The sequence below is a fragment of the Anomaloglossus baeobatrachus genome, chromosome 3 (assembly GCF_048569485.1).
Source record: "Anomaloglossus baeobatrachus isolate aAnoBae1 chromosome 3, aAnoBae1.hap1, whole genome shotgun sequence".
Taxonomy (NCBI): domain Eukaryota; kingdom Metazoa; phylum Chordata; class Amphibia; order Anura; family Aromobatidae; genus Anomaloglossus; species Anomaloglossus baeobatrachus.
The window spans coordinates 158,276,622-158,416,377 of NC_134355.1; the positions used below are offsets into that span (position 1 = coordinate 158,276,622).

The 139,756-nt window shown below is 48.5% G+C and overlaps 1 protein-coding gene across 1 annotated transcript; it reads left to right on the forward strand.

Moving 5' to 3' along the window:
• The first annotated feature begins 1,702 nt into the window (after positions 1-1,702).
• LOC142296213 (sulfotransferase 6B1-like) lies at positions 1,703-76,730 on the forward strand. The gene is made up of 7 exons (XM_075339542.1): positions 1,703-1,929; positions 24,416-24,525; positions 31,288-31,377; positions 53,440-53,566; positions 66,849-66,940; positions 67,857-68,013; positions 73,109-76,730. Exons 1-7 carry the CDS (start codon positions 1,707-1,709, stop codon positions 73,237-73,239), a joined length of 930 nt encoding a protein of 309 aa, XP_075195657.1. The 5' UTR covers positions 1,703-1,706; the 3' UTR covers positions 73,240-76,730.
• The last annotated feature ends 63,026 nt before the right edge of the window (positions 76,731-139,756 follow it).

Genomic DNA, 139,756 nt, shown 5'->3' on the forward strand with positions numbered 1-139,756 from the left:
TTTCTAATAAAGGATTTTTCGGGTGTGTTTGTTTTTTAACTGTAACCTACAGATTAATCATGGAAGGTATCTCGGGGAGACGCCTGACATGATTAATCTAGGATTTAGTGGCAGCTATGGGCTGCAATTAACTCCTTATTACCCCGATTGCCAACGCACCAGGGCCAATCGGGAAGAGCCGGGTAGAGTCCCAGAACAGTCGCATCTAATGGTTGCGGCCATTCTGGGCGGCTGCTGGCTGATATTGTTAGGCTGGGGGGCTCCCCATAATGTGGAGCTCCCCATCCTGAGAATACCAGCCTTCAGCCGTGTGACTTTACCCTGGCTGGTATCAAAATGGGGGGGGACCGCACGTCGTTTTTTTTTAATTATTTATTTATTTTTTTAACTGGACAGTATAGTCCCGCCCCCCGGCGGCTGTGATTGGTTGCAGTGAGACAGCTGTCAATCAGTGTGGGGGCGTGTCTAACTGCAACCAATCATAGGCGCCGGTGGGCGGGGAAAACAGGGAATACGAGATTGTTTAATGAGCGGACGTCTTTTTCAAAAGAGGAAAAGCCGCCGGAGTTTAGAGAACAGCCGTGCAGCGCCGCGCCGGTGATCTGGGATCGGTAAGTATGAGAGAGGGGGGAGACTGACCGACAGACAGCGAGAGAGGGACAGACAAGACAGAGAGAGACTGACAGACTGAGGGAGATTGACCGACATAGACAGGAAAAGAAAAAATGACCGACATTGCTAGAAAAAAGCACAAAACGTACTCGGAGCATACAGAGATGCATCCGTGTCACGTATTGTGCGCACATAACCATTGACTTTCATGGTGTCCGCGTGTGCGTGTTCCGTGCAGAAAACGGACATGCTTCCGTGCAAAACGGAAAAACATACAGATCACGGACACGGACACACGGACATTATGAAATAACGCACGTGTGCCCTCAAACACAGATTAACATTGGTGCACGTTTGGCCGTGTGTCCGGTACATATGGAAATGGACCAAAAAAGCACGTGTTTCACGGACGTGTGAAGGGGGCCTTAGATGATTTCCCAGAAGATTGGCCTATGTACAATGGAGCAGTGATTGTCCATGTCATAACATTCCCACAACCAGTGGAAGAACCAGAACAGGAAAGGCTTGGTTACACTGCACCCATCCCCGCACCTAGAGTAGCACCTAAACCTTTGCCACAAACACGTAGGCTCTTATAAGCAACACCCGCCACCAATAGTAAGGAACTTGTAGCAGACATTGCCACACCAGCGTGAGTGGGCAGTCATGTGACCACATGTCTGTAATTTGCATACTTGCAGCCGTGTGCCCACTAGACTCATCTAGTTTCTCTTTTAATTTCCATTGAGAGAAGTGGAAGAGAATCTAGTTGGCCCTTGACAGCAAGTATTCAAAATCATGATGGCGCATACACGGACGCTCACGATTCGGCAGTCACATAAAATGTCAGCAAATTTTTGTTCAAACCCCGAAAACCCCTATAATTTTGATTTATATTTAATACATGTAAAACAAGTGAAATCTTACTGCATCAGCTTTTTATGTGTTAGCAGAGGTCACTCTCCGTCTACTATTATGCTATCAGCTCAGTGGGTGTGTGTGTAAATGGTTTGAACACTCCCTGATAGTATCTCACATAAAAAGGAAGTACCAAAGAAATCTGCTACTTTACGTTCCTTTCAGAAGACAGAAAGATGTCAGGAGCTGAGGGGGAAAACAAAGGAAAACGGGAGAAATTCCTAGCAGAAATGCAGAAAGTATTTGAGGAGGCCAAAAACAAGACTCCTGAAGAACTGAAAGTTTCCATCAATGGGATTCTATATCCCAGCCTACTATGCAGTGAGCCTACTTTTCAAGCTATGGAGGCTTTTGAAGCCAGAGAAGATGATATATTGATTGTAACATATCCCAAATGTGGTGAGTGGGGGAAGGGACTATGGGGATTACCATCTAGTATTACTGCATGTATCTTCTCCCATTTAGGAGTTCTGCACACAGAAACACCTCCATGCATGAACACCGCCATAGTCTGAATCCATTTATACTCCATGCACATTGCGTACTGTTGTCTCTGTGATGTGCTACCTTCTACCTAGAAACAATGCAACTGTACTGTGAATGACTTGGCGAGGGATCAAATGTTCTTTAAAATGGGCATGCCACACCTGCCAATTTTGCAGTGGTTTGTCCGTGATGTAAAATTATGCCAGAAATCCAAATGCTTCATAAAATGATCGAGCATTTTTCCTTTTTCCTCCCTTTATGACTTCCTGAGGAATTAAACAATATAAGGCTACAGTATGAGCCCATAAAGTTAATTGGGGGCCATATTATGTAGGTCTAAAACCACGTGCACACTGAGTATTTGAGTTTTTTATCTCTTTATTAGTAAGCCAAAATTAGGACAAAATGCTTCTATTATGCCTTTCCTTTGATTGTTTCATTCCTGGTTTTATCTTATGTCGTGGGCAGAGGGGACGCGCTCGCCATGTTCGGGTCCGGGGCTTCTGCTGCTGCTGCTCGGTGGCTCGAGCGGTGGACCGGACCCGGGGACTCGAGCAGCGCTCCTCACCCGTGAGTGAAAAGGGGGTGGTATGTTTAGGGAGATTGTTCGTGATGCCACCCACGGGACGTGGTGATGATGGCACTACCACTGCTGGTAACAGGGATCCCGGGAGAGATGGTAGGGTGCAGCTGGGATGTTGTCCCCTCCGTGGGTAGGGGGGTTGGTGATCCCGGAGCCCGGTGGTGTAACGGGGAGGCTGGATGGCTGGGGTGCAGGGACTGCGCGCCGCGGTACCGGACTGCACTGGTGTACTCACTCAATCACTGACAGAGTCTCTGGTAAACCAAAACGGCTGGATGGACGGGTCCCGCAGCCGGCTGCAGTGTTGTTGTTGTGCTCTCCCCGGACGGCTGATGGTGGCTGTCTTTCCCTGCACCTTTTAGAATGTTCTGACTCCTGTGGTTGCCCACCGGTAGTCTGCTCCCCGGCGTATAGGTGCCGTAGGAGCCGGTTTTGCCCGCAGGCGCTGGCCCTTGGATCTCTAGCCTTTGGCAGTGGCTGTATATCCTCTCTGGGTGGACTGACTGTTGCCTTCAATCGGGACTTGGTTGTTAGGAAACCCCTGGGGTTCCTGTCACATTTGGATTTAACTATTGACGGCGGCTCCAAGCCTGGTCGGGGTCCGATGGCCCTGCCTGTGTGCTTAGCTTCACTCCGTTTCCCAGGTCCGGTACCGGCGGGCCGACGCCCGACCCTCGTCCTTACGGCTCTGTGGAGTTCCACCAACTCCTGCAGACGGCCACCACCATATGCCAACCTTGCTGTCAGTGCCTGGGCTCCTACCCAGACACCTGAAGTGCTTACTCCTCTCACTTTCACCTCCAAAACTGATCTGACACTTTTCCCGCCTCCAGGCCTGTGAACTCCTCGGTGGGTGTGGCCAACTGCCTGGCTCCGCCCCACCTGGTGTGGACATCAGACCCTGGAGGGAGGCAACAAGGGTTTTTGTTTGACTGTTGTAAGGCTATGTCCGCATGTTGCTTTTTACCTGCTTTTTTGCTGCTTTTTCAACTGCAGCGTTTAATGCCAAAATGGTTGTGTTCTGCTTTTCAAGCAAAGTCTATGGGAATTTGGGTTTCTTGTTCGCACTATGCATTTCAAACTGCAGCCTTTTTGTTGCAGAACTTTGGTCAAAAACTCAGCTTTGGGCCAGAATCACACTTGCTAGTGCCTCGCGTGTTTCTCGCGCGAGTCTCTCATGGTAGAACCCGGCATGGCCGCACACTATGCATACAGGAGCGTCTGAGCTGCATAGAGATACATGCAACCGACCCGCTCCTGTCAGGGGAGTGTGCGGCCAAGCCGGGTTCTACCATGAGAGACTCGTGCGAGAAACACGCGAGGCACTAGCAAGTGTGATTCTGGCCTTGCAGTGCAAAACCCAAATGCCAAAAACAATTGACATGTGAATTGTTTTTGCCATTTGGGTTTTGCACTGCAAAGCTGAGTTTTTGACCAAAGTTCTGCAACAAAAAGGCTGCAGTTTGAAATGCATAGTGCGAACAAGAAACCCAAATTCCCATAGACTTTGCTTGAAAAGCAGAACACAACCATTTTGGCATTAAACGCTGCAGTTGAAAAAGCAGCAAAAAAGCAGGTAAAAAGCAGGTAAAAAGCAACGTGCGGACATAGCCTAACTGTTTAGGGTGGGGGTGTGTATGTTGGTATGTATGTGACTACCTGGCTAGTCCAGGGCGTCACACTTACAAAGGTAAAAAAACTTCATGTTTGTCCATGGCCTTTCATAAATACAGAATGCACATCTATAGAATACAGATTTGGTGCAGTTTTTATATGCATTCATATGGGTGGGACGAGGGGTAGGCCAACCCTTTCAACCCGAGATTTGGAGGAACATTTTTTTTTTTTATTAATTTAGCAAAAATTAATACTAAAAAAATGTTTTATTCACATTGGAGACTTGTGGGTTTTTTTGCTGCAAATTTTGCAAAAACTTATACAAATCTGATATATGGAATGATCCCTGTTAGAAGCCGATTATATCCAGGTTTTGAGCCAGACATGGGTGTTGCATAGGAAGAGCGCATCAGAGCGTGAGCCACTATGTGTAAGACCTCTTTTACACATCCATGCAAAACACACACATTTTGCATGGTCCATGGTGTAGGTGCGTATGTATGTGTCCGTGTGTGTGTTTAACATGTGCTGTTAATGTGCTATCCGTGTGACATCCACATAGCACGCAGACAGCATGAACTTCTATACTTACCTGACCATAGTGTTGCTGTGTCCTGCGCTGCTGCTGCTTCCGGGTCCTCGGTGCAGTGAACATGCAATGAGCATAATGAGCAGGGTTCGGAAGCAAGTGACAGCAGAGCTGGAGGCAGGTGAATATAGAAAAGCATTTCATTCCACAAACACAGAGTTTTCTCCGGTACGTGTCAACCTGATGTCACACGGATCACATCAGTGTGCAGTCCGTGCGCTCTGTGTGATACCCGTGCTGCCGGAGAAAAACGGACATGTCTATGGACACACATATGTTCCACACGGACATACGGTCCATAGGAATACATGCTTGTGTGCGCAAACCCATTGATTTTAATGGGTCTACGTGTGCCTGTGTATCCGGTACGTGTGAAAATTTCACACGTACCAGAAACACGTATGTGTGAAGGGAGCCTAAGGCCTCATTCAGATGTCCATGTGGCATGTACATGTTGCATCCACGTTTATCACAGATACAGCACGTACCCATTATAATCTATGGTGTTATTCACATGTCTGTTTTTTCACAAACTGTGTGTCCATGCAAAACTCACGGAGAAATGTCCATTTTTTTCCCGATATCATGGATGTTATGGGCCAATAAAAGTCTATTGCTCCATGAGAACACGTGCAGCACACCGCTGGCATCTGTATTCTGCACGTATTTATCACTGCAAAGGATAGGAGAGGCTTTGTTATTTATTTATTTCTTCATCCATCTATGAAAAATACTAATGGTAAAAAACAACACAAATGACACCGGTCTAATGTTTTTCACATATTTTTAAACACAGATGTGTGGATGAGGACTTCGTTGCTGAAATCTGGTAGGAGTTATGTATTAGGTGGTTGGTGATCTAATACAAGGTTTTTTTTTTTTGTTTTTTTTTTAGGAAGAAACTTCAGGAAATGTCAGCCTTATTTATGTCAGTGAATTGGCTGCATAGGCCTCTGTTACATGTCCTCACGTCACATGTCCTCACATCACATGTCCTCACGTCACATGTCCTTGTTTCCCGATATGTGTGACGTCCGTTTTCACGGACACATGTAGAACCATTAAATTCAATAGCTTTGCGCACACGTCCGTGTTTTCACATGGACCGTGTGCCCGTGTGGAGCACACGCGTGTCCATGTGCTCCACATGGTGACATGTCCATTTTTCTCTGACAGCATGGATGTCACACGGACTACACACTGATGTGAGCCATGCGACACGTTCCACGGAGAAAACGTGTCACATAAGCGCTCCTGTCTCTGCCTCTGCTGTCACTTCTGGGCCCGCTGAATATGCTCATTGCATATTTACTGCACTCACTGCGGACCCGGAAGTAACAGCAGCGCCGGAGACAGGTAAGTATACTAGCTCATGCTGTCCGTGTGCTATCTGGATGTCACACAGATCGAACACACACATTGACACACACATACGCACCTACACCACAGACCGTGAAAAACGTGTTTTACACGGATGTGTGAAAGAGGCCATATGGAGTGTGTGTGTGTGTGTGTGTGTGTGTGTGTATTGGCAGATAACAGACAGCGGCAGTGTGCACCCTTCTGGGCGGTGCATTGACATCAGTGACCTCGAACTGCTCCCGCACTACTGTACTTGCTTCAACAGCTCCTCCTCATTGATTATGCTTGATAAGGGTCGAGTTGTCAATAGCAACCAATCAGAGCTCAGCTTTCACTTTACCTCAGTAGCTAACTTCTGCAGTAGGAAAGAGGCATGGACTGTGACTGAACAGGGAAGGTCTCTTGTGCACTGCTGAAGCCAATCAGGTTCAGCATACTATATACACAGGGTGGTCCAAAAGTAGGTGGACAGTATGTGTAATGGTACTTTCACACTTGCGTTCAGCGCAGTCCGTCACTATGGAGAATAGCGCAGTCCGTTAACGCACTGCACTATTCTCCATGGACTTATATGGACAACACACTGTAATGTAAATGTCAGCGTTGCATCTGCTGGACGACGCAGCGTCGTTATTTTGACGCTGCTTCGGGCGGAAGGAACGCAGCATGTAACGTTTTTTTGAGCCGCTCAATCCGTAGGATTTCACTGCGCATCCTCTTCTTTTTTTTTCACATAAACTTTATTTTGTCTCTCGGTGGCCGAACGTTCGGCTGAGCGCCCGGCCGCCGGCATGTGAGAGCGCTCAGCTGAGCGCCCGGCCGCCGGCATGTGAGAGCGCTCAGCTGATCGCCCGGCCGCCGGCATGTCAGAGCGCTAAGCTGAGCGCTCGGCAGCCGGCTTTTGAGAGTGATCAGCTGAGCGCCCGGCCGCTGGGTGATCAGCTGATCGTTCACAATAGTCTGCTGCCGGTAAAACTGTAAAGAAGAGAAAAAAAAAAATAAATAAAATAAATAAAAAGCTTTCCGTTGTTTTGTACGATCCATTGTGCAATTATATGCAACGCATCCATTGCATCCGTCACACAACGCAATACAACGGATGCCGTTCAACGCAAGTGTGAAAGTAGCCTAATAGGGTTATGAAGGGGAAGATTTATCAAACATGGTGTAAAGTGAAACCGACTCAGTTGCCCTTAGCAACCAATCAGATTCCACCCTTAATTTTCCAGAGCCTGTGAAGAATGAAAAGTGGAATCTGATTGGGTGCTAAGGGCAACTGAGTCAGTTTCACTTTACAACATGTTTGATAATAAATTTCCCCCTTCATAACCCTATTACACATACTGTCCACCTACTTTTGGACCATCCTCTGTGTATGTATATATATATATATATATATATATATATATATATATACAGGGCCGTATTTGCCACTAGGCACCTGTGGTCCCGTGCCTAGGGCGGCACGTTGCGGGGGGCGGCACTTTCTGGCAGCAAAAAAAAAAAAAAAAAACTTATATAATTTTTTTTTTTTTCCATCCCCGCCCCCCGTCCCTCCCTCCGTTACACTCGGCTGTGTTCGGGGGGGGGTTTGAGAGGGAGGGGAGGCGCACTTCTGTCTATTTAAATACATGGCGGGCGCCAGGCATGGTGAGCTGATTAACCCCGGAAGTTCCATCGCCGTCACTTCCGGGGTCAGAGGCGCGCGGGCGCGACAATCAGCTGACTGCCCCGTGCTGCAGCGTCCAATGCTGCAGATGACATACGCCGCGGAGGAGGACGCGTCTGCAGCTGGAGCAAGCCAGAAGAGGAGCCAGCCAGAGCAGGGCGGCGGGCACCGGAGCAGATAAGGCAGAGGCAGAGCCTAGAATGTATGGGCTCCTTACAGGTTAGTTGATGATCGTTGCGATGCCTTTTTCCACTATAATCATGCAAGGGGAGGCTGGGGGGAAAGAGGCTGAGGCTGGGGGAGGCTGGGAAGAGAGAGAGGCTGGGCATAGAAAGAGGCTGAGGCTGGGGGAGGCTGGGAAGAGAGAGAGGCTGGGCAGAGAAAGAGGCTGAGGCTGGGGGGAAGCTGGGAAGAGAGAGAGAGGCTGAGGCTGGGAAGAGAGAGAGGCTTAGGCTGGGGGGAGGCTGGGAAGAGAGAGAGGCTGAGGCTGGGGGGAGGCTGGGAAGAGAGGCTGAGTCTGGGGGGAGAGAGGCTGAGGCTGGGGGAGAGGGAGGCTGGGGGAAAGATGCTGAGGCTGGCGGGAGAGAGAGGCTGAGGCTGGGGGGAGAGAGGCTGAGGCTGGGGGGAGAGAGGCTGAGGCTGGGGGGAAGGCTGGGGGGAGAGAGAGGCAGAGGCTGGAGAGAGAGGCTGAGGCTGGGGATGAGAGAGGCAGATGCTGGGGGAGGCTGGGAGGAGAGAGACTGATTCTGGGGGAGGCTGATGCTGAGGGAGGCTGATGCTGGGGGAGGCTGGGAGGGGGAGGGTTGGAGGAGGGAAGCTGATGCTGAGGGAGAGTTGGAGGAGGGAGGCTGATGCTGGGGGAGGCTGGGAGGAGGGAGGCTAATGCTGGGGGAGGCTGGGAGGAGGGAGGCTAATGCTGGGGGAGGCTAGGAGGAGGGAGGCTGATGCTGGGGGAGGTTGGGAGGAGGGAGGCTGATGCTGGGGGAGGTTGGGAGGAGGGAGGCTGATGCTGAGGGAGGCTGGGAGGAGGGAGGCTGAGGCTGGGGGAGGCTGGGAGCAGGGAGGCTGATGCTGGGGGAGGCTGATGCTGGGGGAGGCTGATGCTGAGGGAGGCTGATGCTGGGGGAGGCTGGGAGGGGGAGGGGGAGGCTTGGAGGAGGGAAGCTGAGGGAGGAGGGAGGCTGATGCTGGGAGGAGGGAGGCTGATGCTGGGGGAGGCTAGGAGGAGGGAGGCTGATGCTGGGAGGAGGGAGGCTGACGCTGGGGGAGGCTAGGAGGAGGGAGGCTGATGCTGGGAGGAGGGAGGCTGATGCTGGGGGAGGCTAGGAGGAGGGAGGCTGATGCTGGGAGGAGGGAGGCTGATGCTGGGGGAGGCTGATGCTGAGGGAGGCTGATGCTGGGGGAGGCTGGGAGGAGGGAGGCTGATGCTGGGGGAGGCTGGGAGTAGGGAGGCTGATGCTGGGGGAGGCTGGGAGTAGGGAGGCTGAGGCTGGGGGAGGCTGGGAGGAGGGAGGCTGGGAGGAGGGAGGCTGAGGCTGGGGGAGGCTGGGAGGAGGGAGGCTGAGGCTGGGGGAGGCTGAGGCTGGGGGAGGCTGATGCTGGGGAGGCTGGGAGCAGGGAGGCTGATGCTGGGGGAGGCTGGGAGGAGAGAGGCTGATGCTGGAGGAGGCTCATGCTGGGGGAAGATGGGAGGAGAGAGGCTGATGCTGGGGTAAGCTGGGAGCAGGGAGGCTGATGCTGAGGGAGGCTGGGGGGACAGAGGCTGATGCTGAGGGAGGCTGAGGGAGGAGGGAGGCTGAGGAGGAGGGAGGCTGATGCTGGGGGAGGCTGGGTGGAGGGAGGCTGATGCTGAGGGAGGCTGGGAGGAGGGAGGCTGATGCTGGGGGAGGCTGATGCTGAGGGAGGCTGATGCTGGGGGAGGGTGAGGCTTGGAGGAGGGAAGCTGAGGGAGGAGGGAGGCTGATGCTGGGAGGAGGGAGGCTGGTGCTGGGGGAGGCTAGGAGGAGGGAGGCTGATGCTGGGAGGCTGATGCTGGGGGAGGCTAGGAGGAGGGAGGCTGATGCTGGGAGGAGGGAGGCTGATGCTGGGGGAGGCTAGGAGGAGGGAGGCTGATGCTGGGAGGAGGGAGGCTGATGCTGGGGGAGGCTAGGAGGAGGGAGGCTGATGCTGGGAGGAGGGAGGCTGATGCTGGGGGAGGCTAGGAGGAGGGAGGCTGATGCTGGGAGGAGGGAGGCTGATGCTGAGGGAGGCTGATGCTGGGGGAGGCTGGGAGGAGGGAGGCTGATGCTGGGGGAGGCTGGGAGTAGGGAGGCTGAGGCTGGGGGTGGCTGGGAGGAGGGAGGCTGAGGCTGGGGGAGGCTGGGAGGAGGGAGGCTGAGGCTGGGGGAGGCTGGGAGGAGGGAGGCTGAGGCTGGGGGAGGCTGGGAGGAGGGAGGCTGAGGCTGGGGGAGGCTGGGAGGAGGGAGGCTGAGGCTGGGGGAGGCTGATGCTGGGGGAGGCTGATGCTGGGGGAGGCTGGGAGCAGGGAGGCTGATGCTGGGGGAGGCTGGGAGGAGAGAGGCTGATGCTGGAGGAGGCTCATGCTGGGGGAAGATGGGAGGAGAGAGGCTGATGCTGGGGTAAGCTGGGAGCAGGGAGGTTGATGCTGAGGGAGGCTGGGGGAACAGAGGCTGAGGGAGGAGGGAGGCTGAGGGAGGAGGGAGGCTGATGCTGGGGGAGGCTGATGCTGAGGGAGGCTGGGAGGAGGGAGGCTGATGCTGAGGGAGGCTGATGCTGGGGGAGGCTGGGAGGGTGAGGCTTGGAGGAGGGAAGCTGAGGGAGGAGGGAGGCTGATGCTGGGAGGAGGGAGGCTGATGCTGGGGGAGGCTAGGAGGAGGGAGGCTGATGCTGGGAGGAGGGAGGCTGATGCTGGGGGAGGCTAGGAGGAGGGAGGCTGATGCTGGGAGGAGGGAGGCTGATGCTGGGGGAGGCTAGGAGGAGGGAGGCTGATGCTGGGAGGAGGGAGGCTGATGCTGGGGGAGGCTAGGAGGAGGGAGGCTGATGCTGGGAGGAGGGAGGCTGATGCTGGGAGGAGGGAGGCTGATGCTGGGGGAGGCTAGGAGGAGGGAGGCTGATGCTGGGAGGAGGGAGGCTGATGCTGGGAGGAGGGAGGCTGATGCTGGGGGAGGCTGATGCTGGGGGAGGCTGATGCTGAGGGAGGCTGATGCTGAGGGAGGCTGATGCTAGGGGAGGCTGGGAGGAGGGAGGCTGATGCTGGGGGAGCCTGGGAGGAGGGAGGCTGAGGCTGGGGGAGGCTTGGAGGAGGGAGGCTGAGGCTGGGGGAGGCTGGGAGGAGGGAGGCTGAGGCTGGGGGAGGCTGGGAGGAGGGAGGCTGAGGCTGGGGGAGGCTGGGAGGAGGGAGGCTGAGGCTGGGGAGGCTGGGAGGAGGGAGGCTGAGGCTGGGGGAGGCTGATGAGGAGGGAGGCTGATGAGGAGGGAGGCTGGGAGAAGGGAGGAGGGAGGCTGGGAGGAGAGAGGCTGATGCTGGGGGAGGCTGGGAGGAGAGAGGCTGATGCTGGGAGGCTGATGCTGGGGGAGGCTGGGAGGCTGATGCTGGGGGAGGCTGGGAGACTGATGCTGGGGGAGGCTGATGCTGGGGGAGGCTGGGAGGAGGGTAGCTGATGCTGTGGGAGGCTGGGAAGAGGGTGGCTGATGCTGTGGGAGGCTGGGAAGAGGGTGGCTGATGCTGGGGGAGGCTGGGAAGAGGGAGGCTGATGCTGGGGGAGGCTGGGAAGAGGGAGGCTGATGCTGGGGGAGGCTGATGCTGGGGGAGGCTGGGAAGAGGGAGGCTGATGCTGGGGGAGGCTGGGAAGAGGGAGGCTGATGCTGGGGGAGGCTGGGAGGAGGGAGGCTGATACTGGGGCAAGCTGGGAGCAGGGAGGCTGATGCTGGGAGGAGAGAGGCTGATGCTGGGGGAGGCTGGGAGGGGGAGGAGGGAAGCTGATGCTCTGGGAGGCTGATGCTGGGGGAGGCTTGGAGGAGGGGGGCTGGGAGGAGGGAGGCTGATGCTGGGGGAGGCTGGAAGGAGGGAGGCTGATGCTGGGGGAGGCTGGGAGGAGGGAGGCTGATGCTGGGAGCAGGGAGGCTGATGCTGGGGGAGGCTGGGAGGAGAGAGGCTGATGCTGGAGGAGGCTCATGCTGGGGGAGGCTGGGAGGAGACAGGCTGATGCTGGAGAAGGCTCATGCTGGGGGAGGATGGGAGGAGAGAGGCTGATGCTGGGGTAAGCTGGGAGCAGGGAGGCTGATGCTGAGGGAGGCTGGGGGGAGAGAGGCTGATTCTGGGGGCGGCTGGGGGGAGAGAGGCTGATGCTGGGGGAGAGGCTGCTGCTGGAGGCGGGGGGAGAGAGGCTGCTGCTGGGGGAATGGAAGAGAGGGGCCAATGCTAGAGACAGATGACAAGGGTTAAGGGATAGAGCAATGACAATATCGATGGGGGGGAGTGTAAGGACTCAGAATAAGAGGGGGGCAGCATTGGGAGCTCATTATGGAGAAGGGGCAGCATGTGTGGGCTCAGTATGGAGTGGAACAATGTAGGGGAGTCAATATCAAGAGTGGGGTAGTGTGTGTGGGGGGGTCTCAGCATAAGCGTTAGTGTGGTGGTCTTAGTATGATGAGTGGGGCAGCATGGAGATGTCATTATGGAAAAGAGGAAGGCAGCATTAGGAGCTCATGGAGAGGGGCAGCATGCATGGGACACTGTGAGGAGGTGGCAGCATGCACGGGACACTGTGAGGAGGGAGCAGCATGCACGGGACACTGTGAGGAGGGGGCAGCATGCATGGGACATTGTGAGGAGGGGCAGCATGCATCGGACACTGTCAGGAGGGGGCAGCATGCATGGGACACTGTGAGGAGGGGGCAGCATGCATGGGACATTGTGAGGAGGGGGCAGCATGCATGGGACATTGTGAGGAGGGGGCAGCATGCATGGGACATTGTGAGGAGGGGGCAGCATGCATGGGACACTGTCAGGAGGGGGCAGCATGCATGGGACATTGTGAGGAGGGGGCAGCATGCATGGGACATTGTGAGGAGGGGGCAGCATGCATGGGACATTGTGAGGAGTGGGAAGCATGCATGGGACATTGTGAGGAGTGGGAAGCATGCATGGGACATTGTGAGGAGTGGGAAGCATGCATGGGACATTGTGAGGAGGGGGCAGCATGCATGGGACATTGTGAGGAGGGGGCAGCATGCATGGGACATTGTGAGGAGGGGGCAGCATGCATGGGACATTGTGAGGAGGGGGCAGTATGCATGGGACATTGTGAGGAGGGGGCAGCATGCATGGGACATTGTGAGGAGGGGGCAGTATGCATGGGACACTGTGAGGAGGGGGCAGCATGCATGGGACACTGTGAGGAGGGGGCAGCATGCATGGGACACTGTGAGGAGGGGGCAGCATGCATGGGACACTGTGAGGAGGGGGCAGTATGCATGGGACACTGTGAGGAGGGGGCAGCATGCATGGGACATTGTGAGGAGAGGGCAGCATGCATGGGACACTGTGAGGAGGGGGCAGTATGCATGGGACATTGTGAGGAGGGGGCAGCATGCATGGGACATTGTGAGGAGGGGGCAGCATGCATGGGACATTGTGAGGAGGGGGCAGCATGCATGGGACATTGTGAGGAGGGGGCAGCATGCATGGGACATTGTGAGGAGGGGGCAGTATGCATGGGACATTGTGAGGAGGGGGCAGCATGCATGGGACATTGTGAGGAGGGGGCAGCATGATGTGAGGTCAATGTGCAGATCATATTTCATAATTGAGGAAGGTGTGCTGGATATAATTTATAAGGGAGGGCAGTGTGTAGTTTATTAGGGGCAGTGTGACAGTCACAGTATATAAGTGGGGACGGTGGGAATATTTTATACTCATGCTATGTTTTGATGTGCCTGTGGTGATCCCCATTGGGGGTGGGGGGGGGTGGTAGTGCCCTTCATTTCTCATTGATACTTTTTCAAGTGTTTTACAAAGTAGATCTGCCTTAAACAGATGTCGTGTGCGAAAACTCAGTTTTACGTTGTCACTAAGGGGCGCGACCACTTAAAAGTGCCTAGGGCAGCACGAAGGCAAAATACAGCCCTGTATATATATATATTCCACACATATGCACACACACAGTCCCTCTCCAAAATATCCCCCCCACATTGCCCCTATGCAAAATAGACACACAGTGAACCTTTGAAAAACTGCTCCCCACAATACTGACAATACTGTGCCCTCTTTCTCAATTGAAATATTAACCCCCCCCATCCACAAAGATAATGTATTTAATCTTCAGCTCCACGATGGACCATACTATTGCCAGAGAGGAAGTAAATACATTTAAACATAAGAAGAAGGGAGTAGTGTTTGCAGGACGAATGCATGGGCTGCTGCAAAACATCTGGTGGGCTGCATGTTCTGTAGGCCTGGTATAGGGGGTATAGAGTGTCTTTAGAGCAGAAAACGCCTGAGGGATTAACTGTTCACTTCTTTTAAAAGGGAATCTGTCAGCAGGTTTTTACTAAAGCTACTTTCACACTTGCGTTGAACGGCATCCGTTGCATTGCATTGTGTGACAGATGCAACGGATGCGTTGCATATAGTGGCACAACGGATCGTACAAAATAACGCAATCCGTTATAGTTTTTTTTTCTTGCCTTTACACATCTGGGCATGCGCAGTTGTGTAAAGAAGGTTGCGTTAACGGAATCCGTCAAGTGACGGATTCTAAACGGAATCCACCACTATAGGTGTCCATTATAAAAACAACGGACGCCAACGGAATCCTGCAGGTTGCATTTTTTTGACACTCCGCTAAGCGCAGAAAAACACTACATGCAGTGTTCCATCCGCCAGGTGGATGTAACGCAGCGTCGGCTGACGGATGCAACGCAAGGCCATCCGTTGCTATCCGTAGCTAATTCTATGAGGAATAAAACGATTTCCTGAAACAGTTACCGTAATTCTTTAAGGCGGCGTATAGCAACGGATGCCGTTCAACGCAAGTGTGAAAGCAGCCTAAGTGATCTGAGCGCAGCATAATGTGAGGGCAGAGAGCCTGATTCCAGCAATGTGTCAATAGCTGGACTGTGTTTTGCTGTTTCAATAAAATGCAATTTTTATCAGCAGGAGATTATCGCTACAGTACTATAACCCTGACCCCACAACTCATTAGCAGTTTTGTCAATACACAGTGTTCATGGAAAGCTGCCAATAAGTAGTGTGGGTGAGGTTATACAGGGTCAAACTTCTGAGCACTGCTGCATCTGCAGAAGAAAAAACTATCAAAATGTCAGCATGCTGCCTAGCAAGTGACACATCGCTGGACTTAGCATTGTAGCCCCTAAATGAAGCGTTTCTCAGATTTTATAATGAAAAACCTGGTGACAGATTCCCTTTAACAACTTGGTCTTTGGAAACCTGAAGGGGTTAAAAGGCAGTCAAAAGACTGAAGAAATTAACAGCAAGTTGTTTTCCATTTAGTGTTTCTTTGGTACTTTTTCGGCTGTTTTCGTAGTGGAATCCACCTGTACACTGAATCTTGTAGGGTCTGAAGGTCAGAATTTATTCTAGGGTTTGGTCTAGGGTTCTGTATAATATTATTATTATTATTATTATTATTATAATAATGTATGTTCAGTCTGCGGTCTGTATTCATTGTGAGCTCAGATGTCTATGTATTTTGGGGCTTGTAGTCTGAATTTATTTTGTGGTTTGAGTTTTCTTTTTTTTATTTAGACTATGGCTACATGCGCACACTGCGTTTTTTGCAGCGTTGTTGCTGCGTTTTTTTGGTGCAGTTTTGTTGTCAGAACTTTCTGACATTTGACTTCCCAGCAAAGTCTATGAGAAGTCAGATTTGTCATGCGCACGTTGCAGTTTATTTGTCAGCGTTTTTTTTGTCAAAAGTTTGTGACAAAAAAAAATGCAGCATGTTCATTCTTCCTGTGTTTTTGTCAACATTTGTCACAAAAACGCAGCAAAAGCACATGTTATGAAAAATGCACCAAAAACGCACCGAAAACAGCAAAAACGCACCTACAATTACAAGCGTTTTTTGTGACATTTCCAGGCTCTCTCTGGCAAGGTTCAGATTTGGCTGCAGTTTGTGAACCAAAAAGATGCAGCGTCCGCATGTAGCCTATGATGGAGTAATTTACCTTACTTATAATTCATTAGGGTATGTGTGATGTTGTTGGTCATCACATTTATTTAAGGGGTAATATCATGTAAGGGGTAGTCGGACCCCTGGTAGTGAAGGAGTGGTTTTTCCCCCCCTGAAGACGCCACAGTAGTATGGTGGCAAATTGTAAATGTTGATGGTAAAATGTTACCTGTCATAAACTGTTTCCCCACTAGGTGCCAGTGTAGAGCAGTGGTTCCCCTGGTAACAGTGGCAGGGAAGGAAGGGGCAGGGCAGCCTAGGTGGGGAAGGAAGGGTTCTGAATGCAGAGTCCAGTGTGCAGTGAGATGTGAGAGGCGAGCAAGCTCGGTCTGAGGTGACGGGGCAGAGTGTGGGAGTGAGACGAGGCAGTCAGCCTGAGTGAGTACTCTTGGCTAGAAAGCAGAGGAAACCCATGAGAAACGGTGGAAGAGTTGGGACTAGTCCGGAGCCTGTGGTGTGTACTAGAGTGGAGTGCAGCTATCAAGGGGATAACAAGTGGCCCCTGCAGGCGAAGGTTAGTGCCCTGACAAAGAAGTGGAGAGGTGAGAACTTATCCAGAGCCGGTAGTGTGTGCTGGATCTGCCCTACAGTAAATCTGGGTTAGAGCGCAGCTACTAGGGGGTTAACGTATGTCCCCTGCAGGCAAAGGAAAGTGCCCATAGAGAAAAAGGAAACCGTTTTTGTAGAAAAGGACCTGTAACTTGTAACGTACTAAAGTAAACCTGCTGCAAACAAAAAGATGGAAGCTCTATACAATAAATTGGTGTTTAGTTTACCTGCTGTCTGTAACTGCCTCTTTCCTGTGTGTGAAAAGGGAGCTGAAGAGCACAGAAAGAATGCTGACATGTATGTGCCCCTGCCATCCACACTCTGCCCCAACAACACACCTGTCTTACTAGTGACGGCCGGGCCGGGGGTCAGCCTGCGGCCCACAAGGCGAGGGGACCCGACTACACCCCCTGAGGCGCCCCCTGCCCCCGTTACATTTTGGCGTAGTCGGCAGGATGAAGCCTGCATGCAAGAAACCATGACCAGAGACTGTGAGGAAGATCAAGTGGTGCCTGACGTGCTGAACGGGCCACAAGATGGCGGCAAAATGGCGGCTGTCCTCATGGACTCAGCAGAGGCGCGAAAAGTTGGCGCCAAACGAAAAGCGCTGGGCTTGCCTGGGAGGAAGAAGCCCGGAGTGCGCCACCCAAAGAGGGGAGGTACTTGCCCCAAGAAGCTGCAGAGGTCTAGAGACGTGGGCGGCGCCGCAAGAAAGAAAAGGCGTCGCCAACGCTATGCAGACCTGGTGGATGAAGCCGGGGGCGGAGTGTGTGCTAAAGCGGGAAAAGAAGAACCGCCTCCACCTTCCCCGGCGCCATTGCAATCCCAGCAGCAGAAGCAACAGTTCCAGTTACCTGTGCTACACAAAATGGAGGCCAGGACAGACAAGCAAGCCGTAGCGGGAGCGCTGGTGCCCGTAGGACACGGAAGAGGACGTCCGATGGAGAGCTCGGTGGGAGAGTTACCCACCATCACGTTGCCGGCAAGCATGATACCGGTCGTGACTGGAGTCTCGGAGAAACCAGCGAAGGTCACGTTTTTTACCTCATGGGATGCCGTTACCGGGGAAACGACGACGGAAGTCCGGGCCACCTACAAGTCCCGGCTGACTCTGGGGAGCGGGCCACCAGGAGCATCCGTACAGATTCCGGAGGCGCCTGCGTCTGTTAAGGTAGGCCCTCTGCTTCAGGAGTTAAGTCCCTGTACTGGCAAGATATCCCAGAACCAGAGGTAATCGTCCGGAAGAGAGTGATTTGTTTGCCGTTGAAAACCGGTACTGTTGAAAGCCGGTGAATGTTTCCAGTTACAGTAACGTTAAAAGTACTGAACCCGGGAGGAGCTTAATGCATTACTGTGCGTGGACTCCTTCCGTGACTGTTAAGAAGGAATCTCGTTGTCTTGTTGTTTTCTGCCCACCCAAAGACCGGGAGCGCTTGGAAATAGCCTCCGGGCAGAAGGTCAGCTAAGACCGGGAGCGCCTGAGGAGGGCCTCCGGGCAGATGTGCGACTAAGACCGGGAGCTTCCCTGGAGGGACTCCGGGCACCAAACTTGTGTGCCAGTCTGTGTGTTTTAAGTATTGTGTTTTCCTACATGTGTTGTTTTGCAGGTACGAACCTCGCCAGGAGGCTGAGGTTAAAGAGGGGAGGAATGTAAGGGGTAGTCGGACCCCTGGTAGTGAAGGAGTGGTTTTTCCCCCCCTGAAGACGCCACAGTAGTATGGTGGCAAATTGTAAATGTTGATGGTAAAATGTTACCTGTCATAAACTGTTTCCCCACTAGGTGCCAGTGTAGAGCAGTGGTTCCCCTGGTAACAGTGGCAGGGAAGGAAGGGGCAGGGCAGCCTAGGTGGGGAAGGAAGGGTTCTGAATGCAGAGTCCAGTGTGCAGTGAGATGTGAGAGGCGAGCAAGCTCGGTCTGAGGTGACGGGGCAGAGTGTGGGAGTGAGACGAGGCAGTCAGCCTGAGTGAGTACTCTTGGCTAGAAAGCAGAGGAAACCCATGAGAAACGGTGGAAGAGTTGGGACTAGTCCGGAGCCTGTGGTGTGTACTAGAGTGGAGTGCAGCTATCAAGGGGATAACAAGTGGCCCCTGCAGGCGAAGGTTAGTGCCCTGACAAAGAAGTGGAGAGGTGAGAACTTATCCAGAGCTGGTAGTGTGTGCTGGATCTGCCCTACAGTAAATCCGGGTTAGAGCGCAGCTACTTGGGGGTTAACGTATGTCCCCTGCAGGCAAAGGAAAGTGCCCGTAGAGAAAAAGGAAACCGTTTTTGTAGAAAAGGACCTGTAACTTGTAACGTACTAAAGTAAACCTGCTGCAAACAAAAAGATGGAAGCTCTATACAATAAATTGGTGTTTAGTTTACCTGCTGTCTGTAACTGCCTCTTTCCTGTGTGTGACAAGGGAGCTGAAGAGCACAGAAAGAATGCTGACATGTATGTGCCCCTGCCATCCACACTCTGCCCCAACAACACACCTGTCTTACTAGTGACGGCCGGGCCGGGGGTCAGCCTGCGGCCCACAAGGCGAGGGGACCCGACTACACCCCCTGAGGCGCCCCCTGCCTCCGTTACAATCACATAGCTACTCAGAATCTCTCGAGTTGTAGAGGATGTGGAAACTGCTTAGGCTAGTTTCACACTTGCGCTATTTTGACGCAAACAGAATCCGTCACTAATGTAGTACAGTTCATTTATTTACAGTGGAAGCACGTTACTATGGCGCGTGTGTGTCATGCAGTACCCGCTTGTGTCCACACGATGTCGCGCTTCCACTGTAAATAAATGAACTGTACTACATTAGTGACGGATTCCGTTTGCGTCAAAATAGTGCAAGTGTGAGTGAGCCCTTACTGTATTGCATGTTTATTACAACCTGCTCATATGGTTGGTATGTTTTACATTGCATAAGTTTTATTGTAATGTTTTCTTACAGTTGCTTATTAGTGATGAGCGTGCTCGATTGAGCATCGGGGTGCTCAGGTATGCTCATTACTAGATGGGGTATCATGAGTGATCAAGAGTCAATGCTAATCCTCAGCCCTCATGTCTTGTGGCTGTTAGCCAATTAACATGTGGGCAATGCCTACCATACACGTTAATATCATTGTCATGTTGGCTACTGGTATTACTGTGATTGGCAGGCCGCATCGTGTCATGCCCAAAAAATATTACCCCAGTTACAATCGCACTAGTGCAATTGGGAACAGCCTGGCAAAGCACCAGAATTGTGTATCTAATGTGATGCGCAAGTTCAGGGGCTGGTATTTTTAGTCTGGGAAAGGCTAAATAAACATGTCTGCCTTACTTTACCAGGGGAGTGGTGGAACAGGGTCACAGGAGGCAGGGCAGCGCCCCCGTTCAGTGATCCCATCAGGGCTTCCGTCAGAACCCCCCTGCAAATTGGGATTCGGACATATGAGGCCACTGAATAGGGATAGGAACTCAGTGTGAAAGCACCCTTACATAAATGCGAATGGATCTTTACCATTGTATTCATACAAATTATTGATCCTTTTGAACATTAACTCTGTGTTAACCCTTGACATCTATAAGGTTGATCTGGTGCATAATCGGTGCCATATGATCCACAGTAATGGTAGGCATTTTTTTTCCTAAATTATTTTACAGATTAAATGTCTATTAATTTACATTGGTAAATTCACCATCTTTGAAATGATCGTTTGGTGATGTATAAGATGAATAGGCAAATATGAATTTTCAAAAGATTTGCTCATGTCTATTATAGTTACCATATATTTTGTAAGTGGACCGATCATGACATTTAGCGGACAACCCTTTTATTAAACTTCTGGGACAGTAAAACCTAGTAGCCTCCAGAACTTGCACCAGTATTACACAGAAATATTCTGGGGAATTAACCCCTTCACGACCGCGGGCAGTAAAATTACGTCCTATTTTAACGTGACTTAATGACCAGGGACGTAATTTTACGGCCTAAACTTCATTTGAATGCCGTGGCCATAGCAACGGCTTTCAAATGATGTCCCCTGCTGTTTCTTACAGCAGGGGACCTTTACTTGACCCCAGGGGAAGTGGCATCGCCACCCCCTATCGACGATCGATGTGATTGGCTGTTCAAATCTGAACCGCCAACCACATCGTTTGCACTAATTTCGGCAAAAAAAATGCCAGAATTACTGCGATACTGTGAGATCCGGCTATGATCTGCTCTAGCAGCTTCAACAAATCATAGCTCTAAAATGTCGCCCCCAGCCCCTGCAGCACTGATTGGAGCGATCGTGCTATGACGCGCAATCGCTCCAATCAGTGTGCAGTAGGGCGGTCTGATCTGCCGGTGGCCGCCCTCCCCAGGCCTGTGCTGGCCTGCAAGCCCTCCCCCAACATGTCTGCAGCGTGCAGTGGCTGGTACTTGTGGTACCACGCCACCGCTGCTGCTGCCGCCGCCGCCATAGCTGAGGTCACCGCTCCTGCTGCACGTGAGTACTGTGCTCACCTTGCAGCCCGTGCGCGCTCCCGTGGTGCCCCCTGCGCGCTCCCGTGATGGCCCCTGCCCGTGCCCCCCTGCGATCTGCCCCCCCCGACATCCCGATCTGCTCCCCCCGCGATCTGACTGCCTCCCCCATTATCTCTATTCTGCTTCTGCAGCTCCCTCTCCGGTCTCCCCCTCTGCTCCCCCCCCTCCCTCTCTGCTCTCCCCCCCCCTCCCCCTCTTCTGCCCCCCCCCTCCCCCTCTGCTCTCCCCCTCTGCTCTCTCCCCCTCTGCTCTCTTACCTGTCTTCATCGTGTCGTCCGAGGTCTTCACTGGCCCGATCACATCTGCCTCCATCGCTGGGTCCTTCCTGGGCATTCTGCTGATCTGCCCAACGTCCTGCCTGCTGCTCCTGTAAAGCTGTCCATCTCTCTGCCATCTGTTCCTCCTGCAGCTCTTCTGGTCAGTGATCCTCTGGGTACTGTGAGTATAACTTTTTTTTTTTTTCTGTATCCCCTGTCCATTTTTACACCTCATCCGTCCGTGCGTCCCGCCAAGCGCTGATCAGGGATGCACATAACATATCTGCATCCCTGCTCAATTTTTGGCGTGACTTTTTTTTTCCGTATCCCCAACGCTTTTTGTATCGCATCCGTCCGTGTGTCCCGCCGAGCGCTGATCAGGGATGCACATAACGTATCTGCATCCCTGCTCAATTTTTGGCGTGACTTTTTTCCGTATCTGCGACGCTTTTTGTATTGCATCCGTCCGTGCGTGTCCCGCCAAGTGCTGATCAGGGATGCACATAACAGATCTGCATCCATGGTCAATTTTTGGCGTGACTTTTTTTCCTTATCCCTGACGCTTTTTGTATCGCATCCGTCCGTGCGTCCTGCAGCGGCCGATCAGTGAACCGCGTCTGTGCGTTTGAAAAGTCAAATGGCGTTCCTTCTCTTCCGAGCCCTGCCATGCGCCCAAACAATTACTTTCCACCACATATGAGGTATCTACGTACTCAGGAAAAATTGCACAATACGTTTTATGGCGCAGTTTTTCCTGATACCGTTGTAAAAAAAAAACTACCTGATTGATGGAAAAAATTTGTGGTTAAAAAAAAAAATAATAATTTTCACGGTCCAACGTTATCAACTTCTGTGGAGCCCCTGGGGGTACAAGGGGCTCACCAAATATCTAGATAAATTCCTTGAGGGGGTCTAGTTCCAAAATGGGGTAATTTGTGAGGGAGCTCCACTGTTTAGGCCCCATAGGGGGTCTCCAAACGTGACATGGCGTCCACTAATGATTCCAACCAATTTTGCTGTCAAATGGCGTTCCTTCTCTTCTGAGCCCTGCCATGCGCCCAAACAATTACTTTCCACCACATATGAGGTATCTGCTTACTTAGGGGAAATTGCACAATACGTTTTATGGTGCATTTTTTCCTGATACCCTTGTGGAAAAAAACCTGGTTCAAGTGACAGTTTTGTGGTGAAAAAAAAAAAAATTGTATTCCTGGCTCAACATTATCAACTTCTGTGGAGCCCCTTGGGGCTCGCTAAACATCTAGATAAACTCCTTGAGGGGTCTAATTTCCAAAATGGGGTCACTTGTGGGGGAGCTCCACTGTTTAGGCACCATAGGGGGTCTCCAAACGTAATATGGCGTCCGCTAATGATTCCAACCAATTTTGCTGTCAAATGGCGTTCCTTCTCTTCCCGCCATGCACCCAAACAATTACTTTCCACCACATATGAGGTATCGCCGTACTCAGGAAAAAATGCACTATAAATTTCATGGTGCATTTTTTCCTGATACCCTAGTGAAAAAAAAGCTACCTAGTTGAAGCAACCATTTTGTGGTAAAAAAAATGTTTCTTCTTTTCACGGCTCAACGTTATAAACTTCTGTGAAGCCCCCATGGGTTCAAAGTGCACATCAAACATCTAGAAAAATTATTTGAGGGCTCTAGTTTCCAAAATGGGGTCACTTGTGGGGGAGCTCCCTTGTTTAGGCACCTCAGGGGGTCTTCAAACCCGACATGGCGTCCGCTAATGAGTGCAGCTAATTTTGCACTCAAAAATTCAAATGGTGCTCCTTGCCTTCCGAGCCCTGCCGCGTGTCCAAACATTTGATTTCCACCACATATGAGGTATCTGCATACTCAGGAGAAAATGCACAATACATTTTATGGTGCATTTTTTCCTGATACCCTTGTGAAAAAAAAGCTACCTAGTTGAAGCAACCATTTTGTGGTAAAAAAAAATAAATTTTCTTTTCACGGCTCAACGATATAAAGTTCTGTGATGCCCCCAGGTGTTCAAAGTGCTCACCAAACATCTAGAAAAATTATTTGAGGGCTCTAGTTTCCAAAATGGGGTCACTTGTGGGGGAGCTCCATTTTTTTAGGCACCTCAGGGGGTCTTCAAACCCGACATGGCGTCCACTAATGAGTGCAGCTAATTTTGCGTTCAAAAATTCAAATGGCGCTCCTTCCCTTTCGACCTCTGCCATGCGCCCAAACAATTTATTTTTACCACATATGGGGTATCAGCGTACTAAGGAGAAAATGCACAATACATTGTAGGGTGCACTTTCTCTTTTCTCCCTTGTAAAAATGAAAATTTTATGGCTAAAGTAACATTTTTGTGTTGAAAAGTAAAATTTTCATTTTTTCCTTCCACATTGCTTTGGTTCCTGTGAAATACCTAAAGGGTTAATAAAATTCTTGGATGTGGTTTTGAGCAGTGTGAGGGGTGCAGTTTTTAGAATGGGGTCACTTTTGGGTATTTTCTGTCACATCGGCCTCTCAAAGTCACTTCAAATGTGATGTGGTTCCTAAAAAAAATTCTTTTGTAAATTTTGTTGGAAAAATGAGAAATTGCTGATGACCTTTGACCCCTTCTAACTTCCTAACGAAAATAATTTTTGTTTCGAAAATTGCGCTGATGGAAAATAGACAAGTGGGAAAGTTTATTTATTAACTATTTTGTGTGACCTATCTCTCAGATTTATGGGCATAAATTTTCAAAGTTTGAAAATTGCGAAATTTTCATAATCTTCGCAAAATTTCCTAAATTTTCACAAATAAACGCAAAAAATATCTGCCTAAATTTACCACTGACATGAAGTACAATATGTCACGAAAAAACAATCTCAGAATCGCCAGGATCCGTTGAAGCGTTCCAGAGTTATAACCTGTCAAAGTCACACTGGTCAGAATTGAAAAAAATGGCCCGGTCATTAGGGTGTTTTAGTGGCTGGGGGTGAAGGGGTTAAAAAAACACGTGATTAGAGAAATACTTTATCCATTGTTTATTCTATTACATAGTAAATTTTGCATGCGCTTTAACATAAATGTAACAAATGCTGTTGCTATTTTTGTTTTAGGAACAAACTGGTCAGCAGAGATAATTAAGCAAATTCTAATTGAATTACACAACAAAGAACCTACCCTAGATCACGCTATTTTTGAATTTGGAAAACCAGAAAAATATAAGGTTTGTTACATTGCATATATAAGGTTTCCTGTTAACTTATTTTGTCATTTTAATTTTGGGTACTGCATATAATGTATATCTAATTAAAAATTTTGCAAGAGTCATAAATGCAAAAACAGCTAATTGTTCTTTATGTTCAAAAATCAGACAATTCAGCTTTCTTTTATCTAATTTTGTATTGGTGTTATGCTGAATTAGTTTACTTCAGGTTTACTTGGCTTTATTCCATTAATAATAAAAAAATATTATTTTCAGTTTTTATTTTTATTTTATTTTGACCACTTGGTTTGGCAAAAATAAAACCCTGACATGCATGAGATTCATGGACGTCTGAATAAAGCCTAGAAAATAAAGAAGAGCGGACCCATTAGTGTCAGTTTTGCAGGTTCAGCTGGACTTTAGATAAGGGCAGAGTCACACTTTCGTATGACTCACACAACTGCAACGTGAGAAAATCTTTGCATTGCACTCGGTCCCATTTAGGGCAATACTGCAGCTCAGATCTGCGAGTTTTTTCTCAGTCCTTAAAGGGAACCTGTAAGCAGAGATTTTGCACTAAACATTATTCCCCCTCTGCAGCTCCTGGGCTGCATTCTAGCAATGTTCCTGTTGTTCTGCCTCCTGCCGCTTTAGGCCGTCCCCCATCGCTCATTTCCATAGCTGTGGACGCCGCCCAGTGCTCCAGAGGTCCCCGCGCATGCCCAGTGCCTATCTCTCGTGGATAAGCACTGTGCCCAGTGTCACCGCTGGTGACGTGTGCGCAGGCTTTAGATTATGGGCGTCACTTTGATTTCATTACCAAGTAACTGCCCATAATTGCGTGACCGCGCTTTCCCCCCTCTGCCTCCTTCGCTCTGCGCAAGCGCGGGCCTGCTGACTAGATGGGAGGAGCGCGGAGCAGGACACCACCGATCAGGATTAGACGCAGGAGGCAGAGGGGGAAAGCGCGGTCACGCAATTATGGGCAGGAGGCAGAATAACGGACACCAGGCAACCCGCCCCCGTGTTCCATTTACAATATCTGCATACAAAAGGTACCACTTTATAAAGTCTTTATTTTGGTCAGAAAGGGGGCACAAGAACAACAGGAACATTGCTAGAATGCAGCCCAGGAGCTGCAGAGGGGGAATCTTTTATGTTTAGTGCAAAATTTCTGCTGACAGGTTCCCTATAAAGGGAAGGTGTCGTAAAAAAAAAAAAAAATGTCAATAACTGAAAAATGTAAAGTAATAATGTTTTAATGTTTTGTTTAAATATTGTTATGTTTTTAATTGAGCAAAATATAAAAAAAATGAAAAAGCTTGATATTTTCCACTGTTAAACACTAGGGGGAGCAGCTTCTGAAATCCTACAGAAATCCTACTGTAGAAAAAGCTCACATTACAGCTGCAGTAAAGTGGGTGAAGTCTGCTCTCCTGTGTGTGATGTCACAACTCCCCCTCCTAATCTGAGTGTTTACAACAGATAAGAGAGAATGACATGTAGGGACACAGTGCAGAGCCATTGTGTTGGTGACCAGAAATGTCTAAAGTGTCACCAAGGACAGCTGGTGTATCACACAGGATAGGATTAGATGCACAGCTCAGCAGACAGTATCACACAGGACAGGATTAGATACATAGCTCAGCAGACAGTATCACACAGGACAGGATTAGATACACAGCTCAGCAGACAGTATCACACAGGATAGGATTAGATACACGGCTCAGCAGACATAGTGTAGAAAGATATCCAGTATCCAGATCAGTAAATTGGTTTAAAATTAATTTTCCTTTATTTCAAATTCAGTAAAAGCAATAAAATTCTCCATCATGATGAAGAACGCATCAAAGACGTGTAAGGTGGATGCGTTTCGGACAAAAAAAATAGTCCTTAATCTGAGACAACCTCAGATTAAGGACTAGTTTTTTTGTCCACCTTATACGTCTTTGATGTGTTCTTCATCATGATGGAGAATTTTATTGCTTTTACTGAATTTGGAATAAAGGAAAATTAATTTTAAACCAATTTAATGATCTGGATACTGGATATTTTTCTACACTACGTCCTGCTGCAGAGGGATCCTGTTTTCTCATCCGTGCACCGATCAAGCATTAAGTGGTCTCCATTGGGTGAGCTGGACTTTCTCTATATACTGCATGGCTCAGCAGACAGTATCACACAGGATAGGATTAGATACACAGCCCTGCAGACAGTATCACACAGGAGAGGATTAGATACACAGCCCTGCAGACAGTATCACACAGGAGAGGATTAGATACACAGCCCTGCAGATAGTATCACACGATAGTATTAGATACACAGCCGTGCAGACAGTATCACACAGGGTAGGATTAGATACACAGCCGTGCAGACAGTATCACACAGGAGAGGATTAGATACATGGCTCAGCAGACAGTATCACACAGGATAGGATTAGCTACACGGCTCAGCAGACAGTATCACACAGGAGAGGATTAGATACACAGCCCTGCAGATAGTATCACACGATAGTATTGGATACACAGCCGTGCAGACAGTATCACACAGGATAGGATTAGATACACAGCTCAGCAGACAGTATCACACAGGATAGGATTAGATACACAGCCATGCAGACAGTATCAAACAGGAGGATTAGATACACAGCCCTGCAGACAGTATCACCAGTACACACACAGGCCGACAGGTGGCAGGCGGAAGGGGGGAGGTTGAGCGGAAGGGGGGAGGTTGAGCGGGGGGTGTTTTTGGAGACGGTAGCAGCGGCGGTACTCACATGCAGTGGAACACAAACACACACACAGCAGCGGCGGGCAGAGCGGGGGCTGGGTAGAGCGGAGGGAGGGGATGTCATTAGTTACAGTAACGGCGGCGGGGAGGGGCGACGGCGGTAGCAGAAGCGGGGGCTGGGTAGAGTGGAGGGAGGGGGTGTAATTGGAGATGGTAACGGCGAGGGGAGGGGCGGCAGCAGCAGCGGGGGCAGAGTGGGGACTGGGGAGAGTGGAGGGAGGGGGTGTCATCGGAGACGGTAACGGCGGGGGAGGGTACTGGTAGGTGGCCCGTACTCACACATCCCGGCGGCTGACAGGGATATAGTGGAGCAAACAGCATACGCTGTGAGCTCCACAATGATGGCGCCGATCTCTTCCCTCTGCTGTGATCTGGACAGCCAAGGGGGCGAATCCAGGTCACAGCAGACGCCTACTCTAATGCTACTAGATGGGGTCGGATCCAGACCACTGTTCTCTATGCACAGGGGCTGCCATAAAGGAGTCAGTAACTGTCGTTACACACACAGGAAATCCAGCATGGCAGCCCCCCAGTGCCTCCAGTAAAATTAGAATTAAATAAAAACTAAATAAGCAGCGATTTTCACTTTGTATTAAAAATACTTGATTTCATAATCACTATTTATAATACAAAAATAAAAAACCGCGAACCTGTCACGTCCCTTACATGTTCTGACCTACAAGCAGGAGCATGTGTGGCCTAGTAACCCCTTCCTACCCATCCCTGTTTTGTAATAATGTGTATTATGAACGTAAAAAACCCCTTTTAAAAATCCCTAAGAACAGTTAGATGCTCCTAATCAACTCGTTACCTGCATTAAAGACAGTTGTCTTAAATTGTATAAAAGATTCCTGTCCACACACTCAATTAGGCCTAAAACACACTTCCGCAAAAAAAACGTCCGTATGATTTGGTCCGTTTTTCGGGTCCGTGTTCTGTTTTTTTGGGGCGTTTCTCCGGTACGTATGGCATCCGTGTGATGGCGTATGCGAGCCGTGTGTGCGTGTGGAATGTCCGTTTTCACATAAAATATGTACGTGTGCTGTCCGTTTTTAAAGGCCCGCATTCTTACCCAATTAACGATTTTAATCATTCATCATGAGATCCTGGTGTTGTTGTTTGCTTTCAAATGACCTTATAGATTGGAAACAAGTGTTTCAAATTTTGTGATGAAAAACGAACACGGACGATACGTGCTGAACGCGGACATACTCCGTGTGCGGTCCGTGCAGGCACGGACCCATAGACTAAAGCTGGTCCGTGCCTGCATGTTGCCAGCAAAAAACGGACATGTCGTCCGTGTAGAAAAGCGCACACACGTACTTACGACACGGACACACGTTCCGTGTGATTTTACGTGCGTGTGCCATCTACCATTGAATAACATCGGTCTCCGTGTGTATGTGTCTCCGGTACGTGCAAATACGTACCGCATACGTACAAAAAAAAACGGATGTGTGTTGCGGGTCTAAATCAGTCAGACTCTATCCTCTACAACATGGGCAAGACCAAAGAGCTTTCTAAGGATGTCAGGGACAAGATCATAGACCTGCACAAGGCTGAAATGGGCTACAAAACCATAAGTAAGATGCTGGGTGGGAAGGAGACCACTTTAGGTGCAATAGTAAGAAAATGGAAAAAATACAAAATGAGTGTCAATCGATATCGATCGAGGCACCATGCAAAATCTCACCTTGTGAGGTATCCAGGATCATGAAGAAGGTGATAGATCAGCCTAAAACTACACGGTGGGGGGAACTTGTTAATGATCTCAAGGCAGCTGGGACCACTGTAACTAAGGGGTGCTTCACACATAGCGATCTCGCTGTGTGTGACAATGAGCAGCGATCTGGCCCCTGCTGCGAGATCGCTGCTCGTTACACACAGCCCTGGTTCGTTTTCTTCAAAGGCGCTCTCCCACTGTGACACACAGATCGCTGTCTGTGACAGCGAGAGAGCGACAAATGAAGCGAGCAGGGAGCAGGAGCCGGCGTCTGACAGCTGAGGTAAGCTGTATCCAAGATAAACATCGGGTAACCAAGGTGGTTACCCGATATTTACCTTAGTTACCAGCCTCTGCAGCTCTCACGCTGCCTGTGCTGCCGGCTCCGGCTCTCTGCACATGTAGCTGCATTACACATCGGGTTAATTAACCCGATGTGTACAGCAGCTAGGAGAGCAAGGAGCCAGCGCTAAGCAGTGTGCGCGGCTCCCTGCTCTCTGCACATGTAGCTGCATTACACATCGGGTTAATTAACCCGATGTGTACTGTAGCTAGGAGAGCAAGGAGCCAGCGCTCAGTGTGCGCGGCTCCCTGCTCCCTGCACACACAGCTAAGCGGTGTGCGCTGGTAACTAATGTAAACATCAGGTAACCATACCCGATGTTTACCTTAGTTACCAGTCTCCGCAGCTTCCAGACGGCGGCTCCGTGCAAGCGCAGCGTCGCTTGCACGTCGCTGCTGGCTGGGGGCTGTTCACTGGTCGCTGGTGAGATCTGCCTGTTTGACAGCTCACCAGCGACCATGTAGCGATGCAGCAGCGATCCTGACCAGGTCAGATCGCTGGTCGGATCGCTGCTGCATCGCTAAGTGTGAAGGTACCCTAAGAAAACGATTGGTAACACAATACACCATAATGGATTAAAATCCTGCAGTGCTCGCAAAGTCCCACTGCTCAAGAAGGCACATGTGCAGGCCCATTTGAAGTGTGACAATGAACACCTGGATGATTCTGAGAGTGGTTAGGAGAAGGTGATGTGGTCAGATGAGACAAAAATTGAGCTCTTTGGTATTAACACAACTTGCTGTGTTTAGAGGAGAGAAATAATGCCTATGACCCAAAGAACACTGTCCCCACTGTCAAGTATGGAGGGGGAAACATTATGTTTTGGGAGTGGTTCTCTGCTAAGGGCACATGAGTACTTCACTGCATCAATGGGACAATGGATGGAGCCATGTACCGTAAAATCCTGAGTGACAACCTCCTTCCCTCCACCAGGACATTAACACTAGAACTACTGGACTCGTGACACCTATATAGAAATACATGGTGCAAAGTAGTCAAAATGACTACCTCAGTAGTTCTAGTGTTAAAAATGGGTCGTAGCTTGGATTTCCAGCATGACAATGACCCAAAACCTACAGCCAAGGCAACAAAGGAGTGGCTCAAAAAGAAGCACATTAAGGTCATTGAGTGGCCTAGCCAGTCTCCAGACCTTACTCCCATAGAAAACGTATGGAGGGAGCTGAAGCTCCGAGTTGCCAAGTGACAGCCTCAATGATTTAGAGATGATCTGCAAAGAGTAGTGGACCAAAATTCCTCCTGACATGTGCGCAAACCTCATCATCAACTACAAAAAAAGTCTGACTGCTGTGCTTGCCAACAAGGGTTTTGCAACCAAGTATTAAGTCTTATTTGCCAGAGGGATCAAATACTTATTTCTCTCTGCAAAATGCAAATAAATTTAAAGAATTTATACAATGTGATTTTCTGGATTTTATTTTTGATATTCTCTCACTGTTTAAATTAACCTACCCTTAAAAGACTGTGCATGTCTTTGTCAGTGGGCAAACTTACAAAATCAGCAAGGGATCAAATATTTATTTCTGTATGAGGAAGGGAGGGTGTGTTTGTTTTTTTTTGTTTTTTTTTTTATACAGTCCATGTTCGGTACAAACACCGAACATCACTGTTCGGATTAGCTCATCTCTTCTAGAGAATACAAACACTGATCAACTGAATATTGACAGATCACTCACTCGCTGATCAGATTTACACAGGAGCGATCGTTCTCATGAACCAACAATTTTGCAATCAGCACCCAGTGTAAAGGGCTTTATGTTTTCTTTTTTTTTTATTCTGATACCTATTTGAGTAAGAATGCCATTTCCACTTTTCATTACCATTAAGGCAATCTCGCATAGTTTTCCAATAATGTTTTCCTGATAGATATAATCTAATAGATTTTTATTTTTTCCTTTTTGATTTTAAGCACCTGAAGGACCAACCTTCTCCAAGAGTATTTGCTTCACATCTTACTTACGAGAATATGGCAAAATCTTTCTTTGAAAAGAAGACAAAGGTAAAGTTGTTGATTGTTCATAGCTAGGTTTTCAGAAATACGAGACACCCCCTAAATTTGTTTTAAAACAATATATACACAGTAATATATATATATTAATAAACATCTAAAAGTGAGAATAGAATAAGCACTCAAAGAAACCCCTGTATTTAAAGGGGATTTCCAGCTGTAGACTGTGGTAAAATAACCAGATAATACTCCTTCCAGGTCCCATGCCGCCTCTCCGCTGCTGCTCTGGTCTCTGTGTATTGGCTGCAGCGGTGAAGTCACAACTACAGTGCACATCACCGCTGCAGCCAACCACTTGAGCTCAGCAACTCATTCTGTCTACATTGTCCCAGCCGCTAAACTCAGTGATTGTCTGCAGTGTTGATGTTTGCTGTAGTCAAGATATCACTGCTGCAGCCAGTAAATAGAGACTGGAGCTGCAGCAGAGAGGTGGTGTTTGTCTTTAAGGCTGGACTCACATGAGCGTATGGCATCCGATGCGATAGCATCGAATGCGATATGCTAATGACCCCCGCCTCAGGCTCTGCAGTGAGCGTTAGCCGAGTGTCATGCGACTGTGACGCAATCCTGCAATCAGGACACAGCTGCAAAGCTGAAGGCGGGCGCTGCGGAGGAGAGGAAGGGGTTAATCCCCCTCATCTCCTCCATTGTCAGCCTTTGCGTATATTGCACTGCACTGGGATAATATCAGAGTGCAGTCCGAAGTTTCTCTCATACCCATTCACTTGAATATGTGCGAGGGATATGGCTCTTGCAGAAAATCGCAGCATGTTGCGACTTTTCTCGCATCTAGAATCTGGATGCGAGAAAAGTTGACCATCTGCTCTCCCTCATTGACTAACATTGGTCAGAGTGCAATGCGAGATTTTCTCGCATTGCACTCGTCCGATTTCAACGCTCGTGTGAGCGTACACTAAGGGGGGAATTGTGAGTACGATTTGGCTTTTAATGGGATTGTCCAAGGAAAAGACCTTTGTCCAAAGGATGACAGATATCTGTGGGGAAAATAAGCTCAGTCATAAGCGGGTTTTACACGCTGCGACATCGCTAGCATTTGCTGGCGATGTCGAGCGCGATAGCACCCGCCCCCGTCGTACGGCCGATATGTGGTGATCGCTGCCGTAGCGAACATTATCGCTACGGCAGTGTCACACATACATACCTGCTCTGCGATGTCGCTCTGGCCGGCGAACTTCTTTCATTCTAAGGGGGCGGTTCAATCGGTGTCACAGGCAGGCGTCCAATAGAAGCAGAGGGGCGGAGATGAGCGGGACATAACATCCCGCCCACCTCCTTCCTTCCGCATTGCCGGTGGAGGCAGGTAAGGAGATGTTCGTCGCTCCTGCGGTGTCACACACAGCGATGTGTGCTGCTGCAGGAACGAGGAACAACATTGCTAATAAGCAGAAAACGTTTTTTTGTTTCAGGACAACCTCTCCGCGCCAAACGATTTTGACCGCTTTTGCGATTGTTTAAGGTCGCTCATAAGTGTCATACACTGCGATCTCGTTAATGAAGCCAAATGTGCGTCACAAACATCGTGAACCCGGCGATAATTCATTAACCATATCATAGCGTGTAAAGCCCGCTTTACTCACAAGCCCAACGCCCCCATCCGGATCTCCTTAGCAGATGTCAAGTCCAGCTACTGGACCACCGCGGTCTGTGATTGGCTGCAGTGGTCAGGTGAGTTGAATAGCATACCATTGGACATTTTATGATAACGTGCCACTTAAAGTCAGCTGACTGGTACAGCTGTAAGAGGTGGTAAAATCCCTACGGTAGGGAATGTTGATATAATGAGTAATGTTATATAAAGTGTAATATGTTCCTGCATAGTAATATGGTATAATGCATAAGGTATTGTATGGGTATTAGGGTATAAGATAGGGTGCCCGGCAACCGACTGTAGGGCAAGTGACAATTGGCAGTTGGGATTAGCCCTTGCGGGAGGAGCTAGTGCTTAGAAATAGGACAGTCTCCATCTTGTAATTCAGATAGAGTTTCTGACTGAGGAGAAAGCGGAGTGCTGGCTAATGTGCGAGGCGTTACCAGATATCTCATTGTTAACTCTGGAACATCTGGAGCCGACGGCTTTTATTTGGTGCCAGGGTCAATATGCATTTTTCCTCCAGCGGGGAATACAGACGTGGAGTTTGGCTGTAGGAAGAAGTACTAAGCCTGTTAAATGAATGAATTACCCAAATTAGGACAGAAAATGGCACCATATCAAATATATGTAAATGGACTATACCCTAAAATAAAGTATTTGTAGTAGAAGAACTACGGGGAAACGTAGTCCTAGTCATATAATGACCAAATACGTCAAAAACAAGTCAAATACAAACTCCTTGCAAAATATAAAACATTTATTAAATAGTATTGTGGCAAGAAGTGACATACAAATTCATCAAGTCATCAAATCATAATTATCAGATTTTTACAGGAAGTCTCTGAAGACAAATCACAGAGGGCCGGCAAACCACACATGGCAAAATGTGAACAGTTGTTTTAATGTTCATCAGCAAACACATACTCACCAGTGGGCGTCACAATCCACTTGGCCCCGCCCACTGGTGTGTCCCTATTGTCATGGTGGGTGACTAGGCTTTGCTGGCTGATGTTATGTACCTGGATGTGGGGGGTTGTAAGGAGGGCCAAGGAGGAGGGAATCCTGCACCTGGAAGAGGGGTGCAGTCATCTGTGACACCCTGATTTTGTCAGGGCGTCACACTCCCCCTTGGTATAACACAGCCTGTCCTCGGGCTGTCCGGCCACTGACGTTTATTGAAACTGCTTCTGCAGAAGGTAAAAGCATAACAAAATATAAAACATTAAACATTTCATCCCTTGACAGGGAGGCACATTACTTGAACGTTGCAAACATTTCTGTTTCACCAGTCCACCCCAAAGAGTCATAGTGTCGCAGAACCCTCTGGCCTGGAGGTTAGCCACCGGTTTTATTAGTGACTGGGCCTCGGCCGACTCTACCGCAGGCCCTTCCTCCAACCAGTCCTCTCCAGTGGGTGTCACAGTCCTAGTGGGCAGAGGAACAAGAAGGCAAATGGGGGGTATTTACATGAACCCAAGAAAGTTTTTGGGTGGCCTCTGCCAGTCCAGAGGCCATGGTCCATTAAAGCAAGACAAGGTAAAGCAGGAGTTAAACAGGGAAGGAGATAGCCGGGTTCCGCTACCTATTTACTCCTTTCCATCTTGGTGAAGGTGACGGTGAAAGGCTAGGCATGGCTTCTCGTCAACCATTGCCCATTTCTTCACATCGAGGGCAAACCACCTCCGCTGTCCACAATGCCGGGTGTAGCACACCAAGTCCCCGGGTTCCAGATCTCAATCTGGATGGCCAGTTGGCAAATGAGGGCCTACATCCCTCCGGGACACAAAGATTTCTGCTTCCAGTCCCGGCTCATAGATGAACCCCCACCCTTTTCGGGGGGTCAAAGTGGCGGATCGGCCCTCTGTATGTCGGGCCCCTGACCCGGAAAGTGGCTTGCCACAAGCAGTCTTTTTCCCCGGTAGGTCCGGGCAAGCACGTCAGCTTTCTTCTTTTCCTGAGCAGCTATCTCTCTGCGGAGCTGCTGCCGCTCCCAGTATGGGGCACGGTTCCCGTGCTCCTGCTCAGGAGCCAGGCCCGCTCGGATGTCCTCGGCGCCGGCTACAACTGGCCTCTCATGTTGCCGTGGACCCCATCTATCAGCGGGCTGCTCCTCACCTTTGCAGGAGCACACCAGCTGCTTCTCAGCTGGGGTGGGAAGCCTGGGAGCTATTGGTGCTGCAGCTGGGTTACAGACAGGGGCAGGTGCCGCCTGCATAGCTGCCGGACTCGGGGCCGGGACGGATGTCTTTAGCGGTGCGGCCAGGCTCGGGGCTGGGACGGACGTCATCCGCGGTGCGGCCAGACTCGGACGTCATCAGTGCTGCGAAAAGGTGCCGCTTTTCCTTCCGGTAATCACTGCATCCTCCTGGTAACCAGCACTGATGATAGGACACCAGCAGCAAGATGTCACAGCAACCTGGCAGACAGTGTCCGGAGAGTCCCTTCCCCGGAACCACTGACTTAATCGAGGAGCTGACGGAGAGGATGGCCCAAGCCCATTTCATGCTGGTGAAGTGGACATCGGAGATGAAGGGCCTGGCTGCAGCTGTCCAGGCACGCAAAGTGCAGATGGCCTCGGAGGAGTGGGTAAGCAGTGACCCACGCCCCTATGTTCCCCAGGAGCTGGCCTGCCCAGCTGAGGGGTCCGGTCTGCTTCCGTCCGCCACGCCACCTCCCTCGTCACTCATGTCCGCAGCCAACACCCCGACTGACCCGTTGCCTCAGTCCGTGGCAGCGGAGCCCGTATCATCTGTGGGGGAGGACCCAGCTGCTAGGCCCTCCGGCCTTACCATCACCATCGCTCCGACACCGCTGATGACATCTCATCCGGCCCCGAGCCAGGCCACACCACCGACGACGACCGTCCTGGCCCGGAGCCTGGCCGCACCACTGATGACGTCGGCCCTGGCCATCCGCCTGGCCGCTACGGAGGCGGCACCCGTTCTTATCTATACCCCAGCTGCAGCACAAACAGCTCCCAAGCACCCCGACCCGGCTGAGGAGCAGCCGGAGTGTTCCTGCAGGGAAGCGGAGCAGGCCACCGATTGGTTGGCCCATGGCAGTATGAGAGGTCGGTCGTAGCCGGTGCCGAGGACATCCGAGTGGGCCAGGCTCCTGAGCAGGAGGAGCACAGGAACCGTGCCCCATACTGGTAATGGCAGCAGCAGCAGCTCTGCAGAAAGAAAAGCTGCAACAGGAGGCTGCCCCAGCAGCGGTAGTAAAATGTTGCTGTTATGGACCTGCCTTCTTGTTTTCTCTACCACAAGGACTGTAACACCCATTGGAGAGGACTGGTTGGAGGATGGGCCTGCGGTAGAGTCGGCCGAGGCCCAGTCACTAACAAAACCGGTAGCTAACCTCCAGGCCAGAGGGTTCTGGACTTTGGGACTCTTTGGGGTGGTGTTGTGAATGTTAGTTATGTCTTGGCTGCTGGGAGGCTCCCTCTGGTGGCCAGGAAGGGTTTGGACAGAGACCAGGTAGGTTGTGCAGTGGGTGTTTCCTTTCCTAACTCTCTGCTTATTTAAGTCCTGGTCTGATTGCAGGCTGTTGCCGGATGTCAGTTGTTCTTTGTATCTCTAGCCTGCTTAATCCTGCTCTACATCACATCCACTCCAGATTAGTTCTTGTTCTTTATTTATTGCCTGGTTCTTTTGCTTATCTGGGTTTGTCATTTGTTGTGGTTGGTTTCAGTTTATTTCCTTCCAGGGATTTTTCCCCTCAGTGGATTGTTGAGGAACTCCCTGCAGTTCTGTGTGGAGTATAGCTCCTTTGGGTCCATGTGTTTATGGCTTGTTGAATTTGTTATAATTCTTGTTTTCTGTTCATTGGTATGACAAGGGCACCTGGTATAGGACGGAGTTCAGATCGAGCGATCTGAGGGCCTTTTTGTACTATCAGGAAGTTGGTATTTTGCAGGGTTTTTCTCTGGCTACCATCAGTCCCTTTCCTGTCCTTTCCTATTTTAGTCAGCGGGGGCCTCACCTTTTGCTAATCCTGTCATCTACCTGTGTATTGTGTTTTTCCTATATCACCGCAGTCTTTGAATGTGGGGGGCTTGCTATTCTTGTCTATTTTCTGAGGCAGAGAGTTATTCATCTTTCCTACCTTTAGGATAGTTAGTTCTCCAGCTGGGTTCGCGGTGCACAGGATGTTAGTTCACCCCTCGGCTACTTCTAGTTGTGTTGGTTAGTAAGGGGATGGCAGCCAGATTAGTTGTAAAGGCTCTTGTCACCTTTTTGCCAATGATTTGTGGTGATCTTCCATGGTTCCGGATCATAACAGGGTGTGCTGATGGAAAAGGGACTGTGTTATGCAACGTTCAAGAAATGTGCCTCCCTGTAAAGGGATGAAATATTTTAAAGTTCAAAATGTTATGCTTTTACCTTTTGCATTTTTCAGAAGCAGAAAAATAAAAATCGGTGCCGGACAGCCCGAGGACGGGCTGTGTTCTACCAAGGGGGAGTTTGACGCCCTGACAAAATCAGGTTGTCACATAAGACTGCACCCCTCTCCTGGTGCAGGATTCCCTCCTCCTTGGCCCACCAATACAACCCCACACACAGGTACATACACCAGCCACAAAAGCCTAGTCACCCCTCCAGGACAATAGGGACACACCAGTGGGCGGGGCCAGGCAGATGGTGACGCCCACCTAGGGGTCAGGGATCCTGAGGTGTCAGGGAAGGAACACATCAGTAGAGTGGAGTTGCAGAACTGAGTAAACAGTGGAAGTGAGAGGAGTGAAGTAGTAGTCGATGGTTGTAGCTCCCGGACTACCGGACTACCTGAGCTGACTAGGTGGCAGATGGGAGAGCAGGACCACAGGCGACAGAGATCTGGTCATAGGAGACCTTAAGTGGACTGGGGCAGGGTTGCAGCCCGCCGGTGCTGACAGCGGGAATCCGGTCCAGAGGCCGTGCACAGTCGGGGTACCTGGACCCCAGGGCGAGGACAGCTGCAAGCACCTTGTCGATTAGCCAGCAGGGGACAAGATTCCAAGTCTTGTCCGAACAGCAGCCCAGATAGAGCGAGACGGAAGCCCAACGTGGGGGATAGGGCGTCTGCAAGTGCCTGTAAAAATCCCAAGGTCAGATCTCGGAGGCCACAGCTCCCACAGCAAAGACACCGGGAGTGGACCTTTCCCGTTTCATGTGGACTAGTCAACACACGAGACACCAAACTAGAGTGCAGGAGGAAGCGCCCCTGTTCTGTTCACCGGTGTGCGGGACCCAAGCACACTCCTCCGGAGGCTACCGGTATCTGGCACTTGGTTTACTATCTGGACTCTGTGATTTATTCAAAAACAGTGAGCACACCGGTATCATCCGGTCCAGGCTGCAGACTGTGTCCATTCCACTCCACCTACACCTGGGCCCTGGGACAACACCTCCTCTACCCATGGAGGGGATACCATCCTGCTGCCCCGCTCCATCAGCCCCGGGTGCCCCATACCAAGGCAGCGGCGGTGTCACCAACTATCACTGCAACCCACGGGTGGCGTCACTGACAAACTTTCCCCTGTAAATAACCCCTTTATTACATTGTGGGCGACGGGCTGCTGCACGAGCCCTTTATCCGGCTGCCACTCGAGCCACAGCCACGATCCCAGATCCGAGCGTCTCGAGTAGCCCCCCTGCCATGGTCTGCATCCCCCGCCAGCGACAAATCGAACAAGACATGATGTCCCAGATGTGCATGATTAGATTCAGGTCTAGGGAATGGGCAGGCCACTTTATAGCATCAATGCCTTCATCATGCAGGAACTGCTGACACACTTGAGCCACATGAAGCCTAGTTTTGTCATGCTTCAGAAGTAACCCAGGGCCCACTGCACCTACATATGGTCTCACAAAAGGTCTGAGGATCTTACCCTGGTACCGAATGGCAGTTAAGGTATCTCTGACTAGCACATGGAGGGCTGTGTAGCCCTCCAAAGAAATGCCTTCCCACACCATTACTATACAGCTTCCAAACCAGTGATGCTGGAAGGTGTGGCAGGCAGCACAACGTTCTCCATGGCATTTCCAGACTCTGTCACGTGTTCAGTGTGAAGCTGCTGTCATTCATGAAGAGCACAGGGTGCTGACACGGGTTACTCGTTACCGGGCCGTGATTCTGTTTCTGGGACTCTGCAGTGTCGGCAAGGCCTGGTTCCGTGACCATGGCGGTGTCAGTTAAAGGGAAAGAGAGGTATAATAGTTTGTGACGCCACCTGTGGTATGCGGAAGATAGGTGCCGCCGCTGTGGGATGGGGCCTCTGGGGCAGATGGTGACACAACTCTCCACAGGTAGAGCTGGGCCCCAGGGCGGATGGGAGTAGTAGTAGATGACGTCGGGGGTGCGGGGCCGGAGGCGCAGGCGAATAACGGAGTGACACAGGGTTACAGTCTCAAGGTTTTTTACTTACTGTAGCAGGTTCCAAGGTAACACAACTAGTCAGTGACCACCTTTGGAGTGCTGGGTTTCACAGTGATGGGCTCCAGTCGATCCCAGGTAGTTCAGAGGTGAAGACCGTTGCACCTTTCTCATGTACCTTCCCTGGTCGTCTTCCTGCACTGACTTCTCACTCTCCTGTCCCGCGCCTACGCACACCGTGCCCTGAGCAAGTGTCCGTGGACCCTGTCGGGTGGCTTGAAGCTCTATCCCTTGGCCCTATGTGGTCACTTTCCAGCGGATTCATGTGCGTAGTTGGCTTTGATACTAGATGTATCTGTCACGCTCCCCGGCTCCTCTGCCATGCTCCCCGGCTCTGTAAACCGTAGAAAAACCCTTATTAAAACATCATTTTTATTTAATTTAGATTAAAATAGATATCCCAAATTGAAAGACATACACACATATATATACAAACACATAGAAAAAGTGCCACAGTGCAGAATGGGAGTGGTCAACACCCTACCACTTCTCCCTACCTAGCCTGCGGAGGTCGGCACCCTAAATCACGTAATGGCGCCCCCGCTCGGACGTCGGCTCACCCTCCTCTCCCTCCACTAGATTATGAGTGCAGCTAGTCTGGGAGTATAGGAGTGCTCAAAACAGGGTTTTTCTGCACTGTCACAAATTGATAACACAAAATGCAAAAATTTAAATGTCAGGGATAAGACCTGTTTTCAATTGGCACATATGCGAGTATGACTCAACAGGAATGGGGTGTGGAATCAGACAGCGGGCTCTGTCATATGAGGACAACATGTCATGATTTCAAAAATAGTTCAAAGGGGTTTTATGCACATATGTTAACTCTAAGATGTAAACATTCCACTCAATAGCAGCATACAGGTGAACATATATTAAAGTGCTGTGCATATAGCAGCCTGAAATCAGGAGGAGGGTTTCCTCAGGTCCTATAACACCCTGCTTCCACCAGTGTCAGGTTATAACACACTGGTAACATTCAATGGCTCCCCAAACAGTACATATACAATAAACCTCAGAGGCAACCCCGTAATGGTAACAGCATAAATAGTAAATTCCACATGGATCAAATACTCCACTAGCACCCAATCACTGTAGGTAAAAGTAACAATAGTATAGTCAAGTACTTAGCTTATTACACAGCCTTGGACCATCGCCAGATAACCGTATACTTAAGTGTAATCACTGGACGCCTAAATATGTACAGGCTTGATACAGGAACCGCTTTTTCTGCTCGACGCGTTTCCCCCTGGCATCTAGTCCCACCAGGGTTCCTCAGGAGCTCCCACAATGGGGTATGTGCAGCTGGCCACAGTCTGCCGCACTGCCTCGGTCCTAGTCCCCGCCTCTGCACGTGGGGAAAGAAGCGTTCTTTAAAAATGGCGCTTTACCTACGTCACCGGAAGTGGCGTCTGTCGGAGCGGAAGTGACGCGCAGGTGGGAAGCAACGTGCGTCCCACCGCTGCCAGGCGCCGCGCCAGCCTTTGCCCACGTCACCGGAAGTGACGTCCGCCGGAGCGGAAGTGACACACCGGTGGAACGCAGCGTGCGCTCCACCGCGGCCAACCACCGCACCATCCAGGACGTCCCCCAGTATGACGTGAGCCGATGGTCAGATGACAGTGGAACGCTATATGCGCTCCACTGCTCCACTCCATAGCCCTTACCCTGGGAATGAACTAACGTCCGGGTGATCCACCGCAAGTCATCCCCATTGGCAGCACAGACGTTCATTAATGTGACGTCAGCTGTGGGTCATATATTAATTGAACACTTTAAGCGTTCCATAGCACCACTCTGCACCCTTTCTATTAGGTCTGGGTGACCCGGACTCCCAATGATAAACTATAGAAGCTTCTCATAGAACGCCCTATAAGTACAACCTATAATTACACTTCAATAGGGATATCAAAAACAGTGCATATATGGATCAATACATCCACATACATATATACTACACAAAGAGACCTTCCAGTCAAAGATCATAGAAAACCCCGTAGTCAAACTGACATATACAGGTTGGCTGATTAACACTGACTCATAGTTACATAGTTACATAGTTACTTAGGTTGAAAAAAGACCTAGGTCCATCTAGTTCAACCTTCCTCCACCAGTTCTACATTTAGTCACTAAGTCATTTATAACCAACAATGTTTTGTGTACTGAGGAAATCATCCAGCCCTTTTTTAAAAGCTGTTATAGTATCTGCCATTACTACCTCTTGTGGTAGGGCATTCCACAGTCTGACTGCTCTAACTGTAAAGAACCCTTTCCTATTTAGGTTTCGGAATCGCTTTTCTTCCACTCGCAGTGAGTGCCCCCTAGTCCTTAGTACTGTCTTTGGAAGGAATAAGTCATGTGCCAGTCCTTTATATTGACCACACATGTATTTATACATATAAATGAGATCTCCTCTGAGACGTCTTTTTTCTAAGCTAAACATATCTAACTTTTTCAACCTGTCATCATATGGGAGGCCTTCCATTCCTTGTAATAGTCTAGTTGCCCGCCTTTGAACTGACTCTAACTTCTGAATGTCCTTTTTAAAATGTGGAGCCCAAAACTGGATCCCGTATTCCAGATGTGGCCTTACAAGTGATTTATAGAGGGGTAACAATACGTTGGGATCACGGGATCTAATCTCTCTTTTTATACACCCTAAAATCTTGTTTGCTTTAGCAGCTGCTCCCATGTATCCAGGAGAGAATATATATCCCAATTATACAGAATGCTTTTTTAAGAAATCAGATGAAACTAGAGAAGGTTATTTGTTCATTCAGACCTCCCGGATTGGTGGATTCCAACCAGAAGATCCAGCGTGTCTCCCTCTGAAGCAACTTTTTGTCCCAGTCTCCCAGGCGAATCGATGGGGGAATTACGTCAATGGTCTTGAAGGAGAACGACCCCAAGTCGCCGTTGTGATACGCATTCACATGTCGGGCTAAGGGTGTATCCCGCTTATTTCTCACATCACCCAGATGTTCTCCTATCCACACTTTCAGTTGTCTTCTGGTCTTTCCTACATAGTCCTTCGGGCATGTACATGTACAGAGGTAGATTACTCCCTCAGTTTTGCAATTTGCAAAATTGCGATTTTTATAGATACGTCCAGTTACTGCACTACAGAACTCCTTAGAGGGTGTGATATGTTTACAGTACATACATGACCCGCATTTGAAGGTGCCAACGTCTCTTCTATCTAACCAGGTGCCACTTCTTCTTGGGGGGACATAAAAGCTATGAACAACCTCATCTTTTATTGTCTTCCCTCTCTTGAAAGTTACCGAGGGGTATGCAGAAATGCTCCCACAAATGTCAGGGTCACTTTTTAAAATGCCCCAATGTCTCCTCAGTATGGCCATTACCTTCGAATGCTGGTCATCATACATCCCAATCAGCCGTGTAACCTGATCATCATCTTTTTTGGGGGTGGTGGCTAGCAGGTCCCTACGATTGCTATGAAAAGCATTTGACCTATTTTTGAAATCATGACATGTTGTCCTCATATGACAGAGCCCGCTGTCTGATTCCACACCCCATTCCTGTTGAGTCATACTCGCATATGTGCCAATTGAAAACAGGTCTTATCCCTGACATTTAAATTTTTGCATTTTGTGTTATCAATTTGTGACAGTGCAGAAAAACCCTGTATTGAGCACTCCTATACTCCCAGACTAGCTGCACTCATAATCTAGTGGAGGGAGAGGAGGGTGAGCCGACGTCCGAGCGGGGGCGCCATTACGTGATTTAGGGTGCCGACCTCCGCAGGCTAGGTAGGGAGAAGTGGTAGGGTGTTGACCACTCCCATTCTGCACTGTGGCACTTTTTCTATGTGTTTGTATATATATGTGTGTATGTCTTTCAATTTGGGATATCTATTTTAATCTAAATTAAATAAAAATGATGTTTTAATAAGGGTTTTTCTACGGTTTACAGATTATGATCCCTTAAATAATTATCTATGACGGTTTTTTCTTGATACTAATGATATTATGGCTGGTTTCCTTGCTGGGTCTATGAATGCTAATGTTTGGTTGGATGATGCTAGAGAAGCTTTCTCTGAACTGTCTATAAATAACAGTTCTGTGACGAGTCCCTCCCTTAGAAATATCTTTGCTGATCTAACTACAGCATATAAAGAGAACATCAAATCTTGGTGGGAGGTCCAATCATTGGACAATTACATCAAACAGAGGATTGTCCCTAGAGGTTTGCGGATTACTATTGTACCGGCAAACAGGTCCAGATCTACAGCGCTATTGGCCAAGTGGGAGGAAGAGTCAGTTTCGTCATCACTGCGTTTTATGGGCATTTTATTAGAGGAAGAGAAGATTACCCTTGAAAAATCTTCTAGTGCTCTGCAGAAACTTATTGAGGAGGCCTTGAAGCATAAAACAGACCCTGAATTTACTAACAGAGAAACTACTCTCCAAACAACGATAGAGAAATATAGACTGAGTATTAAAGACAGAAAACATAAGAGGTTCATTAGAGATTTGTTTGAATTCAGGGACAAACAGGCATATGCTTTTCTGACAAAAGAACCACAACCGAGTGAGGTTTCCTCAACTGATCCAGAATCATCTGATACCGAGTCTAGACGGGTTAGAAATAAAGGTTTTTCAAAAAAGAGATGGAGGGGAAATGCAAACAGAGGAGGAAGACATTTTGTACCCAGAGATGTCCCCTCTGGACCATCGGCATCTTCCTCACTCTCTGTTTTTCCCTCAACTATGACACCCTCTTTTTTAGAAATGAGAGACCTGGGGCCATACGACCTCAGATAGAGAGCTCCCCCGCAGAACAGAAAAGTAAACTAGATCCTAAAGATCTAAGGATCATTAATCTTTCAGCATATACACCAACTGATACTGAACTTTCGGTTTTGCATACAGGCTTATCTTTTGTGCCCACAGTTAAATTTGATGCCTTCACGTGGGTGAAGGACATCAATCTATTTATAAGGAAACTCAAATGGAAGAAGTTTTTCGCCAACCATGATCGAATTAAATGCACACAGTTAGGAATGCCCATAGATTTGATGTCTGATTTCAATTTGTTAATGAGTTTGGAGGAGGAGAGTAATAGACCTGAGGGAGAGGGACCCTTTTCAGGTTTGAAACTCAAAAGTAAAAGAATGCCTCCTATGAGTGAGTTTAACAGTACCGATATTTTTTGTAAATTGGTCTGTGATGAGATTAAAAAGATTAATCCGAGGTCGACACCAACTAGACCGAACTTGACGATCGAACAGAGAATGGCCATCCAAAGCTTGGGAAGTAATTCAGAAATAGTAATAAAGCCCTCCGATAAGGGGGGCAATGTTGTTATAATGAATCAGAAGGAATATCTAATGATGTGCCAGGTTATTTTATCAGACCGATCAACATATGAAATTTTGAAGTCAGACCCAACTCTATGCTATCTGAAAGATCTTAAGGGCATTTTGTGTGAGGCAAAAATAACGAGATTGATATCCTCAGAGGAATTTGATTTTTTGTTACCCAAAACACCAATGGTGGCGACCTTTTGCGCCCTCCCGAAAATTCATAAGGGAATATCTCCAGTGAAGGGTCGCCCCATTGTGTCTGGGATAGAGGCTCTCTCCCAGAACTGTAGTGTCTACGTGGATGAAATCCTTCGGCCATTTGTAACATCCTTGCCATCGTTTTTAAGGGACACAATGGACTTGCTGAACAAAATTGAGGGCCTGGTGGTGGATTCAGAAGCCTTACTTATGTCCATTGACGTTGAATCCTTATACAGCTGTATCCCCCACAATATTGGTCTAGAAGCAGTAAGGCATTTTCTCAACTCCAGAGGGACCTATATGTCCCAACATAATGATTTCATCTTACAGTTGATAAAATTCATCCTGACGCACAACTACTTTATTTTTAACGCCAAGTATTACCACCAACTCAGGGGCACTGCAATAGGGAGCCCTTGTGCTCCCACATATGCAAACTTGCTCCTGGGTTGGTGGGAGGATACTGTTGTGTTTCTGGATGATGATATGTGGGGTCCCCAGATTCAGTTCTGGGGACGCTACATAGACGATATTCTGGTGGTGTGGCGAGGATCAGCAGAGTCCTTCATTGACTTCGTGAACCAATTGAATATTAATGACCTAGGCTTGAGGTTCACGTATGAGATAGGGGGGGACAAACTCCCTTTCTTAGACGTCCTAATAACGAAAGAAACAGATGGGACCCTAAGTACCTCTATCTTTAGAAAACCAAACGCCACAAACAGTTTGTTGAACTGGGAAAGTCATCACCCAGTGAGTCTCAAAACTGGGATCCCGAAGGGACAATTTCTGAGATTGAGGAGGAATTGCTCTTCAGTCCCGGAGTATGAGAAGCAGTCTTTCCATCTTAAAAAGAGATTTAGGGAAAGGGGGTACCCTGTGAATATTATAGAGAAAGCGTATAGCAATGCTTTTCATAGCAATCATAGGGACCTGCTAGCCACCACCCCCAAAAAAGATGATGATCAGGTTACACGGCTGATTGGGATGTATGATGACCAGCATTCGAAGGTAATGGCCATACTGAGGAGACATTGGGGCATTTTAAAAAGTGACCCTGACATTTGTGGGAGCATATCTGCATACCCCTCGGTAACTTTCAAGAGAGGGAAGACAATAAAAGATGAGGTTGTTCATAGCTTTTATGTCCCCCCAAGAAGAAGTGGCACCTGGTTAGATAGAAGAGACGTTGGCACCTTCAAATGCGGGTCATGTATGTACTGTAAACATATCACACCCTCTAAGGAGTTCTGTAGTGCAGTAACTGGACGTATCTATAAAAATCGCAATTTTGCAAATTGCAAAACTGAGGGAGTAATCTACCTCTGTACATGTACATGCCCGAAGGACTATGTAGGAAAGACCAGAAGACAACTGAAAGTGCGGATAGGAGAACATCTGGGTGATGTGAGAAATAAGTGGGATACACCCTTAGCCCGACATGTGAATGCGTATCACAACGGCGACTTGGGGTCGTTCTCCTTCAAGACCATTGAAGTAATTCCCCCATCGATTCGCCTGGGAGACTGGGACAAAAAGTTGCTTCAGAGGGAGACACGCTGGATCTTCTGGTTGGAATCCACCAATCCGGGAGGTCTGAATGAACAAATAACCTTCTCTAGTTTCATCTGATTTCTTAAAAAAGCATTCTGTATAATTGGGATATATATTCTCTCCTGGATACATGGGAGTCAGTGTTAATCAGCCAACCTGTATATGTCAGTTTGACTACGGGGTTTTCTATGATCTTTGACTGGAAGGTCTCTTTGTGTAGTATATATGTATGTGGATGTATTGATCCATATATGCACTGTTTTTGATATCCCTATTGAAGTGTAATTATAGGTTGTACTTATAGGGCGTTCTATGAGAAGCTTCTATAGTTTATCATTGGGAGTCCGGGTCACCCAGACCTAATAGAAAGGGTGCAGAGTGGTGCTATGGAACGCTTAAAGTGTTCAATTAATATATGACCCACAGCTGACGTCACATTAATGAACGTCTGTGCTGCCAATGGGGATGACTTGCGGTGGATCACCCGGACGTTAGTTCATTCCCAGGGTAAGGGCTATGGAGTGGAGCAGTGGAGCGCATATAGCGTTCCACTGTCATCTGACCATCGGCTCACGTCATACTGGGGGACGTCCTGGATGGTGCGGTGGTTGGCCGCGGTGGAGCGCACGCTGCGTTCCACCGGTGTGTCACTTCCGCTCCGGCGGACGTCACTTCCGGTGACGTGGGCAAAGGCTGGCGCGGCGCCTGGCAGCGGTGGGACGCACGTTGCTTCCCACTTGCGCGTCACTTCCGCTCCGACAGACGCCACTTCCGGTGACGTAGGTAAAGCGCCATTTTTAAAGAACGCTTCTTTCCCCACGTGCAGAGGCGGGGACTAGGACCGAGGCAGTGCGGCAGACTGTGGCCAGCTGCACATACCCCATTGTGGGAGCTCCTGAGGAACCCTGGTGGGACTAGATGCCAGGGGGAAACGCGTCGAGCAGAAAAAGCGGTTCCTGTATCAAGCCTGTACATATTTAGGCGTCCAGTGATTACACTTAAGTATACGGTTATCTGGCGATGGTCCAAGGCTGCGTAATAAGCTAAGTACTTGACTATACTATTGTTACTTTTACCTACAGTGATTGGGTGCTAGTGGAGTATTTGATCCATGTGGAATTTACTATTTATGCTGTTACCATTACGGGGTTGCCTCTGAGGTTTATTGTATATGTACTGTTTGGGGAGCCATTGAATGTTACCAGTGTGTTATAACCTGACACTGGTGGAAGCAGGGTGTTATAGGACCTGAGGAAACCCTCCTCCTGATTTCAGGCTGCTATATGCACAGCACTTTAATATATGTTCACCTGTATGCTGCTATTGAGTGGAATGTTTACATCTTAGAGTTAACATATGTGCATAAAACCCCTTTGAACTATTTTTGAAATCATGACATGTTGTCCTCATATGACAGAGCCCGCTGTCTGATTCCACACCCCATTCCTGTTGAGTCATACTCGCATATGTGCCAATTGAAAACAGGTCTTATCCCTGACATTTAAATTTTTGCATTTTGTGTTATCAATTTGTGACAGTGCAGAAAAACCCTGTTTTGAGCACTCCTATACTCCCAGACTAGCTGCACTCATAATCTAGTGGAGGGAGAGGAGGGTGAGCCGACGTCCGAGCGGGGGCGCCATTACGTGATTTAGGGTGCCGACCTCCGCAGGCTAGGTAGGGAGAAGTGGTAGGGTGTTGACCACTCCCATTCTGCACTGTGGCACTTTTTCTATGTGTTTGTATATATATGTGTGTATGTCTTTCAATTTGGGATATCTATTTTAATCTAAATGAAATAAAAATGATGTTTTAATAAGGGTTTTTCTACGGTTTACAGGTTATGATCCCTTAAATAATTATCTATGACGGTTTTTTCATGCTCCCCGGCTCCCCTGCCTTGCTCCCCGGCTCCTCTGCCATGCTCCCTGGCTCCCCTGCCTTGCTCACCGGCTCCCTTGCCACGCTTCCCCGCTCTCAGGTCACGCTCCGCCGCTCCCGTGCCAGGCTTCCCGGTCCCCCGTTCCACAGCCTTCATGCCCCATCACCTGCGGTCTCCAGGCAGCCCGGTCCCTGCTCCTGGCGCCCATCGGCAACGCTGAGCCAGTCCGGCACTCCTGCCTCCTGTGCACCGCTCCCTGCTCTGGCTTCTGGCACCCGGGCCTCGCGCATGCGCATTAGGGCGCGCGCGCGGTCATTGACCCTCTCTTAAAGGGCCAGTGTCCTCCAACAGGATATTGAAGAATCAGGGTATATAGGGGGATCCTTTCCAAGTGGGCGGGGCCTGTTCTTCGTGTTTGCTAAGCTAGGAGTCAGGTCTCCCTGTGTCTTGTGCTATACTTACCTATCTCTCTTGTAGAGTCGCTCCTGTCACGCCAACCGGTCCTGACGATTCCCGAACCCCGAACGGTGACTGTCTGCCATCCCGTCAGTCCCTACCATCTCCGATCCCCGGATCCGTGTGGTGACCCACCTCCTCGCTCTGCTGGTTCCGGACTCTGCCTAACATCATCTCGGCCTCCGTTAATACCCATCACGACGACTGGTCCACGCTTCTTCCTTGAGCTGAATTCTCCCATAACCACCACGTCAGTGAGTCCTCCTCCAGCTCTCCCTTCCATGTCGTTTACGGACTTCAGCCTTCCGTCCCATTACCTGTATCTTCTTCCTCGGATGTCCCTGCTGCTGATGCTGTAGTCCGTGACTTTACTACAATTTGGGACTCTGTCAAGACGTCCCTTGGACGTGCTTCCCTGCGGATGAAGAGACACGCAGACAAGAGGCGTCTGGATCCTCCGTGTTTCTCTCCAGGAGATCTGGTCTGGCTTGCTTCCAAGTACGTCCGATTGAAGCTGCCATCATACAAGCTGGGTCCTCGCTACATCGGGCCATTTAAAGTCATCGGCAAAATAAATGAGGTCTCCTACAAGCTGCAGCTCCCGGCCACGATGAGGATACCCAACTCCTTCCACGTCTCCCTGCTCAAGCCGGTTGTCCTTGGTCCCTTCTCCGCTGCTGCCAGTTCTGCTCCTCCTCCTATGGCTGATGATGACATCTATGCGGTAAGGGATATCGTGGCCATGAAGACCGTACGGGGCCGACAGTTCTTCCTGGTGGACTGGGCGGGGTATGGTCCTGAGGATAGGTCCTGGGAACCCCGGGAGAATGTGGGTACTCCTCTGATACGTGCCTTCCTGTCCCGGTTGCGGGGAGGGGTGCGTGGGGGAGGGGGTACTGTCACGCTCCCTGGCTCCTCTGCCATGCTCTCCGGCTTCCCTGCCTTGCTCCCCAGCTCCTCTGCCATGCTCCCCGGCTCCCCTGCCTTGCTCAACGGCTCCCCTGCCACGCTTCCCCGCTCTCAGGTCATGCTCCGCCGCTCCCGTGCCAGGCTTCCCGGTCCCCCGCTCCACAGCCTTCATGCCCCATCACCTGCGGTCTCCAGGCAGCCCGGTCCCCGCTCCCGGCGCCCATCGGCAACGCTGAGCCAGTCCGGCACTCCTGCCTCCTGTGCGCCGCTCCCTGCTCTGGCTTCTGGCACCCGGGCCTCGCGCATGCGCATTAGGGCGCGCGCGGTCATTGACCCTCTCTTAAAGGGCCAGTGTCCTCCAACAGGATATTGAAGAATCAGGGTATATAGGGGGATCCTTTCCAAGTGGGCGGGGCCTGTTCTTCGTGTTTGCTAAGCTAGGAGTCAGGTCTCCCTGTGTCTTGTGCTATACTTACCTATCTCTCTTGTAGAGTCGCTCCTGTCACGCCAACCGGTCCTGACGATTCCTGAACCCCGAACGGTGACTGTCTGCCATCCCGTCAGTCCCTACCATCTCCGATCCCCGGATCCGTGTGGTGACCCACCTCCTCGCTCCGCTGGTTCCGGACTCTGCCTAATATCATCTCGGCCTCCGAACCTGAGCTCCGTCACCCGGACTACCTTCAGAGACTCCGTCGTCCCAGGGACTTCTTCACTCCACTCCTCTGAACGGACTGTCCTTCTACCCGTAGTGCTCCGGCTACCGGGCACCTTGCCCTCGGTGAGGTGTTCAGCCCAGTGGATCCACCTCCTGGGCCTACCCGTCCACCTGATCCTAACAGTATCCTTAGCCTCTGGTTTTACTAGCGGAGCACGTTGGTTCTTCTCCTTTAGTCTAGGGACCAGTCACCGTTCGGCGACCAAGTCACTCCACTCCAATATGTCGTATGTGAAACAAGGCTATTGGAGTATGGCGCACTTCCTGTGGGCTCTAGGACCCTTTCTGTCTTGTGCCTGGGTCAAGCTGCACCAGCTCCATACCACAGGTCTTCACTCCACTGATCCTTTTCGACTCCTCTCTATCACTACAGTGTCGCCTCACTAACTGGACTCCACCCCTAGGCTCGGTCGGATTAGGGGGAGGGAGGTGCCATTACCAGTGGTGGCTATACATAGCATTAATGGCACCAAGCCCTAAGAGCTGCTAATTTAGAGTGTTGTGTGTTTTGTGTGCATGCCGGTGAATGACCTTTTCCTTACTCAGGTTGGAGCGCCACACCTCTGGCTGAGGTGCAGTACCTCTGTGGCGACTGAAATCTCAGGGGTGCCACAGCGCCAATGTTGAATCTGTCAATTGTAGTGTTCTCTGGCAAATGCCAATCGTCCTGCACCGTGTTGGGCTGTAAGCAGGGCGATTCATCTATTTAGTGGATGTTAAGCCCATATACCACTCCTATGGAGTCTGTATCTGGCAGTTTAAGTAGACTTATGGATATTAGTGTCCTGCTGGAGGTAGGTCATTTTTCAGGCTCTGGTACTGCTCCTCCTTGCAGAAAGGAGGAAGAAGCGGTCCTGTTGCTGGGTTATTGCCCTTCTACGGGCCCCTTCACATCTCCCGGTGTAACTCGACAGGTTGAGTTCACAGAAGTGTGACTGACTTGAAATTACATTGTGTTTAAAGCGCACCAATCACCAGGATTTTCGTATATAACCTAAAGCCAGTGCTATACTGGCACTATCAGGCTGATTCTATACATACCTTTAGGGGTCAGCTTGGATGTTTAGGTTTTGAAACACAAGCAAGTTAGTTAAGCTTGTAAAATGAACAGTTTTTTGATTGGCAGCAGGTGCCGAGCAGCTAATTGTTGGGGTGGGTATTCATAGTGAGTCCCGCACCTCTGCCTGTCCATCCTCCCACTATCTATTATTTATGCTAATTTAAAGGTTGTGGCTATAAATCATGGTGACTAGAAGGACCTGTGTGACGTCATAGCCATGTGACTAAAAGAGGCGGGACCCTTCAGGTTACATGGGTATGATGTCAGCAAGGACCTTCTAGCCACTATGATTTATAGCCACAACTATTAGTAAAACACTTCTATAATCGAATTAGTATAAATAATAGATGGAGGAACAACAGGCAGGGGACGGGAATCACTATCAAACCCTACCTATTAGTAGCTGCTGTCAATCAAAAAACTGTTCATTTTACAAACTTTGCTTGCTTGTGTTTTAAAACCTATACTTCCTAGCTGACACCTAATGGTATGTATAGAGTCAGCATGATAGCGCCAGTATAGCACTGGCTTTAGGTTATATAGGAAAATCCTGGTGATTGGTATGCTTTAAATATTCCCTTTATTTTTTGAGCAGTGCATGTATGTATGTATATATGTATGTATCTGTGTATATACATTTTATTTTTTTTTGCATGAATTGACAGATTGGTAAATATTTACTGATCAGCAGACGACGCTTCAAATGTGCACTGAATAATCAATGATGATTGTTCACATAGGCTGTCATTGTTCTCAGAAGCACAAGTCCTGTATACATAGAAAGATGAGCTGCTCAGAGCGAGTTATCTTTAGGGTAAACCAAAAGATCATGTCACCCAACACATGAGTTTCTTGCTCGACTGTTGGGTAATTTTCAGCCTGCTGAAATGAGCATTCATAGGTTTTCTTGTTTTTGATAATCGTGCAGTATAACTCTATCTTAAAGGGGGTGGTACACGCAGCAATATCGCTAGCGATATCGCTGGTGAAAGCACCCACCCCCGTCAAATCACTGCCTGTTGCGCACAATATCATTAGGAGCCATAACACGGACTTACCTACCTAGTGACGTCGCTGTTGCCGGCGAACCGCCGCCTTTGTAAGGGGGCGGTTCGTGCGGCATCACAGTGGCGTCACTAAGCGGCCGCCCAATAGAAACGGAGGGGCGGAGATGAGTGGGACGTAACATCCCGCCCACCTACTTCCTTCCGAATTGCCGGCAGCCGCAGGTAAGCTGCAGTTCGTCGTTCCCGAGGTGTCACATGTAGCGAAGTGTGCTGCCTCGGTAACGACGAACAACCTGCGAGATCAACAATCAACGATTTTTTGAAAAGGAATGACGTGCCAACGATGGATGATAAGGTGAGTATTTTCCATCGTTAACGGTCGTTCCTTGCTGTCACACGCAACGACGTCGCTAACGATGCCGGATGTGCATCACGGAATACGTGACCCCGGTGATATATCGTTAGATACGTCGTTGCGTGTAACGGGGCCTTAACAGTTTTGGATTCCTTGAGAAAATGCTGCAGACTAACAAACAATGATTACAGCTAGATTTCCTCTTAAATTTTAATATTACTTTTTATGTGCAGTAATACTTGAAAGGGGTTGTCCAAGATTACAAAAAAAAAGTGCTTCCTTCTAGAAACAGAACCCTCCCTGGGGATATGTCTATTGTAACTCAGCCCTACTGAAGTGCATGTAGCTGAGCTGCAGTAACACACACACAATCCATGGTTGAGGGTGGCACGGTTACTGAAAGAAAGCAAGCATGTTTTTCACGGACAACCCCTTTTATATTTTTCTATGAACATGTAGTGACAGACATGGCATTCATAAAATGATATGGCTTATTCACCACAAGTGCTAACACACAATATTATATTTATTATTTTTTTTTTTATTATTATTGCAGATCTTGTTAATTCTCCGGAATCCAAAAGATGCAGCTGTCTCGTATTACCACTTCTCAAACAACAATCCCGCGCTTCCCTCATACAGCTCTTGGGACTCGTTTTTTGAAGATTTTATACGTGGAGATGGTAATTTCAACAAGTAATGTATCATATTTAAATTAAAAGAGAAGAGTATGCGAGGGCACCGCAGCTGAGGTAAACGGGATCAAGCCAAAGGCACACACCTGTATGATATGATCCAGAAAACAGAGAAAGGTGGTGTGCGACAAATGGGATCACCAAGCGTTATGCATAAATTACAAAATATCTTTATTTACATGAAACACCAAAATTCTACTAAAAACATTTGAAACACTCCAAAAGTGGAAAAAAACACACACAATGGGGCTTGCATATAATAAAGCATGATAAACTCCCCCCAAAAAAAACCTATTTTAGATAAATAGAACCCCACAGGGAAATGGCTTAATGAGTATGTATATAGAAAAAATTGCCTACAATGCAACAATAATAAGGAAAAGCATGAAAGTAAAGCTGCAGTGTGACCACAGCCACGCTGAGATTGAACACATGCACAGAGAAATAAGCATAAAGGATCATATACTGATGCAATCAAAGAACCATAAATGCCATACCCGTTAGAAATCAAACATGGAGGTATCCACAAGAAACAAGTCCCAGGTACAAGGTGAAATGACCATGATAAGGTTGCTTTCACACCTCCGGTTTTAGCAGAGCTGGCCAATCCGGCTCTAAAATCTATGCAACAGATGCGGCGACAAAACCGCATCTGTTGCATAAGTTTTTTACATGCGACCCGTCCGTTTTTTGCCGCTTGCGGCACGCTACTGAGCATGCGCAGTGGAAAAAAACACATGCGGCGGCCGGATGCGGTGTGTGCCGCAGGACGCTGCATGCGGCGTCCATAGGCATGCATTGCAAATAGCGCCGCATCGGCCGGATGCGGCGCGATGCGGTATTTTTTGCCGGACGAAAAAACGTGCCAGGCAACGTTCCATCCGGCCGCCGCATCGGCTAAATCTGCCGCATGCGGCAAAAACCGGACGGAACGCAAGCCCATGCGGCACAATACGGCACTAATGTAAGTCTATGCAAAAAAAATCGCAACCGGCGGCAAAAAAAACGGTTGCGGTTTTTCTGCAAAACGCCGGATTATGCCGCACAGAAAAAACGGATGTGTGAAAGTAGCCTAAGCAAGAAACCTGAACCCCCCCAACGTGTGTCGCCACCCTAATGGCAGCTTCCTCAGGGAAAATGGCAGGTAAACCTGTGTGTAGAAGCGGCATTTTTAGGTCTAACAAATGAATCATTAATTACCTTATCATTATGATACAGGTAAAATATATCTTTGTACCGTGTTAGCCAGGTGAGATAAAAAAAAGTTTGTTTAAAAGAACTGAGAGTCCTCAGTGGTTGATGCCTTTTAATGGCTAACTGAAAAGATGGTAATAATAGCAAGCTTTCGAGACTACGCAGGTCTCTTCTTCAGGCTCAGGTCTCTTTATCATTATGAACACCTGTTGTGGCGGCAGCAATGCGGGAGATAAATTAATCACATGGGGATAGCGACATATTTAAATAAAAAAATAGTCCTTAGAAACCCAATGCTCAATGCATCAAATAAATTCAGTCATAAGGAGGTTTTGGACATAAACGATCAACCAATAACACTAGTAGAGATGAACAAAAAAAATAGTACTACCCATGACCAGCGTCCACTTCAGTACTCCATGGTCACACATTAGAAGTAAGGGTCATTTGCTTTTTACATTCTCTCCTACTTATTATAAGGTGCCTGTCAATCTTGGTTTGCAAATATTAGGCATTACATTTTAACCCCTTAAGAACTTCCACCATACACATACTTATGTGACGCCCTGGCAAAACCAGGTAGTCATAGTTAGGCCCCCGCATAACACCTTCCCTCACTAGGAAACACACAGCCAACCAGAAACCCTAGTCACCCTCCCTAGTCACGAACATAATACGGCCTTGCCCGTACATCTACGTCCCCCCATTTATTCAACGTGCCTGCGAGACCCCCGGGTCCGGAGACCGTTGAGCCACTACCTCAGCAGGCCCGGACCCGAGCAGCGCCGGCTGGTGGCACGGGGGTGGCACACCCCGAAACTTGGCATCACAAACAGGATACTTACCCATCTACTTACCTTGTGGAAGTGCGCCATGTATTGGACAGTCAGCGGTGATCCGTTGTAAAATTTTCAGATGTCACCATTTTGCCGCCATTTTGGGCGCGAAAACTACAGCCCAGCGTCTTCTTCCCCGAGAAAAGGGCGCAAAAGCCGAAGCCCCGCCCCCTTGGAACGTGGCCGGAAAGTGAGCCGGAAGTCGAAAAACGAAACTAACAGGCCGCAGACAGGAGTGCCGGCAAAAGACCTAGGGGGGGGCGGGTGAAGATTCTGCGACATGTGACCGAGCAGATAAAGGGCAGGAACTCCAGGACCCTGCCACCCTTCTTGTTCCTGGATACCACCAATCGTGCAGCATGGCTGACCCGTCTGGCAAGCCCGTAGTGAAGGAGCCCGCTCGTCTGCTGCCACCAACACCGGCAGCGGTACCCGTTCCGTCGGCCCACGAGGACCAGCCAGCGGAAGCCACCAGCAGCAAGCCCGTCACCGCCCTGGCACCCATACCGGCTCTACGCCAGACCAGCGCCCGGAAGGTGCCCCGTCCGGTCCTGAACTCGACATCAATCCCGGTCTCGGAGGACGCAGTGCCTGAGATGACAACGGCCCCAGCAGTCCGCCCGGCCACAGCGGATGCGGTCCCCAACCGGAAGCCAGCACCGCAAGCAACGCTGGCCACTCCCAGACTCCCGGCCTCGGCTGAGGCACAGCGGGGATGTAGCTGCAGGGCAGCAGAGCGGGCCACGTCACAGCCGGGTCCCCCATTGCGAAGGGGTCGGTCATAGCCGGCACGGAGGGATTCCGGCTGGGCTCGGCCCCCGCACAGGTTGCACCGGAGCAGGCAGTTGATGCTCTGTACTGGGAGCGGCAGCGACGCCTGCTGGGTAAAGAGATTGCCGCCCGGGAGAAACGGAAGGCGGAGGTCCTGTCCTGGGCCTACACAGAGAAAGACAACCTGAGAAACGCCACTTTCCGGGTGAGGGGCCCGACATATGAAGGCCAGGTCCGGCACTTTAACCCCCAGAAGGGGTGGGGTTTCATATACGAGCTGGGCATGGAGGCCGAGATATTCGTGGCCCCTCAACTGCCTGTTGGCCACTCTGACCGGGACCTGGAACCCGGAGAGCTTGTGACATACACCCGGCACTGCGGAGAGAGGGGGTGGTTTGCCCTCAATGTCAGGAGGCGGGTGAGAATGGGCGCCCAGCTGCACACCCACCCCTCTCTGCCACTTTCCAGTACTGATTAGGATGAAGAGAATGTTTAGGTAGCAGTTCCCGGCTACCTCCCCTGCAAAGTCCCCGTTGGGACCGTCTGTTGTTCCCGTTTTATAGTTAAAGGACCATGGCCGTAAATTGGCAGGCCAAACCCATAAACTTTTGGGTCTTGTAAATAGCCCCCGACCAACCTTCTCACCATGCCGCAGTCTCTGGAGAGGCTGGTTGGAGGATGGGCCTGCGGTAGAGTCGGCCGAGGCCCTGTCACCAGCAAAACCGGTGACTACCCTCCGGGTCAGGGGTCCCCTGGACATGGGGTCTCTGTAAAAGACTGCCGGGTAAGGAACTTTTTACCCGGCCCATTTGGGGAACACCCGGACCTACCCTGGACTTGGGCAAGGGGTGCCAACCTGTGTTTTAGAGGTGGCATTAGGGCTAGGTTGTTTTGGGTGGGTGAGGTGAGAAGGACCCGGTCCGCCCCGTCCCAGTTTTAAATGTGCAACGTTTAAGTAACATGCCTCCCATAAGGGAAGAAAACAAAATATGCTTGATTGTAGATATGTTATTATAATGTAAACTGTTCATCCTTTTATCTTTTCCAGTTCAATAAATGGTGGTGGTCGGACAGCCCGCGGACGGTCTGTATTAAACCAAGGGGGAATGTGACGCCCTGGCAAAACCAGGTAGTCACAGTTAGGCCCCCGCATAACACCCTCCGTCACTAGGAAATACACAGCCGGCCAGAAACCCTAGTCACCACCCCTTAGGGACAGACGGACACAACAGTGGGCGTGACCAGGCAGTTGGGACACGCCCACCCAGGGGTCTAGACAGCCCGGGGTGGGAAAGCAAGTAGAGATTTGTTTAGAGTTCAGTTTGGAGAGGAGTGTGGGCTGGAGCTAAGTGTAGCTCCAGCAGAAAAGTTCAAGTTGAACGGTACCTGGGTAGGAGCCCTGGTGCCACTGGCTAGGAGGGCAGACGGTGGTCTCCATCAGCAGGAGACGGGAAGACAGCTCGGCAGAACTGAGGTGGACCGGGACAGGGTTGTAGCCCACCGGTACCGACACAGGAAACTGACCCGGAAACCGTAGCACAAAGGGGGGTACTCGGACCCTGAAGCCAGAACCGGAACCAAGCAGACTGGTTAATTCACCAATTGAGGCCAAGACTAGAGGTCCTGTCCCACCCAAAGTCTCTCATACTGTAGAAGACAACAGCCCACAGATAGGGATAAGAGGTCACCGCCAGGGCCCATAGATCCCACGGGCCAGCGTCTGCGGGCACGCCTCCTTAGGCCACATCCAGCCGGGAGCGGACTCCTGAGTTTCACACTAGGAGAGTCCACCTTACACAAACAGTGCAGAGGAAAAGGATAGAGACCACCAGCCGGGTGGGGTACCCGAATACAACCGGCCATGGCACCGGCCACCATCACCTTGGTTTACCAGAGACGTGTTTGGTTTATTAACAGTGCGTACACCAACACTCCCTGCGGTCGCTATCCCCTGCACAGAGTCACCGGGTCCCGGAGCCACCATCCCTGCCCACAGAGGGGTTAACAACTGGCTGCACAACATCTCCCCTGCAGCAGCAGTGGTGGTGTTCCACTTCACCACACACCATTGTGGCGTCACGAACCTAATACGGCCTAGCCCGTACATCTACGCCCCCCCCTTTATTCGGCGTGTCCACGAGACCCCCGGGCCCGGAGAACCTCGAGCCACTACCCCAGCAGGCCCGGACCCGAGAAGCGCCGGCTGCTGGCACGGGGGCGGCACACTTATATGGTGCAAAATGGGAAAGTGAGGCCGCAGAATAGATAGCAGGTAAAAACATCCAGCATCTACCTCTAATAGCAGTGAACAAATCAGACCACTACTTACGACTCCTAACTTGTTTATTTGCCGCTTTTAATCTAACTTTGCGCCAGCATGGGGACGCGTTATTCTATGTGCCCATAAGCATACCCCTAAAATATGATTATGGGGCGCCACTGGATTGCCGTCTATTGAAGGCCTCTGTGCTTGTGTGGAGCACTGCATTACCTTCTGGTGCAGGTCGCCGCAGGGTCTCCACGGGCTTGGAAATCTTCTGGTCACAGGTAGGTTAACTTCAATGGGGGATTCGTGACGCCACTCTCTGTATTTGCGGCCAGGGGGTGACCGCCACTGCAGTTTAGGGGAACGCCTGGGGCTGATGTTAGATGTAGTCAGATGTTGTAGCCTCCAGAGAGTGAGGCTGGCCCCAGGGCCCAGTGTAAGTGTGTAGTACAACAGGTCGCAGAATAACTCACACACAAAACAGCAATGTCTTTCAGGGTTTTTACTCACTTCAGGTGGCAGGGGTAAGTTAACCCGGGCGATGCTTTGGAAGACCAGGTGGAACCAGATATCCCTTCGGCTGATGTAGGGGTGACTGCTGACTCACCTTCCTAGCCCTTCTTGTTTTTGAGGTGACCCTGACCTGAAGTCTTGCTGGGATCACCCAGGGAAGTCGCATACACCGCTCTCCCCTTTCTGGCCCATTTGCGGGCAGCGTGGACCAAGTAATTCTGGCTGCTTGCCGCCAGTCACTTATGGGCCCCTCGTTGCTGCTGTAGCTGCGGACTCTGTGTAAGTTTGGTGAGGCGCTTAAAGTGCCCTCACCGGCAGGTTGGGCAGGCCGACTGAATGGGCCCCTGCTCTGGGGTGTCTGTACCCCGTGCGGGCAGGGTCTACTGGCAGTCCCCATACTCAGCCACCTCTCTGCACTCCAGCCTGAGGTGGTTTTCGGGCGGCACTACCAAGTAGCCCTTTCTCCCCCGCCAGCAGCCACCAACGGTACAGTGTCTGGAAGGGCCCTGCTCCACTGCTCTGCCCTCCAGATGCGACTCTTCACCTCCTGTTCCTTCAGCTGCCTCTGCACAACTCTCTTGTTCCCAGTGACACCACCCACCACTAGCTGGGAGGCGAGGGCCACGCTCCCTCCCTGAGTCTGCTCAGGGGTCCCCTCTAGCTGTGTGTGTGTGTTCATGGTTACTAGTGTTCTGTATGTCCACACCCTAGTCAGCCTCTGGGATTATCTGTGTTGTACTGACCCAGCATGGGTGCAGTACTCAGTGGTGCCTGACCAGGTCAGGGGAGCCACATTTGTCATCAGAAGTCCATTTCAATTTCCGCCTGTAGTTGAAATTCAGCCTGTAGTCGTGACTTTTACCATATACCACAATACAATGTCACAGTACAAACGATTATAGGTTCTCCTAAGGGGACCAACCAAGACAGTTTGAAAAAAAAAAAAAAGAACAGGAAAAGTTCGGTATCGCTGTCCCGGTACAGAGTGTGGTTAACTGAATGGTGTGATTCAAAAGTACAACTTGTCCTGCAATAAACAAGCCCTCACACGTGGCCAGAAAAATAAAAAAGTTATGGCTTTTATAAGAAGGGTGGGGGTAAAAAACAAAAATGCAAATTGGCCATATTGAGAAAAAAAAGGTGTTTTTGTGGGGTTTTTTTCCCCCTGTATATTATCTTTAACAGCCATAGTTTCTTTAAGTGTAAAAGAAATTCTTATATTTTTCAGAAACCACACTACTCCTAGGTAGAGATGAGCGAACCTGAGGCTTGGGTTTCGAGGCTCAAGGTTTGGAAACCGAGCTCCAAAAAAGCAAGATTCAGATTTGAGGTTTGAGCGAACGACGAGTATGAACCACTCAAGCGAGCAGTGCTGTGCTTGGGTATGAATGATGCTCAGCTCTGTGCAAGCCACGTGCATTGTTTGATCAGCTCACATTTGGGGTAAAGTCAGAGTGATCAGATGTAGTTTCCAAACCTCGTGCCTCGAATCTCGAGCCTCTGGTTTGCTCATCTCTAAACTGGCAGCAGGTGTGGGAGTTGAGCTTCACTCCATCCTCAACCTGAAAAGGTCCCACAAGTTCATCTTTGATGATACCAGCCCATACCAGTACCCCACCTCCACCTTGCTGGCGTTTGAGTCGGAGTGGAGCTATCTGCCCTTTACTGATCCAGCCTCTGGCCCATCCATCTGGCCCATCAAGAGTCACTCTCATTTCATCAATCCATAAAACCTTTGAAAAATCAGTTTTAAGATATTTCTTGGCCCAATCTTGACATTTTATCTTTTGTTTCTTGTTCAAAGGTGGTCGTTTTTCAGCCTTCCTAACCTTGACCATGTCCCTGAGAATGGCACACCTTGTGTTTTTTGATACTCCAGTAACGTTGCAGCTCTGAAATATGGCCAAACTGGTGGCAAATGGCAACTTTGCAGCTTCACGCTTGATTTTCCTCAATTCATGGGCAGTTATGTTGCGCCTTTTTTGCCCAACACGCTTCTTGCGACCCTGTTGGCTATTTGCCATGAAACGCTTGATTGTTCGGTGATCACACTTCAAAAGTTTGGCAATTTCAAGACTGCTGCCTCGCTCTGAAAGACATCTCATAATTTTTGACTTTTCAGAGCCCATCAAATCTCTCTTCTGACCCCATTTTGCCAAAGGAAAGGAATTTGCCTAATAATTAAGCAAACCTTATATAGGGTTTTGATGTCATTACACCACACCCCTCCTCATTACAGAGATGCACATCTCCTGATTTACTTAATTGGTAGTTGACTCTCAAGCCTATACAGCTTCGAGTTGGACATCGTGTATAAAAAGTATCATGTGATCAAAATACTCATTTGCCTAATAATTCTGCACACAGTGTATATACTGGTCCACAAGAAAAAGCCCTGGACAAGATCAACCATATTCACATGCGGCTGAGGTACAATATCAGATACAGGCAATGAGGAGTGGTTCCATACCCTGAAAAAAAGACAAACTTGTTTTTAACATTTATAAAACCCCTGTTGATTATTAAAAAATAATACAAGTATGTGCTTGCTATTGGAGAGAAAAGTAGATTGTTGTTATTCCCAGTAGCTCAATGTTGTGTGCACATAGTGTATACTTACTATAAAGTTTGTTGCATCTTCATATTTTTAGGTAAAAATTGTGACATTAGGTTTCCCATACTTGGTACTTGAAATACAATGTAATAGCTCAATAAAGAGAGCTCTCAGGACTTCAAACAAGTGTAAGCTATGTGTCCACGGGAGAATGTAGCTGCGGATTTTTCTGCATCAAAATCCGCAGCTTTCCCGCAAAATCCGCACCTTTTCAAAGGTGCGGATTTGCCGCGGATTTACCGCGGAATTGCCGCGGATTTGATGCGGAATTCGGTGCGGATTTTTTTTTTTTCCCCCAATTTTAAACCCAAAATCCGGATGAAAATCCGCAACAATAATTGACATGTTGCAGATTTTTCCGGATCAAAATCCGCACGAAATCCGCTGCAGAAAAATCCGCAGCGTGGGCACAGCATTTCCAAAATGCCATAGAAATGGCTGGGAAGTGCCTGAGCTGCAGATTTTCGGGACATCCGCGGCTTTTCCGTGAGAAATCCGCGGCAAAATCCGCGCATTTTCCGCAGCGTGGGCACATAGCAGAGAGCAAAGGGTGGTAATCATGGGTGAGGGATCTACTCTACACACGCTGGCACTCTACATAGAAAACTTGGTCCTAGCTGGGTGTGTGGACTTGGGTAGTGTGGGCTGTTTGAAGTTGCAGGCTACATGCTGCCGCTGTTACCGACTGGCCAGGACCAACAACCAATCTGAGAGTCAAACAGTTCTTTTTTCATAATTGTTCTTTACTAGACAAGTTCAACACTTTTTCAGCTGTAACATTACATAAGAATTGGCAGGCATAACACTTTCAGTTTCGATATACAATATCAAACTTGGTTGCCTCCATTATTTTGGTCCTTGGGCAACCCAGCCCAACACACCAGTACAGTAAGTGACGTTCCCCTTCCCTACAACATCTCCATGTCCAGTCTCTATGGTTCAGCTATAAAAGTAAGGCTTTAAGCTTCTGGTTGTCTACAGAGACTCTGTTTGTGTCAGGGGTTACACACACACACACACACACACACACACACATACACCAGTAAACTTTACCCAATTACTTTACAGTTGAAAGGGCATGGCTCTTACTCCATTTACGCTGGGCCACTCCGTTCAAGGGTTATCTCTCTCAATGTTCCCAGCCCACTATCAGGGTTCACGCTATCTCGCATCCAGTATCTCTCCCCTTCAGCCACAAGTCGCCCATTACACGTGACTTGGACAGCCAGCAGACTATTCATCAGGTGTTCTTCACAGGTCACTCCCAATTACACTGCCTAGCAGGAATAGTGAACTCTTTTTTTTTTTTTTTTCTTTTTTTCTTACTTGACCCCCACTCAGTGTAGACTAGTCGCAACATTAACTCTGTCTACCCTACAGTCTGTTGCTGGGCAAACTTAACTTTTTACCCACATTGCAACACACGCACATAAACTATATTATCATCAGTGCTACATCCTAAAAATTACTATACCTTATTTCCTACATTATACCATACTATACCTTTTTATATTACTAAGAAAGAAACAGTTGCACTGCTAAGATATGCTAACAATGAATACAGGCATATGAGCATGCATTACTGCTAAGAAAATACATATAAATGTGATACTTGGCATATAAAATAGGTCTGTTTTATGTGAGCCCAATAGCCAACTCATTTTTACTAAATATCACAACACAATTACATATGAAAAACAAAAGAGGCAAGACATTATTCACATTACACATCATTAAAGAGATTGGTCTTCAGGGGCAGGAACACAACCACCACAGTCCACCTTCTTACAGATGATCAAATTTTGATGAACAGATTGGGGGTGCAATCATTGGCAAATGGGTAAAATCTAATATATAAAGCTGAGTGTGTGTGTGTGTGTGCATGTGTGTGCCTGAGTGTGTGTATGTGTGTGTGTATGTGTGTGTGTTTTGTGTGTGTGTGTCCGCTAAAGGAATCCGCACAGTCACATTTACAATCACGAAATTTTGCACAGACACCACATTTGACTCAGAGAACATTATAGACTATGTTTTGAGGAGGAAATTTAACCCCGCACTTTACAGTTATTCACCAAAAAGCCTACTTATATTAAAGTCAATGGAGCTGGGAGCTACAGGTTATTAATAGGAGGTGTAATTGGTTGCTATAGGCAACGAGAGACATTCTTAGTATAAGACAGCTTATGTGTCAATTAATATGATTTCAGTGGAGAGACAGAGACCGACAGACAGTGAAAGAGACCACAGAAAGAGAAACAGATGGTCAGACAGAGAGAGACAGACAGAGAGAGACACAGACTGACAGAGATAGACAGACAGAGGCAGCCAGACCAACAGACAAAGAGACCGACAGAGACAGACAGAGAAAGACAGACAGAGAAACAGACAGAGATAGTCAGACAGAGAAACAGACAGAGAAACAGACAGAGAAACAGACAGAGAAAGTCAGACAGAGAAAGTCAGACAGAGATAGTCAGACAGAGATAGTCAGACAGAGTGACAGACAGAGTGACAGACAGAGTGACAGACAGAGTGACATACAGAGATAGTCAGACAGAGTGACAGACAGAGAGACAGACAGAGATAGTCAGACAGAGTGACAGACAGAGTGACAGACAGAGTGACAGACAGAGTGACATACAGAGATAGTCAGACAGAGTGACAGACAGAGAGACAGACAGAGATAGTCAAACAGAGAGACAGACAGAGATAGACAGAGATAGTCAGACAGAGAGACAGACAGAGAGACAGAGAGACAGACAGAGAAAAACAGACAGAGAGACAGACAGAGAAAAACAGACAGAGACAGAGGGACAGAGACAGACAAAGAAACAGACAGTCAGACAGAGAGAGACAGACAGAGAGAGACAGAAACAGACAGAGGCAGCCAGAGACAGACAGAGAAACAGACAGAGATAGTCAGACAGAGATAGTCAGACAGAGATAGTCAGACAGAGATAGTCAGACAGAGTGACAGACAGAGTGACAGACAGAGAGACAGACAAAGACAGCCAGAGAGCGCATATATACTCGGACAGAGAGACAGACAGAGAGACAGACAGAGAGACAGACAGAGAGACAGACAGACAGAGATAGTCAGACAGAGACAGAGTGACAGAGACAGAGTGACAGAGACAGACAGAGTGACAGAGTGACAGAGACAGACAGACAGAGTGACAGACAGAGAGACAGACAGACAGAGACAGACAGTGAAAAACAGACAGAGACAGAGTGTTACGGTTGCTGTGGCTCTGGAGACTATGTCCGGATTTCTTGCTGCTGCACATATGCAAGCGCTGGAGACTAAGTCCTATCTTGGAGCCATTGCACATGTGCGGGTGACATCATCGCTGACACGAGGTCACATGTCTCTGACACCTTCTAAGCTGATTGGCCACTGGTCATGTGCTTGTGACACGTGGTCACATGTCTCTGACACCTTCTATGCCGATTGGTCGCTGGTCATGTGCTTGTGACGCTTTGCTCGGTGATAGGCCAGCGTGACATCATTGCTGTCATTCTGGCAGCGGATTGGCTCTGGTGTCCTCCATCTTGGATGAGGCACAGAGTCTATATAAGACCCTGACGCACGCCGCCCGGCGCTCAGTCCTCTTGGTTCATGCATGCGAGTAGACGCTCTGTGCACGTTCCTCTAGGCATCTCTCTGTCTATGTTAGGTGAGCGCTACCGGCAGGGTAGCGTTCTTATACCTTACAGCTTCGGCTGCAGTCCGTATCCTTACCTCTTAGGGGAGCGGACATAGGCAGGTGCCTGAGGCACATGGTCCGGCTGGGCCTTGTGATTCTACTCGTAGGTGGACGTTGCCGCTAGGGTAACGTTCCTTATACTGCGTCTGGCAGTTGTTCGTATCCTCTCACACTAGGGGAGCGAACAGAGGTAGGAGCTTTGTGCGGCTTATGCTGCTGTCCGTCTCTTTTGCACCACTAGAAGAGCGGACCTAGGCAGGTGCCAGATCTAGTGGTTCGTGTCCTCGCACACTAGTGGAGCGAACGCAGGTAGGAGCTTTGTGCGGCTTACGCTGCTGTCCGTCTCTTTTGCACCACTAGAAGAGTGGACCTAGGCAGGTGCCATATCTAGTGGTTCGTGTCCTCGCACACTAGTGGAGCGAACGCAGGTAGGAGCTTTGTGCGGCTTACGCTGCTGTCCGTCTCTTTTGCACCACTAGAAGAGTGGACCTAGGCAGGTGCCATATCTAGTGGTTCGTGTCCTCGCACACTAGTGGAGCGAACGCAGGTAGGAGCTTTGTGCGGCTTACACTGCTGTCCGTCTCCTGGCACCACTAGAAGAACGGACCTAGGTAGGTGCCATTTCACACTCACTGCTTTTGTGTCTGTGATCTTAAACAGAGACCATTCCACACACCCTCCAAGTAAGGGAGGAATTGCTTTATTTTCTATTTATATTCCTCTGTGAGTATAACAGAGGTATTGCACTCTGCACTTGTGCTATCATTATTTACAGTGGCACACTTATATACCCCTTATCCTCTGCCATAGTCTGCAGCAGAGTCAGAGTCTTTACATGGTGGACCCTGACTGTCTGACATTCCTTTAGGTTTTACTATCAGACAGCCCCCCGTAACACAGAGGGGCAGAGACAGACAGAAAGAGAAACAGACAGTCAGACAGAGAGAGACAGACAGACATAGATACAGACAGAGAGACTGAGAGAGAGAGACACACAGAGAGACAGAGAGACAAAGACAGCCAGAGAGCGCATATATACACGGACAGAGGGATAGAGAGACAGACAGGGAGACATAATGACAGACAGAGAGATAGAGAGACAGACAGACAGAGAGAATGACAGAGAGAGGAGGACAGAGAGAGACAGATAGGAGGAGAGAGAAAAATGGATAGAGAGACTGATAGAGACACGGATAGAGAGGGATGGATAGAGAGGGAAAGAGAGGTGCAGACAGAGAGACATTTAGTTACTATCCTAGGCAATGCCGGGTACTACAGCTAGTCAGTAAAAAAGTGTAACTTCTACTCATAATGCAGCCTGGTCATATCTCTTACTACATGAAAACCAATTGTTTTCTCCTTGTTTTAGTTATTTATGGATCGTACTTTGATTTTACTCGCGGCTGGGAAAAACATGATGATGGGAATATGCTGGTACTTACATTTGAAGAAATGAAAGAGGTAAGTGTAGTTTTTAATACAAGTTTTAATATTATAAATAAAGAGCCCGATTCATCTAGACTGGCGGTGTTGATGAGGGGGAGTGCTGGAGTTGGGTGCACCTGATCCATGAAGAGGTGCATTCCTCTTCTTGAATCTGGAGCATCTGGTGTGTGTCATGCACCTCTATGTGCCACGTGAAATCTTACTCCAGTCAGGTACTAGAGTGAGATTTCTGATGTAAGCAATGTCACAGCTTGTCAGGAACTAGATAACCTGTGGCTTTTGTTAGGTTGACCTAACGGTCACAGCTGTTGCCAGCGATGTCCGAATGCGGAGAGAGTACCGGTGACCCCCCCCCCCCTCGGCTATTCCAGCTCAATGAAAACAGGCAGACGCTGTTATACACATAAAACTGGAGATGTGTGGCTCCCAATTAGAACTGTATTGATTTTGTTTACATTACAAAGTTATACAGAGTTGATTAGGGCGTAACTATGCAACATACATATTCATTAATCTACAATCATTAAAGGCGTAAATTACATATTCCCAGCAAGAGAAATTAACATAATGACTTATACTCCCATAACAGTCTATAACGTTTCTTCTTCCCATAACAAGATGTTTTTCAGTCGTCTCTAAGTCAAAACATTCTGCGTCCTTGAGTCTGGTCTTCAGAGTTTATTGCGTAAATAAGTCTGGTTTGGTCTTGCAAGGGAGAATGAATTTCTATTATTTTTCTAAGCCAGTGAAAAAGGTTAACTCTTTCCTCACACTTTCTTACGACATCTTTCATTTCCATCCATCTTTTCTGAGCTGGGAGAAACTGGCATGAAAAAGCGCCAAAAGTTGAAAAAATATAGGCACAACCTTTTTTGTTTTAAATTCTTTATTTTTGCACTTAATTTCTCCATCTTCTGTGCACCTGTCATAGGATCTCCTTGGAGAGCTGAAAAAAATTTGTGACTTCTTTGAGATAACGTTGACTGATGAGCAATTACAGAAAATTCAAGAAAAATCTACTTTTAAGTCCATGAAAGAAAAATCCGATGAAACACATGGGAAGATAGGAAAAGTTTTTTTCCGAAAAGGTAAATATTTAAAACTGTTCCTCCTATATTTCCTCTTTCTCATTCTAAATGCACAATTGTGAGATGCACTGTTGAGATGACTTATTACATTGGCTTATTACAATAATGTTCCAATAAACTTTATTGTACAGTTTTCCATTTGGCCCTGTAACCCTAAGTGTATGGAACAGCAGAGTTGAATGCAGCTTTTAATAAAACTGTAAAATGTATGTTTGAATGTTGCATTAGTTTTGTGTGTGTTTATAGCAAACATATGTAACTCTGTGTACAAAGGTGCAAATGTCTGTCTAAATGTTTATTAGAAACGTTTCAAATAGTCCTGTCAATTGAAAACCCCAAATTATGAAGTGAATTTATCCTTTAAAAACAGTTATCCAGGACTAAATTATTATTATTTTTTTTTTTTTTTACCATAAGTCAAAAGACTAACTGGGAGTTTGCGAACTAATTAGAAACTACCTGCCTGTTCTATTCTTTGCTAGGTCAGAGCACTGATCGTTCCTGCTAGTGATTTAGTTTCTCCATGTCAACAGAGTAGCTCTTCTTCCAGGCTGTCACGTCCTGTCGACGAAAAAGCCAACATCCTGCTAATTGATAGCTAGATTCCTATAGTTATGCAATGTGGAAAAGGCTGTTAATCAGTATAATATTGCCAGTCACTCCCCATCAATACAGAAGAGCGGCAGAGAAGCTACTGCCCTGTAGATGTGACATCCTCAGATTCACTGACAGTAGTGGTCTGTGCCGGCAGAAATCTGCGCTGGGAAGAACAGGCAGATGGTTAGCAACTACCTGCCTGATAATTCTTAAGGCCCTGTCACACGCAGTGATATCGCTAGCGATATCGCTTGCGTGCGTACCCCCTCTCCCCCTGTCGTTTGTGCGTCACGGGCAAATCGCTGCCCGTGGCGCACAATATCATTCGAAGCCGTCACACGGACTTACCTGCCTAGAGACGTTGCTGTGACCGGCGAACCGCCTCCTTTCTAAGGGGGCGGTTCGTGCGACATCACAGCGGCGTCACTAAGCGGCCGCCCAATAGAAGCAATGGGGCGGAGATAAGCGGGATGTAACATCCCGCCCACCTCCTTCCTTCCTCATTGCCAGCGGCCGCAGGTAAGCTGTAGTTCGTCGTTCCCGAGGTGTCACACGTAGCGATGTGTGCTGCCTTGGTAACGACGAACAACTTGTGTGCTCAACAATCAACGATTTTTTGAAAAGGAACGACGTGTCAACGATGGACGATTTGGTGAGTATTTTCCATCGTTAACGGTCGCTTCTTGCTGTCTCACGCAACAACGTCACTAACGATGCTGGATGTGCGTCACGGAATCCGTGACCCCGGCGATATATCGTTAGAAACGTCGTTGTGTGTAACGGGGCCTTTACACCCACAGTAAAAATTTTACAGTCCTGGATAACTACTTTTTAAGTTTCTTGAATTGACTACATTTTTTTGCCATGTCACCCTTAGATTTTTGAGTGAGTTACTAATTTAAAAATAAAAAAAATATATATTAAAGTCATTTTTTTTAAATAAATATATGTAACTAGAAGGTGGCCCGATTCTACGCATCGGGTATTCTAGAATTTACGTATTGTGTAGTTAATGTATGATTTTTGTTATATATATATATATATATATATATATAGATGTTGTTGTCTGTAGTTACCAAGTGTTTGTGTAGGGCGCTGTACATGGTCTGGGTGTTGTCTGGGTGTGGCGGGGGGTGAGAGCGGTGTTGTATGTGTGTTGCGTGTGTTGCGTTGTTTGTGGAGCGCTGTGTATCTGTAGCGTTGTGTGTGTGTGTGTTGCGCGGTTTGTGTGGGTGTGGTGTGTTTTGGGGGAGGTATGTTTTGTGCAATGTGTGTGTGTTGCGTGGTATGTGCGTATATTTATGTATGCCGCAGTGTTTGTGTGTTGGGTGTTGTGTGTGTGCAGCGTTGTCTGTGTGTGAGGGTGTCTGTGTAGGGCGATGTTTGTGGTTCCCGGTGTGTGTGTGGTGTGTTGTGTGTGTGTGTGTTGGGGGGAGGTGTGCACTTCCCATCATGCTCCATCCCCCATGCTGCGCACCCTCCATCGTGCTCCATCCGCCATGCTGCGCACTCCCAAACGTGCTCCATCCGCCATGCTGTGCACTCCCAAACGTGCTCCATCCGCCATGCTGCGCACTTCCAAACGTGGTCCATCCGCCATGCTGGGCACTCCCAAACGTGCTCCATCCGCCATGCTGCGCACTCCCAAACGTGCTCCATCCGCCATGCTGCGCACTCCCAAACGTGCTCCATCTGTCATGCTGCGCACTCCCAAACGTGGTCCATCCGCCATGCTGCGCACTCCCAAACGTGCTCCATCCGCCATGCTGCGCACTCCCAAACGTGCTCCATCCCCCATGCTGCGCACTCCCCATCATGCTCCATCCCCCATGCTGCGCACCCCCTATCGTGCTCCATCCCCCATGCTGCACCAGCATCAGCCTCTCTGCCCCCAGCATCAGCCTCTCTCCTCCCAGCATCAGCCTCTCTCCTCCCAGCATCAGCCTCTCTGTCCCCAGCATCAGCCTCTCTGTCCCCAGCATCAGCCTCTCTCCTCCCAGCCTCAGCCTCCCCCAGCATCAGCCTCTCTTCTCTCAGCCTCCCCCCTCCCAGCCTCCCTCCTCCCAGCCTCCCCCAGCATCAGCCTCCCCCTCCCAGCCTCCCCCAGCATCAGCCTCCCCCTCCCAGCGTCCCCCAGCATCAGCTTCCCCCTCCCAGCCTCCCCCAGCATCAGCCTCTCGCCTCCCAGCCTCAGCCTCTCTCCTCCCAGCCTCCCCCAGCATCAGACTCTCTCCTCCCAGCCTCCTCCAGCATCAGCTTCTCTCCTCCCAGCCTCCCCCAGCATCAGCCTCCCCCTCCCAGCCTTCCCCAGGATCAGCCTCTCTACTCCCAGCCTCCCTCCTCCCAGCCTCCCCCAGCATCAGCCTCCCCCTCCCAGCCTCCCCCAGCATCAGCCTCTCTCCTCCCAGCCTCCCCTAGCATCAGCCTCTCTTCTCTCAGCCTCCCCCAGCATCAGCCTACACCCTCCCAGCCTCCCCCAGCATCAGCCTACCCCAGCATCAGCCTACCCCAGCATCAGCCTACACCCTCCCAGCCTCCCCCAGCATCAGCCTCCCCCAGCATCAGCCTCTCTCCTCCCAGCCTCCACCAGCATCAGCCTCCCCCTCCCAGCCTTCCCCAGGATCAGCCTCTCTCCTCTCAGCCTCCCCCAGCACGCCGTGCTCCTCTGCCGACACTCACAGATCCGATTGCATACACTCACACACACACTCACACATCAGAACACACTCACACACATCCGATCACATACACTCACACACACACTGACGATATCGCACATACGCGCTCACACTCACAACATCCGGAGATACCACATGCTTCTGGCCATGTGATCCTCCGGCAGACCCTGGAAGGTCACTCCACAGTATCGCCGCCGAGAAGCAAGCGATATCCCAGGATGTTGTGAGTGTGTGGATGCGATGTGATGTGTGTGTGAGAGTGAGTGTGATCTGATGTGTGTGTGTGTTGTTATGTGTGTGCGTGTGTATGTTCCGCCGCTGCAGGACCTTGATGCGCTGGTAACTATGCTACCATGGTTACCAGCGTATCCCGTCCCCCGCTCGCACGGGAGCCCACACCAGCATACGGCGGCAACCCCAGCAATGCGAGGGTATGTGTCGGCTGGGTTGGCGGCGTACGCTGATGTGGGCTCCCGGGGGTATAGTACTCACCTGGGAGTCGTGGCTTCGTGTCGGTTTGGGGAATGCGTGCGGGGGCGGGGCCAGAGCGAGTGTGCATTGCGTGAGGGGGGCGGGGCGTGGCCGAGTTGCCAATGCGTGCAGGGTGCCGGGGCGAGAGGCCAATCCGTGTGGGGGGCGGAGCCTGGGCGAGCGGCCGGCCAATCCGTGTGCGGGCGGAGCCTGGGCGAGAGGCCAATCCGTGCGGGGGGGCGGGGCCATGGCGAGCCCAGCGGCCAATCAGCTTTGTGTCACCGTAAGGACACAATTTTGGAGCAAGACAGACAGACAGACAGAATAAGGCATAAGGCAATTATATATATAGATACAACTAATAACCCACACATAAGTAGTGGAGAGGGCTATATCTACAAAATTATTGGCTGGAAAAAAACAGATGCCTTTTGACCCTGACTTCTGCATTTTTACCACTTCTCACTTTAACTTGAGATACAATGTTCTAGAATTATTAGCGCTCGCTCACACAAGCGTTTGACACGGACGAGGGCTACCTGATGTTCTACCGGCTAGCCACCAGGCCAATGTTATACTATGGGGCAGTGCTCACCAGCACTTTTTTGTTTCCTTTTGGTCATGTCGATTCGGTATGAGAAAAAAAATTGCACCATGTTATGATTGGCATTGTATATTGGCCAGCATGCACCCATTCAAGTATATAAGTGCATGTAAAACATCAGCATCCGATTGCACTCAAATTATTCAAACACCTACAATGGAGAAGATGGAAAAATGAATATCTCCATCTTCTGTGCACCTGTCATAGGATTCTCTCATGTGAGAGAATTGGATCACAGTAAACTTACGCTCGGATCAAACTCCGAGCAGTGTTTGAGCTGAGTGACGTTAGCATAAACAGCCATACATTATCTCACATGAGAGAATCTTCCACTGTGTGGTCTCTTGAATGTCCTGAGGAAGGAGATGGCTATATCTCTGAAACGCATAGACTTGTACTTCTAATAAAGGAATTCTTTTACAAGATTGAATCCTGTGGTATAGCGCGGCTGAAACACGATTTCTTCTCCATTGGATATATACACTGTGTGAGTGAGCCCTTACTATTGTTTTATCTGGTCTACCGTTTTTGTGGAACACTATTTGAACAGAGGCAAATGCCAATAATCTGATTTATTTTATAATTTGGGATATGTAGAAAGTAATGCTGTATTTATTCATTTACATAAAATGTAAGTCAATATAATGGCAATGTCACTTAATCACAATAACTTTGGGAGATTCTACCTTATGATATCTATCTAGTACTAGTAGAAGTAATAAATTATAATTATTTTTTTTTATAGGGGAAATTGGAGACTGGAAGAGTCTTTTCACTGAGAAACAGAGCAAAGAGGTGGATGCCAAGTTTGAGGAATATCTTGCAGGAACAAAACTTGGAGAGAAGATAAACTATACTACATATTGTACATTTTAATCAGTCATTTGATTTAGATTTTGTACTCCTACAATGTGTTCGGTTTAATAAAATGTATTATGTGTTTTACAGCTACATTAATGTGCTTTCTACAGGATCTTACTAGCTCTGACCATTCCCTGTCCCTGGATGTCTTTACAGGAACTCCTATCACAGTTACTGATGATGACTAGAGAATGACCTGTAGCAGAATTATAATAAAGGTGATGCCTGATTAGCCTCCTAACTGTAGATTTATACCTTTAGCTTATTTGGGAGAATATAGAGGGGGAAAAAAATCACTGTCCCTATAGCAGAGAGAGTTGGTTTGTATAGCAGATCATGTCATGCTGTAGCTACTCATCATGGGATTGATAGAGCAAAGAGAAATAAAATGCATGGGTAAATCTGGGCATCAAGATGGAGGCAGAAGAGAAAGAAAGAGGAAACTAAACTACAAGGAAGTATGTACAACATGTATAAAACAGATGTAGAGTGCGATAGATAATCAGATAGATGCTGAAAGGATAGAGAAAAAAATGTTGTACTGGATCTTTACTAAATGGCTTTTATTTCTCTTTCTTTACACATCCTCAGTGTATCCATATGATTTCAATGAGACTTCAGTTATGGATAAGTTAGTTTGACAAGTTTTCAGCAGGATTTATTTTTTCCAACAGGACAAACAGCAGTTTCAATAAGATGGATGCTGTAAACACATGCCCTGTTTCATTACTTGTAGGGTTTTTTTGTTCCTTTTTTGAATAAAATGTCACACAATATGTTGTCTTCAACTGCTCTAAGAATTACTTTTACACTGTTACTTCATAGAGCTGAGATTCTGGTTTCCAATTTCACCAAAAATAACAAGAAGTTTGTATGTTGTTACTGTGATTGTGTGCGTTTCTACTGAGTTTTCTGGTTTCCTCCCACACTCCTAAGGCTGCTTTCACACATCCGTTTTTTGCTGTCCTGCACAATCCGGCAAAAAAACTGATGCAACGGATCCGGCGAAAAAACGGATCCGTTGCATCAGTTTTTTCCATGCGTTCCTTCCGTTTTTTGACGGATCCGTTCTGCTACTGAGCATGCGCAGTTCAAAAAAATGGATCCGTCCGTCATGGGATTCCGTCATATTCTGGATGATGACGGATCCGACGCCCATAGGCTTTCATTGTAACTCACGCCGCACGGTGCCAGCCCGGCGCCCTATGGTTTTTCAGGGGAGACAAAAAACGCTGCAAGCAGAGTTCCATCCGGCCGCCGGATCAGCTATTTACGCCGAATCCGGCAAAGGCCATGCGGCACAATCCGGTGCTAATACAAGTCTATGGGGGAAAGAACGGATCCAACAGCAACACACGCCGGATCCGATCTTTCCGTTTTTTACCGGATTGTGCCGCACGGCAAAAAACGGATATGTGAAAGCAGCCTAAGACATACTGATTGGAAATTTAGATTATGAGCCTCAATGAAGACTGTGATGATCATGTCTGTACAATTAATGGCTTTATATAAGAGTAAAATAAATAAAATTATGCAAAAATATCTCGATAATGAAAACAATGTCCAGATTGTGTAGCAAATCTAAAAACTTTAAGAACTAGCATGAAAGCTACAAGATATTTAACGGAAAGAAATAAAAAAACTCAAACTTTTAGAGTGGCTTGTGAAAGTATTCACTCTCTTGGCATTTTTGATGCTTTGCTATTTTCCAACCTGTACTGGTTTTTGTTTTATTTGGGTTTTTTTTTTAGGGTTTGCATCAGTTCATGTAAAGAACATGCCTATAATTGTGAACATTTGGTTGTCTTTTGATTGTGAAGAAAAAATAGGACAAAATAACTTAAAATTTGAGTGTGCATAACTAATCACCCCCCTAAAGTCAGTACCTTGTAGAGCATATTTTTGCAGCATTTACATCTTGTCTTGTTAGAAGGTGAACCTCTATCACAGTCTCAAATCACTGACAGACTAAAACAGACTTTGCTCAAGAATATCCTTGTATTTTGTATCATCCATCTTCCGTTCAACTCAATCCATTTTCTCGGTTCCTGCTACCGAAAAACATCCCCACAAATCGTGATGCTGCCACCACCATGTTTCACACAGTGGGGATGGTGTTCTTTGGGTCATGAGCTGTGTTAATTTGGCACCAAATACAGCTTCGTGGCCAAAAAGTTAAATTTTGGTGTCTTCTGACCACAGCACTTTCCTCCATACATTCAGGAGTCTCCCACATGTATTTTAGCAAATACAAAATGAGCCTTAAGGGGGATTTACACACTACGACATCGCTAATGCGATCTCGTTGGGGTCACGGAATTCGTGACGCACATCCGGCCGCATTAGCGATGCCGTTGCGTGTGACACCTATGAGCGATTTTGCATCGTTGCAAAAACGTGCAAAATCGCTCATTGGTGACATGGGGCTCCATTCTCGATTATCGTTACTGCAGCAGTAACGAAGTTGTTCTTCGTTCTTGCGGCAGCACACATCGGTACGTGTGACGCCGCAGGAACGAGGAAGCTCTCCTACCTGCCTCCCGGCCACAATGCGGAAGGAAGGAGGTGGGCGGGATGTTACGTCCCGCTCATCTCCGCCCCTCCGCTGCTATTGGGCGGCGGTTCAGTGACGCTGATGTGACGTCGCTGTGACGCCGCACGGACCGCCCCCTTAGAAAGGAGGCGGTTCGCCGGTCACAGCGACGTCGCTAGGCAGGTAAGTATGTGTGACTGCTCTGGGCGATGTTGTGCGTCACGGGCAGATGTGGGCGGGTACCCACACTAGCGATATCGGTACCGATATCGCAGTGTGTAAAGTGGCCTTTACAATTTTTGTCTAAGTAAAGTCTTTTTTTTCTGGCTACACTCTTCCATAAAGTTCAGCTCTATGGAGTGTATAGCTTATTGTGGTCAAATGGACACGAACTACAGTTTCTGCTTGGGACCTCTGCAGCTCCTTCACGGTTTTTTTTGGTTTCTGTGCTGCCTCTATGATTAATACGCTCTTTATCCAGGCGCCCTCTATTGGTAGGTTTGTTGTGGTACTTTGTTTTTTCCATTTGATGACAATAGATGTGAACAGGTTCCGGGTGATAATCAGAGATTGGGATATTTTTTAGAAACCAACCCCGACTTGTACTTCTTAACAGCTTTGGCTCTGACTTCTTTGGAAATATCCTTTGCTTTCATGGTGTTTCATTAACTCTTGCTTAACAGCGTTAACATAATTGCAGACTCTATGGGCTTTCAGAAAAGATGTGTATATACTGAAAGACTATATGACACTTTGATTGCACACAGGTGGATTTCCTTTCACTAAACATATGACTTAGGAAGGTAATTTCTTGCACCAGAAATCTTCCGGTGATTCATGGCAAAAGGGGTGAATGAATATATATATATATATATATATATATATATATATATATATATATAAAAGGCGGCTGCGTCCGCCGAAACGCGTAGTCCATACTGCATATACCTTGCACTTAACAACTTGTCAAGAGCTCTGGAATTTTTTATTCTTCGTTAATAAAGTTAGAGAAAAAAAAAAACTTTTGTGCCCTTTGGAGTCATTCTGCCTTGCTGGATCCTTCTTCAGCTTGTTCTACATATATATATATATATTTGGACACACCTTCTCATCTCTAGAACAACTATTAAGAGGAGACTTTGTGCAGCAGGCCTTCATGGTAAAATAGCTGCTAGGAAACCACTTCTAAGGACAGGCAACAAGCAGAAGAGACTTGTTTGGGCTAAAGAACACAAGGAATGGACATTAGACCAGTGGAAATCTGTGCTTTGGTCTGATGACAACAAATTTGAGATCTTTGGATCCAACCACCGTGTCTTTGTAGAAAAAGTGAACGGATGGACTCTACATGCCTGGTTCCCACCGTGAAGCATGGAGGAGGAGGTGTGATGGTGCGGGGGTGCTTTGTTGGTGACACTGTTGGAGATTTATTCAAAATTGAAGGCATACTGAACCAGCATTAATAATAAGGATAACGTTTGGAACACCATTCTAAGTCTGAACTGGGTGCAAAAACCTAAAAAAACATTACTATGGGGAGATAAGGTATGCACACCAGTGACTATGTAAGGGGAATACATGGAATAGCAGAAACTGCTGTGTGAATACTGACTTGAAAAATCCAATAGCTATATGTAAAGTGAAAATGTGAAAAATGGAATCTGCATTACTGCCATGAACATATGAATCAAGAGAAATTTAGCTACTGAATTGATCAATGCAATAGAGCCCCAACACTACGCCAAAGTATTTCTCTACGTTGGGGTCCCTAGCTTGTGTGTGTCCTCTCATGCAGTTAAAAAACTTACCGTGTATGGGAAGCTGAGACCCAGGCTATATATGCGTATGATATGGATTGGCAATAGGTGTGGTTGGGGAGGGTTCCCAAACGAAAAAATACTAACAATAAGGATAACGTTTGGAACACCATTCTAAGTCTGAACTGGGTGCAAAAACCTAAAAAAACATTACTATGGGGAGATAAGGTATGCACACCAGTGACTATGTAAGGGGAATACATGGAATAGCAGAAACTGCTGTGTGAATACTGACTTGAAACGGTAAGTTTTTTAACTGCATGAGAGGACACACACAAGCTAGGGACCCCAACGTAGAGAAATACTTTGGCGTAGTGTTGGGGCTCTATTGCATTGATCAATTCAGTAGCTAAATTTCTCTTGATTCATATGTTCATGGCAGTAATGCAGATTCCATTTTTCACATTTTCACTTTACATATAGCTATTGGATTTTTCAAGTCAGTATTCACACAGCAGTTTCTGCTATTCCATGTATTCCCCTTACATAGTCACTGGTGTGCATACCTTATCTCCCCATAGTAATGTTTTTTTAGGTTTTTGCACCCAGTTCAGACTTAGAATGGTGTTCCAAACGTTATCCTTATTGTTAGTATTTTTTCGTTTGGGAACCCTCCCCAACCACACCTATTGCCAATCCATATCATACGCATATATAGCCTGGGTCTCAGCTTCCCATACACGGTAAGTTTTTTAACTGCATGAGAGGACACACACAAGCTAGGGACCCCAACGTAGAGAAATACTTTGGCGTAGTGTTGGGGCTCTATTGCATTGATCAATTCAGTAGCTAAATTTCTCTTGATTCATATGTTCATGGCAGTAATGCAGATTCCATTTTTCACATTTTCACTTTACATATAGCTATTGGATTTTTCAAGTCAGTATTCACACAGCAGTTTCTGCTATTCCATGTATTCCCCTTACATAGTCACTGGTGTGCATACCTTATCTCCCCATAGTAATGTTTTTTTAGGTTTTTGCACCCAGTTCAGACTTAGAATGGTGTTCCAAACGTTATCCTTATTGTTAGTATTTTTTCGTTTGGGAACCCTCCCCAACCACACCTATTGCCAATCCATATCATACGCATATATAGCCTGGGTCTCAGCTTCCCATACACGGTAAGTTTTTTAACTGCATGAGAGGACACACACAAGCTAGGGACCCCAACGTAGAGAAATACTTTGGCGTAGTGTTGGGGCTCTATTGCATTGATCAATTCAGTAGCTAAATTTCTCTTGATTCATATGTTCATGGCAGTAATGCAGATTCCATTTTTCACATTTTCACTTTACATATAGCTATTGGATTTTTCAAGTCAGTATTCACACAGCAGTTTCTGCTATTCCATGTATTCCCCTTACATAGTCACTGGTGTGCATACCTTATCTCCCCATAGTAATGTTTTTTTAGGTTTTTGCACCCAGTTCAGACTTAGAATGGTGTTCCAAACGTTATCCTTATTGTTAGTATTTTTTCGTTTGGGAACCCTCCCCAACCACACCTATTGCCAATCCATATCATACGCATATATAGCCTGGGTCTCAGCTTCCCATACACGGTAAGTTTTTTAACTGCATGAGAGGACACACACAAGCTAGGGACCCCAACGTAGAGAAATACTTTGGCGTAGTGTTGGGGCTCTATTGCATTGATCAATTCAGTAGCTAAATTTCTCTTGATTCATATGTTCATGGCAGTAATGCAGATTCCATTTTTCACATTTTCACTTTACATATAGCTATTGGATTTTTCAAGTCAGTATTCACACAGCAGTTTCTGCTATTCCATGTATTCCCCTTACATAGTCACTGGTGTGCATACCTTATCTCCCCATAGTGAACCAGCATGGCTACCACAGCATCTTGCAGCGGCATGCTATTCCATCCGGTTTGCGTTTAGTTGGACCATCATTTATTTTTCAACAGGACAATGACCCCAAACACACCTCCAGGCTGTGTAAGGGCTATCTGACTAAGAAGGAGAGTGATTGGGTGCTACGCGAGATGACCTGGCCTCCACAGTCACCAGACCTGAACCCAATCAAGGTGGTTTGGGGTGAGCTGGACCACAGAGTGAAGGCAGAAAGGCCAACAAGTGCTAAGCATCTCTGGGAAATCCTTCAAGACTGTTGGAAGACCATTTCCGGTGACTACCTCTTGAAGCTCATCAAGTGAATGCCAAGAGTGTGCAAAGCAGTAATCAAAGCAAAAGGTGGCTACTTTGAAGAACCTAGAATAAAAGACATATTTTCAGTTGTTTCACACTTTTTTAAGTATTTCATGTACTGTATATACAGTGCCTACAAGTAGTATTCAACCCCCTGCAGATTTAGCAGGTTTACACATTCAGAATTAACTTGGCATTGTGACATTTGGACTGTAGATCAGCCTGGAAGTGTGAAATGCACTGCAGCAAAAAAGAATGTTATTTTTTTTTTTTTTTAAATTGTGAAAAGTTTATTCAGAGGGTCATTTATTATTCAACCCCTCAAACCACAAGAATTCTGTTTGGCTCCCCTAAAGTATTAAGAAGTATTTCAGGCACAAAGAACAATAAGCTTCACATGTTTGGATTAATTATCTCTTTTTCCAGCCTTTTTTGACTAATTAAGACCCTCCCCAAACTTGTGAACAGCACTCATACTTGGTCAACATGGGAAAGACAAAGGAGCATTCCAAGGCATCAGAGACAAGATCGTGGAGGGTCACAAGGCTGGCAAGGGGTACAAAACCCTTTCCAAGGAGTTGGGCCTACCTGTCTCCACTGTTGGGAGCATCATCCGGAAGTGGAAGGCTTATGGAACTACTGTTAGCCTTCCACGGCCTGGACAGCCTTTGAAAGTTTCCACCCGTGCCGAGGCCAGGCTTGTCTGAAGAGTCAAGGCTAACCCAAGGACAACAAGGAAGGAGCTCCGGGAAGATCTCATGGCAGTGGGGACATTGGTTTCAGTCAATACCATAAGTAACGTACTCCACCGCAATGGTCTCCGTTCCAGACGAGCCCGTAAGGTACCTTTACTTTCAAAGCGTCATGTCAAGGCTCGTCTACAGTTTGCTCATGATCACTTGGAGGACTCTGAGACAGACTGGTTCAAGGTTCTCTGGTCTGATGAGACCAAGATCGAGATCTTTGGTGCCAACCACACACGTGACGTTTGGAGACTGGATGGCCCTGCATACGACCCCAAGAATACCATCCCTACAGTCAAGCATGGTGGTGGCAGCATCATGCTGTGGGGCTGTTTCTCAGCCAAGGGGCCTGGCCATCTGGTCCGCATCCATGGGAAGATGAATAGCACGGCCTACCTGGAGATTTTGGCCAAGAACCTCCGCTCCTCCATCAAGGATCTTAAGATGGGTCGTCATTTCATCTTCCAACAAGACAACGACCCAAAGCACACAGCCAAGAAAACCAAGGCCTGGTTCAAGAGGGAAAAAATCAAGGTGTTGCAGTGGCCTAGTCAGTCTCCTGACCTTAACCCAATTGAAAACTTGTGGAAGGAGCTCAAGATTAAAGTCCACATGAGACACCCAAAGAACCTAGATAACTTGGAGAAGATCTGCATGGAGGAGTGGGCCAAGATAACTCCAGAGACCTGTGCCGGCCTGATCAGGTCTTATAAAAGACGATTATTAGCTGTAATTGCAAACAAGGGTTATTCCACAAAATATTAAACCTAGGGGTTGAATAATAATTGACCCACACTTTTATGTTGAAAATGTATTAAAATTTAACTAAGCAACATAACTTGTTGGTTTGTAAGATTTATGCATCTGTTAATAAATCCTGCTCTTGTTTGAAGTTTGCAGGCTCTAACTTATTTGCATCTTATCAAACCTGCTAAATCTGCAGGGGGTTGAATACTACTTGTAGGCACTGTAATATATATATATATATATATATATATATATATATATATATATATATATATATTAGCTAGCTGTACTACCCTGTTGTTAATAAAATAGAATTTTTTAACATTCCTGGGGTAGAATGTATAAATAGAATGTATTAACGCCCGGGATAGTAACTGTCTCTCTGTTTCTCTCCCATTCTCTGTCTGTCTCCCCCTCTGTATATATCTCTCTGTCTCTCTCTCTATCTCTTTGTCTGTCTGTCTCTTTCCCTGTCTGTCTCTGACTGTCTCTGTCTCTTTCTCCATCTGTCTCAATCTCTTTCCCTGTCTGTCTATCTATCTCTTTCCCTGTCTGTCTATCTATCTCTGTCACTTTCCCTGTCTGTCTCTTTCCCTGTCTGTCCCTTTCCCTCTCTTTCCCTGTCTGTCTCTTTCCCTCTTTCCCTCCGTCTCTTTCCCTGTGTCTGTCTCTTTGTCTGTCTCTTTACCTGTCTTTGTCTGTCTCTTACCCTGTCTGTCTCTTTCCCTGTCTGTTTGTTTCCCTGTGTCTGTCTCTGTCTCTTTGTCTGTGTCTGTCTTTCCCTGTCTGTCACTTTGTCTGTGTCTGTCTCTTTGTGTCTGTCTCTTACCCTATCTATGTCTGTTTCTTACCCTGTTTGTGTCTGCCTCTTTCCCTGTCTGTGTCTGTCTCTTTCCCTGGCTGCATTGTGACATGCCAACATTCCATATAAGGGCGTGGCTGCGCATTCTTCTGAAGTTCTGGCTGCACTGTGGCTCCCAGCTCCATTCGCTTTAATGGAAGCAGGTTTCTTGGCGAATAACTGTAAAGCGCGGGGTTAAAATTTCCCCTCAAAACATAGCCTATGACGCTCTCGGGGTCCAGACATGTGAGTGTGCAAAATTTTGTGGCTGTAGCTGCGACGGTGCAGATGCCAATCCCGGACATACACACACACACACACACACACACACACACAAACACACACAAACACACACACATTCAGCTTTATATATTAGATTGCCTTATTCTGTCTGTCTGTCTGTTTTGCTCCAAAATGACGTCATTACAGTGACAACCGTCGCCACAGCGCGTGCCCTAAAGAGCCTGCGACCAACGTCTCAGCTAAGGCTCCCTGCACACGTAGCCAGGGTACACATCAGGTTACTAAGCAAAGCACTTTGCTTAGTTACCCGATATTTACCCTAGCTATGTGTGCAAGGAGCCAGCGCTAAGCGGTGTACGCTGGTAACCAAGGTAAATATCTGGTAATTAAGCAAAGCGCTTTGATTTGTTACCCGATATTTACCCTGGCTACATGTGCAAGGAGCCAGCGCTAAGTGGTGTACGCTGGTAACCAAGGTAAATATCGGGTAACCAAGCAAAGCGCTTTGCTTAGTTACCCGATAGTTACCCTGGCTACGTGTGCAAGGAGCCTAACTGAACAGCCCAAACTATGGGCTGACAGGACGACGCCCGACACTTCTCCGCTCGGCACCGCCCCCCCGCACTCCGCCCTTCACATGTATACACTGAGCACACACACACACACACACACATCTGGATAGTCACCTGTCCCCAGTCATGCATTCCCCGACACTGACGTCCTCAGCACCATGGGCCCGCTCAGCTCCACCCACCCCACACTCCGCCCCCCGCACACATTAGGCTGCTTTCACACTTGCGTTTTGTAATGCATGTGACGGATGCGTTGCAAATAGTGGGCTAATAAAGTAACGGATTTGCGGGGTTTTTTTTTTTTAATGTTTCGCCGGGAAAAGGAGATTTGCGGTCGGGAGGAGAGAGAGGTAACCGCAAATCCCCTGAGTGACTGCAGTGAGCCGTGCAATCAGCTGTGCTGTCACTCAGGTGACCCGCGGCTACAGCTGCAGTCCTCCACCCGAGAGCTGTGTCCGCGGGTCACCTGAATGAGGGCACAGCTGATCGCGCAGCTCACTTCAGTTGCTGCGTGGAGCTGATAGAGAGCGGTCGTGTTCTACTGCTGCTCCTGTCAGCTTCATGTAGCAGAGCTGAAAGCGTCATGGGACCTCTGTGGATTACGTCGGACCTGGAGAGGTATTTGGGGGTTTAATAAAGTGGTGAAAGAGGGGTTTTTTTGTCTTTTATTCCAAATAAAGGATTTTTTTGGGTGTATGTGTTTATTTTCTTTAACTTACAGCTTAATCATGGAAGGTATCTCGGGGAGATGCCTGCCATGATTAGCCTAGGACTTAGTGGCAGCTATGGGCTGCTGCCATTAATTCCTTATTACCTCAATTGCCACCGCACCAGGGCAATTCAGGATGAGCCGGGTAGAGTCCCGGGATTGTCGCATCTAATGGATGTGGCAATTCCGGGCGGCTGCTGGCTGATATTGTTATGCTGGGGGGCTCCCCATAACATGGGGCTCCCCTTCCAGACAATACCATCCTTCAGCCGTGTGGCTTTATCTTGGCTGGTATCAAAATTGGGAGGGACCGCACGTCGTTTTTTTTTTAATAATTTATTCATTTATTTTACTGCACGATATAGACCCGCCCACCGGCGGCTGTGATTGGTTGCAGTGAGACAGCTGTCACTCAGCATGGGGGCGGGTCTGACTGCAACCAATCATAGGCGCTGGTGGGCGGGGGAAGCAGAGAATAAGAGATTTAATAATTTTCAAAAGAGGAAAAGCCGCCGGAGCTTTGTGACAGCTGTGCAGCGCCGCGTTGGTGATCGGTGAGTATGAGAGAGTGGGGGAGAGGGGGGAGAGAGACCAGGAGTGATTTTAAATGATTTAGATCATTCTGCTGGATATGCCGAGCATGCTCAGTAGACCGTGACGGAATTTGTCAGCGGATTCCGCCGCTTAGCGCATAGCGGCAGAATCCGCCACCATAGACAATCATTAGATACCTTGGCGGATTCCAATGGAATCTGTTAATGTGCGTTATTTTTACGATACAAAAAACCCTACATGTAGCGTTCCCTCAGCCCGATGCTGCGTCAAAAATAACGACTCAGCGTCGTCCAGCGGATGCAACGAAGACATTTGTTCTACAGTGCGTCATCAATACAAGTCTATGGAGAATAGCGCAGTGCGTTAACGGACCATAAAGATGTGTAAAGATAGACAGATTGAGAGATAGATTGTATAGCTATTGACCAAATAAATAAATAATTTGTTGAAAACAATGAAAACACTGGGTCACAGCCAGTTTAACAAGCAAAGATAAAGCAGACAGCTAAGAGCTGATATTATCAGGCTGGGAAGGTCTGTGGCTATTGGCCCCTTCCCAGCCTAAAAATACCAGCCCGCAGTTGCTCCAGTAGTGGCGGATCATATTAGATGAGCCAATTCTCGCACTTCATCTTTGCCAATCCAAGTATACATCGTGTGAAGAATTATTAGGCATGTTGTATTTTAGAGGATTATTTTTATTATTGATCAACAACTATGTTCTCAACTATGTTCTTATCTACTATTCAAGACCATTTCCTCTCTCAGATGGTAGGTGAACCGACCAGGGGAGATAATTTGCTAGATCTGGTCCTGTCAAATAGACCGGATACAATTTCAGATCTACAGGTCTGGGAGCACTTGGGCACCAGCGATCATAATATGGTAAGCTTCAACATAATATTCAATAGAACATTTCAAAGGGGGAATGCTAAAACCTGGAATTTTAGGAAAGCTGATTTCAACAAATTAAGGGAAGAGCTTAAATGTGTAGATTGGGACAAAGTCATAATAACTGGGGATACCGAACATAAATGGGGTAAGTTTAAGGATATAGTACTAGAGTCCTGTAAAAACGTATACCCTCTGGTAATAAAATGTCCAGCAAAAAAAAGAAACCACTATGGATAAATAAGACTGTACAAAGTATAATAAAACAAAAACAAAGGGCATTTAAAATCTTAAAGGCTGAGAATACAGAAATAGCATTTCAGAAGTATAAAGATATCAATAGGAAATGTAAAAAAGAAATCAAACAAGCAAAATTAGCTACTGAAACAAAAATCGCCAATGGCATTAAAATAAATCCCAAAATCTTTTATAAATACATTAATGCCAAAAGGAAAACAAAGGATAGTATCGGCCCCTTAAAATATAATAACAAGTTAGTTATAGAGGACAAACAAAAGACTGAGATATTAAATAGGCATTTCTCATCTGTATTCACCAAGGAACTGACTGTACCAGGGATCATTCAACAAGTGAAAAATCAAAGTTCACCACCCGATATAATTAATTTAACACAAGATGAAGTACGCCTACGTCTGAGTAAATTAAACATTGACAAATCCCCAGGGCCAGATGGCATTCATCCACGAATATTGAGGGAATTGAGCTCCGTAATCGACAGACCGCTGTATCTCATCTTTTTAGACTCACTTGTAACAGGGTTGGTGCCTCAGGATTGGAGGATTGCTGATGTGGTACCGATATTTAAGAAAGGTAAGAGGGTAGATCCAGGCAACTACCGTCCAGTAAGCCTGACATCAGTAGTATGCAAATTTTTTGAGGGCATTTTAAGGGATGACATGCAAAAATATATTGCAGAAAATAATATGATAACTGACAAACAGCATGGATTCATGAAAGATAAGTCGTGTCTAGCCAACCTGTTGGGGTTCTATGAGGGGGTAAGTTCAAACCTGGATATTGGTAATGCAGCTGATGTGATTTATTTGGACTTTGCAAAGGCATTTGATACTGTACCACATAATAGCGTTATACTAAAGCTCCAGAAGCAAGGACTAGGGGACGCAATATGCAACTGGGTAAGGAATTGGCTAAAAGATAGAAAACAAAGAGTAGTCATAAATGGTACATTCTCTGAATGGGCTATAGTCAGCAGTGGGGTGCCGCAGGGATCTGTGCTTGGATCGATTCTTTTTAATCTCTTTATTAATGACCTTGTGGATGGGATTGATAGTACAGTGTCAGTCTTTGCCGATGACACCAAACTATGTAGGATATTAAAAACTGACCTGGATAGTACAATATTACAAAAAGATCTGGATAAGATGTCAGAATGGGCAGATACTTAGCAAATGAGATTTAATGTTGATAAATGTAAAGTAATGCACCTAGGACGGAGTAATCCTATAGCTGCGTATACATTAAATGGAAGTAAACTCGGGACTACAGAACAGGAGAAGGACTTGGGTATTCTCATTACAAATAAGCTGAGCAGCAGCACTCAATGTCAAGCAGCAGCTGCTAAAGCAAACAAGATTTTAGGGTGTATAAAAAGAGAGATTAGATCCCGTGATCCCAACGTATTGTTATCCCTCTATAAATCACTTGTAAGGCCACATCTGGAATACGGGATCCAGTTTTGGGCTCCACATTTTAAAAAGGACATTCAGAAGTTAGAGTCAGTTCAAAGGCGGGCAACTAGACTATTACAAGGAATGGAAGGCCTCCCATATGATGACAGGTTGAAAAAGTTAGATATGTTTAGCTTAGAAAAAAGACGTCTCAGAGGAGATCTCATTATATGTATAAATACATGTGTGGTCAATATAAAGGACTGGCACATGACTTATTTCTTCCAAAGACAGTACTAAGGACCATGGGGCACTCACTGCGAGTGGAAGAAAAGCGATTCCGACAGCTAAATAGGAAAGGGTTCTTTACAGTTAGAGCAGTCAGATTGTGGAATACCCTACCACAAGAGGTAGTAATGGCAGATACTATAACAGCTTTTAAAAAAGGGCTGGATGATTTCCTCAGTACACAAAACATTGTTGGTTATAAATGACTTAGTGACTAAATGTAGAACTGGTGGAGGAAGGTTGAACTAGATTGACCTAGGTCTTTTTTCAACCTAAGTAACTATGTAACTATGTAACCCAAGAGACTCATAAATATCAAAGTTTAATATTTTTGGAAGTTGGAGTGGTTTTTTTTTAGATTTGGCTATCTTATGAGGATATCTGTTTGTGCAGGTAACTATTACTGTGCAGAATTATTAGGCAACTTAATAAAACCCAAATATATTCCTATCTCACTTGTTTATTTTCACGAGGTAAACCAATATAACTGCACAAAATTTAGAAATAAACATTTCTGACATGCAAAAACAAAACCCCAAAAAATTAGTGACCAATATAGCCACCTTTCTTTATGATGACACACAACAGCCTACCATCCATAGATTCTGTCAGTTGCTTGATCTGTTTACGATCAACAGTGCATGCAGCAGCCACCACAGCCTCCCAGACACTGTTCTGAGAGGTGTACTGTTTTCCCTCCCTGTAGAACTCACATTTTATGAGGGACCACAGGTGAACGAGGGGGTCATGTCATTATTTTTTCATCTTTTAGACCTTTACTGGCCAGCCACGCTGTGGAGTAGTTGGATGCATGTAATGGAGCATTGTCCTGCATGAAAATCATGTTTTTCTTGAACGATACTGACTTCTTCTTGTACCACTGCTTGAAGAAGTTGTCTTCCATAAACTGGCAGTAGGTCTGGGAGTTGAGCTTCACTCCATCCTCAACCCGAAAAGGTTCCACAAGTTCATCTTTGCTGATACCAGCCCATACCAGTACCCCACCTCCACCTTGCTGACGTCTGAGTCGGAGTAGAGCTCTCTGCCCTTTACTGATCCAGCCTCTGGCCCATCCATCTGGCCCATCAAGAGTCACTCTCATTTCATCAGTCCATAAAACCTTTGAAAAATCAGTCTTAAGATATTTTTTGGTCCAGTCTTGACGTTTTATCTTATGTTTCTTGTTCAAAGGTGGTCGTTTTTCAGCCTTCCTTACCTTGGCCATGTCCCTGAGTATGACACACCTTGTGCTTTTTGATACTCCAGTAATGTTGCAGCTCTGAAATATGGCCAAACTGGTGGCAAATGGCATCTTGGCAGCTTCATGCTTGATTTTCCTCAATTCATGGGCAGTTATTTTGCGCCTTTTTTGCCCAACACGCTTCTTGCGACCCTGTTGGCTATTTGTCATGAAACGCTTGATTGTACGGTGATCACGCTGCAAAAGTTTGACAATTTCAAGACTGCTGCATCCCTCTGCAAGACATCTTACAATTTTGGACTTTCAGAGCCTGTCAAATCTCTCTTCTAACACATTTTGCCAAAGGAAAGGAAGTTGCCTAATAATTAAGCACACCTTATATAGGGTGTTGATGTCATTACACCACACCCCTTCTCATTACAGAGATGCACATCACCTGATTTACTTAATTGGTAGTTGGCTCTCAAGTCTATACAGCTTGGAGTAGGAAAACATACAGTATATAAAAAGTATCATGTGATCAAAATACTCATTTGCCTAATAATTCTGCACTCAGTGTAAATGTCTACACTGTATATGTTCTCCGTTCTGCACAAAAAAAATCTACACTCACATTCCTCTGCTCCCCCACCGTGCGGCATCCTTTTCTACAGCTGGTGCAAGTGTGACGCCCTGGCCAGGCCAGGTAGTCACTAAATAGGGCCCCGCATTACACCCTTCCCTCACAGGTGACAGCAGCCAACCCTTAAAACCCTAGTCACCCCCCTAGGGTTTGATAGACACACCAGGGGGCGGAACCAGGTGGTTGGAAGATGCCCACCTAGGAGGTTTAGACAGCCCGGGGCGGGGAAAAGTCAGATCAGTTGTAGAGTTCAAGGAGAGTGGAGGTCAGGCCTGTGTCTGGGCCTGAGGCAAACTGACAGGTACCAGGGTAGGAGCCCTGGTGCCTTTGGCTAGGAGGCAGACGGCGGTCTCCGTCTGCAGGAGTCGGGAAGACGACTCGGTGGAACCGAGGTGGACTGGGACAGGGTAGTGGCCTGCCGGTACTGACCCGGGGAACTGACTTGGAAACCGGAGCACACAGGGGGGTACTCAGATCCTGAAGCTAGGTCCAGAAGCGACTGGAACTAGTTAATTAACTGATTGCGGCCAGGACTAAAGGTCCTATACCACCCAAAGTCCCAATTGAAGGCAACAGCCCACCGAGGGGGATAACAGGCCACCGCCAAGGCTCAGAGATCCCACGGGCCAGCGTCTGCGAGCAAGGGCTCCTTAGGCCACAACCATCTGGGAGTGGACTCCTGAATTTGCAAGCACAGGCAGTCCACCATTCCAAAACAGGTGCAGGAGAAAAACAGAGACCACCAGCCGGGTGGGGGAACCCGAACGCAGCCGGCTGCGGGCACCGACCACCATCACCTTGGTTTACCGTGTGTTTTTCTAATAGTGAGTACATCAGCACCATCTCCCTGCACCACCAACTTAACAACTTTCTGTGCAACATCTCTCCCGGGTGCCCCGTAACTGCAGCGGTGGTGTCCAATATCACCACATACCGTGGGTGGCGTCACGAACTCCGTATGGCTCAGCCCGTACATATACGTCCTACATCCACCATCCCATCCACCATCCCATCGCTCCGCTTTTCATTTGAAGTGACCGCGAGACCTCTGGGTCCGGAGACCCTTGAGCCACCCACAGAAAAACCGGATCCGAGCAGCTCGGCTGCCGAGAGCGGGGCGGTACACAAGATTAGGCAGTTGACATCAGTGTGTGGGCCATGGTGCATGAGCATCCCTACCATGCACCCCCAGTAAAGGGTACACCAACATCTTCAGCTGCTGGCCTCTGATTGATTGGCAGCCTGTATAGCATGTATAGTGCTGCTGGGACCCGACGGGAAACATGGGCCCAGTTGCAACTGTGATATCTATGACCATGATCGTTATGCCCCTGGCCTTCTAACTGGTGAAATATGTGTTACTTTGCAATGTTTGATATTGTCTAATGTGCAACTGTGTTCTTACCTAGAAGCATTGCACATTTCTTTATCAACATGTGCCGCCCCCGTGTCAGCAGCCGGGCTGCTCAGATCCGAATCCGCGGTGGCTCGAGGGGCGTCCTGACCCGGGGGTCATGCGGCCACTCAAATGAAGGGGCTATTTACAGGGGATTATATTTAGAGTTCATGACGCCACCCATGGTATGTGGTAATTAGGAGTACCACCGCTGCAGCTGGGAGTACCTGGGGGTGATGGAATGGGGCAGCCAGGTGTTAGAACCCTCCACGGGTAGGGGGAATGCCCTGGGACTCGGTGATGGTGGTTGGGGAGTGCCGTGGGGAGCCAAGAGGGACACTTTCGTACTCACACAGTCCATAAAGCTGACACCGACAACTGGATAAACCAAAGTTCTGGACACCGCTGCCACTGAGGGGAGCTAGTTTGGGTCCCGTCCCCGATGGTGTTTCCAGGTGATCTGTGACCTTCTTCCTGGCACTTAGTTCACTTCTTGGTTGGCCCTGGTAGCATAAAACTAGTCGTGTCCCGCTCCCCAGTGTGGCTAACTGTGAGAGCTTGCTCTCGGGGTTCCCGCTTGGGATTTTCTGGACCGTTTAAGTGGAAAGTCCTATCCCCCTCGTTGCGCTAGTACCCCGATTTTGGAGCGGGTGGAGAGCGGAATGTGAAGGCTCCATTCTCGTCGGGTAAATTGTCAGGTTGCCTGAAGCTACTCTCTTACCTAGGGTCCACGTACCCATCGTGGCCTGGTCCCAGACTGGTGATGGTACAAGGCCGCCGGCTGTCCTCCTCGACAGTTTCGTGCCCCTTGTCACGATCCCCTGCAACCGGGGGTCCAGTTCCTACTAGGCCCAGACTACCATCTGCCACTTAGTTACTTCCAAGGAGCCCGGCTCCCGACCTCCTCTCTTCTTCACTCTCCACTAACTCCCTCGACTCTCTGACACTCCTGACCTTCCAACCCACCCCCCAAGTGGGTGACTCTATTCCACTCAGGCTGTCCACTGGTGTCTGGTGGGTGTGGTGCAGAGTGTACCTAGGACTTTAATTGGCTGATGTAGGCAACACCATGTAGTTGGGGACCCATAACCAAGGAGGAGGTGGATATTACACAGAAGGGCAGATTGCACAATGCCCTGTGACGACCTGATAGTCCAGGGCGTCACAATAGCACATACACCACATACACACTGGTGCACAATTCTGCAGGGTCTGTCACAAAACCAAAACTACAGTGTGCATGTAGGGCCATAGTGTCATTGTGTAGAGCTAGTGTGCATGTATCCTCCTGGATCAGTGAATATCTAATTGGAGGTAGCATGCTGGGTTTTTTTTTTTTTTAATCAATTTAAATCAAAAAGTGTCACTAGTACAAATGCTATTATGGGTCTTTATAGTGCACAAAGCAGCATTTAAAGATAGTAATGCATTTTACTGGGAGTGCACAAAGGTCATTACTTTGTCTTCTCACAATGACATTGCAGTTTATAACTCTACACTCCTAGTCACAAGTCTCTAATCACATAACTCAATGTAAAATAACTTATGTTACATCATTGCTTGAAATCACGTGTGAATGTTGTAGCATATGTCCCATAGTATACACTAGTGTCTCACATGTTTTACAATTATCTACCTGACTTAATCATTTTCTCCAATACTTTCTTGTAAATCATTATTTGTTCATTGCACATAACACAAAGTTACATTTGCTTTCGGAGGTGTGACTTGTGGTTAATCATTCCCAATGCAAAATTTGTACCACTCAGGTATCAGGGCCCTGATGTAACTTCTAGCATTGCACCTCTATAGCTATTTGTTTTTCTTTTTTTCCTTTTTATACTTTTCAGTTCAAATTGCTCTATGTTTATGCGACACTCGGGGAGTTTCTCATCCGCATCCAAAGGTTTCTCAGTTTGACCCCAGCTTCTAGAAAACATGAATCCTTTATCAACATACAGTATATGACATACATATTCATCACACGCAGGATGCTGATGTAGGGATCAGGCTCAGAAGCTGAGTCCACACCATATCTAGCAGATGCTGGCTGTGTAATTTGACCGGTATCTGCCTTAACATCAGCAGTCAGAGCTAAAATAATTTAAACACAGATCATTGCTGTTAAGCCATTAAATGCTGTTGTCAATCTCTGGCAGTAGCATTTAGGTCGCTCAATCCCGAGGGTGTACCTTTTTGGGTGCCAATCGGCTTCCTTACCCGAGGATATTGCTGGATGCTGTTTGAATGGCATTGCAGCAGGACAGTTGTGGATACTAAGGCCCGTTTCACACATGCGGCATTTTGCCGGATTGACGGATCCGGCACACTCCAGTGCAGTGCAAATACAGTACAATGGCATTGCGGAAAGTTCCGGTCACATGCTCCGGTCACATGACAGCATGTGACCGGAGGTTGCCGCAATGCCATTGTACTATATTACACTGTACTGGAGTGCGCAGGATCCGGCAGTCCGGCGAAATGCTGGATGTGTGAAACGGGCCTAAGTTGGTACTCCTGTGAAGCCTAGCAACAGCTATAATGACCTTGTGGTTGGGATTGATAGTAAAGTGTCATTTTTGCTGATGACACCAAACTATATAGGATATTAAAAACTTGACCTTGATAATACAAAATATTAGATATAATATTACAAAACAATCTGGATAAGACGTCTGAATGGGCAGACTCTTGGCAAATGAGATTTAATGTTGATAAATGTAAAGTAATGCACCTAGGACGTAGTAATCCTATAGCTGCGTGTACATTAAATGGAAGTAAACTCGGGACTACAGAACAAGAGAAGGACTTGGGTATTCTTATTACAAATAAGCTGAGCAGCAGCACTCAATGTCAAGCAGCAGCTGCTAAAGCAAACAAGATTTTAGGGTGTATAAAAAGAGAGATTAGATCCTGTGATCCCAATGTATTGTTACCCCTCTATAAATCACTTGTAAGGCCACATCTGGAATATGGGATCTAGTTTTGAGTGCCACATTTTAAAAAGGACATACAGAAGTTAAGGCCGCTTTACACGCTGCGACATCGCTAGCGATGTCGCTAGCGATCGCACCCACCCCCGTTGTTTGTGCATCATGGGCAAATCGCTGCCCGTGGAGAACAATATCGCTAGTACACGTCACACACACATACCTTCCTAACGACGTTGCTGTCGCTGGCGAACAAACTCTTTTTTAAGGGGGAGGTTCGTGCGACGTCACACAGCGGGCAACCAATAGAAGCAGAGGGGCAGAGAGCAGCCGCATTAACATCACTCCCACCTCGTTGCCGGAGGATGCAGGAACGCTGTTGTTTGTCGTTCCCGGGGTGTCACAAAATATTTGGGAAAGGAATGACATGTCAACAATCAACGATCTTTGCCGTTTTTCGGATCGTTAGCGGTCGCTCGTAGGTGTCACTAACGACGCCGGATGTGCTTCACGAATTCCGTGACCCCCAACGCGTGTAAAGCGGCATTTAGAGTCAGTTCATAAACAAGCAACTAGATTATTACAAGTAATGGAAGGCCTCCCATATAATGATAGGTTGACAAAGTTGGATTTGTTTAGCTTAGAAAAAAGATGTCTCAGAGGAGACATAATTTAACCCTTCATCACCAACTTTAAAATTATCATTTTTATTTTGTCAATCCACCTCCCCTAAATGCAATAAAAAAGGATCAAATGTTGGCTTGAACCAAAAATGTTATTAATAAAAACATCATTCATCATGCAAAATACAAACCCTCATACAGGTCCATCAATGAAAAGATAATGTCAGGGGTCTCAAAACTGGAGACACAAACTAATTGTTTTTATTGCAAATTTCTGGATTTGTTTTTATCACACAAGTAAACAAATTTAAGTTTGCTATCACTGTAATCCTACTGACCTGTAGAAACCTGTTACCAAGTCACCAATGCCATAAATGTGAAATCCAAACAACAATGATTGTATTTTTTCAATACACTGTCTGTTAAAATAAAGTATCATTCAAAATTAGAATTCATCCCACAAAACACAAACACTCCTGTCAATGGAAAAATAAGAAAGTTATGACTCTTGGAAGAAGAAGAGGAAAAACGAATGCCCAAAAATGAAAATTTGCCATAATGGGCAAAAAGGGTTAATAAATTTATGTCTTCTGGAAAGCTTTTGGAAAAATATATTTCCATGTATATGGGGTCCAACTGAACATGTACATTAGTGCATAAAACATGTACGGCCCAAATTGAATCAGCCATACAGCCTCTGTGCATGGGGACTGCAAGCAATGTACATGGGTCCTAAATGTAAAATGTGATAAGTACTGATACTTTTCTAGTTTGTTGGAACATCACTGCTGTAATATACTGTTGGCTGAACATTTTTTTAGAACATGACACACAGGAATCTGCATTGCATTATTGCTGGTATCAGGGCTGTATTTTGCCTTCGTGCTGCCCTAGGCACATTAAGTGGTCGCGCCCCTTAGTGACAACGTAAAACTGAGTTTTCGCACACGACATCTGTTTACGGCAGATCTACTTTGTAAAACACTTGAAAAAGTATCAATGAGAAATGAAGGGCACTACCACCCCCCCCAATGGGGATCACCACAGGCACATCAAAACATAGCATGAGTATAAAATATTCCCACCGTCCCCACTTATATACTGTGACTGTCACACTGCCCCTAATATACTACACACTGCCCTCCCTTATAAATTATACCCACCACACCTTCCTCAATTATGAAATATGATCTGCACATTGTCCTCACATCATGCTGCCCCCTCCTCACAATGTCCCATGCATGCTGCCCCCTCCTCACAATGTCCCATGCATGCTGCCCCCTCCTCACAATGTCCCATGCATGCTGCCCCCTCCTCACAGTGTCCCATGCATGCTGCCCCCTCCTCACAATGTCCCATGCAAACTGCCCCCTCCTCACAATGTCCCATGCATGCTGCCCCCTCCTCACAATGTCCCATGCATGCTGCCCCCTCCTCACAGTGTCCCATGCATGCTGCCCCCTCCTCACAGTGTCCCATGCATGCTGCCCCCTCCTCACAGTGTCCCATGCATGCTGCCCCCTCCTCACAGTGTCCCATGCATGCTGCCCCCTCCTCACAGTGTCCCATGCATGCTGCCCCCTCCTCAGTGTCCCATGCATGCTGCCCCCTCCTCACAATGTCCCATGCATGCTTCCCACTCCTCACAATGTCCCATGCATGCTTCCCCCTCCTCAGTGTCCCATGCATGCTTCCCCCTCCTCAGTGTCCCATGCATGCTGCCCCCTCCTCACAATGTCCCATGCATGCTGCCCCCTCCTCACAATGTCCCATGCATGCGTCCCCCTCCTGACAGTGTCCCATGCATGCTGCCCCCTCCTCACAATGTCCCATGCATGCTGCCCCCTCCTCACAATGTTCCATGCATTCTGCCCCCTTTTCACAATGTCCCATGCATGCTGCCCCCTCCTCACAATGTCCCATGCATGCTGCCCCCTCCTGACAGTGTCCGATGCATGCTGCCCCCTCCTGACAGTGTCCGATGCATGCTGCCCCTCCTCACAATGTCCCATGCATGCTGCCCCCTCCTCACAATGTCCCGTGCATGCTGCCCCCTCCTCACAATGTCCCGTGCATGCTGCCCCCTCCTCACAGTGTCCCGTGCATGCTGCCACCTCCTCACAGTGTCCCATGCATGCTGCCCCTCTCCATGAGCTCCTAATGCTGCCTTCCTCTTTTCCATAATGACATCTCCATGCTGCCCCACTCATCATACTAAGACCACCACACTAACGCTTATGCTGAGACCCCCCACACACACACTACCCCACTCTTGATATTGACTCCCCTACATTGTTCCACTCCATACTGAGCCCACACATGCTGCCCCTTCTCCATAATGAGCTCCCAATGCTGCCCCCTCTTATTCTGAGTCCTTACACTCCCCCCCATCGATATTGTCATTGCTCTATCCCTTAACCCTTGTCATCTGTCTCTAGCATTGGCCCCTCTCTTCCATTCCCCCAGCAGCAGCCTCTTCCCCCCCGCCTCCAGCAGCAGCCTCTCCCCCAGCATCAGCCTCTCTCCCCCCAGCCGCCCCCAGAATCAGCCTCTCTCCCCCCAGCCTCCCTCAGCATCAGCCTCCCTGCTCCCAGCTTACCCCAGCATCAGCCTCTCTCCTCCCATCCTCCCCCAGCATGAGCCTTCTCCAGCATCAGCCTGTCTCCTCCCAGCCTCCCCCAGCATGAGCCTCCTCCAGCATCAGCCTCTCTCCTCCCAGCCTCCCCCAGCATCAGCCTCCCTGCTCCCAGCCTCAGCCTCCCCCAGCCTCAGCCTCCCCCAGCCTCAGCCTCCCCCAGCCTCAGCCTCCCTCCTCCCAGCCTCCCCCAGCCTCAGCCTCCCTCCTCCCAGCCTCCCCCAGCATCAGCCTCCCTACTCCCAGCCTCCCCCAGCATCAGCCTCCCTACTCCCAGCCTCCCTCAGCATCAGCCTCCCTCAGCATCAGCCTCCCTCAGCATCAGCCTCCCTCCTCCCAGCATCAGCCTCCCTCCTCCTAGCCTCCCCCAGCATCAGCCTCCCTCCTCCCAGCATCAGCCTCCCTCCTCCTAGCCTCCCCCAGCGTCAGCCTCCCTCCTCCCAGCATCAGCCTCCCTCCTCCTAGCCTCCCCCAGCATCAGCCTCCCTCCTCCCAGCATCAGCCTCCCTCCTCCCTCAGCTTCCCTCCTCCAAGCCTCACCCTCCCCCTCCCAGCCTCCCCCAGCATCAGCCTCCCTCAGCATCAGCCTCCCTCAGCATCAGCCTCCCTCAGCATCAGCATCCCCCAGCCTCAGCCTCCCTCCTCCCAGCCTCCCCCAGCCTCCCTCCTCCCAGCCTCCCTCAGCATCAGCCTCCCTCCTCCCAACCTCCCCCAGCATCAGCCTCCCTCCTCCCAGCATCAGCCTCCCTCCTCCCAGCCTCCCTCAGCATCAGCCTCCCTCCTCCCAACCTCCCCCAGCATCAGCCTCCCTCCTCCTAGCCTCCCCCAGCATTAGCCTCCCTCCTCCCAGCCTCCCCCAGCATTAGCCTCCCTCCTCCCAGCCTCCCCCAGCATCAGCCTCCCTCCTCCAACTCTCCCTCAGCATCAGCTTCCCTCCTCCAACCCTCCCCCTCCCAGCCTCCCCCAGCATCAGCCTCCCTCAGCATCAGCCTCCCCCAGAATCAGTCTCTCTCCTCCCAGCCTCCCCCAGCATCTGCCTCTCTCCTCCCCAGCCTCAGCCTCTCTCTCTCCCCAGCCTCCCCCCCAGCCTCAGCCTCTCTCTCCCCCCAGCCTCCCCCCAGCCTCAGCCTCTCTCCCCCCAGCCTCAGCCTCTCTCCCCCCAGCCTCAGCCTCTCTCTCCCCCCAGCCTCAGCCTCTCTCCTGCCAGCCTCAGCCTCTCTCTCCCGCCAGCCTCAGCATCTTTCCCCCCAGCCTCCCTCTCCCCCAGCCTCAGCCTCTCTCCCCCCAGACTCAGCCTCTCTTCCCAGCCTCCCCCCAGCCTCAGCCTCTCTCTCTTCCCAGCCTCCCCCCAGCCTAAGCCTCTCTCTCTTCCCAGCCTCAGCCTCTCTCTCTCTTCCCAGCCTCCCCCCAGCCTCAGCCTCTTTCTCTGCCCAGCCTCTCTCTCTTCCCAGCCTCCCCCAGCCTCAGCCTCTTTCTCTGCCCAGCCTCTCTCTCTTCCCAGCCTCCCCCAGCCTCAGCCTCTTTCCCCCCAGCCTCCCCTTGCATGATTATAGTGGAAAAAGGCATCGCAACGATCATCAACTAACCTGTAAGGAGCCCATACATTCTAGGCTCTGCCTCTGCCTTATCTTCTCCGGTGCCCGCCGCCCTGCTCTGGCTGGCTCCTCTTCTGGCTTGCTCCAGCTGCAGACGCGTCCTCCTCCGCGGCGTGTGTCGTCTGCAGCATTGGACGCTGCAGCACGGGGCAGTCAGCTGATTGTCGCGCCCGCGCGCCTCTGACCCCGGAAGTGAAGGCGATGGAACTTCCGGGGTTAATCAGCTCACCATGCCTGGCGCCCATGTATTTAAATAGACAGAAGTGCGCCTCCCCTCCCTCTCAACCCCCCCCCCCCAAACACAGCCGAGTGTAACGGAGGGAGGGACGGGGGGCGGGGATGGAAAAAAAAAAAAAAAAAAAAAAATTTATATAATTTTTTTTTTTTTTTTTTTTGCTGCCAGAAAGTGCCGCCCCCCGCAACGTGCCGCCCTAGGCACGGGACCACAGGTGCCTAGTGGCAAATACGGCCCTGGCTGGTATATTACATCAGGCAGTGTACGGTAATTCCTAAGTTTATCATCATGTACTGGATATTATGCAACTGGTGTACAATTTACTAAATTAATCAATATTTGGATACGTCAGAGCAGTTTTACTAGATATGATAAAAGGCTGCAAGGTTCATTTACAGCATAAAATTGCAGAGTATACCTCTTTCTATGCTCCCTGTCATACAGACATGCAGTGGCGTACTGCTAGTGGCGGAGGACCACATGGCCGCTATGGAGCTCATGAGTCAGGGACCACATGTTAGGGCTGTGATTTTGGCCCCCTGCCCTGCATCACACTTTCAACTGTATCTGCATGGAGCTCCATAGCAGAATTTCTAATCCTCCTCAACCCCCGAAAAAGTTAATTAATATTCAGCTGTGTCACATAAAAGCGTATCACACAACATAGCAACAGTTATAAAGTAATTTTCCTCTTATTGAAGCTCCTAGACCCTAGATTCCCCTTCAATTGCACCGATAAAGTATAATGCCAACAAAAGTACTCCGAAAACACTGTATGATGCCCCCACAGTGAATTTCTCCACAGGACTCTCCACATGCACAGTATAATGACCCTATTGTGACCCCTACACAACCCTTCATGCAGTATAATGGACCTACATACAGTATAATGGCTCCCACACCTCTTCACACTATATAATCACCCCCACTAGCCTTCCAAATAGTATAATGGTCCCCCACACAGCCCTCTACACAGTATGATGGACACTACACAAACTTTCACAGTGTATAATTGCTTGCATACAGGATAATGGCCCTCAAATATCCATCTATAAAGTATAAAGGGTCCCTCATATCCCTCCATATAGTATAATTGGATTTCACATAGCCCTCCAAATATTATAATGACCCCCACATAGCCCTCCAAATATTATAATGGCCTCCCCATAGCCTTCCATATGGTATAATGGGCCCCTCATAGCCCTCCATATAGTAAAATGCACCCCACATAGTCTTTCATATAGTATAATGGGCCCAATATAGTCCTCTATATAGTATAAAGCACCTCATAGTCTTCTATATATTATAATGTACCCCCAATCGTTCTCCATATAATATAATACACCCCCCATAGTCATCCATATAGTATAATGCATCATCCATAGTCTTTCATATAGTATAATGCACCCTACGTAGTCCTCTATGTAGTAAAATGCACAAACCATAGTCCTTCATAATATACTTTATGAAAGACTATGCATACTCCAAGGTCATCCATACAGTATTATTGCCATTGACCACCAATGAAGTCACTGATTTAAAAAAAACAAACAAAAAACTCACTTATCCTTTTTCCTCCACTGCTTCGGTCTTGGCAGTGAGTGTTCTGCAGCTCTGCACATCTTGACGCAGTGGGTGCACAGTATTAATGTCATCGCGCTTGCTGCACTGTGACGTTAGATCTCAGATGCAAACGGTGAATGATGGAGGAGGGCTCCCTCTTTCATCATTGCTTTCATTTGTATTGGTACCTGCAATGCCGATACAGTTGAAAGTGTGATGTCAGTTGGGGGGAGGTGCTGGCGCTGGCACCATGCACCACCAACTCACAGGCCCTATAGTGTGGTCTGCTGCCAATGGAGGTACGCCACTGCGTCTGACGTTACAGCATAGTAGGCGAGATGACGTCACTATATTGCACCCACTGTGCCGAGATGTGTACGGCTTTAGACTACACACTGCAGAAACCAGAGGAGAGGGGGGAATCAGGAGAGGTGAATATTTGTTTTCTAATCTTGGAGAACATTGTGGGCACATTATACTGTTTGGAGGGCTATGGGGGATGCAATTTAGTATATGGAGGGCAATGTGATGGAATTATACTACATGGATGGCTATGTGGTGCCCATTATACTGCAGGAAAGGCAATGTTGGGCCCATTATACTATATGGAAGACAAACAGGGGCCACATTATACTATATGCAATGCTATGGGTGCAGCATTATACCATATAGAGGGCAATGTGGGGGTGTTATACTACATGGAAGGCTATGTGGGGCCCACTAAACTACATGATTGCAATGTTAGAGCCATTATACTACAGTTAGGTTCAGAAATATTTGGACAGTGATCGAATGTTCGTGATTTGGGCTCTGCATGTCACTATTTTTTGTTTAAGATTAAACAACTGCGATCCAATTGAAGTGTAGACTTTCAGCTTTAATTAAAGGGGTTGAACAAAAATATGTTGTGAAACGTGTAGGAACTGCAACCATTTTGCTACAAAGAGTCCTCATTTTATGGGCTCAAAAGTAATTGAACAAACTTACTTTACCATAAATAAAATGTTCATTTTTAATACTTTGTAGAGAAACCTTTGCAGGCAATAACTGTCTGAAGTCTGGAAGCCATGGATGTCACTGTGCCGCCCCCGTGCCAGCAGCCGGTTGCTGCTCGGGCCCGGACCTTCAGGGGTGGTGGCTCGAGGGTCTCCGGACCCGGGGGTCTCGCGGACACGCCGAATAAAATGGGGGACGTAGATGTACGGGCTAGGCCGTAATAGGTTCGTGATGCCACCCACGGTGTGTGGTGAGGTGGGATACCACCGCTGCTGTTACGAGGCACCCAGGGGAGATGTTAACCCCTCCGTCGGCAGGGATGGTGGCCCTGGGACCCGATGGCTCTGGTGCAGGGGAGATGATGACCGCAGGGGTGCTGGTGTACTCACTTTTAGTAAAACACACAAGTCTCTGGTAAACCAAGGTGGTGGTGGCCGGTGCCGCGGCCAGTTGCGTTCGGGATCCCCCACCCGGCTGGTGGTCTCTATCCTTTTCCTGCACTGTTTAAGTAGAAAAGACTTCCCAGTTTGAAACGTATGAGTCCGCTCCCGGCTGGATGTGGCCTAAGGAGCCGTGTCCGCAGACGCTGGCCCGTGGGATCTATGGGCCTTGGCGGTGACTTATCCCTAATCGGTGGGCTGTTGACTTCTATGAGGGACTTTGGGTGGGACAGGACCTCTAGTCCTGGCCTCAATCGGTTAATTAACCAGTTCCAGTAGGTTCTGGTTCCTGGCTTCAGGGTCCGAGTACCCCCCTTTGTGCTACGGTTTCCGGGTCGGTTCCCCATGTCGGTACCAGTGGGCTCCTACCCTGGCCCGGTCCACCTCGGTTCCACCGAGCCGTCTTCCCATCTCCTGCTGACGGAGACCACCGTCTGCCTCCTAGACAGTGGCACCAGTGCTCCTACCCTGGTACCTGTCAGTCAGCTTCAGGCCTGACACACAGGCCTGACCTCCACTCCACTCCTCTGACCTTGAACTCTCAAACAGATCTGCTGCTTTTCCCGCCCCGGGCTACCTGGACCCCTGGGTGGGCATGTTTCAACCATCTGGTCACGCCCACTGGTGTGTCTATTTTTCCCTAAGGGGGGGTGAATAGGGTTTAATAGTTGGCTGTGTGTTTCCTAGTGAGGGAAGGTGTTATGCAGAGGCCTATTTGTGACTACCTGGTTTTGCCAGGGCGTCACATCACCAAACGATGGGCTTCCTCCTTTGTGAAGCTTTGCCAGGCCTTTAATGTAGTTGCTTGTTTATGGATCTTTTTCTATTAGGTTTTTTCTTAAGCATGTGAAATGCAGCTCAATGCGATTGAAATCTAGTGGTTGACTTGGACATTGCAGAATATTCCAGATATTTGCATTAAAAAAAACTCCTAGATTGCTTTCGTGGTATGTTTTGGGTCATTGTCCATCTACTGTATATAGTGAAGCTCCGTCCAATCTACCCTGCTACATTTGGTTAAATCTGAGTAGAAAGCATAGCCATGTACCCTTCAGAATTCATCCAGCTGCTCTTGTCTGCTGTTATGTCATCAATAAACACTAGTGACCCAGTGCCATTGCAAGAAATGCATGGCCAGCCATCACACTGACTCCACCATGTTTTACAGAGGATGTGGTGTGCTTTCAATTATGAGCCATTCCAAACCTTTGTAAACAAGTGGCACAGGGGGCGCTGTAGTCATTGTTGTGTGTGTTGTGTGAGCCCCCTGACCTCTGCTCACAGACAGACGATCGGGCCCATGAACGTTTGGGCTTCACTCACTTACTTGCCTTCCGGGGACTCTCTGTTCCTTCTGTATTTCATTTCAAACAGGCAAGAAGACTTCTTTCTTTTGAAACAACAACTTTTACTCAACTTCTCAAATGGCAGAGTCCACATACATAGAAATGCAAAAACTTAAATGATCAGTTTCAGTTTTATTTTACTGTATCTCTTGCTCCCAGCTTTCTATCACTTTCTTTCTCTTTTCCAGTGCTGTCTAGAACTATTCTGCAGTTCCCCTGACTGCCTCTGTTCATCTGACTGCACTTGGTCACTACTGGACGTATGGGCTTCGTCCACCAGCAGTTGCCTGTGATTCACCCCGTCTCTTACCTGGGGCCCTCACTCTTGATCTCTTCCTGTACTTCTAGCTATTCCCTGTCGTTCGGCTCCACTCAGTTACCAGCCGACTTTTCCTTTACTTTGTGGCCGAAGGGCCCACATATCCCCTACATCGCCCCCAACAGGCCGCCGACAATGAACTTGCTCATAGGGACCTGGGCCACCGGCAGCAGCTTGCACCCTGCCCCTAAGGCAGCCTAGCTCCAACTCCATGAACACTTCCCACTTCCCAGGGATCTAGTGCCCAAAAGTCCTCCCAGGGGTGAAATATACATTTAACCCCCAGTGTGCCTGCTGTGAACCCTGCAGCTACCCTTGAATAACATTATAACACATATAACTGTACATTACATTACAAGTCCTACTTTACACAGGCCGCTAGAGGGCCTTGTGATGCTCTGGCCTATCAGGTCGTCACAGGGTATTGTGCAATTTGCCCTTCTGTGCAATATCTACCTCCTCCTTGGTTACGGGTCCCTAACCAATGGTGTTGCCAAAAACCAGCTGATCAAAATCCTAGGAACACTCTGCACCACACCCACCAGACACACCAGTGGACGGCCTGAGTGGAATAAGGTCGCCCACTTGGGCGGTTGGTTAAGGGGAGGTCAGGAGTAGGCCAGTGTAGTGTTGGAAGTGAAGGAGAGAGGAGAGAGGAGGTCAGGAGCTGGGCTCCTTGGAAGTACTAGGTAACAGACGTTGGTCTGGGCCTGGTAGGAGCTGGACTCCCGGTCACAGGGGATCATGACAAGGGGCATGGTATTGTCGTGGAGGACAGCCAGCAGCCTTGTACCATCACCGGGCTGGGACCAGTGCACAACGGGGTACGTGGACCCTAGGTCAGGGAGTAGCTTTAGGCAACCTGAAAATTTACCCGACGAGAACGGAGCCTTCAAGATCCGATCACCACCCGCTCCAAAATCGGGGTACTAGCGCAACGAGGGGGATAGGATTTTCCACGTATACGGTCCAGGAAATCTCAAGCGTGAACCCTGAGAGCAAGCTCCCTCAGTTAGCCACACTGGGGAGCGGGACCCAACTAGTTTCAAGGTACAGAGGCCAATTAAGAAGATAACAAGGTGCCAAGGGAAAGGTCACAGATCAACAGGCAACAGCAGCAGAAACGGGACCCAAACGTGCTCCCCTCAGCGGCAGAGGTGTCCAGAACTTTGGTTTACTAAGTTGTCTGTGTTAGCGTTATTCGACTGAGTGAGAACACAAGTGACCCTTACCTCCCCAACGGCACATCCCTGTCACCATCACCTAGTCCCGGGGCATTTTCCCCCTACCCATGGAGGGGTTAAACATCTGTCTGCCCACTCCATCACCACCGGGTACTCTTCAGCTGCAGCGGTGGTACTCCACCTTACCACACACCACGGGTGGCGTCACGAACTGTAAATACACCGTACCCTGTAATTATTCTCTTAATTGGAGTGGCCGCACGACCCCCAGGTCCGAACGACCCTCGAGCCACCACAGATCCGGATCCGAGTAGCCCGGCTGCTGATGCGGGGGCGGCACAGCCTCTGCGAACACTCTTCATAAAGTATCACATCTTAACATCATATTAATAAAGACGTTTTGGTCGGCATCTTCAGGGGGAGATCTGCTGTCATTGTCCACCTTCTTACACCTTCTCCAAACTTTCATCTTCTCATCAGTCTGGTACAGGTTTATCTTGGCTTCATCTGTGTGTTTTGTCCATGTGATGCTCCTGTTGGGTCATGCAGCACTTAAAAAAACGTCCGTTTTACCTCCATTTGCACTGCTGGTCCTCATTATAGACAGGGTAGCCGATACACTTAACACACAAGTCTCTTGTAAAATAATTCAGCAATCAGTTTATTAGAGGTCAGTGCTTCTCTCTTACTTCAGAACCACAGGGCCGTTCATCCTGTCACTGCTCTCCCAATGGGGTGGTTCTACCTTGTTAACACTCGCTCTGGGTACTATCCTCCAGCATCGGAGTCCAATACTCTGTGACCTTTCCTAGCAGCTACCGTGTCCCACTCGGGCCCTCGAACGACTTAGCACCTCCCAACCAGTTCAGGATCCAGCCAGCAGTCTTTAAACCCCACTGCCCCACCGATCTCAGGACGCTGTACAGCCATCCGCAGGGTGAGGTCTTGACACATGAAAAGATTCCTCCCATCACAGACAGGGCCTAGCTCCTGGCCCTATCTGCTCACTTGAACCTCTGCTGCTTAACTCCCTACTCACTCCCCTGTCTTCCTGATCCTTCTCTGCTCACTCCTCCCTCCTTGTCTCTGTCTCTCTGGTTACCAATTGCTATTTGCAACTGTTATGCCTGGTTTACACGCTTCAATAAATCTTTCAATCCGTCGTCGGGGTCAAGTTGTAAGTGACGCTCATCCTGCATCGTTCGTGACGTATTTGCGTGTGACACCTATGTGCGATCAAGATTGAACGAAAATACGGTGATCGCATACACGTCGTTTATTCCTCATACATTGGACGTTTTGTTGTATGAACCTAGTCAATTGAAACGTGTGACATCCCTCATACAATTTTGATGTCTGAGGCTATGTGCGCAGGTGTGCGCTCTGCACCGCAGCTTAAAAAAGGTCTGCTCAGTGACAGCTCAGCTGATCGCGCTACTCACCTCAGTTGCTGCGTGGAGGTGAGAGGAGCAGCGGTGAGTAGCGCGATCAGCTGAGCTGTCACTGAGGTTACCCGCGGCCACCGCTGCATCCACCGCTGGATCCAGTGACAGCGGGTAACCTCAGTGACAGCTCAGCTGATCGCCGGCTGTCTTCATTTGCTGTGTGGAGGTGACCGGAGCGGCTGTGTCTGCTGCAGCTCCGGTCACCTCCATGCAGCAGCGCTGGATGCGACGCTGGAGCATCCTGGATTACGCCGGACATGGAGGGCTTTTTGGGGCCTATTAAAGTGGTGAACCAGGGTATATGTTTGTGTTTTTTATTTATAATAAAGGATTTTTTCGGGCGTGTGTGTTTATTTACTGTAATTTACAGATTAATCATGGAAGGTGTCTCATAGACGCCTGACATGATTAATCTAGGATTTAGTGGCAGCTATGGGCTGCCAATAACTCCTTATTACCCCGATTTGCCAACGCACCAGGGCAAATCGGGAAGAGCCGGGTACAGTCCCAGAACTGTCGCATCTAATGTATGCGACAATTCTGGGCGGCTGCTGGCTGATATTGTTAGGCTGGGGGGCTCCCCATAACGTGGAGCTCCCCATCCTGAGAATACCAGCCTTCAGCCGTATGGCTTTATCTGGCTGGTTTTAAAATTGGGGGGGACCGCACGCCGTTTTTTTTAATTATTTAATTATTTATTTCACTGCACAGTATAGACACGCCCACCGGCTGCTGTGATTGGGTGCAGTGTGACACCTGTCACTCAGCGTGGGGGCGTGTCTCACTGTAACCAATCATAGGCGCCGGTGGGCGGGGAAAGCAGGGAATACGAGATTGTTCAATGGGCGGCCGGCTTTTTCAAAACAGTAAAAGCCGCCGGAGCAGTGTGAATGCCGTGCAGTGCCGGGGATCGATGATCGGTGAGTATATGAGAGAGGGCTGCTCAATTCACTTACTCAGGAGTTTAGCGGTCACCGGTGAGCCCTTCACAGGTGACCGCTAATCAGGACGCGACACAGACAGAGCCGCAGCATGACAATGAAGTCGGGTGAGGTTCACCCGAGTTCATTCTGACAGTGCGGCTCTGTCTGTGTCTGCTGTCATCTGCCATTCAGCTCTGCTACATGGCTGTCTGAGTCTGCTGTTAGCGGCCATGTAGCAGAGCTGAATGGCAGATGACATAGTAAAAACGCATCCCTACACATTACACACGCTTGGCAAGTCAATAAATAAAAAAAAAAAAAAGGGTGCCCAATGCATACGTCACAGAACACATGATCTAAAGGATCGCACACAAAATTGATCAATTTAACATAGACTACTAACGCACGTGTGACAGCAAATGAACGACCTACATGCAATCTCATTCAATCGTATATGCGACCTGGGCGTGTCACATCGCATACGAGATCGCATACCTAATTGTAAGGTGTAAAGCTGGCTTTACTGCTCTAACCTACCAAACTGACAACCTACTACTGACATCCACTCCTGAATGCTTGGTCTCTAGTTACACTACAACATCCTATATTATTAATACCATATCTATGTTACCTATAACCTTTATCTACAGTACTCCTGGCTCTCCATGCTATGTCTCCTGCTTGACACAGCACAAGGGGCCAGCACCTTATATTATATATTACACATTATTTACAGTGTTCTAAAGCATGCATATTATCAGATACATTACTTGCAATAAAACATATAAAACATATGAAACTCGAGGTCGCTAGATTGCGCCAGACGCCGCGCCCGTCCGGCTTTGCCACATCGCTGACGCAGCAGCACACTTCTAGAAACATCTTACATTAAATATAATACACTCTCATATACATTATATTTACAATACAATAACACTTCTCATAGGAGTGGATGTGGCTCCCCCACCTCCTACAGTCCATATTTTTTTATTTAAAAATTTGTTTTTTTCCTTCATATCAAAATAAATAAAAAAAACGCTTGCAATTTTCATACTTGCCACTAGAGCAATTTTAGACTCTAATTTCTTGTCCTTTCAGGAATAATTATCCGCATGCTCATTATCATCAAAGGCAGAATTAGAATGAGAGATTACATCTCTATACATAGCTGATAACACAGGATCTATAAATCACAATAGGGAATATCACAGCTGACCCTACTCCCGATACCTTGACAATGAACTTTGCACACATTTATTGGATGCTTCATGTGAATTTCCAATAAGAACAGCAAAAGAGTGTCTTAAAAAGTCCCAGTGGCCAGTGTGAAAATTGCAAGATTTGTAGTTTTTATTTTTCATACAGAAGCAATGGAAAAAAAACATTGCCAAAAATATAAAAATTAATTCAACACAAAAACTTGTTTTAAACAGTAGGTCATTTTGTGATAAAACATTCCCTTTAATACTGATCTGTAACACAGAGCTTATACAGCATTGTCAGAAAGGCTGGGGAGCTCAATAGGGTGAACAGACCTCATGACAATATAGAGTGGGGGGATTGAAATGGTTAAGTAGCTTTAAAATATCAAATGCAGAGCAGCAGAGGTGGACGTGGTAGGTTTTGGATAAGTGGGGGAGAAAGGGGGCAGCGCTACGAGAGAAGATAAAAGGCTAGATGGTGGAATTGGTACCTCTTCTTGTGTCTTCAGGAACCATCAGTTGCAGCAAGACTTATGACGGACTTTGCAGCCTTATTGGAGATGGTGTAGGCGGCTATGGTGGTCTATGGTAACCAGCTGGTGCTAGAGCAGTTTCGTGCGACCTGCATGTCCCCCGTGAATGGGATGAGTTCCCCATCCAGTGTTGCAGCGTTACTCGCCAGATGGGGGAGACAACATAAGAGGAGTTCCAGGAGCCCCCATGAGGTCGTTATGGGGCTCGGGGAGCAGTGCGGGACCGTGTCCTCTCCTCCTGTCCTCAGAAAGAGCCTTTGCCACAGCTGTGACCACCCAGAAGTGGGTGGTCGCAGACTGTAGCCTATTACCGCTTTCATTTTTGGAATATCTTCTTATATTTTGTAAATTCTATATTGCAGTTACTTTTGGCATTATACTACTCATGCTGTAATCATCCTTGCCATACGGGCACATCTCAACTACAGATGAGCGATGTTCAATTCGAACCGTTCGCCAATTTCAAATTCGAGTGATTTTGGGCGGTGTTCGAGTCATTCGAGGAACTCGACTGATTTGCTTCAAGTTCGGCCGTTCGAGTTACCATTTGATAACGGTTCGATCACCAAAAGCGTGGCTTTTCACAGTAAAGCAGGCTTTACACGCTACGATATATCTAACGAGATGTCGGCGGGGTCACGTCGTAAGTGAGTGATATCGTAGCGTGTGACAGCTATGAACGAGCAGAAATACTCACCTTCTCGTTAATCGCTGAGACGTCGCTCATTTTCTAAAAATCGCACGTCCTGTTATTCATCGTACCCGGGGCAGCACACATCGCTCCGTGTGATACCCCGGGAACGATGAACTGCAGCTTGCCTGCGGCCGCCGGCAATGTTGAAGGAAGAAGGTGGGCGGGATGTTTACTCCCCACTCATCTCCGCCCCTCCGCTTCTATTGGGCGGCCGCTGTGTGACGTCACTGTGACACCGAACGTCCCTCCCCCTTCAGGAAGTGGATGTTCGCCGCCAACAGCGAGGTCGTTTGGTAAGTACGTGTGACGGGGGGTTACAGCATTGTGCGACACGGGCAAGAAATTGCCCGTGCTGCACAAACGATGGGGGCGGGTGCGATCGCAAATGCGATCGCACGATTAATTGTAACATGTAAAGCAGGCTTAAGGCTATGTGCACACGTTGTGTATTTGCATGCGTCCTGCGTCCCCAGCACAATCCCTCTGTCTTTCCTACTCACCGATCACGGGCGTGGCGCTGCACGGCTGTCACAAAGCTCCGGCGGCTTTTCCTCTTTTTAAAATGCCGGCCACTCATTATTCAATCTGGTATCCCCTGCTTTCCCCGCCCACCGGCGCCCATGATTGGTTGCAGTCAGACACGCCCCCACGCTGAGTGACAGCTATCTCACTGCAACCAATCACAGCCGCCGGTGGGCGGGTCTATATCGTGCAGTAAAATAAATAAATAAATAATAATAATAATAAAAAATTGCGGTTCCCCCCAATTTTGATACCAGCCAAGATAAAGCAACACAGCTGAAGACTGGTATTGTCAGGATGGGGAGCGCCACGTTACTGGGAGCCCACCACCCTAACAATATCAGCCAGCAGCTGCCCGGAACTGCCGCATCCATTAGATGCGACAGTCCCGGGACTCTACCCGGCTCATCCCGAATTGCCCTGGTGCGGTAGCAATCAGGGTAATAAGGGGTTAATCATGGCAGGCGTCTATGAGACACCCCCAATGATTAACCTGTAAGTGAAAGTAAATAAACACATCCACCCAAAAAAATACTTTATTTGGAATAAATGACAAAAAAACTCCCTCTTTCACCATTTTATTAAAATCCCCAAATACCCCTCCAGGTCTGACGTAACCCACAGAGGTCCCACGACGATTTCAGCTCTGCTACATGAAGCTGACAGGAGCGGCAGTAGAACAACGCTGCTCACTGTGAGCTCCATGCAGCAACTGAAGTGAATCGCGCTGTCAGCGGGGACATCACTGAAGTAGTGCGGGGGTGTGTGCGGTGATGATGCGTGCGGTAGTGCCTGCATGTGCAGTGATGATGGGGGCGGTAGTGCCTGCGTGTGCAGTGATGATGGGGGTGGTAGTGCCTGTGTGTGCGGTGATGATGCGTGTGGTAGTGCCTGCGTGTGCGGTGATCATGCGTGCGGTAGTGCCTGCGTGTGCGGTGATGATGCGTGCGGTAGTGCCTGCGTGTGCGGTGATGATGCGTGCGGTAGTGCCTGCGTGTGCAGTGATGATGGGGGTGGTAGTGCCTGTGTGTGCGGTGATGATGCGTGTGGTAGTGCCTGCGTGTGCGGTGATCATGCGTGCGGTAGTGCCTGCGTGTGCGGTGATGATGCGTGCGGTAGTGCCTGCGTGTGCGGTGATGATGCGTGCGGTAGTGCCTGTGTGTGCAGTGATGATGCGTGCGGTAGTGCCTGCGTGTGCGGTGATGATGCGTATGGTAGTGCCTGCAAGTGCGGTGATGATGGGGTTGATAGTGCCTGCGTGTGCGGTGATGATGCGTACGGTAGTGCCTGCATTTGCGGTGATGATGCGTGTGGTAGTGCCTGCGTGTGCGGTGATAATGCGTGCGGTAGTGCCTGCATGTGCGGTGATCATGCGTGCGGTAGTGCCTGCATGTGCGGTGATGATGGGGTTGGTAGTGCCTGCGTGTGCGGTGATGATGCGAACGGTAGTGCCTGCGTTTGCGGTGATGATGCGTGCGTTAGTGCCTGCGTGTGCGGTGATGATGCGTGCGGTAGTGCCTGCATGTGCGGTGATGATGTGTGCGGTAGTGCCTGCGTGTGCGGTGATCATGCGTGCGGTAGTGCCTGAGTGTGCGGTGATGATGGGGGTGGAAGTGCCTGCGTGTGCGGTGATGATGCGTACGGTAGTGCCTGCGTGTGCGGTGATGATGCGTGCGGTAGTGCCTTTGTGTGCGGTGATGATGCGTACGGTAGTGCCTGCGTGTGCGGTGATGATGCGTGCGGTAGTGCCTGCGTGTGAGGTGATGATGCGTGCAGTAGTGCCTGCGTGTGCGGTGATGATGCGTGCGGTAGTGCCTGCGTGTGCGGTGATGATGGGGGTGGTAGTGCCTGCGTTTGCGGTGATGATGCGTGCGGTAGTGCCAGTGTGCCGCCCAGTGCCCCGTTACCTTCAGGTCGTCTCAGGGTCTTCAGGGATGGCACGTCCTGGATCCTTCTGGTCACAGGTAGGTTGACTTCTATAGGATTCGTGACGCCACTCTCGGTATTGCGGTCAGAGTGATCGTCACTGCAGTTTAAGGGACACCTAGGGCTGATGGTAGGTGCAGTTAGATGTGATAGCCTCCCGAGAGTGAGGCTAGCCCCAGGGTCCGGTGAAGGTTGGGTAGTACCACAGGTCGCAGAAAAACTCACACGCACAGCAAGAATGTCTTTCAGGGTTTTTACTCACTTCAGGTGGCAGGGTGAGTAAACCGGGCGATGCTGTGATGTTCCAAGAGGGTAACCAGGCTCCTTCAGGCTGACTTAGGGGGTGGCTGCTGACTCGCCTTCCTAGCCCTCGTGTTTTTGTGATGACCCAGACTTGGAGTCCTACGGGGTCACCCAGGGAAGTTGCTTTCGCCTGTTCTCCCCTTTTCGGCCCGTTTGCTTGTAGCCTGGACCAGGTCACTCTGGCTGCTTGCCTCTTGTCACCTATGGGCCCTCTCGTTGCTACGTGGCTGCGGACTCTGTTGTGTTTTGGTGGAGGGTATGAAGTACCCCCACCTGCAGGTTGAGCAGGCTAACTGAATGGGCCCCTGCTCTGGGGACCTGTAACCCCATGCAGGCAGGGTCTACTGGCAGTCCCCGTACTCAGCCACCTCTCTGCACTCCAGCCTCAGGTGGTTTTCGGGCGGCACTACCAGGTAGCCCTTTCTCCCCCGCCAGCAACCACTGCACCTGCGGTGTCTGACTAGTGACAGCCTCCAGGTTCCCGCCTTGTGACTCCTCTCCCTTAGATTCACTAACTGACTGGCTCACCACTCCCTCCCCTCTGTGCCTGCCACCGCAACTTAGCAACCAGACTCTCTACCACACCCCTTGAGTGGAAATGGAGGCCACGCCCCATCCTAGATTCCCCAGGGGACACTTCAAAGGTCAATATGGGAGACCTGGTTACTATACGCCTGTGTAAACACACCCCGGTCAGCCTTCTAGATTACCTGTATTGTACTGACCCAGCATGGGTGCAGTACTCAGTGGTGCCTGACCAGGTCAGGGGCACCACACCAGCGTGTGCGGTGATGATTAGAGATGAGCGAACCTCTAGAGGCTCGAGTTCGACTCGGTTCGTCGAGCGGAGGCCGCGTTCGAGTTCGGTTCGGCGAGCTGTACACATACAGTTAATAAACATTGCCATAACACTTACCTGTCCCTGCGATGCGTCCTGCACTCTGTCTCCTGCTGCTTTTCCTTCCGATAATCTATGCGTCCTCCCGGTAACCAGCACCAGCATAGGACCTATCGTGACGTCAAAATAGTCATGTGACCAGTCACGTGTCTATTATATTATTGGCTACAGACTGGTCACATGGCTTTGACGTCATGCTAGGACCTGTCAGTGCATCTCTCCAGTACGCGGTGATCATTTGTGTATCTCCGTGTACCGGCAATATGCTTTGGCACACAGTCGACTCCCCGTTCTGCTTCCCCGTTCCGTTAGTCACCGGCTGCCACAGCCGATCAATAACGGAGATCACCGTTGCTATAGCAACGTGCCTGTCAGAGGTGACGTCACCGCTTACTGGCAGCAGCTTCTGGTCACTCACGGAGTGAAAAAACTGCACGGGAAAAGCAGTGTCTTGCTCCCATGCAGCGCTGCTGATGTAGCAGACCTGCATGGGTTGAAGGAGAAAGAAGACAGAAGAAAAGGATCGTGGAGGGCTGACAGGGAGTAATAAACATGGAGTCTCTAATGTGTCTGTGTATTTATTTCTATTAAAGTATTTTTTCTCTCTGTGATGTCTTTTTTTTTAACCCTTTATTGGAGATTCTTAATGGCTGGGTCAAACTTGCCTGACATTAAGAATCTCTGGCTTAATACTAGCTAGTAAAACAAAGCTAATATTAACTCATAATTACCCAGCAAGCCACCCGGCTTCAGGGCTGCTGGAAGAGTTGGATACAGCGCCAGATGATGGCGCTTCTATGAAAGCGCCATTTTCTGGGGCGGCTGCGGATTGCAATTCGCAGCACAGGGGCCAAGACCAGTGCTGTGGATTCCAATCCCCAGCTGCCTAGTTGTACCTGGCTGGACACAAAAATATGGTGAAGCCCACGTCACTTGTTTTTTAATTAATTCATGAAATAATAAAAAAAGGGCTTCCCTATATTTTTGGTTCCCAGCCGGGTACAAATAAGCAGCTGGGGGTTGGGGGCAGCCCGTAAGTGCCTGGTGTACTTGGCTAGCATACAAAAACATGGCGAAGCCCACATAATTTTTTGGGGGGGCAAAAAACTCCTGCATGCAGTCCTGGATGGAGTATGTTGAGCCTTGTAGTTCTGCAGCTGTTGTCTGCTCTCCTGCATACACTAGTGAATGGAGCATGCTGAGCCTTGTCGTTCTACAGCTGCTGTCTGCTCTCCTCCATACAGACAGACAGCAGCTGCAGAACTACAAGGCTCAGTATACTCCATCCAGGACTGTATGCAGGAGTTTTTGCCCTCCCCCCCAAAAAAAAAATTATGAGCAAGAGAGAAAGAAAGAGCAAGAAGGAAAGAAAGAGCAAGAATGAAAGAGCAAGAAAGAAAGAAAGACAGAGCAAGAAAGAAAGAAAGACAGAGCAAGAAAGCAAGAAAGACAGAGCAAGAAAGAAAGAGAGCAAGAAAGAAGGAGCAAGAAAGAAAGAGCAAGAATGAAAGAGCAAGAAAGAAAGAGAGCAAGAAAGAAAGAGCAAGAAAGAAAGAAAGAGCAAGAAAGAAAGAAAGAAAGAGCAAGAAACAAAGAAAGAAAGAGTAAGAAAGAAAGAAAGAGCAAGAAAGAAAGAAAGAGCAAGAAAGAAAGAAAGCGCAAGAAAAAAAGAAAGAAAAACAACCAGAGAGACACACAAACATAGCTGGGGAAAGACACAGACCTTGATAGATGATGTCCGGCTACTCCCCTCTGTGTATAATTAAAATAATAATATTGCATAATTAATTATAAATAAAGAATAATGATTGATTAATTTAAAATAATAATAAAAAAATTCCGACACAGCCGGGCTTTGAACTCATGCTTCTTAAGTGAGTGCTCTATCCATTCAGCTACTCGCTCCAATGAAGAACATAGGCAGATTACTTTATCTTGAGCTCTGCAAAGCAGAGTGAAGTCTGAGGTGACAGGCTATTCTCTTCATGTGCTACGTGGAGAGGAGACAGAGCACTCATGTTATGTAGCAGAGCTGACAGTGTCATGTGAATTACGTCGGACTTTTATTCCAAATAAAGGATTTTTCGCTGTGTGTTTCTTTACTTTCACTTTATAAATAAATAATAATTATAACTTAAAAAAAAAAGAAATTCTTTACCGAGATCGGGGATAGAACGCCTGACGTCATGCTTCTTGTGCGCGTGCTCTATCCACTAGTCTACTGCCTGTAATGATAAAGATAGGCAGATTTAGTAATCTTGACTTCTGCATTGCTGAAGTCTCTGGTGACAGCGCGATTTACTTCATTGCTATGTGGACCTGATACAGCGCGATGGTGTTCTATGGTGCTGCTACATCTTCAGAGAGCAGAGCTGACCGTGTTGTGTGGATTACGTCGGACCTGGAGGGGTATTTGGTGATTAATAAAGGGGTGAAACAGGGTGTTTTTTTGTCTTTTATTCCAAATAAAGGATTTTTCGCTGTGTTTATTTACTTGCACTTTAAGGTTGATCATAGAAGGTGTCTCGGGGAGACGCCTGGCATGATCAACCCCGTTATTACCCCGATTGCCATCGCACCAGGGCAATTTAGGATGAGCTGGGTAGAGTCCGGGATTGTCGCATCTAATGGATGCGGCTATTCCAGCCGGCTGCTGGGTGATATTGTTAGGCTGGAGGGCTCCCCATACCGTGGCGCTCCCCATCCTGACAATATCAGCCTTCAGCCGTGTGGCTTTATCCTGACTGGTATCAAATATAGGGAACTGCAATTTTTTTTATTTATTTATTTATTTTACTGCACGATATAGACCCGCCCGCCGGCGGCTATGATTGGTTGCAGTGAGACAGCTGTCACTAAGCTTGGGGACGTGTCTGACTACAACCAATCATAGGTGCCGGTGGGCGGGGAAAGCACCGAATAACTAATTGACTAATGAAGCGGCAGCCATTTTCTAAAGAGGAAAAGACACCGCAGATTTGTGACAGATGTGGAGCGAGGCGCCCATGATCGGTGAGTAGGAAAGGGAGAGGGATTGTGCTGGGGACGCAGGACGCATGCAGATAGCAACATGTGCATATAGCCTTACTGTGAAAAGCCACGTTTATGGTGATCGAACCATTGTTGAACGTAACTCGAACTGTCGAGCTTTTAGCAAAAAGCTCGAGTTCGATCTCGAGCACCCCCCAAAATCACTAGAACATGAAATTGGCGAACCTCGAACATCGCTCATCTCTAGTGATGATGCGTGTGGTAGTGCCTGCGTGTGTGGTGATGATGGGGGTGCTAGTGCCTGCGTGTGCGGTGATGATGCGTGCGGTAGTGCCTGCGTGTGCGGTGATGATGCGTGCGGTAGTGCCTGCATGTGCGGTGATGATGCGTGCGGTAGTGCCTGCATGTGCGGTGGTGATGCGTGCGAGAGTGCCTGCATGTGCGGTGATGATGCGTGCGGTAGTGCCTGCGTGTGCGGTGATGGTGGGGGCGGTAGTGCCGGTGTTTGTGCTGTGATGATGAGGTCTCTCTCTCTCACCATAAAAAAAAAAACGGATCCGTTTTTTTACCAGATCCGTCGCATCAGTTTTTACACAATCTGAGACGGATCCGTTGCATGAGGCACAAACTGGATTGTGCCTGATTGGAAAAAACGGATGTGTGAACTTAGCCTTAATCATGACAGGCGTCTCCCCGAGATACCTTCCATGATTAACCTGTAAGTAGAGTTGAGCAATGTTCGAGGTTCGCCAATTACATGTTTGAGTGATTTTGGGGGGTGCTCGAACTCGAAATTGAGCTTTTTGCTAAAAGCTCGATAGTTCGAGTTACGTTCCAGCACGGTTCGATCAGCAAAAAGCCTAGCTATTTACTAGCTGGCTTTTCACTGTAATAGTGTAAGTCACTGTGATTCACGCTATTACCAAATTTCAGCGTATAGTGTGCGGGGGGACGCGGTTTAGATCTGTGCTGCAGCTGAGTGCTAAGATAATGGCGATCGCCTTTTTTTTTTTTTCCTAAGCGCGCGTGCAGTGGGGCGGGCCAGGATGTCAGCCAATCACAGACACATACACAGCTAAGTGTACTTTTTGCCAGACAAGCAAGGGCATGTGTCATAGGCTGTGAATGTCACATGTCCTTGCCTTATAAATCTTGCCATTTTCTCTCACGCCGCCATTATCTGCCTTCTGCGTGTGGGTGATAGTCACCGCTCACGCTGCTGCTGCCGCCGCCGCTCCTGCTATGTGTGCGCTATAGACACAGCGCTGTAGAGATTAGGGACTGCTGTTTATTTCAACCCTTTTCAGGGCTGATTTCCAGACACTCAGAGCAATAGCTGCTAGGCAGGTCCATGCAAACGCTGTATACAGCATTTGTGTACCTCAGCTCTGGGAATTCATTGCTGCATTTCATCATTAGGAGGGATAGAAAGTGGGGCTTCCTTTCCTGGTACCCACAGAACCCGGCCACTGGGCCACCTGCCCACTTTTGCTACGCTATTTTTTATAGCAAACAGTACTGAAACTTAGTGGCATCAAAAAAGTGTCTGCTATACTAAATTAGTGTCCCACTGGTGCCAAGCAAGTTCCACCACCTCTGCCTTCTACCCTCCTGCCCACTTCTGCTACGCTATTTTTATAGCAAACAGTGCTGAAACTTAGTGGCATCCAAAAAGTGTCTGCTATACTAAATTAGTGTCCCACTGGTGCCAAGCAAGTTCCCTGAGGAAGACGGCAACGAAACGTGCGCGCGTCAGGGTGTGGGCGTCCTTTGTCGTTACCAGGAGGCAGCATTACATCATTGGTTTGGTAAATACCTCGCTATTATGTATACCTTGAATTGTATTTTGACTGGCTTGAGGTATTTTGCTCCAATTACTACTGCCTCCTACGTTTAATGAATTCCATTGCGGTGGTTGGGTGAACTGCACTGGCTATTACGGAGATAGGTATTTGTGCCTCTATAGCCTGTTTCCAGCTGCAGTTTAGAGCTTTTTGTCTCTAATCCTAGCATGTGTGTATGCATGATTTGATTAATATGTGCATACCTATATTTATATCATATATGCTATAGTAACATCTCCTGTTTGTTCACCCCCACCATTATATGGTTGTTACATGGTATTACACGACTATATATGTGATTTTGTGATTATGTAATTGTGTGACGCCCCCTTTTTTCAGTCACAGTGTGCCTTTTAAACATATATGTAATGTTAAAAGTTTATAATACATGAATAAAAATTGATTTTATGACCTTTTGTTCAGTTAATCTTCTTTGGTGATTTATATGAATCCGAATGGTCCTATTGATCCAATATACCCCCACATATAGTATGATCTTTATACAAGACTGTTTGAAAGATTGATTACTTTGTGATGTGATATGGGTATTTCTCTCTAACTATTGGTGTTTATACTAAATTAGTGTCCCACTGGTGCCAAGCAAGTTCCACCACCTCTGCCTTCTACCCTCCTGCACATTTTTGCCACGCTATTTTATTTGCACAAAGATCTGACACTTTTTCTGCCATCCTAAAAGTGTCTGGAATACTAACTTAGTGTTCCTTTGCTGCCAAGCAAGGTACACCACATGTGCATTCTACACTCCTCCATTTCTGCTACGCAATTATTAACTGCAGGTAGTCCAGCCAATCTATGACGAAGGTGCAAGCGTGGATATCATGTTGCATTCATCCAATGGTGGTTCTCTCGATGTCTGACAGAGCTCAACAATACCATCTGTTTCCACTTCCAAAACAAGTGACGACCTGCCAATCACACTCCCTGTTGCGGGTAAAGGGGTGGAAGTTCAGCGTGAAAAAGCATGTGTGACTGCTGTCCCCACAGTCACAGAGGATGAAGAGCATGCAGATGCACTTGATGGGGCAGGCGGTGGTTGCACAGCCCCGCTAGGCCGCATTGTAGCACAGTGAAATTCCCATTGCGACTTATGCTTCATTTAAAGTCGTGTACAGGGTGGGCTCCCCAGTATGCAGCAAAACCACGCAACAGGAAAAGGACTCTAGGCAGTTTGGTTGATAAATGATTGTTTAACTTTCCCAAAACAAACAATAAGAACCATGCACAAAACTGAAAGAATAGAAGAATCTATTCAGTTGCCTACTACCTGGTAATCCCTCTGCGTAGCAGGAGTAATTTTGTGTGTGTGTATGTGTGTGTGTGTGTGCGAACACAACTTACCAGTGGCGCATCACAAGAGCTTACAACTTATCTACCTATACATAGACAAAACCCATTACCCCCCCTGAATACCCTTGTTAGCTGAAGCCTCACAGATAAGGCAGATAATAACAGTGTGAATGCAAACCACACAGCTCAGCAACACAGTCCTGGAAATCTTGTAAAGCAACAGTCAATGCAAACATGTGTCGATGTCCCTCTATGATTTAAACTGTAAGTGACAATTTGACAGTGCAGAGGCAGCAAGTCTTATTGTCTATATAGTCGGCCTACCCAGAACAGATATGTGTTTTGCTAATAAAACAAAGTGTTGTGTGCACGCATTACTGTCTGGGCCCGGCCTACCGTACCCAGGTACTGTGGTGTCCAGTTGCAATAAATGCAGACTTTACGCTCCTCTCACGGAAAACAGTATAGACAGCACCGGAAGAATGTCGGTCTGTGGCACAGGATGCTGCTCACAGGCGTTACGGTCCTCCTCACCAAACTAAAACACGACTCCCCTCATGATTGACCGAAGTGTTTCCGCGGTGGCTCCTTGCTGTAACACACACCTTTAGCTTTTCCTTCTGTTCATAGACAGCATCTCCAAGTCCACAGCCGAAGACCGTTTTGCTATTGCTATAGTGACCAAACAGACAAAGGCAGATGCAAAAAAACAGCAGCCCCTTGTGTGTAGTCTGCAACAATGCATGCAATGAATGGCAAACAAGCATGTTGCATTGACAGTGGATAAAGCTGAGCAATACACCCTCACGCTATCAATTCATATCCATGTGACACTTCATGGACGAAGTACTCAAAGTTCTGACTTTTTTCCTTCTACTTAGAGATTGTTGACAAATCTTACAGATTACATGAATTGGGTGATCCTTTGCAATGTCAAAAAAGCCCCAGGCTAGGCAAGGCTTAGAGCCTATGCGACCTGCATAGCCAGGGCCGGATTATAGGCGGGGCAGGCGGGGCTTCAGCCCCGGGGCCCCCACCAAAAGAGCTTCCAAGGGGGCCCCCACCACCAGGGCCATACTTGCCACCCGTCAGCAATTTTTTTTTTCTTTTCTTCACACCCGCTCCCCCTCCGTTAAGACAGTCTAAATCAGCTGTGTTTTCGGGGGGGGGGGGGGGCACCTACATTTATTTGTATCTGCGTCTCTAAGACGCAAAAACAAGCTGCGGGCACAGGACGCTGATTGACCTCGGAAGTACCATCGTTTGTACTTCCGGGGTCAGAGGTGTGCCTGCTCCCTGCTCTGCTGCGGCGTCCAATGCTGCGGATGTCACAGCAGGACGCCGCCGCGGAGAAGACCCACGCGCGCGGCCGGCTGGCTGGCCGGCCGCGGAGGAGAGGATCCACGCGGGCGGCCGGCTGTCTGGCCGGCCGCGGAGGAGAGGACCCACGCGGGCGGCCGGCTAGCTGGCCGGCCGCGGAGGAGAGGACCCACGCGGGCGGCCGGCTGGCTGGCCGGCCGCGGAGGAGAGGACCCACGCGCGCGGCCGGCCGCGGAGGAGAGGACCCACGCGCGCGGCCGGCCGCGGAGAAGACCCACGCCGCGGCCAGGAGAGGAGACTAACCGGAGCAGGAGAATGGCCGCGGCACCGGAACAGCAGCAGGACGATGGCGGCCTATACCGGAGCAGCAGGAGGATGGCATCAGAGCAGGTAGGGACAGAGCTGAAGAAAGATGTGTGGTGTGATGCAGAGCTGTGTGGTGTGATGCAGAGCTGTGTGGTGTGATGCAGAGCTGTGTGGTGTGATGCAGAGCTGTGTGGTGTGATGCAGAGCTGTGTGGTGTGATGCAGAGCTGTGTGTGATGCAGAGCTGTGTGTGTGAAGCAGAGCTTTGTGTGTGAGTGTGTGTGTGAAAGAGAGCTGTGTGTGTGTGAAGCAGAGCTGTGTGTGAAGCAGAGCTGAAGAAATGTGTGGTGTGAAGCAGAGCTGTGTGTGTGTCTGTGTGTGAAGCAGAGCTGTGTGAGAGTGTGTGTGAAAGAGAGCTGTGTGTGTGTGTGAAGCAGAGCTGAAGAAATGTGTGGTGTGAAGCAGAGCTGTGTGTGTGTCTGTGTGTGAAGCAGAGCTGTGTGTGTGTCTGTGTGTGAAGCAGAGCTGTGTGTGTGTCTGTGTGTGAAGCAGAGCTGTGTGTGTGATGCAGAGCTGTGTGTGTGAAGCAGAGCTGTGTGTGTGAGTGTGTGTGTGAAAGAGAGCTGTGTGTGTGTGAAGCAGAGCTGTGTGTGAAGCAGAGCTGAAGAAATGTGTGGTGTGAAGCAGAGCTGTGTGTGTCTGTGTGTGAAGCAGAGCTGTGTGAGAGTGTGTGTGAAAGAGAGCTGTGTGTGTGTGTGAAGCAGAGCTGAAGAAATGTGTGGTGTGAAGCAGAGCTGTGTGTGTGTCTGTGTGTGAAGCAGAGCTGTGTGTGTGTCTGTGTGTGAAGCAGAGCTGTGTGTGTGTGAGAGAAGCAGAGCTGAAGAAAGATGTGTGGTGTGAAGCAGAGCTGTGTGTGTGTGACAGAAGCAGAGCTGAAGAAAGATGTGTGGTGTGAAGCAGAGCTGTGTGTGTGTCTGTGTGTGAAGCAGAGCTGTGTGTGTGTCTGTGTGTGAAGCAGAGCTGTGTGTGTGTGAGAGAAGCAGAGCTGAAGAAAGATGTGTGGTGTGAAGCAGAGCTGTGTGTGTGTGAGAGAAGCAGAGCTGAAGAAAGATGTGTGGTGTGAAGCAGAGCTGTGTGTGTGTGAGAGAAGCAGAGCTGAAGAAAGATGTGTGGTGTGAAGCAGAGCTGTGTGTGTGAGAGAAGCAGAGCTGAAGAAAGATGTGTGGTGTGAAGCAGAGCTGTGTGTGTGTGAGAGAAGCAGAGCTGAAGAAAGATGTGTGGTGTGAAGCAGAGCTGTGTGTGTGTGAGAGAAGCAGAGCTGAAGAAAGATGTGTGGTGTGAAGCAGAGCTGTGTGTGTGTGTGTGAAGCAGAGCTGAAGAAAGATGTGTGGTGTGAAGCAGAGCTGTGTGTGAAGCAGAGCTGAAGAAAGATGTGTGGTGTGAAGCAGAGCTGTGTGTGAAGCAGAGCTGAAGAAAGATTTGTGGTGTGAAGCAGAGCTGTGTGTGTGTGTGAAGCAGAGCTGTGTGTGTGTGTGAAGCAGAGCTGAAGAAAGATGTGTGGTGTGAAGCAGAGCTGTGTGTGAAGCAGAGCTGAAGAAAGATTTGTGGTGTGAAGCAGAGCTGTGTGTGTGTGTGTGAAGCAGAGCTGAAGAAAGATGTGTGGTGTGAAGCAGAGCTGTGTGTTTGAAGCAGAGCTGTGTGTGTGTATATATGAATCAGAGCAGTCTATGCGGCACCCCAGAACTATATGGGTCCCCCAGAGCGCTAAGCCACCCATCCCAGTAATGTGTACGGCACCAGAGCGGTTTGCCACTCCAGTAACGTCTATGCCCCCCCCAGTAATGTCTATGCCCCCTGCCCCTCCTGTAATGTATTTATTGTAGGCCCCAGCCCCTCCTGTGATGTATATACATCAGTGCTGTGTCAGTGTGCATGGTGTGCAGTCATGTCTGTTATTGATGGCCATCATGCAACACAGCCATATGTCCTGGAGGAGCTGGAAACAAGCGGGAGAGGTGAGTGAGGCTGCTTGTGACTTCTCCATATTAACACCTGTAATGCGTCTGTGTCTGCATGTATATCAGTGTATATGACTGTGCATATATTTGTCTGTTTAAATGTATTTTTGTGAATTTGTCTTCAAATATGTATATGTACGTATGCCTGTATGTGTATGTGTGCGTCTGTGTGTGGATGGGGCCCACTGAGACTCAACCGGGGACCACAAAAACCTGGAGCCGTCCCTGGCTGCCTTAACATTGGGATCAATTAAAAATATGTGAGTAAAGGCCGCTTTACACGCTGCGATATCGGTCCCGATACCCGCCCCCATCTGTTGCGCGACACGGGCAAATCGCTGCCCGTGCCGCACAACATCGCCCAGAGCCGTCACACATACTTACCTGTCCGGCGACGTCGCTGTGACCGGCGAACCGCCTCCTTTCTAAGGGGGCGGTCCATGCGGCGTCACAGCGACGCCACTGAAGCGTCACTTAACCGCCGCCCAATAGCAGCGGAGGGGTGGAGATGAGCGGGATGTAACATCCCGCCCACCTCCTTCCTTCTGCATAGCGGCCGGGAGGCAGGTAAGGGGAGCTTCCTCGTTCCTGCGGTGTCACATGGAGCGATGTGTGCTGACGCAGGAACGAGGAACAACTTCGTTACTACTGCAGCAACGATATTAGAGAATGGACCCCCATGTCGCCGATTAGCGATTTTGCACGTTATTGCAACGATGCAAAATCGCTTATCGGTGTCACACGAAACGGCATCGCTAATGCGGCCGAATGTGCGTCACGAATTCCGTGACCCCAACGACTCCGCATTAGCGATGTCGCAGCGTGTAAAGCCCCCTTTACTCTACTTTCTTTGTATAAGTGACGACTGTGAGTGATCCTGGACTGTATCTGTATTGTAGTCCTGTAAATCTGAATATGGCAGATCAGGGTAAAGGTCCAGTCACACTAAGCAACTTACCAGCGATCCCAACAACAATAGGGATCGCTGGTAAGTTGCTAGGAGGTTGCTGGTGAGATGTCACACTGCGACGCTCCAGCGATCCCACCAGCAACCTGACCTGGCAGGGATCGCTGGAGCGTCGCTACACAAGTTGCTGGTGAGCTCACCAGCAACCAGTGACCAGCCCCCAGCGCCGCGTGGAAGATGCTGCGCTTGGTAACTAAGGTAAATATCGGGTAACCAACCCGATATTTACCTTGGTTACCAGCGCACGCAGCTACACGTGCAGAGAGCAGGAAGCAGCGCACACTGAGCGCTGGCTCCCTGCTCTCCTAGTTACAGCACACATCGGGTTAATTACCTGATGTGTGCTGCAGCTAAATGTGCACAGAGCAGGGAGCAGCGCACAATGCTTAGCGCTGGCTCCTTGCTCTCCTAGTTACAGCACACATCGGGTTAATTAACCCGATGTGTGCTGCAGCTACATGTGCACAGAGCAGGGAGCAGCGCACAATGCTTAGCGCTGGCTCCTTGCTCTCCTAGTTACAGCACACATCGGGTTAATTAACCCGATGTGTGCTGCAGCTACATGTGCACAGAGCAGGGAGCAGCGCACAATGCTTAGCGCTGGCTCCTTGCTCTCCTAGTTACAGCACACATCGGGTTAATTAACCCGATGTGTGCTGCAGCTACATGTGCACAGAGCAGGAGCCGGCACTGATAGTGAGAGCAGCGGAGGCTGGTATCAAAGGTAAATATCGGGTAACCAAAGACAGGGCTTCTTGGTTACCCGATGTTTACATTGGTTACCAGCCTCCGCAGAAGCCGGCTCCTGCTGCCTGCACATTTAGTTGTTGCTGTCTCGCTGTCACACACAGCGATCTGTGCTTCACAGCAGGACAGCAACAACTAAAAAATGGCCCAGGACATTCAGCAACAACCAACGACCTCACAGCAGGGGCCAGGTTGTTGCTGGATGTCACACACAGCAACATCGCTAGCAACGTCACAAAAGTTGTTCGTTAGCAGCGATGTTGCTAGCGATGTTGCTTAGTGTGACGGGGCCTTAAGATACATGTTTATTGGATTTATATCTAAATGCTACAGTCCGTGCTCTACTGTTATGGCTAAAAATGTTAACGTTTATGGGGCCCCCACCAGATTTTCTGCCCAGGGGCCCCCACCAACCTTAATCCGGCCCTGTGCATAGCCAACACGACTTCTGCTCAGAGGCATAGTTGTGGATGAGGATTCTGTTGTTGACGTGCTTCCAGTACTTTGTCTCTGTCCAGGAAGACGCAACGTAACCTCGTCGTCAGTAACATTCTCCTCCACCTCCTCTGCTGACATTATCGACTGGGTGACTTTAGTTTGACAGTAAGTGGGGTCTCCAACCTCATCATCACCCTGTGTGTTTTCATTCCCCTCGTCCTGAGTCCTCCGAGACACCCTCTTCCTGCCCTGACCGAATAGTAAAGTTGTCGTTCCAATCAGGTATCTGAGTCTCCTCAGCATGTTCCCCATTGTCTCCACCAGGAGGATTTACAGTTTGTGCATGAGGGTGTACATTATGCTCAGAACCTTCTTCATCGGGGCCTGGATCCGACTCACAAAGCTTCAGGGCATCTGTGCAGATCATTTCCCCTGTCTCTGGAACTCGCTGCCTCAACACGTCAGATTATCTGCTACACCCGCAAGCTTCAAACGGAACCTGAAAACTCATCTGTTCAGAAATGACTATAACCTTCAATGACACCACCACCGTGCATAGCTGCCGCCCAACCTACACCCCACCTACTGTCTCCTCCCCAAAATCCTTTAGAATGTAATCCCGCAAGGGCAGGGCCCTCTTCCCTCTGTACCAGTCTGTCTATTGGTACTTGGATACATATTCTACATGTAACCCCCTTTTCATGTACAGCACCATGGAATCAATGGTGCTCTATAAAAAATAATAATAATAATAACTTCCTTGTCTGTACTCGCTGCAGCTTTGGAGGAGACCTCTGATTCCCAGGCTATAGTGTGACTGAAGAGCTCTGCAGACTCAACCATCTCTGTTACTCCATACTCAGCAGGGCTGGTGGAAACTTGAGAGCTGTTAGGAAGCAAGTGCGATTGGGTTGACACCACAGAGGCATGTAGTATTTGGGATATTGAACTTGAGGTGGAGGAGAGGCCACTTTATGGAGCACTTGAGATCCATTGAAGCAGCTGCTGTTTTGGTGCCTCATCTACATTTGTTAGCGATGGTCGTTTCCGTGAAAAAAGTGATCATATCAGATTATCCACAGGAAGAAATACACCTGTTATTTTGGCTGCTATTTGTTGTTACGAATTGGTGCCGCCGTAAACGCAAACAGCCTGCTGCTGTTCCAGTTGCACCCAGGTGTCAGCTGCCATTTTGGGCTGTGCCTCGGGTTGTACAGCTGGCTGGTTTATCCTCAACGTCTAAGTGTGGAGAGGCGGCTAGTGCGCATGCGTGTGCCGATTTGCCCCAGCCGTAGCCTAAGTCCAGTGTTTCGCCTAGTGAGTATGCTCAGCCTGACTGTGCCATTCATGAGGCAAAGTCCTCAGTTCGGGCTACAGCGCATGCTCCCACACTTATTGCGAAAAGCCTCTTTGCACAGGTACTTGGACTCCGTGCCGTGTCTAACTCCTGTGTTGTGCCTAGACAGCGTGCTGAAGCTGATAGTCTTTTTTCTGAGACTGTTGTTCATGCTACTGAGCATGCTCAGGCACTTACTGCATCAGAGGCTAGGTTCGGTAATGAACTCTTGATGTGGCAGGCCCATATAGACCACAGGGCATCAGGTGTCCTGACAATGTGGCCAGGCCACTACGGACTGGCTTGCATAGGCCTGCCCCTATGACTTGTCACCTCATTATTGATGGTCAGACGATGACTGGTGAGGTGTTTGGGTCGTGGCTGCCATGAGGTCATCATTGAATTGGCAGTTCCAAATAGGCCGCTGGTTATGCCACTCATGACGTGTCACTCTGCTTTTGCCTCCAGGAGGTGCATTGTGGTCCACCCTGGGTTGTGGCAGAGCCAGGTTATAAAAGGGGCTGGAGCCAACAAGGAGGTGTGCAGTCTTCTATTATCCTCTGAAAAAGCACACCTCTATGTGTTGAACCCATTGCGGCTTTAGGCCAGAGGTAGGCAAGGATAGGGCGTTGGTGCAGGCCGCCACCACAGTTGGTAACGCAGAACGGTTAAGACCAGATCCTGTCCTACCAGTCCTGCTAGTGCAGGCCAGTGGCATTAACTGGGCTGCTGCTGCTGATGCTCCTGCTGTCCAAAGGTGTGTACCCTACGCACACGGACAGCGTACCCAATGGCCCCTGTGTTGTTAACAGGGAGTTCCTGGGCTGGGTGTGTGTGTGGACCCTGTGACGCTAACAGGGATCCCAGTCTCCAGATCCGAGTGGCGTCTAACTCGGTTCAGGCTACTATTAGTTTCAGAGCCACCCAGCTCTGTATCCTCCGCCTTCGAGTTGCCAACATCTCCTTTTCCATCTGGGAGCACGGTGGACACCGACTGGCGATTGGGATATATACCTTTCTCTTTCTTTTCTTCTTTATTTTTTTATATAGCGCTAACATAGTATATACCACCTTATCCAAATCTGCCAGTCCCCCTGTAACAGATGGTGTTTCTTCAGCAAATGTTACTGTTGCTTAACCACCAAACCCACGGACACAAACTTTTTTCCCCTTTCCAACACACCTGTTCCCCTTTCCACCAGCATCTGTCCTTTTTCAACTCATTTTGTATATGACCAAATTTGCAACTCTGCAGGGACACCCAACTCAAAGCCATCTCAGCACAGCAGTCAGCCCTCGGTCCTTCAGATGTGGACAAGTAAAAGACCATTTCCTCCTAGCCATGACAAAGCGTTGAGATTCACTCTGTGCAGCACTGGTGTTTAGTGGAAAAGCAGATCTAAGATTGCGTACCACCTTCTGCTGATAATCCTGCATACGTGCGTCCCTTTCTATGGCAGGACTTATTTCGCCAAATTTTGTCTTGTATCGGGGATCTAACAGTGTGGCAACCCACTAGTCAGCATTACTTCGAATTCGGTCAATCCGAGGGTCATGTTGTAGGTAGTGCAGCAAGAAGGTGCTCATGTGTCTTGTGCATCCAGGAGGACCAAGTCCTTGCTGTGTTGGTGGCGGAGAGGTGAGAATCATGCCTCCTTGCTCTGCCCTCTACCCCCAACCTCGCACAACCGAAATGTGAGCAAGCTCTCCCTCATCTGCTGAGTCTTCCATGCTCATCGCCAGTTCATCCTCCATTTCTTACTGGGCTCCTTCACCTTCCTCAACAGTTTTGCTGATACTATGCGCCCTTGTTAATCCCTCTCCCCTACCGTCCCATGCCTATCGCCTTGGTGCCGCTTACCATCTGGACCTTGTAGATCTTGTTATCCATTCCGCATATGACTCCTCCGGGACTTCCTCCCCTTCCTCTTGTCCCACCACCTTTCTCCGAATAATGTTTACAGTGTGCTACAGCATGTAGATGACCGGAATTGTCATGATGATAATGGCATCGCCAGTGCTAAACATCTTCGTCGACATTTGTAAACTGTGAAGAAGGGTGCATAGGTCCTTGATATGACACCACTCCAGCAGCGTGATCTGCTGCATCACCTCTGGATCTAGTTAGCCCAGGCTATACGTCATAAAGTATTGCAGCAGGGGTCGGCGCTGCTGCCACAGACGCTGCAACATGTGCAGAATTCAAATTACTGCGTGTCGGCACATCGCATTTCAGGCGGTGATCCGGCAGACCGAAAGACTTCTGGAGCGATGCAAATTGTTGAGCTGCTGGGTGTGAACGGTGGAAGTGAGCACATAGCGCGCGTGCCCGCTGCACAAGGCCATGTAGGCCGGGATGGTGGTTTAAAAATTGCTGGAGAACCAGGTTCAACACGTGACCCATACAAGGCACATGTGTCACATTGCCCTGACGAAGGGCCGCAGCCAGGTTTGCATCATTGCCGCACACGGCTGTTAAGTCACCACCGGAGTCCGCTCCATCAATTTGTATTCTGGTCACCAGGTGACACCATGTTCCTTTCATGCATAGTGCTGATGATGGGAGAGGAGTCGATGCCAGCGACACCAGTGGACGCAGGTTATGCTCACCCACTGCGCTGCGTCACCTGGAGATATGCAGAACCACTGGCTGAATGTAGGTGGTGGGTGTCTCACAGATGAAGTACCATCATTTAGCTACAACCATTGTGAAGACACCACACCCTTTTTTAGGCACATCCGGTCTGCTGACCACTGCCAGACATAGCTCTGAACCTCTGGTTCCTGTTCCGCCCAGTTCTGTTTTGTGATTTTGTGTGCTTGTTTCCTGACTACGTCTCCTGCCTGCTGTTTATGTACCTCGTTGCCCGATCCGCATTTGACCTCTGCTTGTTTTCTGATTAAGTCCTGGCCGTCCCATTCTGTTCCTGTTCCTCAATTCATGGTTTAGCCTGACTACTATTCACTGGAACTGCAGCCTTCCACAGGTATTAATCACCTTGGGCCCTGTGTAATTCCAAATCCCTGTATAGGGGTTAAAGGGTTTCAGGGTTCTGTGGGTCCTGGTTGGTGAGTGGCTTCCCTGTAGCCTATCCTTTACGGCCCATCTGAGTGTGTGGATCCAGGCAGACGTTACACCGTGACCTCTGCAGAAAACCATGTAGGCTGGGATAGTGGTTTAAAAATTGCTGGACAACCAGGTTCAACACGGGAGCCACACAAGGCACGTGTGTCACATTGTCACGGCGAAGGGCCGCACCCAGGTTTGCATTATTGTCGCACCCGGCCTTCCCTGGCTGCTGGTTGAGTGGAGACAACCATTGATGAAACTCGGTCTCATTCTCCAGAGCTTACCGTCCACAACTCCTCAGCGGTGTGACTCACATTTCCCAGACATTTCAAAGTAAAGAGTCGACCGCCTGATGCCGTTGAGCTCTGCTGCCAGCATAGTCAGGAGGTGTGTGGGATTCCTTGTGCGCAGTTATAACGCGGGTGGCCTGACCACACAGGATTTGGGTGGAGGTGTAGGACCCAGACGAGGTTGAGGAGGCAGAAGCAGTGTGGGAACTTCTATATACAGGGGAAAGATTGACACACAACTCGTGGGTACGGCAAGACTTGTACAGCAGACCCTTCTCCATCTCTCCCCATAGTAACCCAGTGCCCAGTCAGCGATATATAACGCCTCTGTCCATGGTGACTGGGCCAAGTCACCCTGTTACACACAGAGTTTCTCAAAGAAGCGGGGATGTTTTGTGCGACATGCTGGTGTAGCGCGGGCACGCCTTTGTTGGAGAAAGAGTAGCGACTGGGCATCGGCTCTTGGGGCACTGCAATGGGCATAAGGTCTCAAAAATCTTCTGTAAAAAAGGTTGGAATGGCAGCATTTCTGTACCCAACCGTTTGCAGATGCTGAAAAGCAACCTCTTAGGCATGTCATGCCCTTCGAAAATCATGTAAAACAGCGAGGGGACTCCAACCACAGTCTCCCTCGTTTCCAAAAATTGGGCCCCACACACACCACTTGACTGGCATCAGTTGTCCCCCAGTTGCAATCTTACAAAGATACTTTGCATGAAGTATTCTCAAAAATACACCTGCCTTTCGCCTCCCCAGGATGACACAGGGGTAGAAAAGTCCTCTGTGATCCATGACTTGTTCATCTTGGTTCCTTTTTTCAAAAGCGAGGGGACTCCAACCACAGTCTCCCTCGTTTCCGAAAATTGGGCCCCACACACACCACTTGACTGTCATCAGTTGTCCCCAGTTGAAATCTTACAAAGATGCTTTACATGAAGCACTCTCAAAAATACATCTGGCTTTCTCCTCCCCAGGATGACACAGGGGAAGAAAAGTCCTTGTGGATCCATGACTTGTTCATCTTGATGAACATTAGTCTGTCCACATTGTCACTGGACAGACACGTGCGCTTATCTGTCAGCACACACCCAGCAGCACTAAATACACGTTCCGAGAGAATGCTGGCTGCGGGACACGACAAGATCCCCAAGACGTATGTGGCGAGCTCAGGCAATTTATCCAGATTGGAAGCCTAGAATGAGCGAGGCTCAAGTTGCACAGTAATGATATCGATGTTCACTTGCATATACTCATATCTGTGTCTCCTCCTATTTTTCCTCGTCCAGCTGTTTAGTTTTCCATGAGTATTTGTCCTTGTCACTTTCCCATGTGTTTGTGTTGTCTTGGGAGTTGTTTGTCACCTTTTGGACACCTTTGATGGTGTTTTCTAGGTGTTTTATGTGCTTGTGATTGCCTCCCATTGTTTTCAATGGGATTCGAGAGGTTCGTCGAACGGCTCGCCGAACCAAACTCGAACGCGGCCTCCGTTCGACGAACCGAGTCGAACTCGAGCCTCTAGAGATTCGCTCATCTCTACCTGTAAGTGGATGTAAATAAACACACACAACAAAAAATCCTTTATTTGGAATAAAAGACAAAAAAACCCCCTCATTTACCTCTTTATTAATCCCCAAACAACAATCCAGGTCCGAAGTAATCCACACGACGCTTTCAACTCTGCTACATGAAGCTGACAGGGAGCACTGTAGAACACGATGGCTCTGTGTCAGCTCCACGCAGCAAGTGAGGTGAGCCGCACTGTCACCGGAGACTTCACTCAGGTAGTGCCTGCGTGTGATCTCTCTCCTCTCTCTTCTCTACTCTCTCTTCTCTCTCTCTTTTCTCTCCCTCTCCCTCTCCTCTCTCTCTTCTCTCCTCTCTTCTCTCTCTCTCCTCTCTCTTCTCTCTCTCTTCTCTCTCACACTCATCTCACTCTCTCACTCATCTCTCTCTCTGTCTCATCTCTCTCATCTTTGTAGCTGAATAATCTGCTTCTGGTTTCTCTACTGCAATACAGAGGTCAAAATTACCAAATCTTTCTATGTTTTTCATTACAGGAGGTGGCTCAATGAGTAGAGCTTCCGCCTAAGGAGAATTAGTTCACGAGTTCAAGTCCTGGCCGTCCCGGTAAAGATTTTAATTTAATTTTTTTATAATTTTAAATTATAATTATTATTTATTTATAATTTAATTTAATTATTCACTGAGGGGAGGAGACGGAAATAAGCTGTGAGCCGCGGGACACACCACTAAAATCGGAGCAGTTCACAGAATGAGGCTGTTTTCTCTCTCTTTTTCTCTTTTTCTCTCTATTTCTCTTTGTTTCTCTCTTTTTCCCTCTTTCCCTCTTTCTCTCTTTCTCTCTTTTTCCCTCTTTCTCTCTCTCTTTTTGTCTTTCTCTCTCTTTTTCTCTCTCTCTCTTTCTCTCTTTTTCCTTTTTTCTCTCTTTTTCCCTCTTTGTCTCTTTCTTTCTCTCTCTTTTTCTCTCTCTCTTTCTCTCTCTCTCTTTTTCTCTCTTTCTCTCTCTTTCTCTCTCTTTTTCTCTTTCTCTCTCTTTCTCGCTCTCTCTTTTTCCCTCTTTCTCTCTCTCTCTTTCTTTCTCGCTCGTTCTCTCTTTTTCCCTCTTTCTCTCTCTTTCTCTCTCTTTCTCTCTCTCTCTTTCTCTCTTTCTTACTCTCCCTTTCTCTCTTTCTTTCTCTCTCTTTCTCTTTCTTTTTCTCTCTTTTTCTCTCTTCTCTCTCTCTCAGACCTGGCGATGATCAGCTGATGCGGTCACCTGACGGAATCAGCTGACACTATAAGTCGAGCGGTGAGGCCGGCTTTATACAGCCGGTGAGGCCGGCTAAACTATCAGCTGCTGCTGTCAGACAGGAGTCTGCACAGAAGTGTGTAGTTTTTTTTTTGTGGGGGGGGGGTTTTGCACTGATGCATCAGCTGATTGTATAAAAGCCGCTTATACAATCAGTTGCTGTGTCATGTGATTCAGGCCCTTGAACCTGACACATCATCTGATTGTTTTACCTTCCAGCAAACCAATCAGATGATATTGGATCCGGATTGGACACCGCGGGACACTTGACCCAGGATTACTGCGGAGGGGGGGTTCTTTATTTCAACAAAGATGGAGTCACCAATTGTGTTGTGTTTTATTTCTAATAAACATATTTTTCTGTGTGTTGTGTTTTTTTTTATCTGTACTAAAAATTCATGGTGGCCATGTCTAGTATTGGTGTGACACCATGAATTTCGGGCTTAGGGCCAGTTGATAATATACAGCTATCCCTAACCCGATTATTACCCATCGAGCCACCTGTCACCAGGGCAGCTGGAAGAGTTGGATACAGCGCCAAAAGATGGCGATTCTATGAAAGCGCCATTTTCTGGGGCGGCTGCAGACTGCAATTCACAGCAGGGGTGCCCAGAAAGCTTGGGCACCCTGCGGTGCGGATTCCAATCCCCAGCTGCCTAGTTGTACCTGGCTGGACACAAAAATTGGGCGAAGCCCACGTCATTTTTTTTTTTTAATTATTTCATGAAATTCATGAAATAATTAAAAAAAAGGGTTTCCCTATATTTTTTATCCCAGCCGGGTACAAATAGGCAGCTGTGGGTTGGGGGCAGCCCGTAGCTGTCTGCTGTACCTGGCTAGCATACAAAAACATGGTGAAGCCCACGTAATTTTTTTTGGGGGGGGGGGCAAAAAACTCCTGCACACACTTGATGGAGTATACTGAGGCAAGTAGTTCTGCAGCTGCTCTCTGCTGTCTGTCTGTATGGAGGAGAGCAGACAGCAGCTGCTGAACTACAAGGCTCAGCATGCTGCATCCAGGACTGTATGCTGGAGGGAGAGACAGGGGTTGCAGAACTACAAGGCTCAGCATGCTCCATTCACTAGTGTATGCAGGAGAGCAGAGAGCAGCTGCAGAACTACAAGGCTCAGCATGCTCCATTCACTAGTGTATGCAGGAGAGCAGACATCAGCTGCAGAACTACAAGGCTCAGCATACTCCATCCAGGACTGTATGCAGGAGTTTTTTGCACACCGAAAAAATGACGTGGGCTTCGCCATATTTTTGTATGCTAGCCAGGTACAGCATTACAGCTATCAGGCGGCCCTTGCCCAAAATCTTTTCAGGGTCATCAGATGGCCTTCACTTCAAATCTTTACAGGGTCATCAGGCAGGTTGCACCAAATCTTTACAGGGTCATCAGGCAGGTTGCACCAAATCTTTAGAGGGTCATCAGGTGACCCTCACTCAAAATCTTTTGAGGGTCATCAGGCGGCCTTTGCTCAAATTCTTTAGAGGGTCATCAGGTGACCCTCGTTAAAAATCTTCAGAGGGTTGTCAGGCGGCCCTCACCCAAAATCTTTAGGGGGTCATGACACAGCCCTTGCTCCAAATCTTTAGAGTGTCATCAGGCGACCCCCAGTCAAATTCTTCTGATGGTCATCAGGTGGCCCTTGCTCCAAATCATTTGAGGGTCATCAGGCGGCCCTTGCTCCAATGTTTTAGAGGGTTATCAGGTGGCCCTTGCTCCAAAGCTTTAATGAGTCATTAAAACCTACATAAACAGAAGTATTAAGCGACTAATAGACACAAATGTATGCATAAAACTCATCTTTATTGAGAATAAAAAAAATTAAAAATAGGAGAATAAAAGACCAGATGTCACTAAAAACAGATCCAAAAAGAAGTTTGTCAACAAGTCTATATATGAAGAATGCATATGCAAAGTTATGCTACATAGAGAATATGAATACAAAAATTCTAAATCACATTATTTGGGTCCACATTACAAAGAGGGGGCACAAGAGAGAGTAAAATGACAATTCAAATCATAATAATATGTGTTACAAATAAGATCCACTAGATGGCGATAGTGTAAAAGGTGACCTATGCTCGTATGATCCTGCACTTGAAGACACCAACCGTGTTGTCATATAGAAATGTGAACTGATATATCTCTCTGCATATAATATGATGTTTTTATGTATATAGTGAAGTGGGTCATAAGATGTAGTGGACATTACTGCAAGTCAGCATGCCTATTGCACGCTCCCTCAAAACTTGTGACATTGTGCTGTTTGATAAAACTGCACATTTTAGAGTGGCCTTTTTTTGTGGCCAGCCTAAGGCACACCTGTGCAATATTCATGCTGTGTAATCAGCATCTTGATAAACCACACCTGTGAGGTGGATGGAATATCTCTGCATAGAAGTACTTACTAACACAGATTTAGACAAATTTGTGAACAACATTTGAGAGAAAAAGGCCTTTTGTGTACATAGAAAAAGTCTTAGATCTTAAAGTTCAGCTCATGAAAAATAGGAGCAAAAACCAAAGTGTTGCATTTCCATTTTTATTCAGTGTAAATGAAAGATTATATTAGCTACTGTTACTACAGTAGCAATAGAATCTAATATCTGGCAGTCAATTCCTTCTTTTCTCTCCTTCTTTATAATAACTACCTTCTTTCTGGAACCTCTTTTTAGCAACAATATAGATATTAACCATATTTTTGTATGCTAGCCAGATACAGCAGGCAGGTATGGACTGCCCCCAACCCCCAGCTGCCTATTTGTACCTGGCTAGGAACCAAAAATATAGGGAAGCCTCTTTTTTAATTATTTCATGAATTTCATGAAATAATAAAAAAAAAAAACGACGTGGGCTTTGCACAATTTTTGCCAAGCTTTCTGGCCAACCCACTGCGAATTGCAGTCCGCAGCCGCCACAGAAAATGGCGCTTTCATAGAAGCACCATCTTCTGGCTCTGTATCCAACTCCTCCAGTGGCCCTGGTGGCGGGTGGCATGCTGGGTAATAATGGGTTAATACCAGCTTTGTATTACCAGCTGATATAATGCCCGAGATTCTTAATGTCAGGCCAAGTTTGACCCAGCCATTAAGAATCTCCAATAAAGGGTTAAAAAAAAAACACCACACAGAGAAAAAATACTTTATTAGAAATAAATACACAGACACATTTAGGTACTCCATGTTTATTACTCCCTCTCACCCCTCCACGATCCTGGTCTTCTGTCTTCTTTAACCTGGCGCTGGCATGGTGTCTTGGGGCTGCACGGTTTCCTCCGATCAGCTGTCCTCCTCTTCTGTAGTGACCCTGCGTGCTCCCGCAGTCACAAGAGAGCAGAGGATGCGAGAGCACATGCGCCGCCCTCTCAATCGGAAGATTAGAACAGCAGGGGGTAAGGTGGGCTTCAGAAAGATCACATCAGAGATAAGCGCTATGCGCAGGCACCAACTCTGACGCCATCTTACTGTCTTACTGAAAAGAAAAATTAGCATAGAGCCAGAGAGAGGGAGGAACAGGCGGCGGGGAGGGCGGGAGGGAATCATGTGCATAACCCACCCGGATATTATCTGCTTAGTGCAACTGTCAATCAAAAAGCTGCCGAATGTTTAATCTTCACTTTCTTGTATTTGAAAGCCTAAACATCCGAGCTGACCACTAATGGTATGTGTAGATAAGCAGCCTGATAGTGCCAGTACTGCACTGGCTTTACTTTATATACGAAAATCCTGATGTTTGGTTACCTTTAAAGATTTTCAAAGGAAAAAGAAGAAGGAGACTATTGGTAGTGATGCAGATTCCAGGAGTCTGAGATTCCCTTATTTACAGGTGCTTAAATCTAAGAATCTTAAAGTTGACGTTGTATCTCCTAGCATTGTCCCAGAATTGAGGGATAATGAACCTGTCAGTATTCCAGGTGAAGAGGTGGTGCTGGTGCTCTGAGGGCAAATCTCAAACACCGCTTTCAGAATGCTTGTAAGGCCCTTTCTTTGGGTTTCAGCAGGTTTACTCTCGGCTAGCAAGGCTCTGTCGTGACCTGTTACTCACTTGTCCAGTGAACAGCTCTAAAAAGGTGTCAACTGCATGAAATCTCTTGTCCGTAGTGTGCAGTATTTTTGTCAATTGGCATGGTTATTGTCATAAAGATAACTCCTGCATGTGTTTGGGAGGTCTTCATGCTGATCGCACAGGAAGCGAGTTCAATCAGCAAAGTCATATGGTGGGGGCTGCATAGGGGCCACTGGCCCCTCATAAAAAGGGGACTACCGTCATGCCTCAGGACTCATAGCGCTTATCTGGTGATCTTGTGCTGTGTGGTCAGTTTCCTTTCTTAGGCCTAAAACACACTTCCGCAAAAAAAACGTACGTGTCTCACGGTCCGTTTTTTGGGTCCGTGTTCCGTTTTTTTAGGGGCGTTTCTCCGGTACGTATGGCATCCGTGTGATGGCGTAGGCCAGCCGTGTGTGCATGTGGAATGTCCGTTTTGACATAAAATACGTACGTGTGCTGTCCGTTTTTAAAAGCCCGCATTCTTACCCAATTAACGTTGTTAATCATTCATCATGAGATCCTGGTGTTTTTGTTTGCCATCAATTGACCTGATATATTGGTAACAAGTGTTTCAGATTTTGTGATTAAAAACGGACACGGACGATACGTGCTGAACACGGACATACTCCGTGTGCGGTCCGTGCAGGCACGGACCCATAGACTAAAGCGGGTCCGTGCCTGCGTGCTGCCGGCCAAAAACGGACATGTTGTCCGTGTAGAAAAGCGCACACACGTACTTACCACACGGACACACGTTCCGTGTGATTTTACGTGTGTGTGCCATCTACCATTGAATAACATGGGTCTCCGTGTCTCCGGTACGTGCAAATACGTACCGCACACGTACAAAAAAAACGGATGTTTGTTGCGGGTCTTAGGCTGCTTTCACACATCCGGTAGGTGCAGAGCCGGCCAGTCCGGCTCTAAAACCTATGCAACGGATGCGGCGAAAAAGCCGCATCCTTTGCATAAGTTTTTTAAATGCGGCCCGTCCGGTTTTTGCCGCTTGCGGCATGCTACTGAGCATGCGCAGTCGCAAAAACCGCATGCGGCGGACGGATGCGGCTTTTGCTGCATCGCGCCGCATCTGGCGTTTATAGGCATGCATGCATGCCGATGCGGCGCGATGCGGTTTTTTTTTGCCGCACAAAAAAACGTGCCAGGCAACGTTCCATCCGGCTGCCGCATCGGCTAAATCTGCCGCATGCGGCAAAAAACGGACGGAACGCAAGCCCATGCGGCACAATGTGGCACTAATTAAAGTCTATGCAGGAAAAACGCAACCATCAGCAAAAAAAAAACGGTTGCGTTTTTCCTGCAAAGTGCCCTGATTGTGCCGCACAGGAAAAAACGGAGGTGTGAAAGCAGCCTAACTGAGCCACAGACTGGTCAGTCCCTATTCAAATGCTGCTGGTCTATTTACTTTTACCTTTGCTTCACTTCCTTTGATGTGCAGTTATCATTTGTTATTTATGTGGGGTTATTTATACTCTCCTTTTTCAGCAATTTTCTTCTGTCTATATATCTGTGAGTATGTCTGTGCACCCCTGCAGCTAAGGGATTTAGGCCTCTAAAGCCCACTTTACACGCTTCAATATATCTCACAATCCGTCGTTGGGGTCAAGTTGTGACGCACATCCGGCATCGTTTGTGAGGTATCTGCGTGTGACAGCTACGTGCGATCAGGATTGAACGCAAAACCGTTGATCGCAAACACATCGTATCTTTGTCTAGAGTTGAGCGTTTTGTTGCACGAACCTAGTGAATTGTAACGTGTGACATCCCTCATACGATTTTGATGTCTGAGGCTATGTGCGCAGGTGTGCGCTCTGCACCGCAGCTTAAAAAACGTCCGCTTCAGAGCGCAGCTGAAAAGCTGCGTTCTGAAGCGCCTCACAATGTCTGTCACTCACTAATCTCTGTCAGTCGGTCACTATCTCTGTCCCTCTCTCTCTCTGTCCATGTCAGTCTATCCCCCTCTCTCATATACTCACCGATCCCCGATCCCCGGCGCTGCACGGCGTTCACACTGCTCCGGCAGCTTTTACTGTTTTGAAAAAGCCGGCCGCCCATTAAACAATCTCATATTCCCTGCTTTCCCCGCCCACCGGCGCCTATGATTGGTTACAGTGAGACACGCCCCCCACGCTGAGTGACAGGTGTCACACTGCACCCAATCACAGCAGCCGGTGGGCGTGTCTATACTGTGTAGTGAAATAAATAATTAAATAATTAAAAAAAATGGCGTGCGGTACCCCCCAATTTTAAAACCAGCCAGATAAAGCCATACGGCTGAAGGCTGGTATTCTCAGGATGGGGAGCTCCACGTTATTGGGAGCCCTCCAGCCTAACAATATCAGCCAACAGCCGCCCAGAATTGCCGCATACATTAGATGCGACAGTTCTGGGACTGTACCCGGCTCTTCCCGATTTGCCCTGGTGCGTTGGCAAATCGGGGTAATAAGGAGTTATTGGCAGCCCATAGCTGCCAATAAGTCCTAGATTAATCATGTCAGGCGTCTATGAGACACCTTCCATGATTAATCTGTAAATTACAGTAAATAAACACACACACCCGAAAAAATCATTTATTAGAAATAAAAAACACAAACATATACCCTGGTTAACCACTTTAATCAGCCCCAAAAAGCCCTCCATGTCCGGCGTAATCCAGGATGCTCCAGCGTCGCTTCCAGCGCTGCTGCATGGAGGTGACCGGAGCTGCAGCAGACACTGCCGCTCCGGTCACCTCCACACAGCAAATGAAGACAGCCGCGCGATCAGCTGAGCTGTCACTGAGGTTACCCGCTGTCACTGGATCCAGCGGTGGCCGCGGGTAACCTCAGTGACAGCTCAGCTGATCGCGCTACTCACCTCAGTTGCTGCGTGGAGGTGAGAGGAGCGGCGGTGAGTACCGCGATCAGCTGAGTTGTCACTGAGGTTACCCGCGGCCACCGCTGGATCCAGTGACAGCGGGTAACCTCAGTGACAGCTCAGCCGATCGCGCGGCTGTCTTCAGTTGCTGTGTGGAGGTGACCGGAGCGGCGGTGTATTCTGCAGCTCCGGTCACCTCCATGCAGCAGCGCTGGAACTGACGCTGGAGCATCCTGGATTACGCCGGACATGGAGGGCTTTTTGGGGCTGATTAAAGTGGTTAACCAGGGTATATGATTGTGTTTTTTATTTCTAATAAATGATTTTTTCGGGTGTGTGTGTTTATTTACTGTAATTTACAGATTAATCATGGAAGGTGTCTCATAGACGCCTGACATGATTAATCTAGGACTTATTGGCAGCTATGGGCTGCCAATAACTCCTTATTACCCCGATTTGCCAACGCACCAGGGCAAATCGGGAAGAGCCGGGTACAGTCCCAGAACTGTCGCATATAATGTATGCGGCAATTCTGGGCGGCTGTTGGCTGATATTGTTAGGCTGGGGGGCTCCCCATAACGTGGAGCTCCCCATCCTGAGAATACCAGCCTTCAGCCGTATGGCTTTATCTGGCTGGTTTTAAAATTGGGGGGGACCGCACGCCGTTTTTTTTAATTATTTAATTATTTATTTCACTACACAGTATAGACACGCCCACCGGCTGCTGTGATTGGGTGCAGTGTGACACCTGTCACTCAGCGTGGGGGCGTGTCTCGCTGTAACCAATCATAGGCGCCGGTGGGCGGGGAAAGCAGGGAATACGAGATTGTTTAATGGGCGGCCGGCTTTTTCAAAACAGTAAAAGCC

Bases quoted from the DNA above. Each gene is read 5' to 3' on its own strand.
- LOC142296213 (XM_075339542.1), top strand. From the start codon at position 1,707: ATGTCAGGAGCTGAGGGGGAAAACAAAGGAAAACGGGAGAAATTCCTA. The intron at 31,378-53,439 runs GTAAAGTTGTTG...TTATTATTGCAG, and splicing joins TCTTTGAAAAGAAGACAAAG to ATCTTGTTAATTCTCCGGAA. The intron at 66,941-67,856 runs GTAAGTGTAGTT...CACCTGTCATAG, and splicing joins CATTTGAAGAAATGAAAGAG to GATCTCCTTGGAGAGCTGAA.